The sequence below is a fragment of the Nannobrachium achirus genome, assembly GCF_963921795.1.
Source record: "Nannobrachium achirus genome assembly, chromosome: 14".
In the NCBI taxonomy this organism is placed as follows: Eukaryota; Metazoa; Chordata; class Actinopteri; order Myctophiformes; family Myctophidae; genus Nannobrachium; species Nannobrachium achirus.
Genome location: NC_137821.1, coordinates 37,031,315 through 37,175,493, shown reverse-complemented (window position 1 = coordinate 37,175,493; position 144,179 = coordinate 37,031,315). Strand labels below are relative to the sequence as shown.

Genomic DNA, 144,179 nt, shown 5'->3' with positions numbered 1-144,179 from the left:
AGCCCCCTCCATGCGTGTCTCTGCTTCATCCATGCGCTTGTCATTCTTCTCCAATCGTGTGGTAATGATGTCCAATGCTTCTGTAAACTTAGACAGTTTCACCTCTAATGCAGCAGCCACTTGTGTAGAGATACCTTGGATGAGCTCAGCATTGTCTTGCGTGGTCGCCATCGCCGTCACCGGTGGTGGTCCCGTGGTAGTGGGTGAACTTAAAGGGGCACTCCACCACTTTTCAACCTATGTTCATATAATTGGTCCTCACTCAAAAATAGCTTTTTTCTTTTTTTTTTCTTTTTTTTCTCAGAGGAGTGCTGTGGGCAGGTCAGAAACCCATAGTCTTGTGACATCATCTATTGCCAATCCAGCTTATAGAAACTGCAGGCTTTCTATTCCTGAAAAGTTGCAATTTTAAAGTGGAAGCCATTGTTCTCGCGATAATAAAAATCTAAATATTTTTTTCAAAAATATTGATTACATTTTTTTTTTTTAAATGATGATGTCACAAGACGATGGATTCTGAACTTCCCACAGCTCTCCTAGGAGACTTGGACTGAGTAGAAAAAAATTGTGCTATTTTATCATGAACATTAGTGAGGACCTATTATATGAAGACAGGTTGAAAAGTGGTGAACTACTCCTTTAAAGTTGAACTTGAACTCATTGCCTGAGAGATATTTATGCTACCTTCTTGTCGGCGATCCGTATTGCCTTGCAGGGTCGGAGCCGCGGCCGCCGCCGTCGCCGAGGGTGGTCCCGCGGCAGTGGGTGAGCTTGAAGTTGAACTTGAACTCATTGTCTGAGAGTTATTTATTCTGCCTTCTTGTCGGCGATCCACCTCGGCGATAACTTTCGGCCTCGGTGCGGCCGTGGGTTTAGTAACAGCCGGGGCTAGGCTTGGAGTTGATTCCATTGTCTGAGAATTGTTTGTTCTCTGTACCTGCCGTCGAGCCTCACCCCGCGTTATTCTCGGATCTCTGGGGATGTAGTGGCTTGGTTTTCCTCTAGACATAAGTTGACTTAATGGGTAATATGTCAGATTAAGCCAGTATGTCTCAGATGACGAAAAACAGATTAAAAAACACAATTTGTTTTACGGGAGCGGAGGAGCCGGGTGCGTGCCGTCCTCTCAGTATCACCGCATCACGTGACCTCTTTAAACACTTCCATAGATGTTAGGTCAAGGATTGGTGTAGGAATGGGGGGGGGGGGGGGTGTGAATGGCATGGCTGCATGTTGGAGTGGGGATGCTGAAAAAAAAAAGAAAAAAAAAAAAGAAAAACGCATTGTGCTGCCTGGAGCCGAGCAGTGCGTGCGAAATGCCTTCACTGTGCATTCACTGTGGATTATCGGGAGAATTATACTTCCGGGATCTACGGGCATGGCAGGGCCGTACAGCGGAAAATTTACGGGTTCTACGGGGGTCGCAGCAAATGAGTTAACTGTCAGGGAACACTTCTTCTTCTCCACATGCGATGAACATGTAACCCAGAGTTCAGTACACTGGAAGCAAACTGGATTTTGCGCAAATTCAATTCTGAAAAGTTGCCATTGATTCCACTCTATGCATGAACGAACGATAACATCTTTTGAAGAATATATTGAAAAATATACAATTACAAATAAGAAAGGAGTGAACGATTGAAATATGAGCATCCTGACCTCAACTTTCACAAGAGGTTAAAGCCACAGTGCTCAAATTTATTTTGATAAACAAGTCAATGTAAGTGAAGTAAAGTTGATGAAAAATAATGATTAAATACTCTTATGTTGGTCTATGTTGGTTTGTCTCTGAGAAAACAATGATGCACATTAAGCATAATATCACTGAATTACGTATAACAATGTACAATGAATGACAGAGGGCTCTGTCGTAATATCAACAAGATAACAGGGTATACTGTATGATGATTGAATATTATTAATCAGCTGATTGATCATGATGGTGATATAGACATAATTCTTACACATGCTTTATCTAAGGGAACTCTATAGTTATAATATTTCAACTGAATATCATCATCAGTATAATTAACATGTCTACCATGTCTTACACAGCTCTGCTGTATCTCCATATTGCTGAGACAAATCTATTCCTGGATAGAGAGGTTGTGTGAACGTGGTTTGAAATGTGTGGAGGAGGGTCATTGTGTCAGAAACACCATAGAAGGACAGAGTACCTGCCTTGTGGTCCAGGTACACCCCTACTCTGGAGGAACGAGGCCCTGTCACTTTGGTCACAACATTGTTGTGTATGAAACTGTAATTTGTATTGTACCCAATACACCAGGATTTATCATTGTATCCAAAGCGGCCTAATCTGCTGATGTCTTTATAACAGACTGCTATATGAACATCTTCACCACTCCACTCTACTTCCCAGTAACGACGTTCAGACAGACCCTCTTTACACAACACCTGAAAGTAGGAAGTAAATCTCTCTGCATGATTAGGGTAAGGTTGTTGTTGTGTTGTTGCAGTCACCTTCCTATTCTCCTCTGACAGGGAGATATTTTTGCTTATTGTGTTCATGTCCAGAGACAGAGGATAGGAATCTGTGAGAACACACAATAAAAGAAAATGAAACCCTCATTAATAACCTTATTGTGTTTGTCTCAGATAAAACTCATTAGAGCTTTGAATAACAATCAGATTGAAACGTCAACGTTCAGAACCTGCATCAGCATGGACTCACATTGTAAAAAGTCCTTTCTGGTCTGAGGCTCCAATGGATGTAAAACATCAACTGCACACACTGGAGACACAAGAAAAGGTAAAGGTCTTCATGACATCAAATTGAAGAATGGATTAAACTGAAGTTCCAACTGTTTTGTCAAAAAGATAAAGCTATTATAGCTTGATATAGTAATCATTGCTATACTGTTTGTTCAGAAACAACTCTCTCTCTCCAGCTCTTTAGTAAAACAGAGAATACAATTTCAAATTGGTTACACATTTCATCTAATCAGGAGAGAGAACTCCTCCAGATCATTTAATAAGAACAAAAATATACTACTACTACTACTACTGCTATTAGTAATAATAATAATAATTGGTGCATTTACATACTGTAGCATTTGACATGAACCAAGTAGGGATGTTAACAATAATCTAAAATCGATCAATTGCTATTAAGGAATTAATCGATTAAAACAAAACAAAATCTCAGTAATCTTTAATCATATTCCATCATATTCAAGGGCTTTTGAGAAATGAGAGACCCCAATTGAGCACTGCAAAGGAGGTGTCCATGTACAGCTAAAGCTTGTTGACGCTCGTTAACGTTATATACACAAGTAAGACACCTCTCTTGGCCATCTGGCCAGTGATGTATATGGGACCAGTTACTCATACTGTATATAGTGGAGTCAGTAACGCCGAAAAATAAGCTGTTAACTTCAAGTCATGATGCAAAGGTCCCCTTTGGTATGGAAGTACCTTAGGGCCATAGGAAAGAATTTATCCAAAGAGACAAGTTAGATCACCCTTCATTTTCTTTTTATAGCCATTTTAAAAATGGCCGCCAACAATAAACCACTATTACACCAGACCCCATATCTTTGCTTCTGTTAGAGCTATGATAATAATATTGGTGTCAACGTGTACATTTTTGGGGTCTAGGAATTCAATTAAATAGGTTTCAAAGCAAAAAACCCAATACTTCACTAATTAACATGACAGCGGGGGGTAAAATATGCAAAATTCATGAAAAATAACACGTTTTAACGGGGTAACTTACCCCCCCACCCCTCCCCCTAAACTTTGATTCACCTATCCTTTGGTGTGGAAGTACCTTAGGGCCATAGGAAAGAATTTATCCAAAGAGACAAGTTAGATCACCCTTCATTTTCTTTTTATGGCCATTTTAAAAATGGCCGCCAACAATTATCCCCAATATACCAGACCCCATATCTTTGCTTCTGTTAGAGCTATAATAATAATAATATTGGTGTCAAAGTGTACATTTTTGGGGTCTAGGAATTCAATTAAATAGGTTTCAAAGCAAAAAAAACAATACTTCACTAATTAACATGACAGCGGGGGGTAAAATATGCACATTTCATGAAAAATAATACGTTTTAACAGGGTAACATACCCCCCCACCCCTCCCCCTAAACTTTGATTTACTTTTCCTTTGGTATGGAAGTACCTTAGGGCCATAGGAAAAAACTAATCCAAAGAGACAAGTTGGATCACCCTTCCTTTTTTTATATAGCCATTTTTAAAATGGCCGCCACAATTCAAAACAATACAGCAGAACCAATATATTTCCTTCTGTTAAAGCTATAATAATAATATTAGTGTCAAAGTGTAATTTTTTGGGGTCTAGTAATCCAAGGTTTCAATGAAAAAAAAACCAATATGTTTCAACAGGAGTAAAATATTCAAAGAAGAATACGTTTTAACAGGGTAACGTTACATTTTCTCCACCTTTGGCAATGAAGTAGGCTACCTTAGGATAATAGGAAAGAAATTATCCAAAGATACAAATTAGATCACCCTTCATTACTGAAATATACACGTTTAAAAAAAATGGCAGCCATCATTTACACTTACAGCAATACATCACATCCTATATCTTTGCTTCTGATAGAGATATCATTTCTGAGGTAAAGGAATCCAATTAAATTGGTTTCAAGACAACAACAAAAAACAATAGTTTTCTCATTACCCTCAAAATGGAGGTGAAATAATTAATCACATTTCATTAACAGTTAACAAATCATTTACTGATGCAAACTTGGACACATCATCAGTGTTGTTTCCTGGAGTCACTGGGTGTTTTGGGTCCTGCAAGAGTCAGCCTCCTCAGGCGACCCGAAGCTGATCAGACCTCGTTATGTATCCAAGTGGTATGCTTCTGTCCCCACTGCTCTCCCCTCTTAATCTGGAGGCTTTTTCTGCTGCATCCACATTGTTGCCTAAGGCTCTTCTTTGTTGGGAACTGTTATTATGCACAGTGGCGTAGCTGTGCTTAGGGAGTGACTGGCAAATTCCAGACTGCCAGATTATGTCAGGTCTCAATCTGGACTGGGTGATGTGTGGTGGAATTTTCAGCTGCCTCTCCAAGTCAACTGTCATCACTCAGTCTCGGGCTGTGGAGAGCAAACCAGCAGAGCAGTTCTTTGGTGTTTTCTCTGGCCTTTTCCCTTCCTTGACACAATGAATGGCCTTAGCTGTGGCTTGGGAGTATTGGATGCCCTTGCTGATTGCTTAAAATGGTAAATGGTAAATGGTGCATTTATATAGCGCTTTTATCCAAGGCGCTTTACATAGATCGTGCATTACATTCACCCATTCACGCACACATTCATACACCGGTGGCGGAGGAAACCATGCAAGGCACCAACCTGCTCACCGGGAGCAATTAGGGGTTCAGAGTCTTGCTCAAGGACTCCTAGACATTAACTCAGGGGGAGCCCGGATTCGAACTGGGAACCCTTCGGGATTTCAGGACCTGGTGGTGCCTCAATAGAAATAACCTGACCCTCAGGCCTCACCCAACACCTTGGAGCAGCTGCTCAGGATATGTTCAGGATATGTACCTGTGTGCTCATTATGTGTACTGCAGATATTCCTGTGCCCGTGCCGAAACAGTGCGTGAGTTTATTGGTCTTCCTGTACAGCCCGATTTTGCTTAGGCTGCGTGGCAATCCCAGCCATCTTCATTCAGCCATCAGATCATAGATGAGTAGAGGCCAGAGGATTTTTGGGTGCATTTCATGCTGGTAGGTAGACACAGGCCTTGAATCTTCCAGGGAGCCCCCTCCAGGTTAGCACTGGTTGCCTTGATGGAATCTCTGTCATTCAGAGTGCGGTTGAAGACATTTCCAAACTCATCACCGGCTTCTCAATGACTGATGGGATCTGGTGTTCTCCCAGACTGAAGCGAATTTGTCTGACATTCCCCTTCTTTTGGATATTTTTTTCCCTTACCAGGTATATTCCAGCACATGCCATTGCTCAGTCTTGGACCATCCAAGGCAATGGCACTGCCAGCATTCCATGCTTTAATGGGGAGCAACACAGCATTTGGCAAGGGCAAGAAGACAGTCTGTGTGGCAGTCCTTGCCTGAACTCACCTTACCTCTTCAGCTGCTCTCTGGCCCTAGCCCAACCACTGAGATGATCTCCACCCACACACCCATTCTCAAGAAATGTCTCCAGAAGCTGTATGGTGTTTCCGGGGACGACATTAGGATTGTGTCCTAATGCTCGACTCTCCCTCTTCCTTCAAAAAGGAAGATAATTTGATCACATGCCACCAAGCAGTGATGCACTCCATTGGAAGTGCAAGACAGACTGTATTATTGTAGCTCTAACAGAAGCAAAGATATGGGTTCTGGTGTAATAGTGGTTTATTGTCGGCGGCCATTTTTTAAATGGCTATAAATAGAAAATGAAGGGTGATCTAACTTGTCTCTTTGGATTCGTTTTTTTTCCTATGGCCCTAAGGTACTTCCATACCAAAGGAAAAGTAAATCAAAGTTTAGGGGGAGGGGTGGGGGGTAAGTTACCCAGTTAAAACGTATTATTATTCATGAATTATGCATATTTTACCCCCCGCTGTCATGTTAATTAATGAAGTATTGTTTTTTTTTGCATTGAAACCTGTTTAGTTGAATTCATAGACCCCAAAAATGTACACTTTGACACCAATATTCTTATTATAGCTCTAACAGAAGCAAAGATGGGGTCTGGTGTAATAGTGGTTTATTGTCGGCAGCCATTTTTAAAATGGCTATAGATAGAAAATGAAGGGTGATCTAACTTGTCTCTTTGGATAACTTGTTTCCTATGGCCCTAAGGTACTTCCATACCAAAGAAAAGGTGAATCAAAGTTTAGGGGGAGGGGTGGGGGGGTAAGTTACCCTGTTAAAACGTGTTATTTTTCATGAGATTCGCATATTTTACCCCCCGCTGTCATGTTAATTAGTGATGTATTGGGTTTGTTGCATTGAAACCTGTTTAGTTGAATTCCTCGACCCAAAAATGTACACTTTGACACCAATGTTATTATTATAGCTCTAACAGAAGCAAAGATGGGGTCTGGTGTAATAGTGGTTTATTGTCGGCAGCCATTTTTAAAATGGCTATAGATAGAAAATGAAGGGTGATCTAACTTGTCTCTTTGGATAACTTGTTTCCTATGGCCCTAAGGTACTTCCATACCAAAGAAAAGGTGAATCAAAGTTTAGGGGGAGGGGTGGGGGGGTAAGTTACCCTGTTAAAACGTGTTATTTTTCATGAGATTCGCATATTTTACCCCCCGCTGTCATGTTAATTAGTGATGTATTGGGTTTGTTGCATTGAAACCTGTTTAGTTGAATTCCTCGACCCCAAAAATGTACACTTTGACACCAATGTTATTATTATAGCTCTAACAGAAGCAAAGATGGGGTCTGGTGTAATAGTGGTTTATTGTCGGCAGCCATTTTTAAAATGGCTATAGATAGAAAATGAAGGGTGATCTAACTTGTCTCTTTGGAAAAATTGTTTCCTATGGCCCTAAGGTACTTCCATACCAAAGAAAAGGTGAATCAAAGTTTAGGGGGAGGGGTGGGGGGGTAAGTTACCCTGTTAAAACGTGTTATTTTTCATGAGATTTGCATATTTTACCCCCCGCTGTCATGTTATTTAGTGATGTATTGGGTTTGTTGCTTTGAAACCTGTTTAGTTGAATTCCTCGACCCCAAAAATGTACACTTTGACACCAATATTATTATTATAGCTCTAACAGAAGCAAAGTTGGGGTCTGGTGTAATAGTGGTTTATTGTTGGCGGCCATTTTTTAAATGGCTATAGATAGAAAATGAAGGGTGATCTAAATTGTCTCTTTGGATGAATTGTTTCCTATGGCCCTAAGGTACTTCCATACCAAAGGAAAGGTGATTCAAAGTTTAGGGGGAGGGTTCGGGGGTAAGTTACCCTGTTTAAACGTGTTATTTTTCATGAAATTTGCATATTTTACCCCCTGCTGTCATGTTAATTAGTGAAGTATTGGGTTTTTTGCTTTGAAACCTATTTAATTGAATTCCTCGACCCCAAAAATGTACACTTTGACACCAATATTATTATTATAGCTCTAACAGAAGCAAAGATATGGGGTCTGGTGTAATAGTGGTTTATTGACAGCAGCCATTTTTAAAATGGCTATAAAAAGAAAATGAAGGGTGATCGAACTTGTCTCTTTGGATAAATTCTTTCCTATGGCCCTAAGGTACTTCCATACCAAAGGGGACCTTTGCATCATGACTTGAAGTAAAAAGTGCGTTACTGACTCCACTAATATGGAGATAGTCAACAATGTTATGTCAAATGATGTCCATATATGGGCATTCCCAGATATGTATGTCCTAACAGGGCATCATCTGGGAATGCCCATGGACATTTTATTTCTTTTATCCTTTATTATATCCATATACATATATGGACTTAATATTAACGTTTTTTTGGCCCGGGATTGAGGGCCATGGCGAGTTAGGGCCTGGGTTTGATGCCTTGGGATCTCCATATTTGGGCATAAGTGTGTACCCTAACAGGGCATCATCTGGGAATGCCCATACTGTATATCAGGGGTCCCCAAACTAAGGCCCGGGGGCCGGACACGGCCCACCTCCACATTTCCACCCTGAACAATGATAAAAAAAAAAAGCCCCCCAGAACGGAATAATGGCAAAAAGGTTGGGTAAGACTAAGAGAAAAATTGATTCAGAATGCAGGGTATTTAACCCGCAGTGGACACACGATTATTTTTTTGTTCAATGCAAAGAAAAGGCTATTTGTCTCATCTGTCAAGACGCAGTGGCAGTATTCAAAGAATACAATTTGCGCCGACATTATGAATCCCGTCACAAAGACAAGTATGATAGCTTGCAAGGCCAAATGCAAGCAGACAAACTCTCAAAGCTAAAAAGTGGTCTGTTAGCTCAGCAGACTACATTTGTACGCCAAACTCAGCTGAACCAATCGTCAGTTCGGGCCAGTTTCCGTGTTGCTCAGCTGATCGCAAGCGGCGGTAAACCTTTCACTGAGGGAGAGTTTGTCAAGAAATGTTTGAATGTTGTTGTGGAGGAGGTGTGTCCCGAGAAGAAAGATTTCTTTAATGCCGTGAGTCTGTCGGCGAGTACAGTCACCAGACGCGTTGAACCCCTGCGATAGGCACCCCTGCGATCGTCACACTTTTTCTGTTACAAACTGACCCTGGCCCCCCATCAGAGAAGGGAAAAGTTATGTGGCCCTCACTGGAAAAGGTTTGGGGACCCCTGCTGTATATGGACATTTTATTTATTTTATCCTTTATTAATATATATCCATATACATACCGGTATATGGACTTAATATTAACGTTTTCGGGGAAGGTAGGGTGTAAATCAAAGTAAAGCAGGCTTTTGGGCCAGTTAGGGCCTGGGATTGATGACATCAGAAGAACAGGAAGTGATGTCAGTGACAGTATGGATATCCAGGGTTTGATCTTTGATGAGGTGATGTCACGTGACATCACTTCCTGTACTGAAAGACGTACTTCCTGTACTGAAAGACGGATGGACAAGCTACGACATTTCTCATGGTATACTGCGACCTTCGGTCACAATAAAGGCAATTATGTTTCTGCACTCATTTTCGGTTTCAGAGAAGATTTTTTTTCCATTTGGTCCTAAAAAAACGCATCTTATCAATTAATTGTTAATTAATCGATCAATAAGGTTATCAACTATCAATTAATGTATGAATCGATAATTTTCATCCCAGAACCAAGTCATACTAATTTACTGTCCCCCATACTAGTACAGATTATAGGTTTTAGTAGCCTTCCCAGACATACTTCCACCTGTACAAATTCCATTCAACACTTAGAAATGTACTAGAGGTAGAGGATGGTTAAAAAAATAATAACAATAAATGCATGCAAGTTCAGTAATATTCTTGCTTACATTCTTAAATGTTACAACCTGTGTACCATCAGTCTTCTCCTGTTCAAATATCTCCAGGTGCCTCTTGACTTTATCAATACATGTTTACTACGATGTTGCTTAGACAAGAAACACATTCAAATCTCACCTCTCCTTGATATCTCTGGCCAAGTTGTCTTCAGGATGTCATCTAGTTGGTCTCTCAGACCAGACACCACATCAATCACATCTGTGAAGGACCTCGGAGGACATGAGACCACACTGGGTGAGACTGGAGATCCACTGGAACTGGAGAGAGACTGGAAACTCTGGAGAGAGACAAGCAGAGAGACAATAAACCAGATTCGACAGGGATGGAAGAACATTATACTGTAGCAGAGATCTATAGATTAGTAGCACATCATTGATCACAATCGGTGGAGTTGAACTGATGTCCTTGTTGTTTAAAGCTATACTATGTAACTTTTCCAATAAAGCTAATCTTAAAATTGTCTTAACTATTAAATCGCAAAAGTTTTAGAACACCCACTCCGTGAATTTCAGCCCCTAAAGCCTTCTGTAAATATGTTTTCTATGATCCTGGCCGGGGACCAGATTTAGCAGCAAAATTACGTCATCTGCATCTTTCCGTATACGTTGTATATACGTTGGCCAATCACAGTGCGGATCATACACTACCAGCCAATCACAACGCGTCTTGCAGTCTCTTCAGGAAGTAGCTTGCCTCAGCAACAGTGTTTACGCTGGTGTAAGAGTCTTGCCTGTTACTCCCCAACGCCTGGTCGCAAAGGGACGTGAGAGCCCTCTACGGATGCGTATCGGCAAGGTGGAGGCGGTCACGGTGGTTTGCGGCCCTGCTCCGGTGGGCCGCGATGACCCCGGGCGAAAAACGGCCGAAAAAAGCAATACCGCTACTGACCAGTAGTTGAGCAACTTCCAAAGGCTTTAAGTAAATAAATACATTGACAATGTATTTATTTTTTAATGTGTTTTTGGCATATCAGTAACTTCTATTATGACAAATTTAGTAAACCACATGGTATGGTATTAAATACCAAATGGTAATCCTATTTGTCAGAGCAGAGTACGCACACAAGAGCTTGAAAATAAACACATGACGCATTCGCTTCTGTGGCCCACATGAAGTCTGTTTTCTTTGAGGCATAATAACTGTCGTGGCTTTCCTTGCTTTCCCTGTGCGCAGTAGAAGGTGTGAGTACAGTCCTCTCTGTAGCAAAATGAGAACCTGTAAAGCCTGTTAACACATGCGCGCAACCTACAGGCAACAATATGGGGGAAATTGGCACACATTTTGTGATTATGGAGTGGAGACACATGTGAAGGTGGAAGGTTGCTGAGACAGAACTATTACTGTTTTTTCTATCAGGTTTTTTAGACAATTGAACAACTGCTGGTGGGGTACGGGCGTCAATTAGGTAGTAGAGTGGAATGAAATATGAAGCTGATTTCTCCTAAAAGAGTCAAAACCAAACAGTAAAAAGCCATGAGTGGAACCTGAATGAAAGTGATGCTGTCATCAGTGTTGGATAGCTCCTCCAGGTCAGCATGTCTCCTCTCCAGCTGCTCCATGTGCTCCTCCAGCTGCCTCAGGAGAGCCTCAGTCTGAGCCACTGCAGTCTGCTGCTGATCTCTGATCACTTCTTTAAGCTCACTGCGTCTTCTCTCAATGGAGACCATCATCTCACTGAAGATCCTGTCACTGGCCTCCACTGCTGCTTCTGCAGAGCTCTGCTTAACACAACACAACACATGCACAAGCACGCACGCGCTCGCACACACACACAAACAAACACGCACACGCACACACACACGCACACACACACACACACACACACACACACACACACACACACACACACACACACACACACACACACACACACAGCTGACAAAATATGTTCAAATGGGGGTCTAAATTACTATGTAATTGGGGGGTCCTTGACAAAAGAAAGTCTGTGCTTCTGATGACACAACTGTCTCATCCCTATATATTAGGGCACCATTTCATCTATCCACAGTAAACACAATAACAAGAACCATAATATCAGCTCACGTTCAGGGTCTCCATGACCTGTCTCAGGTCTTTCAGCTCCTTCTTCGTCTCCTTGATCTGCTGCTGGACTTTCTCCTGAATTGTCACCAGCTGTTTCTGGGAACAGGAAGAGAGACAGTCGGGTTACCAATTCTATCCAATCAGGAGAGAGAGAACTCATACAGGAACAGGATACAGGGTAAAAACAAGTGAAATTGGAGACAATTTAGTTTGGTCATCTTAAGCCATTTAGACCGGGAACACCTTTATGTTGAACCTTTCAAGTTGGGAACAGCTGTGTGTAGTTGTTGCAATACAGTATATTATTATTATTACATTATTATTATTAGTTTTTCCATAAACAAAATATATATTAGGATTTAGAAGGCATTCATAGTTCAAAATACGCTTTTTCAGGGGCAAGATTAATGGACATGAAATATGATTAATTAAAAGTTATCTATTGCCTCTGTTTTCCATTGGGTCCCAAATGAGTGTACTTCATCCATTAATACCTTTTTTATTGTACAACACCCTGATAGTGCCTTTAATGTTTGTCATGGTTGTTCTTGTAGTTCTGATTCTATCTACTGTTTAAATCATGATCCATCTCATCATTTGTCTACAAGTGATCGTTGTCCTACCCGTTTCTCTGCCTTCTCTGCAGCAGCTGACACCGTGTCATGGCCCTTGTGTTCATCCATGATGCACAAAAGGCAGATACACTGCTGGTCTGTGCGACAGAACACCTCCATCAGCTTGTCATGACTGGAGCACATCTTCTCCTGCAGTTTGTTGGTGGCTGGGACCAGCTTGTGCTTCTGCAACACAGGAACATTGTAGTGGGGCTGGAGGTGAGTCTCACAGTAAGAGGCCAGACACACCAGACAAGACATGAGAGCTTTGCGACGTCTGGCTCCAGTGCAGAAATCACAGGCCACGTCTTCTGGTCCGGCGTAGAGCTGAGCAGCGGAGGCAGGAGACTGCTGACCTCCTGTAATGCTCAGCTTCATCACAAGCTGGAAGTAAAGAGAAGAGGAGGGGAGGTCACTCACTGATGACAAATACAACACAGTTAATGTGAGGTTCATGGTGATAAACACAGTGAGAAATTAATAAGATCAGTGTAACATCATGTGGTTCGGAACCTTTGCATTGCAGAAAGTTGATTGCTTTGCGTTGTTAAAAAATACAATGCAAGTATTTAGCAGACACTCTTAACAACTAGAACCCCATGTATCTGCTATTATGTTTGCCTAGAATGAATGACATGCCAAGAATAGGGAAGCTGGAGTTTAATAGTTAACCAGTGACTAACAAAGTCAAAGATCAGAGTAAATTACAATAACCCTTGTCAACAAAATGACAGCATAAGGTAATTAGACTGCAAATAAAGTAAGACAAACTTAACTTCTGTTTAAACTAGTGTTTCTTAAACCTTTTCATGTAAACGGCCATAAAATTAAAGAGAGTAGTTCACCCCCAAAATGACTTTTTTCTATTACTCCTTACAAGATTCATGTAGTAAAAAAATGTTTAAAAAGAATATTGCATATTGTGTGGTGATGCATTGCCAGACTATTAAATATTGTTGTTGGGTACCCCCTGGAATGGTAACCGGAAGTCTCACCCCATAACATGCTCGCCCCGATTTTCTGAGCACAGCAACGGTCCACTCGCCACCCCTGTGCGGAATGCTCGCCAACAATTCATATCATAGGGTCCATGGGTGTGCACACAACATTTGAATCTAAAATGTGTGTTACCCCTGAACAATGCAAATAGAGAGACATTTAACTCAACAATGCAAATGAGCCTTTGGAATGCTTTTCTGAACCTGGATGTTCACATGCCAGCTGATTTGGCCTATTTTGTGCTGAAATGCTGTCTGACTGGTGTCGTTTAGCATACCTCTACACTACAGGAAAGTTGTACTTTAATGTTATCACAGATCAACAGATAGACATTTGGTGATTAATAGACATTTGTCTATTAATCATCAAATAATGTACCGAATCAATTCACTGTGGAAACTGTGAAAATGCATTGTTTTGAGAATTCAAATACTCTCGGTTTGTCTTCAAGTTTAATAGTAGATAAAGTATTTTTTTTCCCCCCAAGTTATGTCTGTTAGGCAAATTTCCTCATGTTAACACCACAGGTCTGTCTGACTGTAGAGAAGGCAGTGAAACAGGTAGGACCATGATCACTTGAAGACATGCTAGGTTCACTTACTGCACTGGAATGTGAACAGCTATGCACAAAATCATCCTTTTGTCAATACTTAATCTCCATGTATTTGCTTATTTTGCTTGTTAAAAGCAACAGTGTATTGAGACAAGACAGCAAAATGGAAATTTATAAAAGAAAAAGTAAATAATATTGATAGAATAAACTTAATTAATAACTTAAATAAATATGGATATCGATAAATCCATAACCAAAATAAGACAGAGACAAGCCAAAGGACTATATCTTAGATTGTCGTATTTTGGAGAGGGCAGACAAGGAAGACAAACAGTGAGCATACCATCCTAGTGGCAGCTTGGTAATTCTCTCTTCCAAAGATGGAAGTTACATACAGTATATATAAAGAATTCAGTCTAACCACTTAAAGCCATCTATTCTTAGTAAGACGGACCACCATACCTCCTCGCATCTACAATGCATTGTGAGCTTGTAGATCTCCTATTTTTGTTTAAAGTTCCTCGCAGAATAGGGATGCTGGGGTTCAAGTTGTTAAATATCAAGTTACTTTCAAATCTGTCGTAATGGAATTTACGACACATACTGTAATATTTACACATTTACGTACCGTATGACATAAATGTAAGGTTCTAGAAATTAACAATGTAATTCTGTGCTCAAATTTGATTGGTCCCCATATCATAACAAGGAGACAGAGATAACCAAAACATGATCTCGTAGTCAGGGAAACCATAATTCCCCTCTGTGTAGAAATACATGGAACGGACCGACCGCAATGACTGATGTGAGCGTGTTGTTATTCCCTGGAACCCAATCAAGGACCCCTGGGGGTCCCCAGAGCCCACTTTGAGGACCACTGGTCAACACATGCTATCTAAATAAAATTCTAAGTATTTGTGGACAAACAATGTAGCTATATCAATGGTTCTCAAAGTGGATGCTGTGGCACTCTAGGGTGCCGCAGAATCCTTTGATAATATTTGGAATTTATCAATATCACTTCAGTCTAACCACTTAAAGCCATCTATTCGTAGACGGACCACCATACCTCCTCGCATCTACAATGCATTGTGAGCTTGTAGATCTCCTATTTTTGTTTAAAGTTCCTCGCAGAATAGGGATACTGGGGTTCAAGTTGTTAAATATCAAGTTACTTTCAAATCTGTCGTAATGGAATTTACGACACATACTGTAATATTTACACATTTACGTACCGTATGACATAAATGTAAGGTTCTAGAAATTAACAATGTCATTCTGTGCCTTGGATGAAAAGGTTATTTACAGGGGTGACCTGAGACGAAAACGTTTGAGAACCACTAGGCAACAAATAGTTTGCTGTAGCAGAAACTGTTGATGAATGTGTGGTTGTAACTTGTAAGGTCATCTCACCTCAGCCAGCAAGTTGTTTTTCCTCAGAACAGGTCTGGGACTGAAGCTCTCTCTGCACTGGGGACAGCTGTAGACTCCAGTCTCCTCATTCTGGTCCCAGTAACCCTCAATACAGCTTCCACAGTAACTGTGTCCACAGTTTAGAGTCACTGGTTCCTTAAGATGGTCCAGACAGACAGGGCAGCAGAACTGATCCTGGTCCAGATCACATGCCTGTTGTTGCTGCTGTTGTTTTTGTGCCATTTGACAGACAATTAACACTCACACTGACAGAAAACACACTGAAAACACATCCTGACTGAGAGAGAAAACAACGGCTCTGAGTTTCGTTTCTTCTGAAAGAAAACTGGCCTGGGAGAGGCAAAGGGTGGGACTTCCTGGTTGTTTGTCCTTGGTTGTTTGCAGGAGGCAGTAGTGTTTAAAGAGACAGTCAGAAACAGGTTCAGCTTGTGGTTGAACATTGTACAGCTGGGACACACACATGACACAATAATTTCCCCACGGTGTGAGATGAGATGGTGACACGAGGTTTCACAAGCTAAAGGTAGCGAATGGCATAAAATGGGTAGGCCTATCTTGGTAAAATATCTGGACTTTATAACTAGCTTTTCTTCCAGGGAGGACACATGAAAATTACACAAGGTTGACATCTGGTGACTGGTGACCAATTCAGTGATACTGGTCTTTATTGCTGTTGTGTAATTGATTGTGGTCAGCATTATTTTTTTGTCCTCATACTGTACAGTGCTCTTTTTGTGTTATTTCAGGAAACCAGATTCAATAACTACAGATTAAGTGAGAGAAATGCCAGCCCAGCAGCATTGTAAAATGATTAATGAATTCCATTCAGTATTGTGACCTCAGTGGACAGGACAGTGGGAATGCAAGTCTGTTCGCCCTCCTGGCCTTTCGCCCCAAAAGTTGGATTTTTCGCCCGACCTTCCGCCAGGTGCTCACACGACTTTCGCACGACAAAGAACATGGTCGATAATTACATTTTTTAGGGGCCCCCCACACTCCACCATAACCCCCCCTCCCTCCCTCCCTCCCTCCCAACGCTCACTACCCAGCTTGGATTTTAAGCCATGATGATCATCTGTGGGCCAAGAAAGCACCTGTAGACAACAGAGGAGGAGCCACACATTTGATTTTTAATTAGCGTATACATTTAATAGTAAATTGTCAATGACCACGTGGCCCAGTTCCCCCAAGGGACCCTGAGAGCCTAGGGCCCCTGGCAACGGCCCCACCAGCCCAATGGTTAATCCAGCCCTGACAAACACACACACACACACACACACACACACACACACACACACACACACACACACACACAGTCTGACCACGACTTCAAATATATGATTTATGATATAGATAAAGAGGTATAAAGTTAGTGTCAACTAATTGCTATGTGTGGCTCTGGTATCTCAAATGTAGACTCAGCCTAATACTCGCTGCCTACGCACAGGCGCACACAGACACACACAGAGAGAGAGAGAGAGAGAGAGAGAGAGAGAGAGAGAGAGAGAGAGAGAGAGAGAGAGAGAGAGAGAGAGAGAGACAAATAGCCTACTTTGTCATTTTATTATCAAATTGACAGTATAATGTCAGTATCCTGTCAGTTTCCATGTCACTATCTTGGTGTAGGCCTACTAAATATTCTCTCAAATGACTAAAATAAATGATTAGCTTAACTCACCCACTGCAGACAGAGACAGGAGCAGCAGCCAGAGAGAAGAGCAGACACAAAACAAAGCCATGATCCACCAGGAATGAGGAACCATCTGCACTGGCTGTTAAAGCCCCATTTGGATCCTTTTTATTTTCTCATCTGAATTAATTAGTTAATTATTAAATAAAATTAGTTCGCTACATTGATATGGTTTGATTGGAGTTGACCTATGTTTATTTCAAAGAATAAAACGTTAAATGTTTAAGGTAGAGTATAATAATATGTGCAGTTGAGAGACACCTAGTGGTTGACTTGTCAACCACTAGTATACTTTTATGATTGATGGTCATTAAGTATACAATATCCAACAGTGGTAAAGCTATATTTTGCACGTGCACAGGAGTGAATATTTAAAGATGCTGCCTGGTATCTCTCTCTCTCTCTCACACTGAGAGAGATTAAGCAGGGACCCGAACTACTTTTTCTATACAATTGTTTCAGAATAAAAAATGTCATAGTTTAGTTTTCATTTTTATCTATCTATATAAATGAAATAAATGTAGATCTATCCTTTACCCACTTGTGTTTTGCCTCAGCCAGCAATATGTTCTTCCTCACAATAGCTGAATACAGTATATTAATCATATATTGTCCTTGTTCTCTCAGTCCTCAGACTGTTTTAACATCTATCTTCATCCTGTATAAACATCATCTAAACATGGAGACAATTTTCAGAGAAACAGAGAGAGAAACATCCTTCAAAATCAGAATAAACCACTCTGCTAGAGGTTGCAGACTTGTTCCATTGCCGCAGTGCTCACATTTATTCCTTTATATGAATTGAAATATTTGTTCATTTTGCCAGATCTTGTAGATCCGCTATTACAGAAATTATTTATTTAATCCCGGGTTCAAAATGGGAACAAAAAAAGTCATGGTGGAGACAAAACAAAATAAATACATTGTTCATGTATTTGATTAACTGTTCCCTGCACCCTTATTAACACATTGAGGGAACCAGTGGTTCTCAAACATTTCAGGCCGCAACCCCCCAAAATAATCATATTTGAACTGGGGACGCCCACCCTGTCAAGCACTTGGAATTGTAGGATTGAGGCATCACATTTAGTTTGACTTCATAAATATCGTGAAAATAGCTGATCTGCATGCTCTCAACGTTTCTCTTTCTCAGGTAATATTTGACAATTTGGTCAATGTTTACATACTGTATGTTGGTTTGTTTACAGTTGAGTGAGACAACTATGGTTCACATTAAACATAATATCATCATCACCAATATACTGTACACAGACTGACAGGACTGTAGTAATATCAACAAGATGACAGGGCATACTGTAACATTAATCGTGATTGTCAGAAGGCTTTTAAAAAAAAAACGCAAGGAGCGGAACACAATTGATTGATTGATCATGATGGTGACATCATTCCTACACATGCTTTATCAAGAAGGGAAATCTATAATCAAATTAAGAAAGGTTTTCAACTGAATATCATCATCAGTATTGTTAACATGTCTACCATGTCTTACACAGCTCTGCTGTATCTCCATAGCTATTAATAAGCCTTATCCCTGGATAGAGAGGTTGTGTGAACGTGGTTTGAACTGTGTGGAGGAGGGTCATTGTGTCAGAAACACCATAGAAGGACAGAGCACCTGCCTTATGATCCAGGTACACCCCTACTCTGGAGGAACAGGGCCCTGACACTTTAGTCACAACATTGTTGTGTCTGAAACTGTAGTTGTTACCAGAGTACTGTAAACACCAGGATTTATCATCGTCTCCAAAGCCACTTTGTCTGCTGATGTCTTTATAACAGACTGCTATATGAACCGCTTTACCACTCCACTCTACTTCCCAGTAACGACGTTCAGACAGACCCTCTGTACACAACACCGGAAAGTTCGAAGTAAATCTCTCTACATGTTTAGGGTAAGGTTGTGGTTGTGATAAAGTCACCTTCCTCTTCTCTTCTGACAGGGAGAGCCATTTGTTTATTGTGTTCATGTCCAGAGACAGAGGATAGGAATCTGTGAGAACACACAACAAAATAACATTCAAACCTCATAAACCTTATTGTGTTTAGAGTTAGTGTCTCAGATAAAACTCATTAGAGCTTTAAATAACAATCAGATTGAAACTTCAACGTTCAGAACCTGCATCAACATGGACTCACATTGTAAAAAGTCCTTTCTGGTCTGAGGCTCCGCTGGATGTAAAACATCAACTGCACACACTGGAGACACAAGAAAATGGTCAAAAGTCACCATGACATCATGCTGAAGAATGGCTTAAAGTTCCTACTGTTTTGTCAAAAATATAAAGCTATTATAGCTTTATATAGTAATCATTGCTATAGTGTTTGTTCAGTAACAGCTGTCTCCCCAGCTCTTTAGTAAAACAGAGAATTTCAGGTGGGTTACAAATTTCATCCAAACAGGACAGAGAACTCCTCCAGATCATTTAATAAGAACAGAAATATATTACTAATAAGGGTAATAATAATAATGATAATAATAATAATAATAAATGGTGCATTTATATACTGTAGCGGTTGACATGAAACACAGGTCATACTAATTTACTGTGCCCCAGACTTTAGTAGCCTTCACAGATATACTTCCACCTGTACAAATTCCATTCAACACTTAGAAATTAATAAACATATTTAAATATTATTTCAGGAATATTCTTGCTTACATTATTACATTTTACTGTCCAATTTACAGCCAACCTGTGTACCATCAGTCTGTTCCAGTTAAATATCTCCAGTTGCCTTTCTGACTTCATCAATCCATGTTTACTATGCTCGTTAGAAAAACAATAAAATAAACACATTTAAATCTCACCTCTCCTTGATATCTCTGGCCAAGTTGTCTTCAGGATGTTGTCTAGTTGGTCTCTCAGACCAGACAGCACATCAATCACATCTGTGAAGGACCTCGGAGGACATGAGACCACACTGGGTGAGACTGGAGATCCACTGGAACTGGAGAGAGACTGGAAACTCTGGAGAGAGACAAGCAGAGAGACAAGTAAACCACTTTAGACAGAGATGGAAGAACATTATGCTGTAGCAAGAGATCTATAGATTAGTACATTGATCACAATCGGTGGAGTTGAACTGATGTCCTTATTTTTCAACTAGTAAACACACACACACACACACACACACACACACACACACACACACACACACACACACACACACACACACACACACACACACACACACACACACACACACACACACACACACACACACACACACACACACACACACACACACATCCTCCAAGTCGCACCATCAGGAAGGAATATGGGAAATTGGACGGATCCATGTCAATCACATGACATTAGAGATACTGTCTACCGATTTGCGTGATTTTTGGACAAAATATGTATGTCTAAAAATGAGTTTGACAAAAATCTGCCTCATGGTGGCGCTAGAACAGGCCCATATGAAAAATGTGGGGCAGAGGTTCTGAATTGGCATCCAAGGAGTGTATGTGCCAAGTTTGGCTACGAGCGGGGGGTCCCCACCTCACAGCATTAGTTTTAGTGAGGTTAGGGTTAGGGTTAGGGGTATAATAGGTGGTAAGAAAGTGGGGAACATAGAACCTGGGGTACATAGAACCTGGGGAACATAGGTACGGTCCCACAAGTCTTATTTTGAAGACGTTGAGAGAAAACATCTTCCAAATAAAAGCACTCTACAGGAGTTATAATTTATGGCTAGACTGGCTGCACTGTGATGACAGATGTTTTGCTACGCTGATTGGTTAGAGGAGTCTGTCTGTCAAGGCAAGTACTCCCGCCCACTTTTCAAGCTTCTTATAGCCCAAATAGTCCAGACTCATATCGTGGGAAGGAACGAGAGAGTGAATGCACAGTATGAGGCTGGCTTAGTTGCCAGGCTACATGTCAGCTGTCCTGCGCGCTTTGTTCATGTCCGGCGCGTGCGCAGTAGAAGACTTGAGTACAGTCCTCTCTTTGGCAAAATGCGAACCTGTAAAGCCCGTTTGCGTGACGCCTACAGGCAACAATATGGGGGAAATTGGCACACATTTTGTGATTATGAGAAGTGGAGGCACATGTGAAGGTGGAAGGTTGCTGAGTCAGAACTATTACTGGTTTTTCTATCAGATTTTTTAGACAATTGACAATAGACAACTGCTGGTGGGATACGGGCGTCAATTAGGTAGTAGAGTGGACTGAAATATGAAGCCGATTTCTCCTAAATGAGTCAAAACCAAGCTGTAAAATGCCATGAGTGTTACCTGAATGAAAGTGATGCTGTCATCAGTGTTGGACAGCTCCTCCAGGTCAGCATGTCTCCTCTCCAGCTGCTCCATGTGCTCCTCCAGCTGCCTCAGGAGAGCCTCAGTCTGAGCCACTACAGTCTGCTGCTGATCTCTGATCACTTCTTTAAGCTCACTGCGTCTTCTCTCAATGGAGACCATCATCTCACTGAAGATCCTGTCACTGGCCTCCACTGCTGCTTCTGCAGAGCTCTGTTTAACACACACACACACACACACACACACACACACACACACACACACACACACACACACACACACACACACACACACACACACACACACACACACACACACACACACACACACACACAGCTGACAAAATATGTTCAAATGGGGGTCTAAAATACTATATAATTGGGGGTCCTTGACAAAAAAACGTTTGTGCTTCTGATGATACTGTACAACTGTCTCATCCATATATTATAACGTCACGATTTCCTCTATCCACAGCAAACACAATAACAAGAACCATAATATCAGCTCACGTTCAGGTCCTCCATGACCTTTCTCAGGTCTTTCAGCTCCTTCTTTGTCTCCTGGATCTGCTGCTGGACTTTCTCCTGAATTGTCCCCAGCTGTTTCTGGGAACAGGAAGAGAGACAGTCGGGTTACCAATTCTATCCATTCAGGAGAGAGAGAACTCATACAGGAACAGGATACAGGGTAAAAACACGTGAAATTGGAGACAATTTATTTTGGTCATCTTAAGCCATTTAGACCGGGAACACCTTTATGTTGAACGGGAGAGTGTTTTCTGCTGGTGTTTCAGTCCGAGTGTATCAAAGGGTGTTTTTGGAAATGCGCACCGGTTCTGGTTAGGGTTAGGGTTAGTTTTAGGCATAGTTTTACTGAGGTTAGGGTTAGGGTTGGGTTTAGGCATAGTTTTACTGAGGTTAGGGTTAGGATTAGGGTTGGGTTAGGCACTCACTACACTGAGCACACACCCGGTGCGCATTTCCGAACGCACCCTTTGATACACTCGGACTGAAACACCAGCAAAAAACACTCTCCCATGTTGAACCTTTCAAGTTGGGAACAGCTGTGTGTAGTTGTTGCAATACAGTATATTATTACCAGTAAGACTCCCTAATCGGGAGATAAGCGACCGTTGGTCGCTTATCTCCTGTCACACTGCTGACATCAGTATGACAACACACCGTACACAAATGACCCTTATATAAGACCGGCATTATCTACCGACAGATTAGTAACAAGATGTCAAAATCATTGAAGGTTTACCCTACTAACCAACTGTTTACCATAGCAACCATGTTTTTTACCTTAGCAACCAACTGTTTACCCTAGCAACCAACTGTTTACCACAGCAACCATGTTTTTTTTACCCTAGCAACCAACTGTTTACCCTAGCAACCAATTGTTTACCATAGCAACCATGTTTTCTTACCCTAGCAACCAACTGTTTACCCTAGCAACCAACTGTTTACCATAGCAACCATGTTTTTTACAGGGCCTGGGATTGATGACATCAGAAATCTCCATATATGGGCATGAAAGGGATTTTGTTTCTGGAAATATGTCTGTGGGGTGCCACATTTGGAATAAAACACTTACATCACACATCTGGATATCCATACAGCCCATCTAGTTTGCCTGTGTCCATTTATGCCCATATATCTGATGACATTGGGACAATGATCTCCATATGGGCATAAAACTTATGTTAATTAGTAAAGCCTGGGGATCTCCATATATGGGCATGAGGGGTACCCTAAAAGGGCATCATCTGGGAATAGCAAATATAGTTATCCTAGAAAGTGAAAATCTTACATCAAAGGCCATAACTACCTACCTACCACCATACTGCATTCCTCATTAAACTACCTACCAGTAAGATGCCTAAGGGAGAAAAGCAAAGGGCGAGGTTGCACCATTTCTTGGTCTTCTGGCCAGTGATGTATATCGGACCATTTAACCATATATGGAGACATCTGGTACCCATAGATATTCACAGATATGGGCTTAATATTGATGACATAAGGGATCTCCATATATGGGCGTAAAAGGGATTTGGTTCCCCTGGCATCACAGGGATCTCCATATATGGGCATGAAATGGATTTGGTTACCCTGGCAACACGGGGATCTCCATATCTCCATATATGGGCATAAAAGGGATTTGGTTCCCCTGGCATCACAGGGATCTCCATATATGGGCATAAAAGGGATTTGGTTCCCCTGACATTACAGTGATGTCAGTGGCTGGTTCTACAGAGGGGATCTCCATTTATGGGCATAAAAGGGAATGTATGTATGATGATGTCAGATATCATAGACGTCATAGGACTTTCACATAACGAATAACTGAGTAAGCATGTAAACCCGTAAAATCTATATTTGGGCATGGCTGATTTATGACCTCATCATGATGACACGAGCAAACACAGCTGAATTGTATAAATGATCAGTGCAGAAACCAACAGAAGTATTTGACCAAGACTCTTGATCTTCAAGAACCCTGAGAACCTGTATTGTTTGGTATTTTACCATTTTTGGTGTTTGAAATGTTGAACTGGACTTTACATCGTGAAAGTGGATTCAATATATAGACGATTTTGACATATTGTTACTAATCTGTCGGTAGATAATGCCGGTCTTATATAAGGGTCATTTGTGTACGGTGTGATGTCATACTGATGTCAGCAGTGTGATGTCATACTGATGCGGAGATATGAGCAGGGCAAAGGTGTGACGTGTGACGTGTGACCGACCGACGGACGGCCGGTGGAGGTTTTGATACCAGTAAGACTCCCTAATCGGGAGATAAGCGACCGTTGGTCGCTTATCTCCACAATCTGTCGGTAGATAATGCCGGTCTTATATCCCTTTTATGCCCATATATGGAGATTTAACAGTATCCCTTTTATGCCCATATATGGAGATCCCTAACAGAATCCCTTTTATGCCCATATATGGAGATCCCTAACAGAATCCCTTTTATGCCCATATATGGAGATCCCTAACAGAATCCCTTTTATTTCCATATATGGAGATCCCTAACAGAATCCCTTTTATGCCCATATAATGGTTGCTATGGTAAACAGTTGGTTGCTAGGGTAAAAAAACATGGTTGCTATGGTAAACAGTTGGTTGCTAGGGTAAACAGTTGGTTGCTAGGGTAAAACCATGGTTGCTAAGGTGGTTGCTAACGTACACTAACAGACCAGCAACAACAGACTGTTGCCACAGCAACGTACACAAAGGTTTGTGTACACATGTGGTGTGATGTCATACTGATGCGGAGATATGAGCAGGGCAAAGGTGTGAAAATATGCTTTTTCAGGGGCAAGATAAATGGACATGAAATATGATTAATTAAAAGTTATCTATTGTCCCAAATGAGTGTACTTCATCCATTAATACCATTTTTATTGTACAACACCCTGATAGTGCCTTTAATGTGTGTCATGGTTGTACTGTTTAAAACATTATCCATCTCATAATTTGTCTTCAAGTGATCGTGGTCCTACCTGTTTCTCTGCCTTCTCTGCAGCAGCTGACACCGTGTCATGGCCCTTGTGTTCATCCATGATGCACAGAAGGCAGATACACTGCTGGTCTGTGCGACAGAACACCTCCAGCAGCTTGTCATGACTGGAGCACATCTTCTCCTGCAGTTTGTTGGTGGCTGGGACCAGCTTGTGCTTCTGCAACACAGGAACATTGTAGTGGGGCTGGAGGTGAGTCTCACAGTAAGAGGCCAGACACGCCAGACAAGACATGATGGCTTTGCGACGTCTGGCTCCAGTGCAGAAATCACAGGCCACGTCTTCTGGTCCGGCGTAGAGCTGAGCAGTGGAGGCAGGAGACTGCTGACCTCCTGTAATGCTCAGCTTCATCACAAGCTGGAAGTAAAGAGAAGAGGAGGGGAGGTCACTCACTGATGACAAATACAACACAGTCATTGTGAAGTTCATGGTGATAAACACAGTGAGAAATTAATAAGATCAGTGTAACATCATGTGGTTCGGAACCTTTGCATTGCAGAAAGTTGATTGCTTTGCGTTGTTAAACAAGAATTGACACAGTCAATATATAAGCTGGTCAGATGAAAAAAAAAATGTTTTTTGAAAAAAAATAAAAAATATGTTTTTTGAAAAAAAAAAAGTTTTGGAAAAAAATGTTTTTTGGAAAAAAAAAGTTTTGAAAAAACTCGGGCGTGCTCAAACAACAGTAATAACTGCGTATTACCTTACTGTACTTTACTGTACTGTATACTGTACCTCACTGTACTGTACTGTACATATTCTGTGTTCTATATCTATGAAGTCTGTGTTCTAGATCTATGAATTTTGTCACTCCCCCCCCCCCCCGTGTATGTGTGTGTGTGTGTGTGTGTGTGTGTGTGTGTGTGTGTGTGTGTGTGTGTGTGACTTTTACTTATAACTGAGTACATCTACAGTGCAGTATTGATACTTTTAAGATACTTTTAAAAAAACAAGTGTAAAACATTTGAGTACTTTTTCCAACAGCTACTTTCCCCCATAGCCTGGAGGACTCCTGCTAAGTTTACAGTTGCCATATAGCCTATTACTCTATAAATCTATCTGTGATGTCTGATTTTACTAAAACTAGCATGCTTATTAGGCAGTAGTGGGAAAAGTACTCGCATTCTTTACTTAAGTATCATACAAGTGGAAGACTTGTATTCAAAATTTACTTGAGTACAAGTATAAAAAGTATTTGTATTGAAATGTACCAAAAGCAGAAAGTACGCATTATGCAGAACTTAATGTAACCAAGGTGTTCAAATAAGTGTATTGATTGTAGGCATTTTCCAAAATCTTGTGGTATTTCACTGCTACATATCGTTCTAAATATATGCTTTCTTGTCATTTAGTACAATGAATGTGTTACCGTGTCTCTAGAAATGTGCTCATTATTTGTGAAGATACTAACTGTAATTCTCAAAGACTCGCATTGGTTCATTCAGCACATCGTTTTTGCTCTGTTTCATTTGATATTAAAATGCAACTCGAATTAATCTACTGTGTGGACACTGATCAGATGACAGGAAGAAGCAGCTCATCAATGAATGTACTTTGTGTTGCTTTTGTAAATTGTGTAGGGTACGATATTTTCATGACTTCACACCAAAGCCCATATCATGGTCATAGAGTTAAATCATTGACAACTTGCATACTCGTTCAGTTCATATGTTAATGCAGATGGTATGCAGATGGTGTGACACATCACCTACTACAGCCTACAACGATGCCCAGGGCAACACTGCATATTGTCTATAAATGGCTCACAGTTTAAATAACGTACGGTTTATTTGGACAATCATCTGTAACAGATGAAGTATAATTAAATACGACGTGATTAACGTTTGTTTGACATCCTCATCACAATTACATTGGATGCATCGCGTTGATTAAAGTGAATGGCTGCTATAGTTTTGCTAGTTTTCATCACCTAATCACCTTCCTTTCATAACCTAATCTCTACGTTTAGAATTGAAAGAAGAAAAATAATGTTAATGTTAGTATGAAGCTAATTATAAAGCTTAAATGGATGATGATGTCAACAATGACTTGTGAAAATCAAAGAATGATAGCCGATCTACAAGCAATCATACAAACATTTTGTACTTTGATGCCAATACTTTTGTACTTTTACTCAAGTATAGACCTCTCTTTTCTTCTGTTTCATTTATCACAAGCAGGCTGGCCACAGGCACCGCCTCAGTGTGAAGGAATGGTGCTCCCTGCTGGACAAAATATGTCATTACAGCAGTACAGATCTGGAGGGCCTGGCCAATGGATCATGAGCTCGGTGACCATGTGACATGGACAGCCAATCGGCAAATAGGTCCCCTAGGTCCCCTGAATGTCTCAGGACAATGTAATCTGTTTAAAGAGCTGGTCCTGCTGACCAGCTAAAAATACAATGCAAGTATTTAGCAGACGCTCTTAACAACTATAACCCCATGTATCTGCTATTATGTTTGCCTAGAATGAATGAAATGCCAAGAATAGGGAAGCTAGAGTTTAATAGTTAATACCAGTGACTAACAAAGTCAAAGATCAGAGTAAATTACAATAACCCTTGTCAACAAAATGACAGCATAAGGTAATTAGACTGCAAATAAAGTAAGACAAACTTAACTTCTGTTTAAACCAGTGTTTCTCAAACCTTTTCATGTAAACGGCCATAAAATTAAAGAGAGTAGTTCACCCCCAAAATGACTTTTTTCTATTACTCCTTACAAGATTCATGTAGTAAAAAAATGTTTAAAAAGAATATTGCATATTGTGTCGTGATGCATTGCCAGACTATTAAATATTGTTGTTGGGTACCCCCTGGAATGGTAACCGGAAGTCTCACCCCATAACATGCTCGCCCCGATTTTCTGAGCACAGCAACGGTCCACTCGCCACCCCTGTGCGGAATGCTCGCCAACAATTCATATCATAGGGTACATGGGTGTGCAGTGCACACAACATTTTAATCTAAAATGTGTCTTACCCCTGAACAATGCAAATAGAGAGAAATTTAACTCAACAATGCAAATGAGCCTTTGGAATGCTTTTCTGAACCTGGATGTTCACACGCCAGCTGATTTGGCCTATTTTGTGCTGAAATGCTGTCTGACTGGTGTCGTTTAGCATACCTCTACACGACAGGAAAGTTGTACTTTATTGTTATCACAGATCAACATTTGTTGTTAGTCTATTAATCACCAAATAATGTACCGAATCAATTCACTGTGGAAACTGTAAAAATGCATTGTTTTGAGGATTCAAATCCTCTTGGTTTGTCTTCAAGTTTAATAGTAGATAAAGTATGTTTTTCCCCTCAAGTTATGTCTGTTAGACAAATTTCCACATGTTAACACCACGGGTCTGTCTGACTGTAGAGAAGGCAGAGAAACAGGTAGGACCATGATCACTTGAAGACATGCTAGGTTCACTTACTGCACTGGAATGTGAACAGCTATGCGCAAAATCATCCTTTTGTCAATACTTAATCTCCATGTATTTGCTTATTTTGCTTGTTAAAAGCAACAGTGTATTGAGACAAGACAGCAAAATGGAAATTTATAAAAGAAAAAGTAAATAATATTGATTGAATAAACTTAATTAATAACTTAAATAAATATGGATATGGATAAATCCATAACCAAAATAAGACAGAGACAAGCCAAAGGACTATATTAGATTGTCGTATTTTGGAGAGGGCAGACAAGGAAGACAAACAGTGAGCATACCATCCTAGTGGCAGCTTGTTAATTCTCTCTTCCAAAGATGGAAGTTACATACAGTATATATAAAGAATACAGTATATGACAGTAAGATCGTGGGACTCAAATTTGATTGGTCCCCATATCATAACAAGGAAATAGAGATAACCAAAACATGATCTCGTAGTCAGGGAAACCATAATTCCCCTCTGTGTAGAAATACATGGAACGGACCGACCGCAATGACTGATGTGAGCGTGTTGTTATTCCCTGGAACCCCATCAAGGACCCCTGGGAGTCCCCAGAGCCCACTTTGAGGACCACTGGTCAACATGCTATCTAATTAAAATTCTAAGTATTGTGGACAAACAATGTAGCTATATCAATGGTTCTCAAAGTGGATGCCCTGGCACTCTAGGGTGCCGGGGTGCTGCAGAATCCTTTGATAATATTTGGAATTTATCAATATCACTTCAGTCTAACCACTTAAAGCCATCTATTCTTAGTAAGACGGACCACCATACCTCCTCGCATCTACAATGCATTGTGAGCTTGTAGATCTCCTATTTTCGTTTAAAGTTCCTCGCAGAATAGGGATGCTGGGGTTCAAGTTGTTAAATATCAAGTTACTTTCAAATCTGTTGTAATGGAATTTACGACACATACTGTAATATTTACACATTTACGTACCGTATGACATAAATGTAAGGTTCTAGAAATTAACAATGTAATTATGTGCCTTGGATGAAAAGGTTATTTACAGGGGTGACCTGAGACGAAAACGTTTGAGAACCACTAGGCAACAAATAGTTTGCTGTAGCAGAAACTGTAGATGAATGTGTGGTTGTAACTTGTAAGGTAATCTCACCTCAGCCAGCAAGTTGTTCTTCCTCAGAACAGGTCTGGGACTGAAGCTCTCTCTGCACTGGGGACAGCTGTAGACTCCAGTCTCCTCATTCTGGTCCCAGTAACCCTCAATACAGCTTCCACAGTAACTGTGTCCACAGTTTAGAGTCACTGGTTCCTTTAGATGGTCCAGACAGACAGGACAGCAGAACTGATCCTGGTCCAGATCACATGCCTGTTGTTGCTGCTGTTGTTTTTGTGCCATTTGACAGACAATTAACACTCAAGCTGAAATACACTGAAAACACATCCTGACTGAGAGAGAAAACAACAGCTCTGAGTTTCGTTTCTTCTGAAAGAAAACTGGCCTGGGAGAGGCAAAGGGTGGGACTTCCTGGTTGTTTGCAGGAGGCAGTAGTGTTTAAAGAGACAGTCAGAAACAGGTTCAGCTTGTGGTTGAACATTGTACAGCTGGGACACACACGACACAATAATTTCCCCACGGTGTGAGCCTGGTGACATGAGGTTTCACAAGATAGAGGTAGCGAATGGCATAAAATGGGTAGGCCTATCTTGGTAAAATATCTGGACTTTCTAACTAGCTTTACACAGACCAAATTCTCTCCACTTCTTCCAGGGAGGACACATGAAAATTACACAAGGGTGACATCTGGTGACCAATTCAGTGATACTGGTCTTTATTGCTGTTGTGTATTGATTGTGGTCAGCATTATTTTTTTGTCCTCATACTGTACAGTGCTCTTTTTGTGTTATTTCAGGAAACCAGATTCAATTCCTACAGATTAAGTGAGAGAAATGCCAGCCCAGCTGCATTGTCAAATGATTAATGAATTCCATTCAGTATTTTGACCTCAGTGGACAGGACAGTGGGAATACAAGTCTGTTCGCCCTCCTGGCCTTTCGCCCCAAAAGTTGGATTTTTCGCCCGACCTTCCGCCAGGTGCTCGCAAGACAAAGAACATGGTCGATAATTACATTTTTTAGGGGCCCCCCACCCTCCACCATAACCCCCCCTCCCTCCCTCCCGACGCTCACTACCCAGCTTGGATTTTAAGCCATGATGATCATCTGTGGGCCAAGAAAGCACCTGTAGACAACAGAGGAGGGGCCCACACATTTGATTTTTAATTAGCGTATACATTTAATAGTAAATTGTCAATGACCACACGGCCCAGATCCCCCAAGGGACCCTGAGAGCCAAGGGCCCCTGGCAACGGCCCCACCGGCCCAATGGTTAATCCAGCCCTGACAAACACACACACACACACACACACACACACACACACACACACACACACACACACACACACACACACACACACACACACACACACACACAGTCTGACCACGACTTCAAATATATGATTTATGATATAGATAAATAGGTATAAAGTTAGTGTCATCTAATTGCTGTGTGTTGCTCTGGTATCTCAAATGTAGACTCAGCCTAATACTCGCTGCCTACGCACAGGCGCACACAGACACACACACACACACACACACACACACACACACACACCCACACAGAGAGAGAGAGAGAGAAAGAGAGAGGCAAATAGCCTACTTTGTCATTGTATTCTCAAATTGACAGTATGACAGTATTGTGGCGTCAGTATCCTGTCAGTTTCCATGTCACCGATCTTGGTGTAGGCCTACTAAATATTCTCTCAAATGACTAAAATAAATGATTAGCTTAACTCACCCACTGCAGACAGAGACAGGAGCAGCAGCCAGAGAGCAGAGCAGACACAAAACACAGCCATGATCCACCAGGAATGAGGAACCCTCTGCACTGGCTGTTAAAGCCCCATTTGGATCCTTTTTTATTTTCTCGTCTGAATTAATTAGTTAATTATTAATCTCTCTCTCACTCACTGAGAGAGATTAAGCAGGGACCCGAACTACTTATTCTATACAATTGTGTTTCAGAATAAAAAATGTCATAGTTTATCTATCTATATAAATGAAATAAATGTAGATATATCCTTTACCCACTTGTGTTGTGCCCCAGGCAGCAAGTTGTTCTTCCTCATAATAGGTGAATACAGTATCAGATATTGTCCTTGTCCTCTCAGTCCTGACTGTTTTAACATCTATCTTCATCCGGTATAAAACATCATCTAAACATGGAGACAACTTTCACAGAGAGACAGAAACAGAAAGAGAAAAACAGAATGAAACACTCTGCTAGAGGTTGCAGACTCGTTCCATTGCAACATTGCTCAAATGTATTCCTTTATTTGAATTGAAATATTTGTCCATTTTGCCAGATCTTGTAGATCGGCTATTACAGAAATTACATAAGCTTTTCCCCTTCTTTTTTTTTTTACATGTACAATGGGAACAAACAAACAAAAAAAGAAAATAAATACGTTGTTCATATGTATTTGACGAACTGTTCCCTACACCCTTATTAACATATTGAGGAGTAAGACATTACAACAGTGGTTCTCAAAGTTTTCAGCCGCAACCCCTCCCAAAATAATCAGATTTGAACTGTGGACCCCCCCCCCCCCCCACCCTGTCAAGCACTTGGAATTGTAGGATTGATGCATTACATTTAGTTTGACTTCAAAAATATTTCTCTTTCTCAGGTAATATTTGACAATTTGGCCAATGTTTACATGTTGGTTTGTGGTACAGTTTAGTGAGAAAACAATGTTGCACATTAAGCATAATATCATCATCACCAATATACACAGACTGACAGGGCTCTAATATGAACAAGATAACAGGGCATACTGTATAATGATTGTCAGCAGAAGGCTTATTACAAAAATGCAATGAGCAGAACACAATCGATTGATTGATCATGATGGTGACAGATCATTCCTACACATCCTTTATCTAGAAGGGAAATCTATAATCAAACGAAGAAAGAAAAGTTTTCATCTGAATATCACCATCAGTATTGTTATCATATCTACTTTGTTTTACACAGCTCTGCTGTATCTCCATATGATCGAAACCTTATCCCTGGATAGAGAGGTTGTGTGAACGTGGTTTGAACTGTGTGGAGAAGGGTCATTGTGTCAGAAACAGCATAGAAGGACAGAGTACCTGCCTTGTGATCCAGGTACACTCCTACTCTGGAGGAACGAGGGCCTGGCACTTTAGTCTCAACATTGTTGTGCTTGAAACTGTATTCTTTACCAGAGTATGTTAAACACCAGGATTTATCATTGTTTCCAAAGTAGGATTTTCTGTTGATGTCATTGTAACAGACTGCAATACTAACTGTACCACTCCACTCTACTTCCCAGTACCTTCGTTCAGACAGACCCTCTGTACACAACACCTGGTAGTAGTACTGCTCAAATCTCTCTGCATGATCAGGGTAAGGTTGTGGTTGCTGTGTTAAAGTCACCTTCCTCTTCTCATCTGACAGGGAGAGATGTTTCCCTATTGTGTTCATGTCCAGAGATAGAGGATGGGAATCTGTGAGAACACACAATAAAAGAAAACGCAAACCTCATTAACCTTATTGTGTTTAGAGTTAGTGTCTCAGATAAAACACATTAGAGCTTTGAATAACAACATATCAGATTGAAACATTCAGAACCTGCATCAACATGGACTCACATCGTAAAAAGTCCTTTCTGGTCTGAGGCTCCCGTGAATGTAAAACATCAACTGCACACACTGGAGACACAAGAAAACAGTAAAGGTCATCATGACATCAGTGATGTTGCTTGGTTTTCAATGTAATGGGTCCTGGGACCCACAGGTGGTCATTCAAATGGGTCCCAGAATTATTTTATGGGTCCCGCGACGACACACACATTATGTATCAACGGTGAAAACATCAAAAAGGACTGTCACTTTAATCTAAACAAATAGTGGCAAATACCTACTTGTATGTAGTTAATAAAGGACAGAAGCATGGATTACAAGACAATCTCAATCATCTCATCAATAATGCCAGCATGCACAGCTGTGGAGACTCTACCACATGCAGCTCAACTGGTGCAGTGAAATGACTGATAGCAGGAAGGATAGAGTTGTATGCATCCTGGGGATGCAGTGATGCTTCGTTTAATGCGTCCTTTATAAAATATATGTGTCAGACTGTCAGTGACGCAGGGCTAGCATCACTGTGACATCATACTGAAGAATGGATTAAACTGAAGTTACAACTGTTTTGTCAAAAAGAAAAAGCAAGATAAAGCTATTATAGCGTGATATAGTAATCATTTCTATAGCTGTCTCCCCAGCTCTTTAGTAAAACAGAAAATACAGTTTTAGGTGGTTTACAAATGTCATCCAATCATTTAAAACAAACCAAAATTTAACAACAACAACAATAATAATTTTAATAATAATGATGATGATGATGATGATGATGATGATGATGATGATGATGATGATGATGATGATATAGATAATAGGTGCATGTATATACTGTACTGTAGTGGTTGACATGAAACACAGATACTCATGTTGTTGTCCCCCATACTACAGAGTATAGGCTTTAGTTGCCTTCACATTCCACCTGTACACATTCCATTTAACAATTAAAATCACACCCGTGTGAAGTGGAGCTGTGTGTGTGTGTGTGTGTGTGTGTGTGTGTGTGTGTGTGTGTGTGTGTGTGTGTAGATCATGTGTACCGATTTTTGTGACATTTGAAGAAAATATGTAGGAAAAGGAGCAAAAAGTGTGTTTTGGAGAAAATTCAAGATGGCGGAAAATCTATCCTGGCGCAAATGGGCGTGGCCTATATGGGGAGATGCGTCTTGACCCAAGGAATCCAGGGAAAAAAGAATTTTAATTTTCCGATCTACGGTTCAAGAGTTACGGGGCAAAACGTAAAGTGGGCCGTTATAGCGCCACCATGAGGCCGAGTGATGTAATTATTTTTTATTTTTAAAATCATTATGAATCTCCTCTCCAAGGTTTGAAACTGTAGCTCCTATGGTTTACGAGAGAAAAATACTTGAAAGTGATTTCTTGCATTGTCCCATTATAAGTCAATGGGGACAATTAAGCGTCGTTTTTTGCCGATTACGTCGGCATGGTAAGGCGGATCGGAACGAAAGGTAATAGAACACCATTCCCGGCCGAGCCGCACATTTTGATGTATATATTGCGCGAGTGGCGTAAATGGTGCGGCACTAGTTACGCGCCGAAGTCAGGCTACATACACACAGACACACAGACAGACAGACACACACACAGACAGACCCACACAGCCACGTATAGGGAGCTGCACACAGCTCCAAAAATGTACTGTACAGGGGATGATTTGAAAAACCTTTTTCATTAATATTCTTGCTTGTTGCATTCTTACATTTTAGTCCAATCTGACAGACAGACAACCTGTGTTCCATCAGTCTGTTCTAGTTCAAATATCTCTTTCATCAGAAAAGCAGATGCCTTCTGGCTTCATCCATTCATATTCACTATGATGGCTAGTTAAAACAATAAACACATTTAAATCTCACCTCTCTTTGATATCTCTGGCCAAGTTGTCTTCAGGATGTTGTCTAGTTGGTCTCTCAGACCAGACACCACATCAATCACATCTGTGAAGGACCTCGGAGGACAGATGACCACACTGGGTGAGACTGGAGATCCACTGGAACTGGAGAGAGACTGGAAACTCTGGAGAGAGACAAGCAGAGAGACAAGTAAACCAGTCTAGTCAGGGATGGAAGAACATTATACTGTAGCAAGAGATCTATAGATTAGTACATTGATCACAATCGGTGGAGTTGAACTGATGTCCTTATTTTTCAACTAGTAAATAAATAAACACACACGCACCACGGACGCACACATGTGATATAAATAATATTAATGTTTTTGGCATATCAGTAGCTACCATTATGACAAATTTAGTAAAAAACATGGCTACATGGTATTAAATGACAAATGATAATCCTATTTGTCAGAGCAGAGCATGTCTCTCTCCTCCACACACACACACACGCTGCCGTGGCCCACATTAAGTCCATAATAACTGTTGTGGCTTTCCTTGCATATCTTCTGTACATAAATAGTGTTCTGACTGGGAAACTACTACTGGCAGAGTGTTGCTCTGCGTGCATGTCAGCTGTCCTGCGTGTTCTGTTCATGTCCGGCGCGTGCGCAGTAGAAGGCTGAGTACAGTCCTCTCTGTGGCAAAATGAGACACATGTGAAGGTGGAAGGTTGCAGAGACAGAACTATTACTGATTTTTCTCAGGTATTTTAGACAATTGAACAACTGCTGGTGGGGTACGGGCGTCAATTAGGTAGTAGAGTGAAATATGAAGCCGATTTCTCCTAAAAGAGTCCAAACTAAACGTAAATGCCATGAGTGGAACCTGAATGAAAGTGATGCTGTCATCAGTGTTGGACAGCTCCTCCAGGTCAGCATGTCTCCTCTCCAGCTGCTCCATGTGCTCCTCCAGCTGCCTCAGGAGAGCCTCAGTCTGAGCCACTGCAGTCTGCTGCTGATCTCTGATCACTTCTTTAAGCTCACTGCGTCTTCTCTCAATGGAGACCATCATCTCACTGAAGATCCTGTCACTGGCCTCCACTGCTGCTTCTGCAGAGCTCTGCTTAACACACACACACACACACACACACACACACACACACACACACACACACACACACACACACACACACACACACACACACACACACACACACACACACACACACACACACACACAGCTGACAAGTCTGACTCAAAATACTTTCAAATGGGGGGGGGGGGGGGGGGGGGGTCTACAGCCAAATATTATATAATTCGGGGTCCTAGACAAAAAAACTTTAGTGCGTCCTCTATCCACAGTAAACACTAGAATCCTCATCATAATATATCAGCTCACGTTCAGGTCCTCCATGACCTGTCTCAGGTCTTTCAGCTCCTTCTTTGTCTCCTGGATCTGCTGCTGGACTTTCTCCTGAATTGTCCCCAGCTGTTTCTGCAAAAAACAGGAATAGACATTTTGGCTTATAAAGAAAGCACATTTTCAAGTCAAAATCCACTTTTGCAGGGGCAAGATTAATGGACATGAAATATTGTTCATGAAAGGTTATTAATCGCCTCTGTTTACATTGGGTCCAAAAGGAGTGTACTTGATTCCCTTAATACCTTTTATTGTATAACTCCCTGATTAGTGCTTTTAATGTTTGACACGTTTAGTTCTGCTTCTATCTTTAAACCATGATGCATGAGCCATCTTATGATTCGTCTTCAAGTGATCAAATTGCAACACTAGATTGTTTTTAAATCGGTTGAATCTAGGGTTGCAATACCTCCCATAGGCAGCTAATGCATCAAAACGTTTTTTTTTGCTATCTGATTGTATTAAACCAAGTCAAACTCACCAATATTGGGGCTTTATTGAAAGCTTGGAGTATCCTCTTTCTATCTGCAAAGTGTTTGTTTCATAAAAATCCACCGTAGACATGTTGGGAGTTGTATCTGTCAATAAATCCGAGACGTTTTTTTTTTTCCCTAAGTGTTGAACTTCGGAAACGCTTGTTTTCTACAACCACATGTCCCGCTGCCTCCTGCATTATGTGACATTTAGATCCAGGTGGTACACAGGACTGCTGATTGACTTCCCACGAGCGCTTCCAAACTCCAGCAATTCGAAAAAATAATCACCTGAACTGAATTTCTTGATAGAAAGTAGCTCATAAAATGTCTACGCTGGGTTTTTCTGAAACAAACACTTTGCTGATAGAAAGAGGATACTCCAAGCTTTCCATACAGCCCCAATATTGGTGAGTTTGACGTCGTTTAATACAATCAAATAGCAAAAAACTGTTTGGATGCATTGGCTGCCTATGGGAGGTATTGCAACCCTAGATTCAACCGATTTAAAAGAAATCTAGTGTTGCAATTTGCGGCTACCTGTTTCTCTGCCTTCTCTGCAGCAGCTGACACCGTGTCATGGCCCTTGTGTTCATCCATGATGCACAGATAGCAGATACACTGCTGGTCTGTGCGACAGAACACCTCCAGCAGCTTGTCATGACTGGAGCACATCTTCTCTTGCAGTTTGTTGGTGGCTGGGACCAGCTTGTGCTTCTTCCATGTGGGAACATTGTAGTGGGGCTGGAGGTGAGTCTCACAGTAAGAGGCCAGACACGCCAGACAAGACATGAGAGCTTTGCGACGTCTGGCTCCAGTGCAGAAATCACAGGCCACGTCTTCTGGTCCGGCGTAGAGCTGAGCAGTGGAGGCAGGAGACTGCTGACCTCCTGTAATGCTCAGCTTCATCACAACCTGCAAGTCAAAGACCAAGACAAATACAACACAGTCATTGTGAGGTAAGATTCATGGCGTAAACACAACATAAACACAGTGAGACATTATTTAATTTGACAACCCCATCTGAAAATATGTTGTGCCATACAAGATTTATATTGTTAAAATGTTATTAAAATATTGTGTTGCGTGATGCATTGTGAGCTTGAAGATCGGAAAATAGTTTAAGTATCTACTGTATTAACACATTTTGTTAGGAACCCCCTGGAACCGCCCCACCCAGGTGCTATCTAAAATATAATTTTTAGTATTTGTGGAAAAACTGTATTAGGCTATCAACATACCAAATGAATGAATAATGTGAATAAGTAACCCACATATTAACTATACAGTAGCATCTAGGCAACAAGGACATTGCTGTTGCAGAACATGTATAGTAGATGAATGTGTGGTTGTAACTTGTAAGGTGATCTCACCTCAGCCAGCAAGTTGTTCTTCCTCAGAACAGGTCTGGGACTGAAGCTCTCTCTGCACTGGGGACAGCTGTAGACTCCAGTCTCCTCATTCTGGTCCCAGTAACCCTCAATACAGCTTCCACAGTAACTGTGTCCACAGTGTAGAGTCACTGGTTCCTTTAGAAGGTCCAGACACACAGGACAGCAGAACTGATCTTGGTCCAGATCATATCCATGTTGCTGCAGTTGTTGTTGTTCTGCCATTTGATTTGTGACAACCACACTCACTCTGAGAGAAAACACACAACACTTTGGTTCATACTGAAGAGAGACTGAGAGAGAAAACACAACAGCTCTGAGTTTCGTTTCTTCTGAAGAAAACTGGGAAGGCTGGTACTTCCTGGTTGTTTTGCAGCAGGCAGTGGTTTTATAAAGAGACAGAAACAGGCTTGCGGTTGAATGTTGTACGGCTGGACACTCACACACTAATTTCTCTGCGGTGTGGCAGAGCCTGGTGATACGAGGTTTTACAAGATAGAGGTAGAGATCGGCATAAAATGGGTTTCTTGTTGAAATATCTCGATGTTCTAACTAGTTTCTGTTTCACACGGACCACAGTCATACCCTCTACTTCTTCCAGTGAGCACACTTGAAAATGACACAAGGGTGACATCTGGTGGCCACTTCAGTGAATAGTGATACCGGTTGTGTCTTTTGATTGTCATAGCTATATTATGTAGGCCTACAGTGTTCATGGAATTATTTGTTTTGTGTGTTATTTCAGGAAACCAGATAGTTCCTACAGTATGTGAGAGAAATGCCAGCAGCATTGTCATAGGCTAATTGAATGATGAATGAATCCCATTCAGTAGGCCCTATTGTGACCTCAGTGAACTGGGACACTTCAGGGACACTTCTTCATGTAACCTTGTCATTGGATTTTGCTCAAATGAATCTTCTGAGTTGCCTTTCATCTTATCAAGTGTAGGCCTAGGCTCGCCTAGCATAGTTAATATAGACAATAAATGTTCTTCTTTACACAACTAATTTACGTACCTAAAATATGTCACATTCTGAGATATGATTGAATGATCAATAATTATTAAATGAACAATATCTTTTTCCTCCAGATTATTTTATTATTATTTTTTTTGTAGGTCTTGACTTCACTGTAAAAAACAAACAAACAAACAAACAAAACAAAATGCTATGGTCCATCTAGAATGACATTATTTGAGGCGTACCATAAAACCTCTCAATAATTCATGGTCCAGATGAAAAACTTTCAGAACACACTCAAATTAGGCTACCTTTCATCTTTCAGTGTACAGTGTGTTACCTTCTGGTGTAAATTAATTACACCTTAATTATTATTAAAGGTCAGCATTAAATATGTTGAATAGGACCTCATAAATAATCAATAGCTTTCCCTTTCAAAGCCTCACTGTGTCAATCTTTTGGATTCCAGCTTTAATATCATTATATTCACAACAATAAATTAAAGAGTGTTCACTTTAACTTAAAAGATGTGTTTTAGTTGAGCTGTGTGGCCCATCGTCTGTCATTTATGGAATCTGACTTTGTTTTTCATAAGATTGGCAGACATCTGAATGCAATCTGGATGCAGTGGATGGATACAAGAAGAGTGGGCAGTGGGCACCATTAAATGTACTATTTTTCCCAAAATGTAATATATTACAAATCCGTAGCTTACATTTTTATCATACTTAAATTAACCCTTCAACCTCTTGTTTATGCCCCATGATATACAGTTTATTTTTTGTATTAATTGTAGAAATATCAGGCCTTAATTGTCTAATATTAAATCATGTTTTAATCATGTATATCTTACTTTACTTTACTTAAGAACGTTTTCCAAAAACTTTATTGTTTAACATTTTGGACCAAATAGACAATTTAATTTTACATTGAGGTGCCCACTCTTCCTCAGTGCCCACTTTTCCTGTTACCATCAGTATACATAGTAGTAATAGTAGTAGAGACGATGACGACGACAATAGCAACAACATTAGAACTAACTGTTTTCAATCCTGTTAACAAAGTATTCAATCAATTAAAAAATATTAGTAGCAGAAGTTGTAAACATTTTATTATTTGAACAGGACATACAGTAGGAAAACAATCTGAAATGGTATTCCGCTGTACAAAAATACACACCTTGTTATTGTTAATGTAAACCACATGTTTGCTACACATTTGTAGTTACTGCAGTAGTAATACCAAGTTCCATACAGACTTTCAGTGTAGAATATATACATTTTTGTGTAGATGATTTTGTACACTAGTGTGATAGGGCATTCCTGCAACTGAATGGGACAAAGACGAAGGACTGAATGATTGCATTGATTTTAGGTACTCTGCTCCGTAAGTCCTACCATCAAAGGGTGTCAGGTAGGTGGTATAAGTTGTAGAAACATACAACATCTTGGCAGCTTGATTGACAGTGAATTAAATTGTACTTCCCACACATAGATACTTGCTAAGAGGACGGCAACAACTGTTCTGCCAATTTTTTTGTAAGACACTCATGACCCTTTTGTATAAATTGTGCATTGAGTTTGTGCATTCTCTGTAATCTGGCTGAGGGGAAAAATGCACTTTCCAAAAGAGTGCAAGTCCAAATTAAAACCTTTTAGGGGCAATTGCAGATCGCTGTGATTTTTCTTCGCCAACCCTCTAAATGCATAGTTTTAGGCTCTGTTGACGGTGTCATGTGCTGAAAATAGCAGATCTACAAGCTCAAAACAGGTCCTGCGCAGCTTTCCTCCTCCAACACCTCTGATGCTGGACAAACACTAGGGCTGTCAGGCTTACACCTTTAAGTTGACTATTAATTGTTCATGAAACTGAAGCATGAATAAAACAGGAAATTGCACGGGGCAGATACAGTATAGTAAATAACTAGAATATAAAAAGAAATTACTGATATAATTAATCATTTCATATTTTACAAAAATGTAAAAATAGCGGAAATAACTCAGCTCTCAGCTATTTCCTTTTTTTAATACTTGTATGTATTTTTCATCACGGAAACGATTACGCAAAAAATGATTGTGATCATCTCAAATAATTTATGATTATTATTTAATAAATGTAACAGCCCTAACACGCACGGCCACTCTTGACCATGAGGAACATCCCCCCTGCTGCGGCCAGAGTGCCCAGAGTCAGTCCCACTCCACAGAACACGTCCACTGCAGAACTGGGCACCTGCTCAGGCTCTGCGTCTGCAGTGAGGACAACACATCACAATGCCACCATCAGACACAACAAAAGGCTGAAAGATCTGTTGTTGCTTTGGGTGCTTTCTTTTAGCATTGGTTCTCGAGTTAAAAAGTTAATGTGAACCAGTGCATTAGACCACAGACCCCCGTAACTCTCACTCTCAACGTTATGGGGGTCCATGGTCTACAAATGCATACCAAACTGGGCGAGTGTTTGTACACTCTCAGTTACAGACAGGGGTGTCACACCAAATTCTGGGCCCTGGGTACAAGGATTCACTGCGGGCCCCCCATGAATGTTAATGAAAAATAGCAGATATACAAGCTCACAGCGCGGCACCGAGTGCCGCGCTGTGAGCTTGTAGATCTGCTATTTTTGAAAAATCGTGAAAATGTGTGCAAGAAACCTATGTCAAGGACCCCCAAGATGATATGTATTTGGCCACGGACCCCGATCTCAAAATATTTAGTTCCAGGGACCCCCAGAAGCAAAATTTGAGTTAGAAATGTTCGCTTAAAAAATACATATATTCAAAGATTTTCACACATTTTCACAACTTTTCAAAAATAGCAGATCTACAAGCTCGCAGCCGCGCTGTGAGCTTGTATATCTGCTATTTTTCAATAGATGTAATTATTAGGGCCCCTCCACCTTGGGCCCCAGTAACTCAGTCCCACTTTCCTACCCCTTGTGATGCCCCTGGTTACAGACCATAGGTTCCTTCTATCAATAATTTAGCTATAGGGACCGTGCAACATGGAACTCCTTGTTTCCCTCTGTGGGTCGCCGCACCATACTTTGAGAGCCACTGGTTTAGTTAAGAATAATATAATTGTAAAAGTCATTAGTTGAATTTTGACTTGCTTCCTTCAGTTCTCAGATCGAGATAACCCCATCCTAACTTTGGTAGAATACTTTATTGAACAATAGAGTTCAATAAGGCAAATATTTATCTTTTTTTCTCACATAATTAACACAAACAAAACATGTATTGTCCCTAAGTTCTCCTTTAGGCCTATCCGCTTTGTTGTCTTCAACTGACTTATAACCTCAAACTTCCACTTCCTTGTTTAATGTGGAATTTCCAATAGTATCATTTCCTGTTACATTTAAATTGTTCATTGTGTCAGTTTTGAGGTATTAATGTTTATGGTAAATGTTATTTATTATTTTTAGATACACTTCCTTGTTGTCAGGTGTGTGGCACATGTGTCATCCACTCTGTTTTCTCTGTGTCTTGATTGTGCAACAAAGCCACCTTCCTGTAAATCATGATAGCAGGTTCTAATAATAGTGTGAGTTCCATGTGCAATCTCTAGTTGTAATGGATAACAGGTTACTAGGTGTGCAGTTTGCTAATTTGAGCTTAGTAGCAGGAGGAGGGAATCAGCAGAGCACAGAGCAGCATCAGTTATGCCAGTGTTTCTCAAACTTTCAAATTGCAAGGTCTCCCCTTAACTCTGGCAGTGTACACATGGAACCTGTCAGGGTTCATTTGGTTTTCATTTGTACACTGTCAGAGATACAGACTTGTATGGGCCAATTTAGACCCACTTAAAGGAACCCACAGAGTCCCAGAGTACTTTGAGCACCACTGAGTTATGCAGTGTGGTTCCCTGTCGTCGGTCGACATTTGTGGGGACAAACTGTACAGTATATCGTCAATGTTGGGAAGCAACCTCTTATCTCCATAGTTTAACCTTTTAAACCTTTTGGCAACACTGGTACTGACGTGTGCTTATATACCACTTTTGGAGACCCTATTTCTTTATTGCACTGCTGCTCCCTTTGTACATTTGCAGTCTTTGCATTCTTCTATTGAACTTTTAATCCATGTTATTTAGTGACCTTTTCCATTAGGCATTAAGGAAAGGATTCCAAATAAGCCGCTTGCGGCTTCTTCCTTTCCTCGCACAGTAACTTGTTTTCTTTGATATGTACACTATTGTTATTTTTTTATTTGCATTATTATATATAACAAGCTAAATACAATAAAATAAACTAAGACAATCAGACACCGGCACGTCTACCCTAGAACGTTGGTGTAAACCAAGCACTGTGATACTGACCCCAGAACCTGACAAGGGGCCGGTCCAGGGCAGGGTGCGTCACGCTGCAGCTGTACTCGTCTCCCTCCTGGGGGATGAAGTCCACTGAGGACAACTGGTGGAAGGTTCCATCCTCATCAGGGAAGTAGCGGCTCAGAGACGCTCCATTCACCGCTTCACCATTCCTGGTCCAGCTGACCTGCAGGTGGACAAAGTACATTTACTTGAGTCTTTTATTTATCTATTGTTGGATACATAATATAATATATCGTCACTGTCGGGCAGAAACCTTGTATCTCCAAGTTTCAAATGTGTACATTTTTTTCCGCAAAGCAAAGCCCTGTTTCATCATGCGAGGCCGTCGCACAAAAATAGTGAAAACAGCAGATCTACAAGCACACAACGCCTCGCACTTCGAGGCGTTGTGTGCTTGTAGATCGGCTGTTTTCACTAGTTTAAACCATTTTAAAAATGATAAATACAAAACAAACGGTTTTGGACATACAAGGTTTCCACCCGACAACAACGATATAACATAATATGTTATGACTTTCACTTCACTATACTAACTACACTACACTACAGGACAGATATTGAACTTTTGACTCCACTAGGAAGGAAGAAAAGTACATTAAGCGTGAACCACTTTGCCCTATTTAAAATATAGTGACAACTAGGGATGGAGCTCGTTGATTTTTATTGATAATGAGCACCTTATCGATCATGCTTATCGAGCCGGGCTTTTATCTGCTGTTGTCACTGACAACAGCAGATCTGCAATTTTCACAGTTATTGATGTTAAAATTCACAGCAATTTTTTTTTTAATACAGCAATTTATATTAAAACAAACATGGATATTCTACAAATGCCTGCTAAATTGGTAGTTCTCACACAAAATGTGTCTACACGTTCAAAAATAGCAGATGTACAAGCTCGCAGTGTGGCACGAGGTGACACACTGTGAGCTTGTGCATCTGCCATTTCTGAAGAGTCAACGCAAAAATCTTCTGCGATCTTCATCGCAAAAAAACACTTTCCTGGTTTTAATTGGTTAACAGTTAACTCAAGTAGGCCTATCAACTTTTACAGAGCAATTTCACTTGCAGTTTAAGTAATATTTGACCAGTACTATTCTGTACTCAAGTACTTGGGTGGACTTTTGTCCACCCATGTTGCAGCTGACCTGGATGGATGGAGGGTAGAAGTGTCTGACGTAGCAGATGAGTCTGTTCTCCACCCCCAGCTCCACCTCCTCTGATAGATACAGGAAACTGTCCGGAGCTTCTGTTGGATGGAGAGGTGCATGGGGTTCCAAAAGTTAAATGTGTCTTGCTTTTTTTGGTGTACAAGTACAATCCAGTGTTCATATTCTAATAGTAATGGAGTGTTTGTTCAATAACAGGGGTCTCCCTGTCTCTACCAAACATGTTCAGGTCGGGATACCAATTTCATCCAATCAGAAGAGAGAACTCATTCAAGATATAGGATGAACAACTGAAATTGGACTCAAACAATGAGGACACATTTTAAAGTTGAACACTATGAAAATGAAGGTGATTTTTGTATTTCTTTTTGTATTCAACAGCTGCAGAGAAGGGTTTTGTAATGCCTGTCACTTAACAAACACTCTATAGCAAAGGATCAATGACATCAGAATAGCTTGCTCTACAAAAAACAAAACAAATAAAAACAGAAGATGTCCATCAATGTAGAGCAAATGAACTATATTTTGTCCTTCACCTTGTACTTCGGTTGGATTCTTCTCCATTGCTGTCCCTACTGTCAGCAATTCCCGACACACGTTCCCGTTTTTAATAGCATTTTTTAACGTGCTGTGTATCTCAAAGAATGACGGTAAAATGGTGCCAAGGAATGGGGGAGCGGTGAACACGATCTCTTCTCTCTGGAAGTCCACGTAAAAGCTCTCATCGCCGTCAATGGACAGCTGTACCTCGGTGCTGTTCGCAAAGCAGCCCACCAAATACTGAACGTCATGGATAACTGGAAAAACAAATAATTTATCCATTAGTAGGTTACTGTATGCATTCATACAGGGGATTTTCACTATAAAACACTGGGTTCATTGAGGGGGTTCCAAATGGACCCTTACAGGTCTGTAACTTTGAGAATGTACAAATGGAACCAAATGGATCCATATTTGTACACTCTCAGAGTTATAGTGGTCCTTGAAATGTAAAAAGTTTGAGAAACTCTGATCTAGGAATAAATGCACATAGGCCTAATATACACACTCACGCAGGCACGCACGCACGCACGCACACACACACACACACACACACACACACACACACACACACACACACACACACACACACACACACACACACACACACACACACACACACACACACACACACACACACACACACACACACACACTCACTCACTCACTCACTCACTCACTCTCTTTATGTCCAGGCATAACTTATTCCAATTAACGTAGAGTAGAGAACTGCAACAACTCTCATATATGGGACTTCCAAGTAGGCTATTTGTTTTTAACTCTACCGACTACCGAGCAACAAAAATGTGCCAAAACCACGCAAGAAGCAGCTTTGTTTGACATGTCAATGATTCCTTTACCATGTAGGCTACTGCACGGGCATGATGTCACTCTAGTAATTGTTTTCTTTTGAAGCAAGTTTCATCATTTCAAATTGAAATGTATTGAATGCAATGCAAAGACACTTTCTTTATCAACTTTGCTACCAATGTCACCATGCTGGACACATTTATTTCCTTGTATTTTTTTAATCAGTTTTAGTTTTGAAGCTTTCTCACTGTTTTCTTTTACATTTGCTTCTCTCGGTTGACAGAGGTGGGTAGAGCAGCCAAAACCTCTACTCAAATAGAAGTATTGTTACCTTAAAATATTAAATATAAGTATAAGCAGTCTTCCAGACAATTAGGCTACTTAAGTAAGAATGTATCTATGTATCAAAGTCCTGAGTTACTTCATATGATGTGAGTTATTGTTTAATATGTAATGTAAAGTCATTTAATATAAAAAAAGTTGGTTGTCCAATAGAAATACCGTAAACACAATTGGCTGTAGTCTCGCTGGGCAAGTGGAATATCCAGATTGAAACAGGATCTGGCTACATTTGGCCAGATGCAAACAAAGGAGTAAAAGTAGCCTATAAATATTTCTTGTGAAAGTGAAAAGTAATGCTGCATTCACACTACAGATATATAGTTGAACGTTTTGCTTGCTTGGTCAATGTTATCTCAATGGAAACTAGCTTTAAAGATACAGGACACACACCAAACGAAGGTTTGGAAGCTTTAAAGCTGGTTTCCATTGAGATAACATTGAATTACCAAGCAAAACGTTCAACTATATATCTGTAGTGTGAATGCAGCTTAAGAGATTAGTATTACAATTACTCTTTCAAGTACAATGTATCCAAAAAGTAAATGTAACTAATTCATTAATACCAACCTCAGTCCATTTAAACAAACGTATTGGCTGTGTCATTATCATATTTTTATGAATTTGTGGCAAGATTCTTACTTTGAGAAGTGGTGAAAGTCAGTGAGGTGAAGAGGAGGATGGTGACGGTAGGATTCTTCATCTCTCTCGGTAGTGCGGAGGATCACAGAGTCAGACACACTGGAGTGGAGTTCTCCACATGCAGCTGTATTGTCTTTACTTCCTCTTTCTTACCAACGGAGGAGGTCACACACATACATCCACAGGCAGGTTTTACCGTAATGATTACAGTAATCAGTTTACGGTTTAGGCATTTAGCAGACGCTTTTAATCCAAAGCGACTTACAATAAGCAGATAAAACATCACAATAATAAACAAGATAATCAGTCAGTACATCAACAGCAATATAACAAATGCAAATGAATATCTATCTAGAAAACAATATAATCAGTCAAGAAAAAAAAAAGGGTTCTAAAAAAACAAACTGGCTTCATGTATGGTCATTGAGTGTTTCAGTAGTGCTAAGGGTTTAGGTGGAGTCTGAAAAGGTGAGTCTTCAGTCCACAGTGAAAGCTAGCGAGTGAGTCCGTTGTGAGTTAATTCCACAACTTTGGGGCCAGGAGGGCAAACTGTCTCGGACGAGTGGATTTTTTTGTAATGATAAGCAAGAGAAATTAGCAACCAGGTCTATGAAAACAAAACCCAAAAGAAGCTAGCGACCAGCCTATTAGGCCACATGAGCACTTTAAACCTATATGCATTGGATATTTGAAAACTATTCAAAGTGTACGTAGGCTACAGTAGCCTACCATTTAATGACAGTCAAACAAGATGGCCTTGTAGATCTGCTATGGTCCCTGGCAAAATATTTACTGGTGGGGGGTCTGGACAAATTTGGGGGTCCTTGATTCGAAAATGTTTAAGAACTATTGGTTTAAACAACATTAGGAAACAAGCCAAATAAGCAACACTAACACAACACTAGTCTGTCTGTGTCCATTCTGAGGAAAACAAAACCAAAAAAGAATAATATCTCTATTCCAAAACTAGGGATGCATAAATATTGAACATTTGAAGAATAGGCCAACAGAAACTGTGAAATGGGACATTCTGCATAATGGATATAGGCTATACTCTAACCTTTGATAGTTCTGACATTATAGTACATTGTGGTATTGATACTTTTACTTAAGTAAAGAATCTGAGTACTTCTTCCACCACTGCACATTCTACAGTATACTGTATCTCACATGTCTCACTGTATCTCTCATTATGTATTCAGATTAATGCTTAGCCACTTGACCGGAGTTTCCCAGGGGTCTATAATAGGCATATCTTTAGGGGGAAATAGCCAATCTATAAAGCTCACAGTGAACTTGTTAGATTGGCTATTTTTGCTGAATGTCCCCAAAATAGGGAAATAGGGTTCATGTATTACGCCCTGCTTAGGACCCTTATGGGTCCAATTTGGTATCTGTATGCTGTGTTAAATCAACACTGAGGATTTTACTTTGTTGGTAAAGACAGTGCCAGCCTTTTGCCTGGCGAAAGCGGTAACACCGACGGGCCAGTCTGACTGGTTCTACAATTACAAGAGAGATCTTTGCTCACTGCTGGGAACTAGGGTGAACGGGGAAAACCAACACCGCTGCCGGTATATGGGCAGATATATTTAAACCAACACCCTGCCGGTATATGGGCGGATATATTTAGCTCAATGTCACAAATGACGTCTGACTACTGTGAGGCTGAGCAGCCTGGTAAAACGTCAACTTTAGATTTCAGATTCACTTTATTGTCATTAGATGCACTGCCACTGTGTACATGCAAAAACCTGCGCTCAGAAGCTCCAACACAATAAAAACAGTGATAAAACGACCAATAACACTCAATAAACAATAAATGCAAAGCAAGAATATGAGTCAAAGAAAGTGAATTGTGCAACGTACAGAGACTTATTGTTCTTTTCATTGTTATCAAACAGTCTGAAGGCCTGTTTATTGTCATATCACAAGTTTACAGTAAAAAAAATAAGAAGTTAGATTACAATAAGCCACAATGCATGTGGGTTGAAAGCCTGGTGAACATCACTGTGGAACTGCAGGTGTCGCTTCTATCGTAGACAATGCTGTATAACACACACAGAGAGACAGGTAGGGAGGTGAAGAGTACTGAAAAATCCTACTCAAATAAAAGTATTGTTACTTTAGTGAAACTTTACTCAAAGTAAAGTTTCAAGTACTAGTCTACAAGTAGACTACAAGTACTAGTCCAGGAAATTACTGAAGTATGAGTACTCAAGTAGCCTATTTTATGTTCTCACGTGAATAAAAAGTAAAAGTACTTCCCCGCCTTTTTACATTAACTAGTCCTTACCCGTTCAAAGATATGAGCTCCGAAATGATGTGCAGTGTGTGGGTTATGGGGTGTGCACTGTGCACACAGTATATGAGGGATGGAAAGTAACTTTCTGGTGCTTGCATGATAATATGTAGGAGCATCAATGTAAGAAATACCCGTTCCCCCCCCCCCCCCCCCCACACACACACACACACACACACACACATACACACACACAGAGCGATGTTGCCCCATGCTAGATGCAGAATAGCTATGCCTCATGCTAGATGCAGAATAGATAGTAGATACACCATAAAAATGCTAATGTACAGCATATGATTTGTGAAAGTGACAAATGGGCTTCACAGTTATGTCAGGTGTGTTCATATGCTAATGGTGATGCGATTTCAGATCAATTGCTCCAGCCACTGAGGAGAAACGCTGTGACAGAAAGACACTCAGACAGACAGACAGACACTCACTCAGACAGACATTCGCAAAATTATATGTTTGATTACATGTCACACGTTACCTAAGCTGTCCCAATGTCATTAACCAGGAAGAGGAAAATATTATTCAGAAACTATTTTCTTAATAGAAATCTGTATGTAAACAATACACATGATATACACTTTTACTTGAGTATTTCCCACCTCTAGAAAGGCATCATACTTTAGAGTAGTGGTTCCCAAACCTTTTAGCTCAAGACTCAAAAGAGAAATCAGTTGTTTGCCAAACTTGGTGAAAATAGCTGATCTACAAGCTCGCAACGCGGCAGATCTGCTATTTTCTCACTTCTTAAACATTGTTTTTTTTTCTTTCTTTTTTTTTTCATTTATTATTTTTGAAAAGTGTTTTCAAATGTTTTCAACTCCTGAAAAAGAGTGAAAATTTGTAGAAATCTTAAAATAATATTTTAAAATAATAATAATAATAATGAATGACAAAATTTAGGAAACAAAAAAGAAAGGGATATTAATTTGTGACCCATGAAAATGGATCGGTGACCCAGATCCACTGTTTGGGAAACTTAAAAGAGGGAGTGTTCGATTTAATTTGATTTTGACTTTGAAGGTAAAGGTAAAGCCTACATAATATATGCACGTACCTTCACTTAGTGGCACCTGCACCAGTCCAGCTGTGGAAAGTTAACAAATGGCAAATTCAGAGATGTAACCTAAGTTGTAACACAGATAGGCCTACCACTTCGAATTATGACTTACTATAGTCAGGGGATAATACAATCTGGGAATAAATTCCTTACCAAACAATTATTTATTTGTTCGTAAAGGTGTCTAGTAACATATCTAACAAATATTGAAATTCAACATCCCTAGGAGAATCTTTGACAGCTAGGGTAATTCTGGGTCTCATTCACTTACTATACACTATACTATAAGGGAAAAATGACTCCCAAAAAATATGCTTTAAGTAGCATGTGACGGGTTTAACTAGGTGTTTTTAATTATTATACAAGCATTTGTTTTGTACGAAAAAACATTAATTGGGCTAAAAACAGCCCCCAAAAACGATGGTTTAGTGATGAGTCATCACTTTTCACAGTTGGAGAACACCCATCAGTGAATTCAAGCTTAAATCCATGATTCAGATTTACAGTATATTAGATTATGCTTTCTTTCTGTTCTCACCAGTATTGTTCTTCATGTAGCAGATGAATCCAGCAATGAGAACCATCAGTCCCACTAGCAGGCCAGCTGTTCCCATCCCTATCTTAATCCTCTGTGACTCCGTCAGACCTACAGGATCTGACAGCGACAACAACAATAACAACACAGTCAACAAACAACTAACATTTCACACCACATTCATGTTTGTGATCTGCTTTGAACAATATCAGTCACACAGAATATACAGTACAGTTCACCCTTTGGCTAACATCCTACAGTTATGTTTGAGCAAACAGCATCTACCGTATTAATTCCAAGATCACATATTGGGCATTGCTAATAATATCAAGACTTATCTTCGCCAGGCTGGGTTTCCTGTGTAAGTTGTGGGTTGCCGGGAAAAGCGTATTCGATTTTATACGTTGGCTATTCATAAACTGCAGATATACAAGCTCGCAGCGTGGCACTTTGACGTTGTGCTACACTGCGAGCTTGTACATCTGCTATTTTAGAAATGTTTTGAAAGATCTTGAAAGTGTGAGAACTACTGATTTAGAAGGCATTTTTAGAATCGGCCTCAGGTCTTAAAATGGGTTACAGACAAACGGTGTATGGAATATCAAAACACTGTTTGATAGTAAGTGCCACATGACTTACAAGTGCATTTTTCTCATTCACATTTTCTCAATGTGTGATCCAAATTTGGCGTTGATCGCCGATCGGACATGATTTGTGGCATTTTTTTGTACAATATAGGCCCCTCCTGCAACCTAAAATCATTGCGAAATGGAATGGAATATGTAAAATCGGAAATTACACATATTTTTCACATGACTAAACGATGCAAGAAAATGAAAAATGGGGTATATAATATAATGGGGTGTCATGTCATGATCCAAGAAATCCAGGGTGAGAAAAACAACTATTGTAGCCTACAATGCGGTTATAGTTATTGGCCAAAACGTGAAGTGGCCAGTTATACAGTAGCACCACATTGAAGCCAATTTGGAAAAGATTCTTCCTTGGTCCACCGCGGGGTCATGCCTATGTTCCCTCAACCCTATGTTCCCTCACTGAGGTTAAGGTTAGGGTTAGGGTTAGGCATAGTGGTTAACATTGAGGGAGGGCTGAGGGAACTTGAGCATGGACCCGTCTACCGCTAGTGGACATTCAAAGTTTGACACCGATCGGTCCAGCTGTGTCTGAGATTACCAGTGCACAGATATACGTACAAACACACAGACAAAAAGACAGGGGCGAAAACTCTCCGATAAACTCCTGGCCTGTCGGAGATAAAAATCTATGATTTACTTGACATTGATAAATGTACTTAAATATGAAATATTGTTTTGTTTGCATTGGACAAACTCTTATTATGCCTATTATTATTATTACCCCAGTCAGTTAACATGGGCTCCTGGAGGCTGGCGTGCTCTACCTTACAGGTGAACTTGTCTCCATGTATGGGAGTGTACTCCAGGTACGTGTGAGTCTGGTACAACCAGTTCCCATTGGTCAATTCCTCCGTGAAGCTCACATGCGAGGTCACTTCCTGTCCGTTCCTCAGCCATGTGACTTGGATCTTTTTGGGGTAGAAGTGATGAACGCTGCACTCCAGGAGGCCAGGATGATGGCTGCCTCTGTCTGAACGTTTTGATCTCAGTCTGACGTTGGGCTTCACTAGTGGACGGACGCACGCACGCACGCACGCACGCACGCACGCACGCACGCACGCACGCACGCACGCACGCACGCACGCACGCACGCACGCACGCACGCACGCACACACACACACACACACACACACACACACACACACACACACACACACACACACACACACACACACACACACACACACACACACACACACACACACACACACGTTACATGAGTTAACCACTGTCTGGATGGACGCCCTATAGGGCTGCACTGCACCAGGGTTATAATTAACATAACAATAAAGTTGACAATACATTTTAGTTGAACATTCTTGATATACAAGCGTGTTGATCTGCTCTTTTGGTCGATATGATCGAAATGTGCAGTAAATATTTGGCTCTACAAAGAATCTGGTAACTACATTTTTCAAATAATTGTAGTGGAGTAAAAGTACAACATTACTCCATTAAAGTAAACATTACCACAAAACTGTACTTAAGGACAGTACTTGAGTAAATGTACTTCATTGTGGGCTTTAGATATTGTCATTATTTATCAGACATAGCAGACATATCAAGTTCTCCTCAAAACTTCGGTTCCTTTCTACTCCTACATACTTAGACAGAAAATGAAAATAAAAACATCAATGTGTTCAGCTTACAGTGGCGAAGTGTGCTATTACTTTTTACAGCAATCGGCCAAATGCTGGCGCTGTAGGAAGCCTTCAAAAGTGCGAACTTTGAACAGGTAGAGCTCATGCTCTGTTTGAGGTACAGCCATGAAACCTGTATACACGTATGCGTCTCCTCATGCCTTTTACGCTCTGACTTTTAACCTCTGACCTTTAGATCCCCCAAAATTTTGAATTATATGAAAAACAGTAAAAATCTATCTCCTCCTGGGATTTTCGCTTTATGCGCACGAAACTTTTTTCACATGAACTTTGGACCAATACGGTCAAACAATTTGCATGAAACATTCTACACACAATCTAAGGACCTTTATCTGACCCACCCTCGGACTGTCACCACACGACGCAACCTGAAGACCCTGGATCCCTCAACTCTCTCCTCCTCCATCCTCTCCTCCCTCCCAACCCCAGATGCCATTCCCTCTCTCCCTCCTGACACTCTAACATCTTCCTTTCTCTCCTCTGTCTCCTCAGCGTTCGATCGGCACTGCCCTCTCTCGACCAGGCCAGCACGCTCAAATCCACCGGCTCCGTGGCTATCTGAAACCCTCAGAACTGAGCGAACACCTCTCAGGGCGGCAGAGAGGAAGTGGCACAAGTCGAAGCAACCAGAGGACCTAGCTCACTTCCATGGACTCCTGTCAGGTTTCTCAGTCGCACTCTCCACTGCAAAATCATCATTCTACCACACAAAGATTCAATCATGTACCTCAAACCCTAGGAAACTGTTTAGCACCTTCTCAACTCTCCTCAAACCCCCTCCTCCCCCCCCCTCCGTCATCCCTCTCAGCGGATGATTTTGTCACCTACTTTGAAAAGAAGGTTGATGATATCAGTAGTTCATTCTCCCATCTCCCCCAGAATACAGGTTCTAACACACGGAATTGTATCCCTAACATAACATGTCTGTCCTCCTTCTCGCCTCTCTCTGCAGATGACGTCATAAAACTAGTGACTTCCTCTAGACCTACCACCTGTGCCCTGGATCCAATCCCTTCTCCACTCTTCCAGACGATCGCACCTGACCTACTCCCCTTCATAACCGCCATCATCAACAGTTCTGTAACCTCAGGCTGTGTCCCAGCTGCCTTCAAGGCAGCCAGAGTATCACCACTCCTCAAAAAACCAACTCTTGACCCCTCGGACGTCAAGAACTACAGACCGGTATCCCTCCTCTCATTTCTTTCAAAAACCCTTGAACGTGTGGTCTCTAACCAGCTTTCTCTCCATCTCTCACAGAACAACCTGCTGGATCCCAACCAGTCAGGTTTTAAACCGGCCCATTCTACAGAAACGGCACTCCTAGCAGTCACAGAAGCACTCCATGCTGCCCAGGCTGCCTCCCACTCTGCAGTCCTGATTCTTCTGGATCTATCAGCAGCATTCGACACAGTGAATCACCAGCTGCTCCTGGACACCCTTGCTGACCTAGGCATCACCGGGACGGCACTAAAGTGGTTCGCCTCCTACCTGTCGGACCGGACCTACCAGGTCTCATGGAAAGGTTTGCTTTCATCCCCCCGAACCCTCCACACGGGAGTCCCCCAGGGATCCGTACTTGGCCCTCTGCTTTTCTCCCTGTACACCAAATCCCTTGGTGCTGTAATATCTGCTCACAATCTATCCTATCACTGCTACGCTGATGACACTCAACTGTTTTTGTCCTTCCCCCCTTCTGCCACCCAGGTGGAAGAACGCATTGCTGCATGTCTGGCCGACATCTCACAGTGGATGTCAGCCCACCACCTTAAGCTGAACCCGGACAAGACGGAGCTACTCTTCTTCCCAGCTAAGTCTTGCCCCATGCAAGATCTCACTATTTCCATAGATAATGCATTGGTGACTTCAGTTCCTACTGCTAGAAACCTTGGTGTGGTCCTGGACAGCCAGCTATCATTCAAGGCACACATTGCATCAGTCACCCGGTCCTGTAGGTTCACACTCTATAACATCCGTAAGGTCAGACCCTTCCTCACCCAGGAGGCAGCCCAGCTCCTCATTCAGACATCTGTCATATCAAAGCTTGACTATTGTAACTCTCTCCTCACTGGTCTCCCGGCATGTGCACTTAAACCTCTCCAACTGATCCAAAATGCCGCGGCACGACTGGTCTTCAACCAGCCTAAGTTCTCACATGTCTCTCCCCTTCTCCGCAGCCTCCACTGGCTCCCGGTTGCGGCCCGCACTGAATACAAAACACTGATGCTGACCTTCAAAGCAGCCAAAGGTATGGCTCCTCCATACCTCCAAAACCTGATCAACCCCTACACCCCCACCCGCTCACTTAGATCAGCCAACACAGGGATGCTGACAGAACCCTCGCTAAAAACTCCAGGGCAAAAATCCACTCGTCCGAGACAGTTTGCCCTCCTGGCCCCCAAGTTGTGGAATAAACTCCCTGTCGCACTTAGAACAACGGACTCACTCGCTAGCTTTCGCCGTGGACTGAAGACTCACCTTTTCAGACTCCACCTAAACCCTTAGCACTACAGAAAAGTCAGTGACCATACATGAAGCTAGTTAGCATTAGTTTTTTGTCTTTAGGTTTTTAGAACTTTGATTATACTGTGTTTTTTCTAGATAAATATCCATTTGCATTTGTTATATTGTTGATGTTCTGACATATTATCTTGTTTATTATTGTGATGTTATCTGCTTATTGTAAGTCGCTTTGGATTAAAAGCGTCTGCTAAATGCCTAAACTGTAAACTGTAAACTGTATCTAATATGCCTATGAAGTGCACACACACAAAAAAAAAATAATAATAAATATAGCTGCAAGCAGCGATAAAGTGGCCAAAGCCAAAAACACCTCAAATCATGAACACAGCCTGCAATGTGCGTGAAATCTTGCAAGCACATTCCCAATAGGTCAAGGAACAGATACCACCCTTCTCACATTGGCCTGTTATAGCGCCACCAGCGGGTCAACTTTTGCACAACACATTTTTGGAACAAAATGGACCAATCTTTGACGTCAGTAACGTCAAAGAGAGCACTGCCTGCGATCTTGACATTTTGTACTTTTATAGCCATTGTTTTCTGGCTTGAAGCGAGCCCACAATTGTTTCGAAGGAACAATATTTTCTAGTTACTTTACACCACTGGTCAGTAGTACTCAGCTCATACCGTACCCACCAGTAGTTTTCAGTGCATCGTACCCGGCAGGCACGCGGGTCCTACACTCGCGATTACTATGTTTTCTCCTCTTTTCCATGATGTAAGGGTTCTTGTTGACGTCCTCGGCCAAGCGTATGGCGTCCTTGGTGTAGCCGGTGTACTTGCCCGCAGTGCTGTTGTACTGCCCATACAGCCTCTTGTTGAAGTAGACCCGCTCCAGGTACACAGAGTCACTGCCATCTCTGGCAGAGAACTGGCAGCTCGCAATGCCATGAGCGAATAGACCATCTGCAGGGTAATAATAATAATAATAATAATGATAGCATATTATTACATTAACTATTCGTTTACCGAATTAACTATTCATTTACCGAATGTATGTCTGTCTGTCTGTCTGTACTCTGATGTCATAGTACTGAAAACTGAAATCACAGACTGCATGGCCTGGGCATGGCCTGGGCATAAAAGAGAGCCAGACAGACAGAGATAAAAAAATCTCCATATAATGTATGGCATGAAAGGGACACGGACAGACGGACAGACGGACAGACAGACAGACAGACAGACAGACAGACAGACAGACAGACAGACAGACAGACAGACAGATACAACGGGTATTGCACAACTGGATGTCCATAATTGCGACCGAAGGCAGTTTACTATGAGAAATGTCACAGCTTGTCCGCGCGTAGACGTGTGTGTACACATTTTTATGGTCTATGGGCAAACCCATAGACCGTAAAAATGTGTCATCATGATAACATCACGCTCTGGCTTCACTGTGACGTCACACTAACACAATCCCTTTTATGCCCATATATGGAGTTCCCTGATGTCATCAATATTATGATGCCGTTAGAGAGATCTGAGTGATGCCCTTGAGGGCGAGGTCGCTTGTTGCCCTGAGGCGTCTATTCTGCGACTATTTTGCCCAACAGGCATATATATAGGGCCTACTGTACATACACACATACAGTATACATATATATATATATATATATACAGTATACTGTATATATATATATCAATTGAATAAGCACACTAAAGCATGACACCCACCAGAGTGGTCCATCAGAATGCTCTGAGGCAGTTAATGGACCTGGGTGAATGAAGAAGGGGAGAGTGCTGCTTTTGTTTCACTCTCAGCTGAATAAAGGCAGGGGAGGTGAGGCACCTGCCATCGCACCTGAGGCAGGTTTGATATTATTTTCATTATTAGGCCATGGACCCCCAGTTTGAAATTAGTTTTATCCCAATATTCACTGTAAAATCTTCAGTGTTGGAACCTTTGGACCCTGTGTGGTCCTCCCACCCGACACTGACAAACAGTTGAACTGGTTATCGCTCATTTTTAAATTGCACATACTGCACGCAGGATGCAGCGTGGAACAAAACAAGCGCTCCCCTGTCCTCCCTCAGAACTCTTTGGCAAATAAATGTTCAAAAGAAGAGAGACAATGTTTAATGGGAAGTTAAAGTTGATACTTCTCTTATTGTCTGCAACAATGAACAGAACACAATTAGTGACCTTTAATGGCCTAGCTCTATTGTGACCTCTCCCACATTTAATAAACTGGTGGAAAACCTGCTGTTTTCCTACATTTACTGTAACATACTGTAACACACACGCACGCACGCACGCACGCACGCACGCACGCACGCACGCACGCACGCACGCACGCACGCACGCACGCACGCACGCACGCACGCACGCACGCACGCACGCACGCACGCACGCACGCACGCACACACACACACACACACACACACACACACACACACACACACACACACACACACACACACACACACACACACACACACACAGTCACACACACACACATACAAAAAGCTAATGTCAACAAATTAATGAAATTATTGTTTCCAAATTGTGCTGGTATCTCAAATGTGGATTCAGCCTAATACTCCTCGCATGCCTAATTGAACAAATGCACATGCACAGCTTACTTATAACTCTCACGCACGCACGCACACGCGCACACACACACAAACAGGCCTGTAACATAATGATAAATAATAAATCATCTACTCTTTCAAATGTAAAAAAAAAAATATTAATTTAATCTCTGCTCAACTCACCCACAGCAGACAGAGACAGGAGCAGCAGCCAGAGAGCAGAGCAGATACAAAACACAGCCATGATCCACCAGGAATGAGGAACCCTCTGCACTCACTGGCTGTTAAAGGCAGTTTTGTCGTGCAACAGTGTCACGCACCAGAAATGTTGATCTACGCTGTGATTTGGTTACTATAACAACACAAACAACAATAGATTGTGTAGCTGCAGCACTGTTTCCCAAGCAGTGGGTCAGCCTATTAGGCCACATGAGCATTTTAAACCTATATGCATTGGATATTTGAAAATAGACGATCTACAGTATTCAAAGTGTAGTACCATTTAATGACAGTCAAACAAGATGAACACAGTAATGGCCTTGTAGATCTGCCATTTTCAAACACAAATCTCATACAGGGGCACTCTAACTTTTGATACTTATGAAATGAAATTATAGTAAATTGTGGTATTGATACTTTTACCTAAGTAAAGAATCTGAGTACTTCTTCCACCACTGCACATTCTACATGCACATGGTTTATCATAGTTTTTATGAATACAGATTAATGCTTAGACCCTTTATACTTCATTGACCGGAGTTCCCCAGGGGTATTAGGCCCCCTCCTTGTTTCCCCTCTACTCCAAATCTCTTCTGGGAAAATATAGCCAATCTATAAAGCTCAAAGTGTAGATGGCTATTTTTGCAGAATGTCCCCAGAATAGGGACACTAGGGTTCATGTATTACCCCATGTGGCCTAAAGTCAGATTTGAAAAAAGCATTAAAAACCAATGGCCGATTTGAAAATGACCCCCTAAAACGTAAGGCAAGAATATCAGTCAAAGAAAGTAGAGATTTATTGCGAAGTCACTTTTCACTGCCACAATCTGAAGGCCTGTTTATTGTCATATCACAAGTTTACAGTAAAGAAAATAAGAAGTTAGACTGCATGTGGTTTGAAAGCCTGGTGAACATCACTGCGGAACTGCAGGTGCCGCTTCTATCGAAGATGATGCTGTATAACACACACAGAGACAGATAGGGAGGTGAAGAGTACTGAGAAATCCTACTCAAATAAAAGTATTGTTACTTTAGTTAAACTTTACTCAAAGTACTGTACAAGTACAAGTACTAGTACTAGTCCAGGAAATTAGTCAAGTAGCCTATTTAAAAGTACTCACGTAAGTAAAAAGTACTTCCCCACCTTTTTTACATTGATTACGATTACATGTCACACGTTACCTAAGCTGTCCCAATGTCATTAACCAGGAAGAGGAAAATACTATTCAGAAAACCACTTTTAATAACATTTCATTTTATTAAGAGAATCTGTATGTAAACAATACACAAAAATCAAATGCTGTACTAAAAAAAGTGGAGTGTTTAATTTAATTGGGTTAGGGTTAGGTGTTTGAAGGTAAAGCCCATATAACGTACGTACGTACCTTCATTTAGTGGCACCTGCACCAGTCCAGCTGTGGAAAGTTAACATAATTATGGCAAATTCAGAGATGTAACCTAAGTTATAAAGATACCTCTTTGAATTTCGACTATTTATTCTACTCATGACAAAGGAGAACACCCATCAGTGAATTCTAACATACATTTATGATTCAGATTTATATTAGATTATTCATTTCTTCCTTCTTTCTTTCTTTCTTTCTTTCTTTCTTTCTTTCTTTCTTTCTTTTCTCACCAGTATTGTTCTTCATGTAGCAGATAAATCCAGCAATGAGAACCATCAGTCCCACTAGCAGGCCAGCTGTTCCCATCCCTATCTTAATCCTCTGGGACTCCGTCAGACCTGGATCTGACAACGACAACACAGTCAACAAACAACTAACGTTTCACACCACAGTCATGTTTGTGATCGGCTTAAACAACTATTCATAAACAGCACATATACAAAATTGCAGCGTGTGCTGCGTGTCGCTTCGTATCATGCTGCGATCTTGTACATCTTATATTTTACCTTTTTTTTTTTTTGAAAGATCTTGAAAGTGTGAGAACTATTGATTTAGAAGGCATTTTTTGAATCGGCCTCAGGTCTTAAAATGGGTTACAGACAAAGTATCAAAACCCTGTTTGATAGTCATTGCCACATGACTTACAAGTGCATTTTTCTCATTCACGTTCTCTCAGTGTGTGATGCAAATTTGGAGTTGTTCGCCGATCGGACATGATTTGTGCAATTTTTTGTCCGCTCCTGCCAACTAAAAATCATTGCCAATTGGAATGGAATAAGTTAAATCAGAATTATACGTATTTTTAAATGATGCAAGAAAATGAAAAATTTGAAATTATTGTTTCGTTTGCATTGAACAAACTCTTATTATGCCTATTATTATTATTATTATTATTACCCCAGTCCTTTAAGATGGGCTCCTGGAGGCTGGCGTGCTCTACCTTACAGGTGATGGTTTCTCCATTTACGGGCGTGTACTCCAAGAAAGCATGAGTCTGGTACGACCAGTTCCCATTGGTCAGTTCCTCCGTGAAGCTCACGTGCGAGGTCACTTCCTGTCCGTTCCTCAGCCATGTGACTTGGATCTTTTTGGGGTAGAAGTGATGAACGCTGCACTCCAGAAGACCAGGATGATGGCTGCTGCTGTCTGGACATTTTGATCTCAGTCTGACGTTGGGCTGCACTGGTGGACACACGCACACACACACGCACACACACACACACACACACACACACACACACACACACACACAGACACACACACACACACACACACACACACACACACACACACACACACACACACACACACACACACACACACACACACACACACACACACACACACACACACACACACACATTACATGAGTTAACCACTGTCTGGACACCCTTGGGCTGCACTGGACCGGGGGTAAGAAATCTTTGAAAATAGCAGAGACAAGCTCACAATGTAACGTATCGCGACACATTGTGAGCTCGTTGATTGGCTATTTTCAAATGGTCAAAATGTACAGTATATAGGGCTGAAGTGGGTAATGTACATTTTGTAATAATAATCAAACTCTACAAAGAATCTAAATTTTTTTCAAATAATTGGAGTGGAGTAAAAGTGCCTCCAAGATGTAGAGTAGAAGTACAGAAAATTGGAAATACTCCAGTAAAGTAAACAATACCACAAAACTGTACTTAAAGGGCCTACACCATGCTTTTAAAACTATATTTTTTGTATAAATATATGCTCAAAATTGAGTCTTAGACAGGTTTTAACCCTCAAAAAACACTCTGACCATTCTTTTTGTTTGTTCTAGCTCTACTATAATGAGGCTCTCCAGCTGCAATACCAAAACGGCCTCTGTTTGCTCAGGGGCGCATCTAGTGGGGTTTTTCCAGAAAAAAAAGAAGTTTTTTGAAAAAGAAAAAGTTTTTTGAAAAAAAAAGTTTTTTTGAAAAAAAAAAAGTTTTTTGAAAAAAAAGTTTTTGAAAAAAAAAAGTTTTTTGAAAAAAAAGTTATTGAAAAAAAAAGTTTTTGAAAAAAAAAAGTTTTTTGAAAAAACAATTTTTGATTTTTTTTTTGAAGTTTTGAAAAAAAAAATGTTTTGACTGCATTGCATTTTTTTGAAAAAAAAAAGTTTTGAAAAAAAAATAAACATTTAAAAAAAAAAAATTTTGACTCTGAAAAAAAAAACGGGAATCCGAGAGTGACGTCACTCTCGTCAACTCTCAGAACAGCACTGTTCTGAGAACCCGTGGAAAGCTTTTCATCTCTGTCTGCCCAAAACCAGAGAAAGACACAACGGTCAGAAATAGGACTTTGTGAGGATAGAAGGTGCCAGTGGGACCCCAAAAAAAGGTTTTAAAATAGAAAAAGTGAAAATTCATGGTGTAGGTCCTTTAAGTACAGTGCTTGACCGTACTCAGCTCATACCGTACACTCACCAGTAGTTTTCAGTGCATCGTACAGGGCAGGTACTTTGCTCCTACAGTTGTGATTACAGTCTTTTCTCTTCGCTTCCATGACGTAAGGGGTCTTGTTGGCGTCCTCGGCCCAGCGTATGAAGTCCTTGGTGTAGCCGGTGTACTTGCCCGTAGTGCTGCTGTACTGCAGCCACAGCCTATTGTTGAAGTAGTACCGCTCCAGGTACACAGCGTCACTGCCATCTCTGGCAGAGAACTGGCAGCTCACAATGCCATGAGCGAATAGACCATCTGCAGGGTAATAATAATAATAATGATAGCATATTACTAGTAAGACACCGGAGGGTGACATGCGACCTCAGGGTGACATGCAACCTCGCCCTTGCGCCAATTCTTGACCATCTGGCCAACCACAGCGTTTCTCTGACGATTCTAGTTGTTGTCATTCTGGGGGGAGTTTGTTTATGTTTTTGTGAGGGTATCAACCCTATAGGAGACACGGGGAGAACAAGCAAAATCCACACAGAAAGGCCCTATCACCCACACCCTAGTTGGGGTTGGCGATGACTCATATATGGGCATAAAAAGTATGTCATGTGACATCACTTCCTGTACAGACAGTCAGACAGACAGCCATTGACTCCGGCCTAACAATGGCTACTGTCTATGACGGTAGTCCCATATGACATGATGGACTGGACTATCTCCATATATAGTGTTCTCCACATCTACATGTTTAGGCCAAACAGGTTTTCTCCATTTCTCCATGTATAGGTCCAAATGCCCAACGTTGAGCTTGACAACGAAACGTTCTTAACACAGCGACCCCCATATTTACTTATGTTAAATTCTAAGAACGTTTAGAGTACCGGTTTGATACAAGAGCGAATAAGCGCTACACTTCTGGAATCCTGTGCGTCGACTTAAAGTCGGATCCAGGCCTAATAACTTTATCTGGCCGCCCCGTTGCCACCTCCTTGTTACATTTTCTTTTCTGAGACTGCCAACTGCACATTGTACCTCATCCACCCTTTCTTCTCTCTCCTTTTTTTCTTTTTTATTCTTCTCTTTTTTTGTCTTTCTTAGTCTTGTGTATCCTTCTCTTTTTTTTGTCTTTCTTAGTCTTGTGTAGCCGCCCCGTACAGGAAGTGATGTCACAACTCGCTGACATCACACTGACATCACTTCCTGTACAGAAGGATTACAGAAGGTCACTCAAGCAACAAGGTTTTTCAGGGTAAATGCGACCTTCGGTCGCAATTACATTAACTATTCGTTTACCGAATCAACTATTCATTTACCGAATGTCTGTCTGTACGCTGATGTCATAGTACTGAAATCACAGACTGGCCTGGACACGGAACACCATGTATGGGCATAAAAGAGAGCCAGACAGATAGAGATAAAAAATCTCCATATAATGTATGGCATGAAAGGGACACGGACTGACGGACAGACAGACAGACAGACAGAGAGACAGACAGACAGACGGATACAACAGGTATTGCACAACTGGATGTCAATAATTGCGACCGAAGGTCGCAGTTTACCATGAGAAATGTCACAGCTTATTGTTCGTGCGTAGACGTGTGTGTACACATTTTTATGGTCTATGGGCAAACCCATTGACCGTAAAAATGTGTCATCATGATGACATCACGCTCTGGCTTCACTGTGATGTCACACTAACACAATCCCTTTTATGCCCATATATGGAGTTCCCTGATGTCATCAATATTATGATGCCCTTTAGGGAGAGGTCGCTTGTTGCCCTGAGGCGTCTTACTAGTTAGTGACTATTCTGCCCTGCTCTGAGGCGGTTAATGGAATGGACCTGAGTGAATGAAGGAGGGGAGAGTGCTGCTTTTGTTTCACTCTCAGCTGAATCAAGGCAGGTGAGGTGAGGCACCTGCCATCACTACTAATCACTTATAAAGCCTTACATGGATTGGCCCCTACCTATATATTAGATATGCTGCCCCTTATGAGCCAGGGCGCATCCTTAGATCATCAGATAAGACCCTATTGAAAGGCCACGATACCAACCTAATTACCCGAGGTGATCAAGCTTTTGCAGCCCGAGCACCCAAGTTATGGAATGCACTGCCAGTGCACCTTAGGTTATCAGCTTCCCTGACACTATTTAAATCATTGCTTAAAACATACTTATTTACTAAATCTTTTTTTTTAATTGTAGTGATGTGATAGTACACATTTTTAATGTATGATTTGTGATTCAATTTGTGTTGTGTTTTTGCTGTGTTTCTGTGTTTTTGTTTTTTTGCTTTGTTACATGATGTTTTAGTCTTGCCTTGTGCAGCACTTTGTGACTTTGTTTTGAAAAGTGCTATATAAATAAAATTCATTATCATTATCACTTGAGGCAGGTTTGATATTATTTGCATTATTAGGCCATGGACTCCCAGTTTGAAATTAGTTTTATCTCTGGGATGCCAATATTCACTGTAACATCTTCAGTGTTGGAACCTTTGGACTCTGTGGTGTCCTCCCACCCGACATTGACAAACAGTTGAACTGGTTTAAATTGCACATACTGCACGCAGGATGCAGCGTGGAACAAAACGAGCGCTCCCCTGTCCTCCCTCAGAACTCTTTGGCAAATAAATGTTCAAAAGAAGAGAGACAATGTTTAATGGGAAGTTAAAGTTGATACTTCTCTTATCGTCTGCAACAATGAACAGAACACATAGTGACCTTTAAGTGGCCTAGCGCTATTGTGACCTCTCCCACATTTAATAAACTGGTGGGAAACCTGCTGTTTTCCTACATTTACTGTAACACACACACACACACACGCACACACGCACGCACACACACACACACACACACAAAGCTAATGTCAACACACAGGCAGGTAAATAAGAAATCATCAGGAGGCACGGTGGTGCAGTGGTTAGCACTTCGCCTCACAGCCAGAAGGTCCTGGGTTCGATTCCCGCCGGGGGAAGCTGTGGGCGCTGGGGGCGTGTTCCTCCACCCGCGTCATCAGCACCCACACCCTAGGTGGGGTTGGCGATAGGGCCTTTCTGTGGTGAGTTTGCATGTTCTCCCCGTGTCTCCTTGGGCATAGGCCCTCACACAAAAAAACATGCAGTAGTCCTGGTTTCTATACTACCTCCCCCTAGCCAGCCGGGTGCTCCCCAATGTCCCCTGGCGCGGCAGGGGTAGAGCGGAAACCAGGACTACAGGTTAGGTAGTCACCGGGTGAGAAAAATGGTTTGCAAAAATCGTGGGATAAAAAACATCAAAAAAAAAAATCTACTCTCTCAAATGTAAAATAAATAATTAAACATAAATCTTATCTATGCTCAACTCGAACTCACCCACTGCAGACAGACAGGAGCAGCAGCCAGAGAGCAGAGCAGACACAAAACACAGCCATCATCCACCAGGAATGAGGAACCGTCTGCACTCACTGGCTGTTAAAGGCAGTTTTGACTGTCGTGCGCCGGTATCACGCACCAGAAAGGTTGATCTACGCTGTGATTTGGTTACTATAACAACACAAACAACAATAGATTAAATGTAGCTCACGGCACTGTTTCCCAAACAAAGGGTCAGGAGTCGGGACCCATCTTTGGGTCACGGACCAATTTCAGTCACAAGTAAATATGTATTATTTGATTTTATGTTTGCTACATTTATATGTAAAAAATATATCTAATATTTTCAATAAATAAATATAAAAGAAGGGTAAATAGCCTAGTGAGAATAGCCAGGAGATCTACAATCTCACAACACAGCCCGAAAGTGACATGTGAGCTTGTAGATCTGCTATTTTCACTAGTTTGGGACCGGGGCAACGTCTAATTTCTCTTTTGGATCTTGAACTAAAAGGTTTGGGAACCACTGGCCTACAGACCCTCACCTGCTTCTTCATGCCTGACGGCATGTTGCGGGTTCGGGTCCCGATCCCGACCACCTTTGCTGCGTGTCACCCCAATCTCTCTCCCCGTTTCCTATCAACCTATCAATAAAGGCATACTTACACAATAATTAATAAATGTACATTTTAACCGATGTGTATGGTAGAGTTAATACGACATAACTAGTATGTGTACAGCAGTGGCGGCTCCAGAGAATTGTGACTGGGGGGGCTATGGTGGAGCTGGCTTTTTTAGAGCAGCGGCTAATACATTTTGTCAACAAACAATGAATAATAGTCATTACGACAAACAAGATTCTCTCGCTTAGAGTATGGATAACTGAACAGACCAGATCATTGGCAGATGCCAGGTCCAAATCTGTGGACTGTGGGTGTTCGGATAGGGTTTTTGTGAGGCTGAAGATGCTTTCCTGCATAAAAGGTATGAGTATTGTTCAGTCAATTGTCATTCACATATCCAAAAATATATTTTATGTATTTATTCCTTAAATATTTTTCATCAAATTTGGTTTGTAGGGAGGGGGGCTTGGGGAGGGGGTGCTAAGCCTTCACCGGGGGGGGGGGGGGGGGGGGGGCTAAAGCCCCCTCTAGCCCCCCTGGAGCCACCACTGGTGTACAAATGTTGGAGGTTTCACCCTGGTCTCTTCCACTGAGACATTTACACCCATGGTGTTGGGAGGACACCTACTGGTTGACAAGTAGTACTGCCTAAATAAAGTTCACAATTTATGTACACTATTTTCAGCACACTCTGAAGGTCAGATTAGCAGACAATGTGACAAACTATGGTCGTCAAACATCTTCTTGTAATGGCCAGCTCTGACATTTAAGTTATATTGTCAAAAGCTCAATAACATTTGATTTCATTGTATAGCACTCAAGAGTTCGAGCTTCATGACATCCTTGGGATGATAGTTAAGACGACACTTCCCCAACCACCTTCAACTGTGTACATATTGTTTTATATTTGTTGACTTTTTATTCCAAGTTGATTAAGTGAATACATAGGACCACAATGGAAACAAGTCCCCAGGACCTTTGTGTTAAGCTTAGATGTCTGACCTTGTACTGCTCACTTTCTGTTTAATAAAATATTCAATCAATCAATCAATCAATCAATCAATGTATTGGTGACAATTGCACAATCGGTTTTCTATACATTTCAGGGTCTTTAAACTGTCAGAGTTGGTGAGAGCAGGGAGGAGGAAACAAATGCAGACTGAAAAAGGCATAAAGAACTGTTTGAAGGTGGTTTATTGAAACAACACAAGCTTACAAGCAAGCCAATAAGGCAAAGCCAAGATAGTGGCCCAAACAGGCAACAAATGATCAACCAGGTCATAAAATCAAAGGCTGAAAATGTAAATACACACATTTTAAAATGTTTGAGAACCACTAGTATATGACGCGTGTATCAAAACACCGGTTGGGTTCAGTAAAAGACCCGCCCGCGGAAGCTTGTGATTGGCTGAACCGGAGGTAGGGCAGTTCAATTGAAGCTGGAGGTCCCTCCACAATTAAAATAATTATAATTTGTTAAAACTTTCAACCGATTTCCACACGGTTTGGTTTGTTATAAATATCAGACATATAGTTGTTATGATATAATTTTTTGTTAGTTAAATTAAAAATGTGGGTTTTCATTCCAAATCCATAACTTATATAAATATTAACCTTAGTTATAACATTTTATTACAATATATATACTCAGGCACATTTCTTGGAATACAGTTTAGATGACTTAAAATAAAACAAGAGATAAGAAAAACACCCTTTAAAAACGAATTTACTACTTCATGAATACATGAAGTAGAATGTATATAATAAAGACAAATCAGACATTGCTGACTACACCATGGATCAATTCTCATTCAACCGGGGTTGATCTCATTGATGATCAAACACAAGTTCATAAACTGTCATTTACAGCTCAACAGAATTGCACTACTGCTGCCAATCAACTGTTAACAGTACGGTAACACTTTTATGAATCTGTACAACCACCAGTCCGACCGAATTCCAACTCGGGACACCACACCCTTGAGTCCTTGGTGATACGCATGACAAGTTGTAATCGGTCAGACTGTACTCGTGCTATGTTTAAGACAGCCTCCCACACACACACAATCTTTTATGACACTACAGTTATAAGCAAATTATAACTATCTATACATGACCATATACAGTATGCTATTATAAAATGCTATAGATTGTGTTGTGATTGTGTATTTATCAGTGCTTACAACTATAATTATACAGTGTCAGTCTCAATTGTAGTCCTACACAACCATGTTTGGGACCAACACAGGTGTTTAAAATTATCATTGGCATTGATTGAACTAATGTTCTACGCCAATCAGAACACCTGTGTTAGTCCTCAACATGGCCGTTGTAGGCTTGTAATGTATGGTGGAACTATTTACAACTGCACTGTATATGGTCAAGAGTTGCAGTTTTAATTTGGTAAATGAAAAGTAAAAAAAAAAAAAAAAAGAGGCTGAAATCGTGACTTAAGTATTTTTTGACTCCTCCAACAGCTGGTGGCAGCATGGATAGACGAAAATCCAAGCAGCGGCTGGCTTGACCGGGTTTTCACACAGACACAGACACACAGTGACACACAGTGACTGACACTGACACACACACACACACACACACACACACACACACACACACACACACACACACACACACACACACACACACACACACACACACTAGACTAGAGTTCTCAATGGGCCTGAAAATTCTGGACCGGCCCGACTAATTATCATGTATTTAGGCCCTATCCGGCCCGAAAACAACGGGACAGGTTGGTTAGTGTCGGGTTCTGGAAGAATTTGAGAACTCTATCAACGTCAACTAATAATACCTTCATGAAAGATTTTTTTTTTTTGGACCGCAACAAACAGCATCTTCCTGAACGTGAGAGAAAGAATCTGAGAAAAGCACTTACTCAGGTCCTGGTGGTCTTCAGGTTCGTTCCGTTTGATAGAGATGGCCCTGGATCGGACAGGGGCAGGGCATGGACGCACTTATGGGCTTTTAGGTAACTTTGACAACTAAAACACTTCCCGCACTGGTGACAGCTGAACGGCTTCTCTCCGCTGTGCCATCTCTTGTGTTTCCTGAGGCTGGGCCTCTGAGTGAAACATTTCCCACACTGATCACAGCTGAAAGGTTTCTCTCCAGTGTGAATTCTCCTGTGCGCTACGAGGTTATTCTGCTGTATGAAACATTTCCCACATTGGTCGCAGCGGTAAGGTTTCTCTCCAGTGTGAATTCTCATGTGCTTCAAGATGCTAGAGTTGTTGTTGAACGTTTTCCCGCACTGCTCACAGCCATATGGCCTCTCTCCGGTGTGAATTATCCTGTGTCTTTTGAGGCTGTGCCCCTGAGAAAAGTACTTCCCACACTGGTCACAGCGGTAAGGCTTCTCTCCCGTGTGAACCCTCATGTGTGACACGAGGTCACACTTTTGAATGAACCTTTTCCCACACTGTTCGCAGCAGTGAGGCTTCTCTCCGGTGTGAAGTCTCCTGTGGTTCGCGAGGCCGCGCTTTTCAGCGAAGCTCACACCGCACACAAAACAACCGTAGGGTTTCTCTCCGGTATGGGTGCGTTGATGGACTCTCAACGTTTCAAACCGAAGAAAAGCCTTTCCGCACGTCTCACAGCCAAAGGGCTTCTCGCCGGAGTGAGTTTTCTTGTGGCTTGTTAAGTTACCCCTATGAGTGAAGCGTTTCCCACATTGGTCGCAGCAATATGGCTTCTCTCCTGTGTGAATTCTCTTGTGTACCATGAGCTCATGCTTGTTAGAGAAGCGTTTCCCACAGTGGTCACAGCCGAAAGGCTTCTCCCCGGTGTGAGTTCTCTTGTGTGACTGGAGCGTAGACGACTGAGCGAAGCCTTTCCCACACTGTTCACAACAGTACGGCCTCTCTCCCGTGTGAATACTCTTGTGACGCTTAAGGAACTGCGAATTAGTGAAGCTTGCCCCACATTGGTCGCATCCATAAGGTCTCTCTCCAGTGTGACTTCTCACGTGCACTACAAGGTTATGCTTGTGCGCGAAGCTTTTCCCACACTGATCACAGCGGTGCGACTTCTCCCTGGTGTGGACTTTACTGTGCGATACGAGGCTAGCCCTCGTGGAGTAGCGTTTCTCACAGTGGTCACAGGCGTGATTCTTCTCTCCAGTGTGAATTCTCTTGTGTTGTATGAGATTAGAGACGTGGTTGAAGCGTTTCCCACACTGGTCGCAGCAGTACGGTCTCTCCCCGGAGTGAATTATCTGGTGTGCCTTGAGGCTGCCCATTTGGTTGCACCTTTTCCCACACTGATCGCAACGGTAAGGCTTCTCTCCAGTGTGAATTCTTACGTGCATTATGAGACGAGAAGCTGAAATGAAGCTTTTCCCACAGTAATCGCAGCAGCAACCTCTTGGTTTGACTGAGGACAGGGCAAGATGGGAATCTGTGATGGAAAACAGAGCAAACAGACCTGATAAGAACCAGCTTCATGCATCAATTTAGCCTGGTTAATAAACCAGACTGCACACCACCACCCCCTGTTGGTAGTGGTGAACACGCAGTGAGGAATTAGTATGAGCAACGCCAGGCTAGCATCAATTAGCCTTTGAGTTCAGAGCCAGCATTACAAGTCAGCCTTGAAATATTGGAACGTCACCACATTTAGTTTTACAAAAAACACACACACACACACACACACACACACACACACACACACACACACACACACACACACACACACACACACACACACACACACACACACACACACACACACACACACACACACACACACACACACACACACACATTCATATTTGTAAGAGAAGTGGGAGATGAGAACCTTCATTAAAGCAATGAAACAGAGAGAACAAGACACTTACTGGGTTCCTTCTGGCCTGCAGGTTGCTCCTGTTTAATAGGAACAGCTAGGTCTGTAGAGTTCATCTTCACCTGCAGTCTGGACAACTTCACCTGCAGTCTGGACTCCATGAACCTGTCTACAGTGAAGGAATAAGGGGAATAGAGGATGAATTAAAAGTTTAAATTGAAAGTGGCTGGGAGTTCTTGCCGGAACGGAGATGACATTCTTTTTTTAAAGGGGGGTGAAGAAGGTGACAACATTTTGGGGGGGACTGTGTGCGCACGCACACAAAATCTTCAGGTCGGGTCGAGTGATTCTAACTCAGTTATACGCAGACTGCATTGGTACCAAACCATTTTGCAGATTTAAAGAGCAAGACACTTACTGAGTTGCTGCTGGTCTTTGGGTTCCCCCTGTTTAATAGGAACAGCTGGGTCTATAGATTTCAACTTCACCTGCAGTCGTCTGGACTCCATAGACTTGTCTGTAATGAAGGAATTGAAATCCCAGGGGAATACAGGTTAAAAAACTCAACTTCAATAATAACAGGTGATTGAGAGTTGATTAATCAATCACCTGTGTATCAATTTTGTCATTCCTTTTTGATCATCATGCAGAGCAAGTGGCAGCGCAGGTGCATTAATTCTATTTGATATGTCAACCACTTCTGGTTGACACACTATGCACCAAACCACAATTATCACAACGGTTTCCTGATTGACCAAGCACACTCCTACTGTACCTTGATTTATTATGGGGCATTGAAGTTATAGCATGTGCATTCTATGGAGGATTTTCACTTCATGTGCAAGTCAACGTGCGTTGTAAACAAACCGCGGCCATTACGGATGCGCAATCGACAGACCAGACCCCAAGGTAAGTCAAAACAACTTTACTGTATTTACCGTATATATCGTGCGCATACCCGGGATAGGCACTTTATGCAGCCTTTTATATATCGCGGGTATACCTGGGATAAGCACTCAATGTGTTAAGAATGTATACGAATAAATTGCATCCTATATTAAAATTGGAAAGGGCCGGTGTGCAGGCAGGCCGGCAGACCGCGACCACGTCCCTCTGACTCTAGTCTAACCTAACGCGGACATTCTATGCCCCCGGCAGATCTCACCGGCTCCTCTGGCGTCTCGAAATGACGTGGAGGGGGACATGACTCCTGCTGCTGTGCGCTTTGAATAAATGAGGAAGTGATCCGCGGTGGTCGGTGGAAAACGAGTGATAAATCATAGCGATTTTATAATGGATAAGCCTAAACTAAACCAGTTCACTTGAACAATACTGATGTAAAATAAGATATCTGAAAGGCTACATATAGTTACTTTATATACAATTAAAATGCCGTGGGCCACAGTTACAGGGGCGCTATCCCAGGCTTTTCTCTTTGAAATGCCTGGATCCCGAGGCTATACTCTGACTCAGACATAACCATAAACGAACCCCATATGCACATATATAGACATATGTGGATATCCAGCTGTCCAGAGCCACAGATCCGACCATTATGTATAATATATAGTCACATTATGTACAGTATATTTACATATTGTCACACCATTATCAAAAGGACAAAACACAAAAAAGGTCAATGGCTTATTTCCATTGCGCTCCTTTTTTATGCATGTGTACACACATCTAGTGATGCATGAGATGTATATGTTCATGTATCAAGGTTTTCTTTTTTTAACAGAAGTGGGAGACATATAAAAGCAAAGAAACAGAGAGAGCGTGAAACGTACAGAGTTCCTGCTGGCCTTTGGGTTCCTTCTGTTTAATAGGAACAGCTGGGTGTGTAGAGTTCAACTTCACCTGCAGTCTGGTCTTCATGGACCTCTCTGTAACGAAGGAATGAGGGAAGAGGAGAGTTGGTCAATCACCTGAGTATCAATTTAGTAATTATTATGTTTTACCAGCTTGCAAGGCTGGTCAATAGATTGACAGCCGATTAGGTCATTAAAACCTATGATATTTTATGATGCCAGAATTAGGATATATATTATAACAATATATACTATCATATTTATATAATTACTTGTCCTCAGTGTGTCAATCATCAATCATTGGGCATTGTTTCAGCACATGGACGTTACCATGGCGGCGATGCATACAGTCTGCCGGTATCAGTGAAATTTGGACACTGTTTCACCCGTTTTGCCCATATATGGTGTTCCGTGTCCTACAGTATGCCCAATGCCCATGTATGGTGTTCCGTGTTCAGGCCAGTATGTGACGTCAGTACTATGATGTCCTTGAACCTGGGTTGTGCACAGTATAAGAGGGAATGAATGTAGAAGTCAACCACACATGCAATTTCCTAGAATTGCAACTTTGAAGTTTACATTCCATTCTTGTGTCGAGTAAAAGCGGATGTGCTATAAACAATTGAAGTGATATTCGTTGTTACTACAGGTGATACAAATGTTCACATTTGCTATTAAATCACCAGTTTTTCACCACAGACTCCTTTCTTTTAAAATAGAAGAAAGATAAGGGTAATTCCTGAGAAAGAAGAGGAGGGTGGTTATATTACTATGCACCGAACCACAAGTAACACAATCTGTTTTTCTATTTTTGGTAATTTTTATCCCACGATTTTGTAACCCATTTTTCACCCGGTGTCAATTATCTATCTATAAATGCGAGAAGTCTCTGCGTGCGTGTGTGTGTGTTTGTAATCCGCGTATCTCGAGAACCGTTCGTCCCACCGGCTTCAGATTCGGCACGCGCGTTCCCCGCCGCGGCACGGAGTGCAGTGCCGGGTCTCGACCCGACCCGACGCGCGGTTTTCCCGAACCGGCGCGAAACGTTCGGAATCTCCTTATGCGGGGTTGATTGTTGACTGTTTCTGAGGAAATCGGCGAAAGCTCTGACTCATTGTGACATCACTTCATAAAAGGCTCTGACATCACGTACGCCACATGAGTCAACAAAAAATATCTGTGAGTGTGTATGTATGTATGTAATCCGCAACAGGTATAATGAGGTTTGCATTAAAGGGGGAACCGGCACTGTGTCTGCAACACAGTTGGAGGCACAGACAGATACTCCATATATGGGCATAAAATGGACGCAGATAGACAGATATCTCCATATATGGGCATAAAATGGACCCAGAACTATAACTGCAGTGATCTCCATATATGGACATAAAATGGACGCCGACAGACAGACAGACAGACAGATACAGATATCTCCATATATGGGCATAAATGGACACAGGCAAACAGATGTTCAAAACGGGTCCTATGACAACAGGTATAATGAGGTTTGCATTAAAGGGGGAACCGGCACTGTGTCTGCAACACAGTTGGAGGCACAGACAGATACTCCATATATGGGCATAAAATGGACGCAGATAGACAGATATCTCCATATATGGGCATAAAATGGACCCAGAACTATAACTGCAGTGATCTCCATATATGGACATAAAATGGACGCCGACAGACAGACAGACAGACAGACAGATTGGAGGCACAGACAGATACTCCATATATGGGCATAAAATGGACGCAGATAGACAGATATCTCCATATATGGGCATAAAATGGACCCAGAACTATAACTGCAGTGATCTCCATATATGGACATAAAAGTCTAGTCTAATGTAATAATCCTGGGCGCTACACTCCCTCTGCAAACCTGGCAGAGGGAACACATTTTCTTTTCTTTTTGAGCGGTGCAAACCGCTCCTAAGTGGCTGTGCGTGTGTCTGTAGCCTTTTTCCTCAGCGTTTTGCCATAGCAAAATGTGTGTACGTAGCATCATGTTTGTCTAGTGATGTCATATGTCATATGTCTGTAGCCTTTTCCCTCAGCGTTTTGCCATAGCAAAACGTGTGTGTGTAGCATAGCCTGTACATCCTAGACTCAAATCCTAGTCCTAGTCACTATGCAAGCACGACCACCGCTCACTTCACATTGGGTGTGATTTTTTCATGATAAGTGGGAGATGAGAACATATTAAAGCAAATGAGAGAGCAAGATACTTACTGAGTTCCTGCTGGTCTTTTGGATCCACCTGTTTAATAGGAACAGCTGGGTCTATAGATTTCAACTTCACCTGCAGTCTTCTGGACTCCATAGACTTGTCTGGAATGAAGGAATTAAAATCCCAGGGGAATACAGGTTAAATAACTCAACTTCAATAATAACAGGTGATTGAGATTTGGTCAATCAATCACCTGTGACGTGTGTATCAATTTTGTCATTCCTTTTTTGATCATCATGCAGAGCAAGTGCACTAAACCTATTTGATTTAGATCTTGTAGCCTATGTAACTTGGGATGGAGATCAAAACGCAGTTCTGGTTGACACACTATGCACCAAACCATAATTAGCACTAATAGCAATACTGTTTCCTGATTGACCAAGCACACTCCAACTGTACCTTGATTTATGATGGGGCAATGAAGTTCTAAATAGCATATATTCAATCTAAAAATAACTTATTTTAAGAAAGTATAAGAATACATAGTATCCTATATTAAATTGGCAACTGGGAGAGCCGCCGTGCAGACAGGCCGGCAGACCACGGCCACATCACTCTGATATAACCATAAACAAACTCCATATGCCCATACCGTCTGCCGTCTGTATTTCAATGTTATATGAGATACGTAAAGTGTTCCTGAGGAAATAAGCTGTAGAGCTCTCTAGGATCTCCTTTTAGTTGACCTTGTACCAGTGATTTGTACTGTCATGAAACTGTACTTTTTTTCTATTGCAAACTTCTAATAAATTCTTCAATCAATCAATCAATCAATACTGTATGTAGGCATATGTGGAATTTTGTGGATATCCAGTAGTCCAGAGCCACAGATCCGACTGCTATGCCCATATATAGTCACATATGTACAGTATATTTGCATATATTGTCACACCATTATCAAAATGACAAAACATAAAAAAGTAAATGGCTTATTTCCATTGTGGTCCCTTTTTTATGCATGTGTACGCACATCTAGTGATGCATGAGATGTATATGTGCTCATGTATCAAGGTTTCTTTTTGAGCGGTGCCAACCGTTCCTACATCTGGCTTTGTGTGTAGGAGCACGGAATGAGCAGGGAACTCCATGTATGGAGATATCTAAGGTTACGGACAGACCGATACCATGGTGCGATTTTCTTTATGAGAAGTGGGAGATGAGAACATGTTAAAGCAAAGAAATTGAGAGAGCATGAAACTTACTGAGTTTCTGCTGGCCTTTGGGTTCCTTCAGTTTAACAGGAACAGCTGGGTCTGTAGAGTTCAACTTCACCTGCAGTCTGGACTCCATAGAAATGTCTGTAATGAAATCCCAGGGGAATACAGGATTGATTAGCTCAACATCAATAATAACAGACAATAGGGAGTAGCAGTTACGGCCATCTTGTGGTGCCAATCGAAAGCCCATTCATTTTTCCCAAAGAGATTGCCAAGAACCAAGCCATCCAGGTTCCTGGTGAATCATGACCATAAATACATTTGATTCTGTGATTATTGTTGTTAATATTTAATTATATGATGTATTATTTAATAAATACCTTTTGTTTTTCATTTTTGTATACATATATATCGAACAGAATTTTGATCGGTGGAACCACAAAATGCTATTCCCTGAAAGTTGGTCAATCACCTGTGTATACATTTTGTAACATTAAGTAATTTGGTTTTATGATCAAAATAAGAATATTACAATGGTGTGTAAAAACACAATCTAGAATTTGTCACAGACGAGGCAAAGTCTTAATACGGACACATGTTGTCCGTATATTTGAATATTCCTTTGAATATTAGAAATAAAAGAATGTCTTCGAATACAAAAATTAAATGTTCGACTATGAAAACTCGCCGTGTGAGTTCTTGCGAGACTCTAGAGGCGCATGTAACCTTAAACGGCAGCTGGTCGTGAGACAGAACCGTCTGTCGAGGCAGAAGGGAGAAGTCTCTCCCCTCAAGGCTTTACTTCATCATATGGTGGTGTTGTGCGACCTAAAAAGCAATGTAAAAATGATGTATGACTTGTCCCTCATAGCAAAACTCCCTCAATCATCACATTTCTCTTGTAACCTACTGTAATTTGTTTAAAAAAATCACAAATGGACTATTTTGATTGTATTTCCCATTTCATTTCAAGGTAAAGATTGTTCCAACTTCCATCACAGCACAATGAGCACATCCTTGAAGCGATGCTTCTCCATTCTCCAGATAAGTCCGAACTTGTATCTAAACCATTACAGCTTAATTGGCAATTGAATAAAATAATTATGAAGTAATCATTCATTTGATCTCGCAAGAGAGCGCGTTTCTCAGCATCAGTGAATCCGGCGCAGAGACTTCTGCTGTGTTTGAATTAAGTTAACTTAATGAACTAATTAATCAAATTAAATTAATTAAAATAATTCACATTTGAAATTTACCGTTTCTTGATAGCAGGACCAGCAGGAACTTACTGAGTTCCCGCTGGCCTTTAGGTTCCTGCTGTTTAATAGGAACAGCTGGGTCTGGAGAGCTCATCTTCACCTGCAGTCTGGACTTCATAGACTTCTCTGTAATGAAGGAATTTAAATCCCAGTGGAATACAGGATTAATAATTAACAGACAATAAGGAAGGAGTAGAGTTGGTCTGTGTATCATTCATTCATACCGAACCACCAAGGCCGTCAACGCATATTCCATATTTGAATAGTCCTTTGAATATTAAAATTACGGTTTGTAATAAAAATTAAATAGCCGAAAGAGATGATGAAGCAGGGACACCCAAGACATAATGTTTCATAGACTTTAACAGCACTATCAATAGTATTGTGTAAATTAAGGTTTTTGTGTTTATTTGTTTAGACATTATCTTTTCTATTAATATGTTGAATTCATAATAGTAATATTAATCCATTTTATGAATACATTTTCATAATTTAACCACTTAAAACGTCAATACTTAATGGTCCCTTGTCTCTGTTCTTGGCCTGCTCTTTTTTCCATTTACATCAAACCTTTGCCGAAAATAGCCGATCTACAAGCTTGTGTATGTAATGTTCATGATCTGACAGTATTCATATTTTATCCACAAGGGGGCGCTTGGTATTTGAGAATGTTAGTAACATCACTGAAGCAGAGAGCCCCAGATGCCAGTGATTTTGTTTGAGTGAAAGAGGTACAGGTTAAAATAAACACTCTACAAATACAATAATCTAATACAAAACAGCAGCTATACATTACAATATAAATAAATAAAACTATAAAAGACAATGGAGATACAATGGACACGTGGCCATCGTTAAAAGCACCTGGACTGTTGACTGACTCTTCAGCTGTCATTTTCATCAGCAAGGCCATCTGCTGCCTCTCGGAGACAGGGTAATACCCGGCCCGGATTCCTTGCATCTCCATACCGAACGGCACGCCTGCCTTCCGAGTTTTGTCAGGATCCTTTTTAATGCGCTTCCGCACTGGACCTTGCTTCTCTGTGAAGAGAGAGGGAGAGACAAAAACGAACCATACACAAGCATACAATTATACACGGCCAGTATATTTATCACCTGTCTAGATCAGGGGTTTTCAAAGTGGGTGACGGGGCACCCTGGGGTGCCGTGACGGCAGTCCAGGGGTGCCGCGAGATAATTTGATAATATTTGGAATTTATTTGGACACTTGAAAAAATATTTATTATCATTTTAAACTTGAAGTACAAAGTTATTTTCAGTCAATTCCAACCCAATCTGGGAACCACATCATCAAAGAAAGGGCGACGCCCACTCGGCCTGTCTCTCTTCAGAAGCGTAGCGACTCTGAGGCTGTCTTGAGAGATTAGTTCTAACCAAAATGGCTATTATCTCAACGTTTTCATGGCAACATAATCACTGTCGGGCAGAATCCTAGTATCTCCAAGTTTCAAATGTGTACGTCTTTTGGTAAAGCAAGGCCCTGCTTCATCATAAAAGATTATCGCGATGCGAGGCGTTGTGTGCTTGTAGATCTGCTGTTTTCACTAGTTTAGTACATTTTATAGATCATAAATACAAAACGAACGGTTTTGGACATACAAGGTTTCCACCCAACAACAAAAATATGCTATAAATATAAGGTGCTGGGAGTGAAAATTATAATGTAGGGGTGCCTTGGATTAAAGAAATATTTATAGGGTGCCACCATTTTATAGAGCGATGCATGACACAAATCTGTATCTGTCTGACTGTAGCTTAAGTTCAGGCATTGTAAGAGCAACAAAAACAAATACAGTACAATGGTGAACAATGTAGTTATAGTGGGGACTGCCCATAAGTCCGAAATCTCATTAGTCCTACATCTCATTAGTCCTAATTTAGTTAGGGTTAGGTTTAGGCATAGTTTTACTGAGGTTAGGGTTAGAGTTTGGGTTAGGTTTAGGCATAGTTTTACTGAGGTTAGGGTTAGGCTTAGGTTTAAGCATAGTATTTTTCACCGTTAACAACATCATCAGATTCTGACTAATGGGATGTAGGAACAATGAGATGTTGGACCAATGCCATGGCACCGTTATACCGTAGTTGTAGCGCTCAGTGTCTAGTCACTGTGCTCACTGTCATATCAATTTTACTTTGAAATATTGGAATGTCCCTGCCTCCTTAACACTTTGAGTGCCAGCCCCCCCTGCCCCCCGTCCCTTACCAGTGCCACCATTAGGTCCCATTCATTTCTGCCCCAATTCCAGGGAATAAATTGGAAATGATCCGATATTCACATCGGAACAAAAATGGGAGGTTTGGTAAAAGAGGATTTTTTTTTTTACCAAAACATTTTTGGAGTGATTTCGGTGAGCGGTTTTGGAGATAGGTGCTCGAGAGTGCGCACTGCGCAAACCAGTCAATAACCTCAGAAATCTAGATTCTGAGATATTTGAGTTCAAAGAAAAAAAACTTTAGGAAGCCATAGCAACAAATTGGTAAATGGTAACGGAACACAAGTACCCTTGACAGAAAGAATGACATGCCTACTTTCATTATGTGCAAAAAAAAGTTAAAAAAATATTGTACCATCGTCTAGTTTCAAGGGGGCAAAGTGAAAAAGTATGAAATGACTCAGAAGGTAGAAATTGCCTTACATTTTGATAGAACTATGCACTGTGAATTCACTGTGTTTTTACCTGGTCTAGAAGGTCAGGAAGACAAAAAGTCAGAAAAGCGATGTCAACCTTTTATTTTATGGCAACATCGAACCCTAACCCTGGTGAGTACCTCACACATCCAGCATGAACATATTTATGTTCAACAATATTTACAAATATTTCCAAAAAAAAAGATATCACAAATATGACTTCACAAAAATAAAATATAACTGGATAAAAGTAAAATAAAATAAATGTGCAGCAAGTAAAGAATAAATAAAATAATATAAAAGTCAGTACTGTACTGTACTGTATTCTCAAAAAAAGGCATTCAACAAGCCAACATTCAGGAGTCAAAGGCACCACAAATAAAGGTCAAAGATGGTACTGTTCACCGTGTGTGTGTGTGTGTGTGTGTGTGTGTGTGTGTGTGTGTGTGTGTGTGTGTGTGTGTGTGTGTGTGTGTGTGTGTGTGTGCGCGTGTGTGTACCTCAGGTGCCTCAAAATGGCCTGGTACCTGTTCCTTGCCATTGTTCTGGGAAAGTACGGCATGGCAATGTTTTTTTGACCACTGCATGGCAATCTCCGGCTTGTGAACGATAGCTGTGAGGAAGAGAAGTCCCAGAAAGTTCTTCAGCTCCCCTAGAGTGACATTGGTCCAGGCAGCGAACCTACAGTGTGTATGACCTATGCCTGACTCCTCCGCTCTCGCTATCTCCGCCATCATACTGTCCTCTGCGTTGTCATTGGTCTGGTTGCAGATCGGGCTCCCATCCTTCCTCCATCCAGTCAGACTCCACGGGCCCTGTATATGATAGAAATAAATACAAAATACTAAATGAACGTGCTTCTGTATAATTTGTATGTTCTTTAGCAAAGGCTGTCGCACAAAAGTAGTGAAAACAGCAGATCTACAAGCGAGGCGTTGTGTGCTTGTAGATCGGCTGTTTTCACTAGTCTAAATAATTTCAAATGTATATATGTATATATACGTGGCCACTGAATTCTATAGGCTCTGCTTTGATACAAATTTGATACAGATTTGAGATCGATTTGATAGATTATTATGTCACACACACACACACACACACACACACACACACACACACTGATTGTATTACTAAACTATCTATCTAGGTATACACACACAATAAAAAACTAAACTATAAAGAAATGTATTCTTACTGGAAGAAGTTGGAGGAACTTCATACACCTACTACAAACCATGGATTGACATCTAGACCTACTGCACATACAGTATGAAACAGAGCTGATACCTTTATGTACTATGAGGAAAATAATGCTGCCATTTGTACCCTGTATATATATAAAACTAGACCAGGTCAACCTGGTTGTGCCAGACCCCGGTTCTGCCAACCCTCTGGGCCTATAAATGTAATGGTACATTTATAGGCTGTCTGTCCCTTTATAGGCTGTCTGTCCCTCCCTCATGTCATCATCATTTGTGACATTGTGATGACATGAAGGCTTTGTCTGTCGGTCTATCCCTCCCTCATGTCATCATCATGTCATCATCATGACCATCTATGGAGAAAAACCGGACAGACCGACATTTGCTTATGTAGGCCTACCCATTTCATGGGTCTGGCAATGACAATGCGACATAGCTCTGTTTGAACAATGCTGTACCCCCTCCAACTGTATATTTTCAACTGTTTTTTGCCAGACCCATGAAATGGGTAGGCCTACATAAGCAAATGTCGGTCTGTCTGTCCTGGTTTTCTATATAAAGGGTATATATGATGATGACATGATGATGACATGCCTACAAAAGGCATGATGTCATAAATGATGATGACAGACAGGGGGTCTGGCACAACCAGGTTGACCTGGTCTAGTTTTATTGTATGTGTGATACTTGCTTTGGCAATGTAAACGTATGTTTTCTCATGCCAATAACGCTCCTTTGAATTGAATTGTATATTACCAAATGCACCCTACGTGGAAAAAAAACAATAGCAGGTCAGGCTTATTGACATCGGTTATTGATTGATTGAAGAATGTATTACAAGCTTGCATTAGAGTAGACCTACAGATTCATGGCTCATTTCCACAGGAACACACTTTATGCATATCATACAGTGGTGTGTTCTAGACTTTTTTTGAGGGCATACGATCAGCTACTATTCGTTTGGCCAGGGCAGACGCTATAGTACATAATCCCTATCAAATACGCTACTTTGAAAGGTTCACGAGGGCAGACGCCGTTCATATTTTATTGTTCCTCCATCACGGAGGTATAGAGGCCGGCGGGCGAGGTGTGGAGGGTAGTCCCCGGTGAGTCCCCAGAACACAGCACTGATCTCATATAACATTGAAAGACAGACAGACGTATAGAATATATTGAAACGTAAAAAGCATAGCTTTATAATGCTTACCCGGTTCGCTGATCGCAGCACACACACACCGCAGCGACCGGGTCGTCCTCCTTGGCTAAGACCACGCACGGCCTCATTTGGGTGTATTAGCGCCCGCTGCAACTCCGCTCTCCGGGGCCATACCTATCGGTGCAGCCGGTGGGCGCCGTAAGATGATACACTGCTCCAAACAGCCTGCCTCCGGTCCGGATCACCGCCGTAGCTCCTCCGTCCACTGTGGATGGCTGGCGACGTTCCTTGGCTCCCCCGACACAGCAGCAAAAACACAGAATTCTCTTCAAATCGCCGGCATCAGCGTTCAACGGCATCACCGTTCATCCTCACGCGTCGCCTCAGTCAAGTCCCAAACGCAGCCGCGCAGCAACAAACGAAAGTCCAACTGGTGCTTCGGGTTTTGATTATGGTCGGTGGCGGCGCTGGGCAGCAGCAGGCTGCGGGCTTGGTGGTGTCCACGGCCACGGGGCATGGTTCGGCTGCCTGCTTGGTCTCCATGTGCGGCCATGACTTGCTCTCTGATCAGCGGAGGTAAAACCTCTACCTTCCGATCTCTCTCTCTATCTCTATCTCTCTAAATAATACTACATCTAATGATTTTATAACTAATTCTAGCTCATTCTCTCAATATATCTCTCTCTCCCTCTGATTGCTGTGTCCGGACGGTAAAAGTCACTGAACTCGTCTTTGAGACCCTTGTTTCTGGGGGGAACCGGCCAATCAGCATGCTTGAATTTGGTCACATAAGCGTGTGATGTCATGCAGGGGCGTCAATTGGGTATGGCAGGGGTATGCAGCTGCCATACCTTGACAGGGGGAAATAATAAAAATGTACTTTTCATCGTGCCTGTTGCTAAGGTATGGCAACATGACTGGTGTCTTCACCAGACACCAGTCATGTTGCCATACCTTAGCTTGTTCTGAACTGACGCCACTGAATTGTCATGCATGACGACCGTCCCATCGTCCAAAAGGGCTGTATCTTGGTTACCTCATAGATCCAACACTGTACTACTGTAATATGAAAAAAAAGCATCTGGCGTCATATGACGCCAATATTATTTTCTGGCATCATTGCCAAGGTCGTGTCGGACGTCATATGACGCCCTGGCACTGAAAGTGTTAACATTTTGTTTTATAAAAAAAAAAAAAAAGAAAAACATAATCAATATTAATCTTAAGGTTTTTTTTTATGAATGGTGGGAGATGAGAACAAGGCAAAGAAACAGAGGGAACATGAAACTTACTGATGTCCTGCTGTTCAGTAGGAACAGCCGGGTCTGTAGAGTTCATCTTCAACTGCAGTCTGGTATGCATAGACTTGTCTGTAATGAAGGAATTGAAATCCCACGATTTGTTCATTTGGTCCTTACTTTTTGATCATCATGCATTGTGATGAGCGGGTGCACTAATCTTATTTGATTTACAGATATGTCTTGTGTGTAACTAGGGATGAGGATCAAGACCCAGTGGTTGACATGCTATGCACCGAAACTACAGTACCTTGATTTATGATGGGGAGATTATGTTCTAAATGGCATATTCTATCTATCTACTACAAATAACCTCTTATAAGAATGTATAAGAAATAAGAATACATTGTATGAGAATAGGTTTGCGGAATGGCCACACTTTGTGCCACACTACACCAATACAAGTGGGGCAGCCTAAATGCTCAGCTATCACCCTGGGTAAATAAAGAACTTAAGTGGTAGTGTGCACTGTGCAGTCTGTGCACTGTTCACAACAGAATGCATTCCTGACACATTTATGCAATACCTGTTGTACCTGTTGTCAGAGTATGGTGTGCGGTATTCACTACCATATGACTGATTAACATATGGATACAGGGTTCCCTGATGTCATCAAACACTGCTGGTGTGATGTTAATGACGTAAATGGGCATAAATCGGAGGCTGACAGCCAGGCCTAGTATTTTTGGAGCGGTGCTCCTGTAAGAAGCTAAGCTCCAACATCTGGCTTTGTCTGAAGTTTTTTTTGTCCGCTCAGCCTCAGGGTTACATTGGTAAAGCTTCGCAGGAGGCCTACATCTGGCCTTTCTAAATCTTTACAAAAATCGCCCAAAGTTTGTGGTACGCCTAGGATCACATTAGCCAAGCTTTGCGGGACGCTTAATGAAATGAACTCATAAATATCACAGCTCATTTCACACTAGGTGTGATTTTAAATTAGACCTTTGAACAATGGTTCTTAGTGGGCCCCAGGGCCAGTCAGGGTCCCCAGCTAAATGATTGATAGTTACCAAAATGGACCCTTACAGTACAGGTCTGCAACGCCGACCTATAAACTCCGGCAGAGTTCACCACAACTATAACAAATATAATGGTGAACATATTTAAAGTTATAGTTACTGAATTTCCCCCTTGGGATAATAAAGGTATCTATCTATCTATAGTGCTCAGTGTCCTTTGACTCTGAGTGTGTACAAATGTAACCAAATGGACCCGCGAGGGTGTTTGATGCCAAGTTATATATTACTATTAATATTCAGTAATAGATGACCGTTTGACTTGTGTAGGAATGTTCACTGCTAATACTGCTTTTATAACTATATTTATTAATTTATAACACTCTTATAACACTCTGAAATGGTAATAATCAATGTTTTGCATTGAAAATTACCAGCTGATGAACTTCTAAGGCTTGTTATTATGTAAGATCACAGACATTCTAGAACTAGTATGTATTTATTTATTTATGTTTTGCCTACCTGCAACATGTCCCTCAGTTTTCTTCCTTTTCTCCTTTCTCTGCTTAACCCCCTTCATTTCTTCTTTTCTCTTTCTGGAAGCACAAGAACAAATGTCACAATGTGAATATATAGGCTATTTACCAGTAAGACTCCCTAATTGGAAGATAAGCGACCATTAGTTTGCATACACAAACTTTAGAAGGCAATCGTAGCCAATCAGGAGGGAATATGGGAAATGGGACAGAACCATGTTGATGGCATGACTTTAGCGATACTGTGTACAGCTTTGTGTGATTTTAGGCCAAAATCTGTAGGAGCAGTGTCCAAAAATGTGTTTTGCAAAAATCGGCCTGATGGTGGCGCTAGAAGAGGGCCATGTGAGAAATGAGGGGAGGTGATTTGCCATCCAAGGAGTGTGTGTGCAAAGTGTGGCTTTGATAGGGCCAACAGTGGCAGAGATATGACTAGGGCAAAAGTGTGACGTGACGGACTGACAGACTGACTGACTGACTGACTGACAGGCTTTTCTTTCATAGTAACTGCGAGTCGCAACTAGTCCTGTGCCCGGGGGTATGCACAGTATATGAGGGTTGAATGGAGTCTCAGAAGTCAGACCGGTGCCCGTTGGGCAGAACAGTCACCATTGACGTCCAGTTGTGCAGTGCAATACCTGTCTGTGATGTAGGCACTAGTTTCAGCATGTGGCTGTTACCATGGTGGCGACACTGTTCATTATCAGTGATGTCAGCATGCAGACATCATCTCCAAATTTGGGCATTGTTTCAGCATGCGGCTGTTACCATGGTGGTGTTTAGTATCAGTGATGTCAGCATGCTCATCTCCAAATTTGGGCATTGTTTCAGCAAGTGGCGGTTACCATGGTGGATGTCAACAACATAGGCCTAATACTCATCTCCAAATTTGGGCATTGTTTCAGCATGCAACTGTTACCATGGTGGCGACACTGTGTAGTACTGTATCAGTGATCTGATGTCAGCATGCAGACAGCCATTTGGTAAATTAATAATATATGTATAGGCCTATGTATAGGCTATATATAAGCCTATATATAAATAAACTATTATTATATAAACACATAAACACATTTGGATATATATATAGGCCTGCCTATTTCCAAAGATTATGCAAGAATACTCAAGTAAAAGTAGTCCTACAGTACAGTTACCGTCTGTCCACCACTGCACGCGCTAAATGCGGAAACATGTTTTCTACCACAACTGTCAAATGTCTGTTACTCTGTTAAACTAGAAACAATGGAGAGAGACACTATAGAACCGACTTCAGCTGGGGGGGGTCTGACAGCACACGTTTAGGACTAAAAACAGACCAAATGTTTACAGTCAGTGAACATAGTAGGCCTACATACCTGTTCTGTGTGTTACTCTGGTTTTAACAATTCTGTCGAGCCTGAGGGTTAACCAACTTTAGGACGTTTCCTCCGAAAACGTCACGATCGAATGACAGCAGCAGCTTTTTGTCAAAACTCGTGTCACAAGTTGTTGTTCTTCGTTCCTTCGAACTTGTAACCGTTAGTTAGAATGACTTAAAGACTGGTTTTGAATAGCCTACAGCTATTTGTTTGTTTTTAGTCGAATGTCGAATGAGTTGAGACTACTGTAGTTTGACGTTTATTCTGTACGTTAGGTCACAGTGGTGATCGTGATGACGTCGCTATGGTAGCTGCAAGGCTACAGCCGGCCCAAGACAATAACAAATAAAGATACGTTTATGGTTTACTTACTTTACTTCCTTTATGGGTGAAGTAGACGGACGCCTTATTTGAGCCTTACCTCATTGTATACTTGCCTTATTTGGAGGTTGCGACCAAAGTTGACGCCCCCCGGGCCCCTACGTCAGACCCAGACTAGGCTCGCGATGCAGAAGGGAGGCGAAGGGAGACCTCTTGTGTCAAGCGCATCTCTGCAGACAGCAGAGACAGCTTCTTTGGTATTTTATGAAAGTGTTGCTACACTAAAAACTACATTTTCACTTCAAAGTACAGAGAACAAAGCCTATCCTTACCAAATGCCATTATTTTGTCATTTGCATTGTGTTTTACGAGTTTAGGTAACCAATATGTTGCATTGTGTTCTAAAAGTTTTTCCATTCTGTTATAAGTAAAAAACAAAAGCTTTTTTGAGGTACCCTTTCAGTTGACTGCGTAGGTTACCAGTGAAGTAAGTATTTCCAATCCATGCAACACATTGTAATTTAGCTTGTAGATTTGCTATTTTCAAAAGATATTTAATGCATTAGAAAACGTGTGAAATGGGACATTCTGCATAATGAGTCAGGGTAGGCTAATTTCTACTTTTGGTACTTTAAGTAGGCCTACATTTTGATTTGATGACAATACTTTTTTACTTCAATTCAATTTTGAATTCTGTAAGCCTACTTTACTTAACAGAGTACTTCTATGGTCAGTGCAGTATTGATACTTTTTACTTCAGTAAAACATTTGAGTACTTTTTCCACCACTGAGTATGGAAAATGTCCAGTAGATTGTAACAAAGCATTCTTCAACTTTTATGTGAAATATTGCTCCTAGAATTCCTTGAACCAGGATTTATACTAAAATAACAAACAACCTGCCCTCCAAGCTATATTATTCCTATGGGATCAACTATCTGATATTATAAACAGTGTTTTATTATTATAAACAGTGTTTTATTATTATTCCTATGCCCTGGGCATGGGACCAACTGTCTGATATTATAAACTGTTTTAGTATTATTCCTATGCCCTGGGCATGGAATCAACTGTCTGATATTATAAACTGTGTTTTAGTATTATTCCTATGCCCCATGGGCATGGGATCAACTGTCTGATATTATAAACTGTGTTTTATTATTATTATTGGTTTTATTTTCACACTTATCCCCACAATAATGTCATCATATAGAATTACCTTCCAAAATATTTCAATATATATATAAAAATATCATAGGCCTATATAGTAAGTACAACTACTACTGAAGAATAGTATACTGTATATCACATGGCATTATTATTGTACATAGTATTGTTAGTATAGCCTACTTATCACTTTTTAAAAGAAGATGAATCTGTGCGAGCCGGGCCCTGGCCGAGCCGAGTGTGATCTACAAGCTCACAATGGTCGCATCCACGATGCGAGGTGAGCTTTTATGTCAGCGTTTCTCAGTTGTTACACACTTCCCGGATGGGGCCCACACATAATTCTACAGTAAATTCCCAGGGAAACAGGTGGATACCAACTTTGACCAAATCTTCTCATATCTCATAGAATTCCTATGGGCGCTGCTCTCGAAACAATACACAGGGCTTAAACCCTAGAATGTCACAGTTTGTACGTGCTCTGCCAATGACCTGGGTGTGTCCAGCATCATGAAAGATGCAGCCTAGATTCAAAACAAAAGTAAAGGTTTAAAGTAACAACGTCTGGAATCAGATTGAAGGGATACAGACATTCTGAGCCTGCCTTTTGTTGCTGATACTTGGATGACAGTCAAGTTTTACATTAAAAACAATACCATCTACCATATCATCATTGTTTTTCAGTACCTGATAACACCAGGGAACAGTAAGCTCACAGAGAAGGGGAAGCAGAGATACCTTCTGGGAAATCATGCATCGTCTCATGAATGAAGTGTCATCATTTCAGAAATACAGACCTGTCATACAGTAGGTAGGTAGGTACAGTAGGTAGGTAAGTAGGTAGGTAGGTAGGTAGGTAGGTAGGTAGGTAGGTAGGTAAGTAGGTACATGTAGGTAGGTGGGTAGTCTTGTCAGTTGACCAACATTTTGTCAAAAAGTGAAAAATCAATGAACATTTTAAAATAAACAATTGTCGTTTGGCGTTCTTAAAGCTAACGACATGTCGTGACTGCTTTTATCGGCCACACCGATATATCAGCCTCTTTCTAGATACAAGTTCTGGTCAGGTTGATGTTTAGTAGTTCCTGTTTTCTGTTTCCTGTTGCCAATCTGGGAACCGGTCTGGGGAAAAACATCCTTTGGGGAGAAAAAAAATGCTGCTGGCTGCCACCCTGTAGACAATATGCCTTCCGGTTCAATCAATCAATCAACCTTTATTTGTCACATACAATTTAAAACAAGTTCTAAAAAGCAGTGAAATGTATTCAGGTTAGCTCAGAGATAGTAATCAATAAAAAGACAATAGGACTAGACTAAGAAGATAAGATAATAAAAATAATCAACCACTAAAAAGTTACTTCATATCCAGTCCACATAAGAAAACCATTTAGGTGTCCATATAGATAACGTATAACTAACGTCATGTCCATGTATGGGTGTGCGTGTGCGCACGTGTATGCGTGCGCATGTGCGACTGCCCCTCCTCCCGCGCATTCCTAAGCGCGTGAAGGGTAGCCCAGTCTCTGACGTCTGTCCATGTCCATGTCGTCATTCAGGAGCCGAATGGCGTAAGGATAGAAACTTTTTCTATGTCTCTCCAGAGTAGCCGTGAGTATACTGTATCTTTTCCCGGACTTCAGCAGCTCGTACAGCCCATGTGCGGGGTGGCTATTGTCCTCCAGTATCCGCTTGGTCTTTGACCTGCACCGCCTGGTATAGATGTCCTGGATGGCCGGGAGGGCACCTCCTGTGATCCGCCCTGCTGTCCTGACTACTCTCTGCAAGGCTTTCTGGTCTTGCACAGAGCAGTTCCCATACCAGGCTGTCATGCTTCCTGTCAGGACGCTCTCTATGGTGCATGAGTAGAAGTTCTGTAGTGCAAGAGGAGACACTCCAAAGGTCCTCAGGCGTCTGAGATGGTACAACCTATGCCGGGACTTCTTCACCAGAGCGTCTGTGTGTTTAGACCATGACAGGTCTTCAGTCAGATGGACACCGAGATATTTGAACCCGGTTACCCTCTCCACCGTGGTCCCACTGATGTTGAGGGGGGCATAGTTCTTATTGCCCTTTAACCGGAAGTCCACTATCATCTCCTTGGTCTTGCTGGTGTTCAGGAGGAGGCTATTGTCCTGACACCAGTGAGTCAGTCTCTCCACTTCCTCCAGATAGCGGGACTCGTCCTCACCCGTAATCAGTCCAATCACGGCTGTATCATCAGCAAACTTGATGATGGAGTTAGATGCCTGGGTAGCTACACAGTCATATGTATACAGCGAGTACAGCAGTGGGCTCAATACACAGCCTTGTGGTGCACCTGTGTTGAGAGTGATGGTGGATGAAGTATGTCTTCCGGTTGGTTCCAAGATTTCTAGCGGAAGTGCTGCGTTTAACGGAAGTTACGTTAGGGGAAAACCGGGGAAGGGAAGCTCACACGGCGGAAGTTGAACGCTTTCTGCCTTATATTGTCACCAGGCTTTTCTCTTCGCAGATGAGTAAAGCCTGGCTACGCGAGGCTAGCTGGCTGCTGAGTCTGTCGTGAGATATCTTTGAAGAGGGCGAGGCCGAGTGACGTTTCGGTGCCCTGAGAAGATTGAAAACATGTTACGACACGACAATGCTGCTGTCTAACAAACTTAATAAGTTAGACAGCAAAGTAATCATCAAAGTAATATGACTGTGGGACCGTGGGAAGGAAGAGTTGGATCTTTCACCTGCTCAGATGGACTGATTCTGGGAGAGAGAGAATACAAAATGAGTTGGTTGTATCTGTTTTGTTATGTCTCACACCAAAAAGAAATGTTGTGCCCAAAATATATACAAGATATGTCTACTTCAGCAGTTTAAAAAAATAAATAAATGATGAGTGTTTGTTTGGAATTGAAAACCGTCGAACTAGAATAAAACCTCCAGCTGAGATCATCACTTTAAGTTCACAAGTTTTTCAGTGTCTCACCGTAAAGAAAAAACGATCAGTCATTTGATATCAATGGGGATTTGTGAATCGTGTGCGTCTACCATGACACCTTTCTCAACAGTATCATGGTGACAACTGACAAGACCCACACAATAGATATATAATCCTCACAAGACCACGGTAGGATATGTGATATCGTATTAGAGACACATAATAGGAATCATACGAAAAGAGGAGAATTTCTGGGGCGTGTTATTAATAGAAATATAGAAATGACCCACTCACTTGACTCAATCTGGAGCCTCGGGAGAGTAAGGCGATGCTGCCGGCCCTGTTAGAAGATTAAAGTTTCATTTGGCTTCTAATTTAATAAAGGCTGGGACACCATGTAGCGAGGATGCAGAACAGGCTGGCTGGACATGAGACACACACATTGAGACACGTTGTTATTTCACTTTGGACCGATGTCAAAGATACGCTCGGGACCATTAGGCTCTGCAAAAAGTGAGTGTCTCTGTTTAGTTCAAGTTATCTTAAAGAAGTAGTTCACCCCCAAAATGATTTTTTTTCCTATTGATTACTCATGCCATGGAGACTTGGGTTCAATAATATTATTTTGTATTTGGCATATTCCTAAGACAAAAATGTATTATAGTAAATTTGTAATCCCATTGATTACAGATGGCCATTGATTACAGATGGGGACCCACATGCATTTGGGTCCCCATCTGGAATCAATGGGGATACATTTATTGAAATAAAAATAAAAACTGTCTTAGGAATGCGACAAAAACTAAAAGTATTATTGAACTCAAGTCTCCATGGCCTGAGTAATTAATAGATGAAAAAAAAAAAAAAACATTTTGGGGGTGAACTACTCCTTTAAAGGGGCACTATGTCACTTATTTTAATGAATCAAATGTAATTGTGTCCAATCAATCTGTATGGTAGAGTATGTTCTTCTTCTTTTGTGTATACAATATAACAGATACAATTGGGCTGGTTGTATTTTATCTCCCTGCTCTTCTATTGAGATACTTGTTGCACTAACTAGCATTGACTGTTACGGTCTCTTTTTGTAAGTCACTTTATGTATATATACTTATATATTATTCGCCCCCTCTATTGATGCACCTTTTCTTTATTGGTACTGTACTGCTATTTTTTTTTATACTTTGTAAATACTGTATACTGCTATGCTACAACTGGACAACTGAATTTCCCCCTTGGGATAATAAAAGTATCTATCTATCTATCTATCTATCTATTGAGACATTTACTGTAGATCGTGTCTCACTCAGACACAGGAACGGACACGAATTTTGAATTGAAGTTGATGATTCAATTTATCAGCTGAGCAAGCAGAAGATCTACAAGCTTATATAACAACGTTCGTGAGCTTTTATTTTTTGGAGCTGTGTGAAGCACAGGCTCCCTATACGTGGCTGTGTGGGTCTGTGTGTGTGTGTGTGTCTGTGTGTGTGTCTGTGTGTATGTAGCCTGAACTTCCTAAACTTCGGCACGCCACTAGTCCCACAGTTTTGCCACCACACACTCGCGCCATATGTCAAATCGACCGCCTTACTCGGGAATCGTGGGCTATTACTTTTCTAAGAGAAAGGTTCTATAGTTTAATTGATATTAATTTATTAGTGAATTAATTTTCCCCATTGACTTATAATGGGAATCGCAAAAACTCACATTCAATTATTTGTCTCTCGCAAACCATAGGGGCTAGAGTTTCAAGACTTGGAGAGGAGGTTCATAATGATTTCAAGGATTAAATAAAAAATAATTGTGTCATTTGGCCGCATGGTGGCGCCATAACACCCCACTTTACGTTTTGGCCTGTAACTCTTGAACCGTAGGTCGGAAAATTAAAAATATTTTTTCCCTGGATTCCTTGGGTCATGACGCATCTCCCCATATAGGCCACGCCCATTTGCGCCATGATAGATTTTCCGCCATCTTGAATTTTCTCCAAAACACACTTTTTGCTCCTTTTCCTACATATTTTCTTCAAATGTCACAAAAATCGGTACACATGATCCACACACACACACACACACACACACACACACACACACACACACACACACACACACACACACACACACAGCTCCACTTCACACGGGTGTGATTTTTGAAAATGTATGACAATTGCTGTGTATTATAAGGCTTAATTGTTTAAAACCAAGGAAACACAACACATCAAAAAACTATAAAATCCAAACACCCAGACGATATCTGGTCTTATATGGTGATATCAAAATGTTTACTTAAAGGAGAAGACCACCCATTACCAATATTGAACTATGTCCCAAAATCAATCATCCCATTCTAGCCTCCCCCTTTAAGTAAAAGTAGGCCTATCAATACTGCAATGTAGAAACACTGTTACAAGAAAAAGTCCGGAATTCAACATTTACTTGAATACAAAAAGTACAAAAGTATTGTGCAGAATGTCCCGTTTCACAAGGTATCAAACGTTTTGAAAATAGCAGATCTACAAGCTTAATCAAGTCTAAATAGTGCTGAAGTGGTTAATGCATGTTCTGTAACAATAGTTTCTCCAGTAAAGTACCTCAAAATTGTACAGTACAGTACTTGAGTAAATGTACTCATGGCCCAGCCCAATGTTGTGTTACAATATGGTGATGTCAAAGTAATGTTTCTCAATGTAAAAGAGTAGGCATCGTATATGGCACTGGTTCTCAACATGTGGGTCGGGACCCCCAGGGGGGTCCCCAAATTATTTTGGGTGGTCCCCAGATGATTAACTTAACATGCAACATTGTTTTCTCACTCAACAGTAAACAAACCAAAACAAAGTTTAAGTCTATAGAGGGTTTATGCACATTTCAATTTAAGGACTTTTTCTAAGGATCTCTAAAATGACAAATTAAACATTGGACAAATATTCAAATATTAGAAGCAGAAATTGTGAAAATATCCGATCTACGCGAGGCGTTGTGACTTGTGAGCATGTAGATCGTCTATTTTCAAAATAGAACTGTGTTACACAAAATGTAATGCCTCAACTCTACTCGTCAGGGTGGGGGGTCCCCAGTTAAAATATGATTATTTTGGGGGCCATGGCCTGAAAAGGTTGAGAACCATTGGTATATGGGACCAAGTAAAAGTGTAGGCTAAATGTTTGAGACCATTGATGTAATAAAAGGAAAATAACGGTAGAGGTAGTTTGATTTCTAGTTGTATGTTAATCTCTCTCTCCATCCTGCCCCACAGACACCCTCTGCGTCATGCGGCTGCCGTTCGTGTCGCTCCTCCTGCTCCTCCTCCTCGTCCTCTGCCAGTCCTTCGTGGTCAGCATGCCCTTGAACTCCACCAACATCACCCACGTCAACGTCCCCCGGGAGACGGCGCTGCGCTGCGCCTTCGTCACGCAGCTGGAGAGAACGGGCGGCACGGCAGGAGTGTATGTCCCGCAGTGCAGCCCCGACGGGAACTTCCTGCCCCAGCAGTGCTGGGCCTCCTCGGGCTACTGCTGGTGTGTGAACGTCCTCACCGGAGCCGAGATACCAGGCACCAGGACGCCGCCTGGAACCATACCTGTAGACTGCTGTGAGTTCACGCGCCTGCGTGGTGTGTGCGTGTGTAGCCTGGGATCTGTACCATTTTTGGGTTTCTGATCCGGTTGGGGAGCGGAAACAGCCTACGTCATGTTGTATCAAAGGACTACTTTGGCCAGAAAGATCAAACCGGAAACAGTTTTAACCCAACATAATTCCCAGCGCTCAAGAGCATAATTTTAGCGTTCAAGAGCATAATTTTAGGGCCTATTAAACACCTTGATGCGGCGTAGTTTTGCTTATTTTGGAAAATAGTTAGTTTGGTATATAAATCTTTTAGTCCGTCTCGTAGCGACTGGCAAGACTTCACTTCTCGAGCATTTAAATAAGGATTGGGGAAACAAACAGGGGGGACCAAAACCAAGCGACGCCGCTTCTTCTGCTTGTGTCCAGTTTAGGCCACGCCTAGACCGGGTCACACGGCCCGTTTAAAACGAATCACCAGACTTTGGTGGAAGGTCTGGTGATGCGAGGTTAGTGCGTGTGTGGAGGAGTGGTGTTTAAAGCAGCGCTACTGTGCTGTAGGTGTGGCTGTCAGGCTGTGGGAAATTACATGGAAGTGATCCAAACAGAGTGACTGTCAAACAACAACGGCACCGTCCAAGACACACCTATGCGCCAGAGCCGTGGTGGCGGACTTGTGGCGTATAGAATTGCGTTCCATACGTCTAGACCCCGAGTGTGAGTGTAGCTTTAAGCGGACGGACCGGATTTGAATAAGGTGGGTTGAGACAAACTTTATTCAAATTAGATCTGTCTGTGACAGTCTGTCAGATAGGGCACATCAGCGTGGACTTTTCTGTATCGTACTTGCCGGGCTGCATCGCATGCCCCCATTGGAAATGAATAGGATGCGTGCGATGACACGGATTCGGTGTGAGCACGGCTTTAGAGAGAAAGTTCAATCAATACACGTGTCACGTATCTACCTATACCAATGGTTCTCAAACATGTTAAGGACCCCCATAACTCTGAGAGTGTAAGCATTTAAAAATGGTACTTGTTAGAACCATTTACAGTACACTCTTGTGTCAGTGTCAGTACATTTGCACTCTCTGTACACTCTCAGAGTGACAGACCTGTAAGGTCTCAGTAGGAACTCCCCAAGGAGCACTAAGGGTCCCCACTGATCTACCATATACTGTACATCCACCCATCCACTCACCCACCCATCCTCTTCCTCAGCTTCCAGCTCAGAGGGATTCAGAGAGAACGACTTCTGTCCGCCTGGTTGGTCTCGCTTCGGCACGCGCTGCTTCATCTTCATCAACACCCAAAAGAGCTGGATTGAAGCTGAGGTGAGTAAAGAATGGACAGAGAGAGAGGGAGCATGGAAAAGAGAAAGAGAGAGAGAAGGGAGGATTACTATACTCTAAACTACTAATACTATATAACATGTTACATGATATAAGACACTTTTTATTCAGTAGAACTATAATATTTCATAATCCCATATATGTATTTCTGTATTTCTTTTGCCTTCCTCTTTCCTTCCTTAATTCCCCATCACACTATCCCTTGCACTCATTTATCTTTTCCTCGCCATCAGGTGACTTGAAAACAAAGCAGCTTTGAGTACTGACTGGTGAACCTGCCTGTCTGTCTGTCTTTCTGTCTGTCAGACGTACTGTGTGTTTGAGGGGGCCACGCTGGCGTCGGTCCACAGTGAGGAGGAGAATCGTTTCCTGCAGTCTCTGAGCAGAGGAGACGGCCATGAGTTCCCTCGCACCTGGATAGGAGGAACGGACGCAATACAGGTACTGTTGGAGTGTGTGTGTGCGTGTGTGTGTCTGTGTGTGTGTGTGTGTGTGTGTGTGCGCGCATGTGACATCTGTCTGTCTGTCTGTCTGTCTGTCTGTCTCAAGATTTAAGATTCAAAATGCTTTAAGAGGATACAATCATATCCTTTAAATCGCTTCTAAAAGAAAAGTATTTTTGTAAAGCATTTTTGCAGTTTTAGCCAATCTCTTGAAGGAGACTTGTCCTGCAGATTGTGCTACATAACAAAAAATATATTAAGGCAAGAAACATAAAAAGAATTAATAGAATGACAGTAATGAGGAAATAATGGCCCTAAAGTGATAGGACAATACACTAATACTTAGGGACTTTTGCCATAGACATGCACTTGCAATGTATCTTAATTAGCAGTGTTTCCATGTGCAGTCACTCCAGTGAGTCGGTATTGAAACAACAAAAATGAAGCTAATTCTCACCCAAACGTGCAAAGTGACCATGTGCAGATGTACAAAGCAACAGGATCAATCAAGTGTGTGTGTGTGTGTGTGTGTGTGTGTGTGTGTGTGTGTGTGTGTGTGTGTGTGTGTGTGTGTAGAATGGATTGTTCCTGTGGAGTGATGGAAGCAGGTTCGACTATGAGAACTGGCTCCGAGGTCTGACGATGAGTTCTAGTGAGCCCTGTCTGGAAATGAACGTAGGAGGTAAGCGCACACGCACACGCACACACGCACACACACACACACACACACACACACACACACACACACACACACACACACACACACACACACACACACACACACACACACACACACACAGGTTTGCAATTACTACTTTGTGGGGACATTACACATAGTCTACTATATTTGTGGGGACATTCCATTCATTTTTAACCCTAACCCTAACCCTAACCCTTAACCTAACCCCTAAACACCTTGTGGGACACTAACATTTGTCTAGTTAAAAGAACAAGATGATGCGCACATCCTTTCCAAGTGCTGGTGCTGGGCTCAGGTTGACATGAGATTAAAGAATGGAGGTCCGCACACAGCTCAATGCTCCACAGTGTTTATTTAAAACATAAAGTTAGACGACGTTTCGGCCATCAGCTGATGAAGGCCAGCTGATGGCCGAAACGTCGTCTAACTTTATGTTTTAAATAAACACTGTGGAGCATTGAGCTGTGTGCGGACCTCCATTCTTTAATCTCACACTAACATTTGTCCCCACAAGGTTTTTTTCTCCGATTGTACTATCTTTGTGGGGACATGAGGTCCCCACAAAGTAGTAATTCCCTGTCCCCACACACACACACACACACACACGCACGCACGCACGCACGCACGCACGCACGCACGCACGCACGCACGCACGCACGCACGCACGCACGCACGCACACACGCACACCCTTGTGACTCTGTAGCTGGACATTCCATTGCTATTGATTGATTATATTAAGTTTGTTTGTACCTCCTAAACTTAATACATGCTTAAACCTTAACTCAAACCGTAATGTAAAATCAAATCTTGAACCTTGAAGCCTGGACCTATAGGCTGAACCTGAACCTGACCCTAAATCAGCCTCTTGAAACATGTGTATCTCATATGCTCCTTTCATCTCAAGTACAAGGCATGGACGCACACGTGCACACATGCACATGCACGCAGAATTCCATTAATAACAATTGTTTGTCCTCCTCTTCAGTGTCATTGGAATGGAACGACCTAGCATGCAACAACAAGAGGCCCTTCCTGTGCACAAAGAATATCCGATCTCATTCTCTGCCCAATATGATGACATAACCACCACCATCACACATGCACACTATGGTCTTCGACAGGGGGTCCGGGACCCCTAGGGGGTCCTAAGAGTTACTACAGGGGGTCCTCCAAATCTTTGTGATAGAAGTTTACTTTTTTTTTCTACTCCTTTTTTATATGAACCACTTGAACTTTAGCCAAAACTAGCCGATCTACAAGCTCACAACGCCTCGCGCTGCGAGGCGTTGTGAGCTTGTAGATCGGCTATTTTCTGCAAAGAGGTTTGGTGTAGAGGGGAAAAAAGAGCAGACTAAGTACAGAGTGAAGTATTGACAGTTCAGGAGGTTAAATATCTGAAAACACAAATTGACATGAATCCAAAATACACTGATGATTGTGCTGTCAAACGATGAAACTATATGGAATCTATAAGAACAGGTTGTGGGGGTCCATGCTTCATCTCTCTTTCAACTAAGGGGTCCTTGGCCTGAAAACGTTGGTGTATTTGTCACACCTATAATATGGGACAAGATACAGTATATTTCTAATGTTAAGAATGTGCTTGTGTTGTCATCAGTGCATGTTTTTGCTTGCACATATTCAAATGTTTTGTATTTGCCTGTGGATTATATTCTTTAATGGTTTAGAAAGATGCAATTCTGGGAGATTGCAAGTGTGGTTGCAGTGACGCGAGTCACACTTGAAATAAATGAATTCCGTCTTACCATTTGAATTTTCCCCATTCAAGTCAATGGGGAAGATAAATTCACTAATAAATGAATGGCCATATATGGATGTCATCAATATTAAGCAACATATCTCTTAGCAAAATGCAGTGTTTCTCAAACCTTTTCATGTCAAGGACACCCAAAATGATATGTATTTGGCCACGGACCCCATATCAAAAATATTTATTTCCACCCCCCAGAAGCAAATATTTGAGTTAAATATCTTCGCTTTAAAAGATCTGTATATTTAAAGATTTAAAACAATATAGCAGATCTTATTATACTGTAGTGCGGCACAAAGTGAAGCAACATGAAATAACATTTGCAGTCAAATAACGTGCACACACGCACACACACGCAGTCCCATTAATAACAACAGTGGTGGAAAAAGTACTCGAATGTTTTCCTTAAGTAAAAGTATCAATACTGCAATGTAGAAATACTCTGTTACAAGTAGAAGTACGGAATTCAAAATTTAGTTGAGTAAAAGTACAAAAGTATTGGCATCAATAAGTACTTAAAGTACCAAAAGTAGAAAGTACAAAATGTTTGAAAATGGCACATCTACAAGCTCACAACGCCTTGCGCTGCAAGGCGCTGCGAGGCGCTGCGAGGCGCTGTGAGCTTGTAGATCAGCTATTTTCAAATAGCCAAGGTATAAAATAGGGCTAAAGTGGTTTATGTATGTTTTATAATATTATAATGTATATCTGCAAAGTAACTAGTAACTAAAGTGTTTAAATATATGTAGTGGAGTAAAAGTACAATATTTGGATCCGAGATGTAGTAGAAGTAGAAGTAAAAGTATTGGAAATTGGAAATACTCAAGTAAAGTACAAATTCCTCCAAATTGTACTTAATTACAGTACTTAAAGGGGTACTGTCACCTAAAGGGGTTGAGGGGCAGATTACACTGTGACATGAGCTTCTCTGAAAACGGTCTGAAACAGTCTGAAGCTCATGACACAGTGTAATCTGCCCATCGCCCCCCAACAACAGCTGACCAGTACAATAAGTAGTCATACAGTCAGGCTATAAAGACAATTAATTTGATTGGCTTATAATTGCGCATCCCCACAAAGACATCATAAAAATATTCGTTTTTTAAGATGATTCTTAAAGTGACAGTAACCCTTTATGTGATAGGCCCCCTTTAAGTAAATGTAATTAGTTACTTTCCACCACTGAAGAACAATTGTCTGTCCTCCTCTTCAGTGTCACTGGAATGGAACGACCTAGCATGCAACCACAAGAAGCCCTTCCTGTGCACAAAGAGTATCCGATCTCCGCCCAATCTCATCACACAACATTAAAGTTTACCCATTGGTCACAAAAATGGTTAATAAAGTCAGACTGTCTACTGATAATGTTGTTTATTTGAATCTCTTAAAGGACAACTTTAGTTTTTTACAACAAAGGTTCATATTTTAGATTGTAATTAATTAATATAAAAGATGAGTGTTAAAATTATTTCATTTACTTCTTTCTATTGTTATAGAGATTCTTATTTCAGTGGTTGGGGGCATGCGTACAAGTGGCTAAATATGTAATTTTACACAAAATAAGCCCATTCCCAAGATGGGGGCTAGAAGTGTTACTGTAAATAGCAATAAAGAAACTGCTGGCTTATTGTGTCTAAAAATACATATTTAGCCACTTGTACGCATGCCCCCATGTGTACGCATGCCCCGCATTTTAGCACGGTAAACGCGATAAAACAATAGAATGAAGCAAATTAAAACATTTAACACTCACTTTTTCTTTTCTCTTATTACAATCTAAAATATGAACCCTTGTTGTAAAAAAACAAAGTTGTCCTTTAAATCTTCTTTCTATCCTTGTTCTGCTGAAATGTGTTATCTTGTTTTGTGAAGCACTTTGTAAACTTAAACACTGCAGCTTATTATCATTATTTTACAATATATCAGCTGATATCAGTGGTCTGGTTGGCTAAAGGTGTGTTCTGACAAGGGACCCAGCTGCAATTCAAATGTGTTTATTATTCATTATCATCATCATCATCACCATGACATACAAAAACATAAAATCTCTTTATTTTTATGTATTTGAAAAAAAAGGGTGGAAAAAAAAGAAGAATTCAGAGGTGGTCTTTAAAAAAATACTTGTAAAATACATTTAAATACCTCACAAAGAGGAAATGGGCAGCTGTTGGTCGGACACAAGTATCAGATGACGTTGATATGGTGAAACCAACTGAAATAGAAGTAGTTAAATCTGCCTATAAAACATGTGTTCCTAATAATCGTTTTAGTTTGGTGTGTTAGATTTATAAAAAAAATATTTTGTATAACATTATACATTTTAATTACGGTTAAGTCTATTGGGAATAATGAGGGGGAATACCAGTTAGTCTCTCTCTCTCTCCATTAAATGCAAAACGAAAGAAAAACCTAATTTTAGAAACGTAAAAGCGCGCGCGCACACACACACACACACACACACACACACACACACACACACACACACACACACACACACACACACACACACACACACACACACACACACACACACACACACACACACACACACACACACACACACACACACACACACACACTCTCCCTGGGGGTTTTCATGGTTTACAGTTTCACACTACCTCTTTCGCCTCAGCATCTGTTTAATCACATCTCTCCTCCTGTGCAAATATGCACGCATACAGGCACGCACGCACACGCACACGCACGCACACGCACACACACACACACACACACACACACACACACACACACACACACACACACACACACACACACTCTCATTATCCACCCCTTCTCCATTTCATGTGATTGTCTCTTTTCGACTCTCTTAATCTCAAAGGCATCATCAGCTTAGAAGAGCAAATTGCCAGGTAAGAGGTAAGACACACACACACACGCGCACACACACGCGCACACACACGCGCGCACACACACACACACACACACACACACACACACACAGAGAGAGAGAGAGAGAGAGAGAGAGAGAGAGAGAGAGAGAGAGAGAGAGAGAGAGAATGAAAATAACTGTTTTTATAATGTTTCCGTTTTCAGTTGGCCTGCTAATCTTAAGGACGCCTACAAAAATATACATTTGGCTACGGACCACCATCTGAAAATATTTCCTGCTAGGGACCCCTATTCATGATGTGTTGTTGAAATTTTTCAAGACCCTTTGAAGATATTGGATTTATAATGTTTCTGACAATGTGTTGCTTTGACATTATCACAGAAAGGTATGGGACATAAAGAATCTGATTGGTACAGTACATTTTAATCACATGACTCTAGAGATCATGTGCAATGTAGGAAGAGCAAAATTCATGTATTTAAGATAACTCAAAAGGATGAGCAATTCCAAGGAAACCAGGGGGAAAATATTATTTGGCTTATGTCTGTTATAACACCACCATGAGGCCAATTGCTGTAATCATTTTTATCTAACTATTAGATAGAAATTATGTCCGCCATCTGTCTGCATGCTGACATCACTGATAATAAACAGTGTTGCCACCATGGTAACAGCCGCATGCTGAAACAATACCTACATCACAGACAGGTATTGCACAACTGGACGTCAATGGGCATTGGTCTGGGTTCTCCAACATTACTTCTGAGACTCCTACATTCAATCCCTCATCATATACTGTGCATACTCCCTGGGCACAGGACTAGTTTTCTTTTTCTTTGGAGAACCTGTGGTGAATCACACAGTTCCTGTCCTGTCATTTCCTTCTTCTTTCACTCTCTGTATGTCTCTCTATCAAGACACCCTTTTTTGACTTTTAGCATAGTATTCAGGTGAAAAAAAGGAATGCAAACAATTGAGACTCAATGCCACACCTAAAAGGGGTGGCCATACTGTAGCTGGGTGGTTAGTGAGCCCACCTGGGGAACCAGAGCCCCTTGTTGTCCCAGGTTCCAGGCCAGCAATGTCGATGTGTGTCCTTGAGCAAGACTCAGTCTTAACCCCTAATTGAATAAAGTCCAATGACTGCTCCCACAGTAGTTGTTATAGGATGGGTAAATGCAGAGGACGAATTTCAGCTACAGTATGCATATATAATATACGAACATATAATGTGACAAAAAAAAAGGAGTATTCTATTATTCTATCTAACTAACTCAATGTTCGCTAGAGATCTAAGTTAAGTATAAGCACACTTCTTAACCACTTAAACCCTTTATACTTTGTTAAACAAGTCCCCCAGAGGTCTATACTAGGCCCCCTTCCTTGAGGGAGTTCCAAGGGGTCCAGAGCAAAGTAAGGAATAGAATAATATGAGTTTAGTACGAGTATAGACCATATAGGTTTCACTCTCACTGGTATCTCTCCAACCACTATCACTAGCCCTTACCTGTTCAAAGATATGAGCTCCAAAATGATGTGCAGTGTGTGGGTTATGGGATGTGCACTGTGCATACAGTATATGAGGGATGGAAAGTAACTTTAACTGGTGCTTGCATGATAATATGTAGGAGCATCAATGTAAGAAATACCCGTTTCGTTTAATGGCTACCCCCCCCCCCCCAGCCCGCCCGCCCGCCCGCCCGCCTGCACACACACCCGCCTGCCTGCCCACACACACACACACACACACACACACACACACACACACACACACACACACACACACACACACACACACACACACACACACACACACACACACACACACACACACACACACACACACACACACACCCGCCTGCCTGCCTGCACACACACACACACACACACACACACACACACACACACACACACACACACACACACACACACACACACACACACACAGAGCTGGTTAAACATGTTGCCTCATGCTAGATGCAGAATAGATATGCCTCATGCTAGATGCAGAATAGATAGTAGATACACCATAAAAATGCTAATATACAGCATATGATTTGTGAAAGTGACAAACGGGCTTCACAGTTATGTCAGGTGTGTTCATATGCTAATGGTGATGCGATTTCAGATCAATTGCTCCAGCCACTGAGGAGAAACGCTGTTTCAGACAGACAGACAGACAGACAGACAGACAGACAGACAGACATTCGCAAAATTATAGTATAGATATAATACTGTACAAAGTTTAGGATATGAGGTACCAAGGGAGTGCAGGTTTTTGTACTTGGGTGACTTGGCTGAGGGGAAGGTTCACGAAGAGGACAGGTATTTGGTGAACATATTACTGGCAGCGGGTAGGAAAGCAATCACCAGGAAATGGCATCAGGTGGATCCTCCTACACAGGGTCAATGGATGGAAGAGGGAATATACATCATGGAAAAACTGACATGTCGCTTAAGGCTACAGGAAGAACAGATGGACGATAAATGGTTGAAATGGACTACATAGCCTATAGGTAATAGGTACTGTATGCATGCGTTCCAACAGAGACGGTGGGGACGGGAAAGACTCTTAAAATGGGAAAGGAACCTGGGTTAATTGCCATAAACGTAAAGGTTATAACATGATCAGTTGTCTTGTTTTTTGTTTTGAGTGTTTTGTTTTGAAGTACCGTATGTCTTTCTTTTGGTCCTTTGTGTTTTGTTGGCTTGTTGAAAATCTGAGTTATAAAAAATAAAAAAATGTACTAAACCTAATGTAACAACAAAATTGTCTTCTCTTATAGGGGTCCCTGACTCAAAATATTTTAAAATGGGGACCACAGCTGTATCAATTTGGAGGTCCTTGACGTGACAATGTTCGAGAACCCCAGTATATGCAAAAGGTTTGCCCCTGCATTAGCACAATGGATAGCATTTTTATAGCGCTTTTCTAAGCAAGTTGCGAACCCAAAGCGCTTTACAATGGCTCATTCATTCATACATAGCAAGTCACGAAAACAGCCTAGTGGTGTCATGTGTGAATGAATGTCATTGTGTGCTGTAAACACCTGTGGTTTTACTGTGTATATATGACAAACAACTTCTTGTATCTTGTACCTTCCCCTCTTGCCTATCTCACTTCCTCTTCTTCCCTCGTTCGTTCACGTCTTTGTAAAGGTGTTGCACAAAATTCTGGGCCCTGGGTGCTTTAATTATTGAAAAATAGCAGATATACAAGCTCACAGAGCGGCACAGAGTGCCGCGCTGCGAGCTTGTAGATCTGCTAGTTTTGAAAAATCTTGGGACATTTGTGAATATTTTAATATTTCAAATCCTTCTAAGGTTTTTTTGAAAAGCCTATGTTTCTATGTCAGTGGTGCTCAAACCTTTTCATGTGAAGGACCCCCACAATGATATGTATTTGGCCAGGGACCCCCATCTCAAAATATTTAGTTCCACGGACCCCCCAGAAGCAAAATTTGAGTTACAGTTACAAATACAAATTCAAATACAAATTCAAATTCAAAGATTTGCACACATTTTGACGACTTTTCACGAAATAGCAGAAATAGGAGATGTACAAGCTTGTGAGCTTGTATATCTGCTATTTTTCAATAGGTAAAGTATAAAATAATGAAGGCCCCTCCACCTTGGGCCCTAGTAACCCAGTCCCACTTTTCCCCCCCTAGTGACGCCCCTGCCTCTGTCAGGTTTCTAGGATGAAGCAGACCTCCACCACCCTCTTCTTCCTCTCTGTCCTGCCCCTATTCCTCCCTCTCTCTCAGGGTCAGAGGTCAGACCCGGGAGGAGGTGAGAGGTTGCGGTGTGACGTCTGCGACCGCCACCTCTCCTGCAACTGCTCCCGGCGAGCGTTCCTCGCCGTTCCCGCGGTGACCGGCCGCGCCCTGACCCTCGACCTCTCCTTCAACGATATCACCACGGTGACTGGCGACGACCTGGAAGGACACGCCCTGCTGAGGGTCCTCAGTCTCCGCGGTAAGGACGTCATGATGTCCCAATGTTGTTCTGATTTTAATTTCTGCTTTAACCCATTCAGAACGGGTACACATTATTTTATGCTTTAACTATTGAAAAATAGCAGATATACAAGCTCACAGCGCGGCACCGAGTGCCGCGCTGCAAGCTTGTAGATCTGCTATTTTTGAAAAAAAAAAACGTGGAAATTAGAATTTTAACCCGATTCTATGAGTGTCTTTTGAATCCTTCTAAGGTTTTTTGAAAAACCCTATGTTTCTTCAACTAGCCCTTACCCGTTCAAAGATATGAGCTCCGAAATGATGTGCAGTGTGTGGGTTATGGGATGTGCACTGTGCACACAGTATATGAGGGATGGAAAGTAACTTTAACTGGTGCTTGCATGCTAATATGTAGGAGCATCAATGTAAGAAATACCCGTTCCATTTAACGGCTACAGAGATACTGTGTACCGATCTGCATGATTTTTGGACAACATCTGTAACAGGGCCAGAATCATAAAATTATAGTATAGATGGAATGCCCAACGATGAGACAGGAAGACTGGCAAAGTATTGTACCGTCTCTGCTGACATATACTGTATGGCGGAGACGCTGCTACGTGTGCCCATGGAGTGCTGAGTGACATGCGTGTTATATCATGAGGACATATCCAGGAGTTTGTGAATGTAACCTTAAATATGTGTCCCTATGCTTTCCCTGTGTGTGGACATGTATGCGTGTGCGTGCGTCTCCAGCTAACAAGCTAGCAGTGATCCAGGACTCTGCGTTTGCGTGTCTGTGGAGTCTGGAGTCTTTGGATCTGTCGGACAACCAGCTGACCACCCTCAACATCCACTGGTTCAGTCGACTGGGAGCTTTACACGACCTCAACCTGTTGAACAACCCATACAGGTAATATTTTTTATCGGAAAGGTCTGACTTTCCAACATGCAGCTTTCCGAACTCAAATACGGGGTAATGCATTACTTGCTTTTCAGAAGTTTCGATGACATCCTTTTCAGATGAAAGGTTTGGTGGTCAGGGACAGTATGGACAGCCCTTTAAGCTCACAATGCAGTTGTGAGTTTGTAGATTGAATGTACAGTGTGCAACACCGCCGAACATCAAAGCATAAACTGGTCGTTATAGTGAATTGATTGCAGCTGCTACTTGTGCAGGAAGACTTAAGGCCTTCGGAAAGTTCCGACTTTACGACGTGCAGCTTTCCAAACTAATTCGATGTAATGCTTTTCAGAAGTTGCGAGTGACGTCATTTTGTAGTTTGAACCGGACCTTTCTGACGAAAAGTTCGGTGGTCGGAGACAACATGGACAACCCTTGAGTCGTGACCCACAAAAAGTTGGTCGGCGACCCACAATGGGGTTTGGGAAACAGAGCTCTATACCTGAATATGTCAGCAATGCTGTCTACGAGGCATACAAAGCACTGAAAGGAAGAGTTCTCAATTTCAGCCTGAGCCCGACGGGGACCCGATGCAACCCATTGTGAGGCTGCAGATCGTGCATACAGATTACACATCAACCGCAGGACAGGAGGTGAAAACCCTCACCTTTTGAGCGCAGTGTGTTTTGTTGTGCCGCAGGTGTCTGGGTCCTCCTTCAGTGTTCCAGGGTGCAGGGAGGTTGAGGAGGCTGGCGCTGGGAGGAGACGCCCTGGAGGAGGTGAAGAGCGGAGCGCTGGCAGGAGTCAGCCAGCTGGACCAGTTGACGCTGCACGCCAACAACCTGAGCAGGTGAGACAGGAGGTGTGAGCACGGGAGTGTTTTTTGTAGGTCGTTCAGTCCGAGTGTATCAAGAAAGCAACTGGGTTAAAGCAGCAGTAGCGCTTTCGAGGCCGGACGTGACCAGTATATTTCCCACATGCATGCACATGGACGGCATGGAACAGTGCTTGCGCTTTGCATGCTAGAATGTGTCCCCATAGATTTGAGTGACAACGCGCCGTATAACCTATCTAATGAAATGGCTCCACTACTGCGGTATGTATGTAGGTTACTGTTTGAGATTTGTTGAAAGCAAAATGTTTCTCTACTGTAGCGCTGTATTTTCTAATTGATTTAAATGAAACTAAAAAGTAAAATCCTAAGTAACAATGCAAATATAATTAAGATTAGAAAACATCGTTTTTGTTTTCCCACCATTGCTCTGACGTCCGTTCTTTCTAAATAGCATCTAGAGGCGCGTGCGTGCACGTGACGTCATTAAATGACCGTCCGCCCTGAAAAGAAAATCCCAAAGCACCACTGTTAAGCAGTGGTGGAAAAAGCACTCAAGTTTTTTTTTACTTAAGTAAAAGTATCAATACTGCAATATAGAAACTCTGTCACAAGTAAAAGTCTGGAATTCAAAATGTACTTGAGTAAAAGTAGGCTTATGAGTGTTTGTATGAGAGTAACTAAAGTTTTCAAAGAATTTCAGTCGAGTAAAGTACAATATTTTCCTCTGAGATGAAGTATAAAGTGATGAAGTTTAAAGTATCGAAAATTAGTAACAATACCTCAAAATTATACTTTTAGTGTTACGCCAGTGGTTCTCAAACCTTTCGCCAGTGTTTCTCAAACTCTCAGAATTATTTTGTGGGATCCCCAGATGATTAGCTTAATGTCATTTTCTTTAACAAACGTATAGGTTCCGAACGGAACCCTGTTTATTTAATACCGGAGGACAAGGTCCCCCTATGGGATATCAGCGCCATCTGGCGGTGCAACAGAGTAAAACTCATATCCTCCCGTCCGAAAAATGTCATTTGTCGGAAGGGCTGTCAATCACAAAACGAGGGCACCGCCCCCGAGTGTATATAAGCCCTATGGGCTATCATGACTTCCTCTAAAGCCGCACCTCTGCCCGCAACTAGCGAACCGAGGGGCTTAATTCGGGGGACCTTGTCCTCCGGTATTAAATAAACAGGGTTCCGTTCGGAACCTATACGTTTATTATCATACCTCCAGACAAGGTCCCCCTATGGGACTCATAAACTCCCCGAGAAGCCATGAACCGACAAGACTGTCGTGTACACCGACCACCCCCGGAAGGAGGTCTCGTCAACCGACGTGACCCCTCTCAGGACTGGCCCGACCCAGACCCACAGGGTCTGGGCGTGTTCAGACAGAAAAGAGACCCTGACAGACCGAAGCCTGCCTTATGCACTAAGGGCAGACACGGGTCCGCCTTATAATACTACAGTAATATAAGGGAAAGACTCAGGGTCCCCCCCCAGGTATCCTAGAGACAGCAGCATGCTGTCCCAGGAAGGGGAGAGAGCCGCCCTACTACACAGTAGGCGGGGCAGCAGCACCCAGAACCGTATGCGCCATAGCAGAAGGCGCAACGTCCAGGTGATAGTAGGTCGCAAAGGTGGACGGCGAAGACCAATTCGCCACCGCACAAATCTCCTCAATAGAGACACCTTTGGACAAAGCCCAAGAGGTCGACACACCCCTAGTACTGTGGGCCTTAAGTGCTTCCGGCACTTCAGACCCAGCACGGGTGTAAGCCAACCTAATAGCATCCACAATCCATCTCGACAGAGTGGGTTTGGACACCGCCTTTCGCTGACGGGCATTCATGACCACGAAAAGCTGAGAAGTAGACCTGCTGTCCACCGTCCTGTCACAGTAGGCCTTTAGGGCCCTAACCGGACAAAGACAATGAAGACGCCTATCCTCCTCTGATGCAAACGGAGGAGGATGGAAAGCCGTCAAAACCACAGGTTCCTTCGGGATCACTCGGTTCTCAAATGAGGTTTAATAAGAACCTTGGAGTCATTATTGAGAAACCTCATACAATCAGGGCTCACAGAGAGCGCATGAAGGTCGCTCACACGCTTAGCCGTAGACAAGGCAAGCAAAAGAGCTGTCTTGAAACTTAAATGTTTCAAAGAGGTCCTCCCAATCGGTTCAAAGGGTGCCTTGCAAAGGCCCTCAAGAACCACTTGTAGATCCCAAGCAGGAAACAAAGCTCTGGTCACAGGTCTCAAATGGTCAACACCATGCATGAACTGGACCACCACAGGGATTTTAGAAAGGCCTTTACCTGCCACCCCCAGGTGGCAGGCATCAATAGCCGCTAAATAACCCCTCAGTGTAGAGAACACCAGACCAAGGTCCAGGCGATCCTGCAGGAAATCTAACACCCTCTGGGCCGGAGCTAAGTGAGCCACTACAGGTGGCTCCTGTAGCTCACACCAGTCCAAAAAGGCATTCCACCTTCCATCGTACACAGCCCTAGTGGAGGGGGCTCTAGCACTCTGAATAGTGGCTACAACCGTCGGTGAGAAGCCTGCTGCTAACAGGTTCTCCCTCTTAGGGGCCAAACCCACAGGTCTAGACCCCGTGGGTCTGGATGGAAGATCTCGTCCCCTGCCTGGCGCAGCAGATCCCTGTGCAAGGAAAGCCGCCAAGGTGGTCGAGAGAGCAGTGGGGTGATCAGAGACCTCCACACTCCCCTGGACGGTGCTACTAGAAGAACCTCCCGGTTGGAACATCTGACCCTCTCCAGAGTGGGAAGGACCAGTTCCAGGGGCGGGAACGCGTAGAGAAAGCCCTCTGGCCACTCGTAAGCAAACGCGTCCGTCCCCAGAGGAGAAGGTCCCCTCACTGAGAAGTAAAGGGGACACTTCGCGTTCTCCTGGGAGCAGTGCCGGATTTATATGACATGAGGCCCCTGGGCAAGGGGAAATAAAGAGGCCCTTGTGCGCGCGCGAAGTACCGCACACGTACCGCGCACGCGAAGTACCGGATACATAGAGTGGACGGGCTTTAGACTGCACTAAGCTTTCAGAGCAACTACATGCAGTGCGGCGAGCAGAGCAGAAGCTCTCAATGTTATTACCATAATAAAACAAAATGTACAGTAACTAAACACAAATATCACTTTATTTGGATAGCAATACTTTAAAATGTCATCATTAACTCATTCAGGGTCTTTTCAAAATGGCTTCGAAGTTCCACACCGCCTCCCTCTCCATAGACTTCCATGTAATTAATTGTGCACGGATCATGCACGCCCATGCCTAGATCATGCACCACATGTGTGCACACTGTTCACAGCTTTCAAACAAAAAAATCCGAATGGAAATCCGTTCAGGCATTCATGAGCTAGCAGCCATTATGTTTTCTTGAAATGTAAACAAACATGGCTGCCATGTTTGAAAGATGGGGTTGGTATGGGGGTTAAACATGGAATTTCGCGATCATGCCTACTACATTTTTTGGGGTCCAAAAAATATTTTTTGAAAAAAAAAGTTTTTTTCTGTTGTCCAGGGATCCCCCCTGGACAACAGATCGGCGCCGCCGTTCTGAAGGCCCGGAACATGGGAGGCTCTGATGGACCTCAGACGAGGCAAGCACCAGAGGGTCATCTCGCGCGCCAGCTGATCCAGCGTGCGCGAGCAGAGGCCACCCTGTTTGTTGAGATAATACAGGGCCGCCGTGTTGTCCGTCCTGACCAGAACATGACAACCCAGAAGAAATGGCTCGAAATGCTTGAGCGCCAAGTAGATCGCCATTAACTCCAGATAATTGATGTGCTGCTCCAACATGGCCGGGGTCCAGAGACCCCTGGCTGAACGCCCCTCGTGGGTGGTGCCCCACCCCGAGCGGCTGGCGTCCGTGGTGATCACCTTGCGTGATATCACCTCGCCCATGGAGACCCCACTCGTCAACAACGCCTGGTCCCTCCATGGGACCAGAGCGTCCATGCAGACCTGGCTGACCGTCACCTTCCTGTACCCTTGCAGGGAAGGAATCCTGAGCGCCAGTGTCCACCGCTGGAAAGGTCTCATGTGAAACCTGCCCAGACGCAGAAGTTGCACCGCTGATGCCATCAGCCCAGCTAACTTCATGCACTCCTTGTACCTGACCACCTGGTTCAGTCGGAAGGAGCTGAGACAAGTCAGAAACCTGTCCACCCTCTCCGGTGAGAGGCGGGCGGACATTGTGGCCGAGTCCAGAGATATCCCTATAAAGGAAATCTGCTGGGAGGGTGACAACATGCTTTTGCCAAAATTGACGTTGAAACCCAAGGCCTTCAGGTGTGACAACACCAGATCGGTATGGCGCGCCGCTCCTGAGCAGGAGGCGGCGGAAATCATCCAATCGTCTATGTAATTCGCGAGTCTGACTCCCTGATGCCTCAGTGGAGCAATGGCCGCCTCGGTCACTTTCACGAAAACCCGTGGGCTCAGGGAAAGACCGAAGGGGAGGACCGTGTACTCGTACAGGCGCCCCTCGAAGGCGAACCGCAGGAACTTCCTGTGTGGGGGATAAATGAGGATGTGCTGATAAGCGTCCTTCAGATCCACTGAACAGTGGAAATCCCCCTGTCTCACTGATCTCATCAGAGACTCTGACGTCAGCATCCTGAATTTGAACTTTTTCAAGTGCTTGTTCAGAGCACGTAAGTCCATTATCGGACGCAGCCCCCCCCTTTTTTCTGGACCAGAAAATAACGGCTCCAGAAGCCTAAACGGCTCTGGTCGCGGGATAACTCCACTATAGCGCCCTTGCGCAATAGTGAGCTTATCTCCTCCCTCAAGGCATCCGCTTTCAAGCCGCGGGCTCGAGTGTAAATAACCTTGCTGGAAAGGGAGGGTATTTCCGCAAACTGTAGTCTGTAGCCCCGTGTCACTGTCCGAAACACCCACTGATTCGGATTGCAACGCTTCCATTGCTCCGCACACTGTGCTAACGTGTTGCTGAGCAACGGAGAAGCCTTGGGGTTGTACCGCATTAGCGGGACTACTGGGCCGAGAGGGAGAGGAAGGACGGGACCGAGAGGTTCCGTATCCGGGGGGCACGTTTCCGTATCCGCTAGTCGCCGGGCTGGGAAGTGCGGGGACACCGACGGAAAGAGCGTTTCCGTCTCCGGTACGCTTATTTCCGTATCCGGTGGGAGACGGACACGTGACCTCCGAGAAGCCTCGCTTGTTAAAAATACAGGCGGCACATAGCGTGGAGCCCGGGGGACAGGGTTTATCGCATAAGTAACATAATCCCCGGCTCGGGGAATTGTATTTACGTTTAAAACCTGTTCTAAGGCCTTTATATGCTTCCTTACGGGAAGACGAGGCCAACCCTGGGTGTTGAGATGTGCTGTCTTCTTCCCTGACGCTAAAACCAAACTCCTGTCCTGAACTAGACTCGGCATTGCAGTGCCGCTCAGTGGAGACAGAGGGGTATTGCACACTAGTGAAACTATACCACTGTGAATAGGAATTAGCTTGTCTGGGAACATTTTGCAATGAGAAATATTCTGCTTGTACCCTGTCTGCGTGACTGGAGAAAGCGATATTTTCTGAGTGGAAAGAAATTCCAGCCTGGACTTCTCTACACTGGCTAAATTCATGCAAGATGGGGTCGTCTGTACTAAAGCAGGTGGAGTCGAAAGAAACAGGCATTGTTTTATCAACACACTCTTTATTACAGGCACTGGAGGAGAGTACAGAGGAGATGTACACATTATTTTCTTGGCATGAGAAATATTGTTCATACTGTTCACCCGTTTGCGCTTGAGAGGGGGGGTCCCCTGAATGTTCAGGGGGACCCCGCCAAAGTCCAGTGTCACTTTCGCGGCGGCTTCCCACGGGCCTTGTGGGAGCTGGCCGGTATCCCGTGCCTGGGAGGGTGGCAGGATTGGGAGCGGGTCGGAGCCCCCGCTGCAGTGCGGGGGGGTCCCGCGGAGGAGGAGGAGGGGGTCCTAGGGGGATTGTTGGGTTTCCCCTGCTTGGAGGAAGAGCGCCCTCTGTCAGCCTGACCTGGGGCCTTGCTTCGTCCCTGCCTCTTCTCCTTTCTGGGCCCCTGGGGGTCCGTCGTGACCTCCAGGAGTTCCAAGGTGATCTTCTTATCCGCCACCTCCTGGCGGAGAAGATCGAGTCCGCCGCCCATAAGGGAGGTAGGGTGGCCAGGGAGGTCTTGCAGGACCTTCTCGGTCTCCCCTTCGGAACTGCCAGGGCATTTCACCTTCTCAAGCCACCTGGCACGTTCCGCCTGGATGCAGTAATCCATACCGTGTCCAAGCCACTCGATGGCGTGGACATTAAGGTCCATCAGCATGCGCAGCGACTTGTCGATCTCCTCCGCCGTATCTTTAGGCACCTCTCGCAACCCGCTAAAGAGGCGCCTGGTGGAGGAGAGCAGCAGCTGGGTGGCGTTCATCATCCTGGCAGCCAGCGCGGAGGATCTGTACGAGTTCCTCACCCTGGACGACTGCTTGTCGTCATAGCCGATGGCGAAACCAGGAGGCTTTTTCCCCACAGACAGGATGAAGGGACTGCGGCCTCCAGGACCGGTCCGCTCATGGGTTGGCTTGAGGCTCCCGATAAGGGACTGGGCCATCAGTTTGTCCATGGGAGGGCACAAGGGGATTCCCGCCTTCTCTGCGTCGTGGCAGTCGACCAAGAAGGGGAGCTTGGGGGGGTCCTTGTGCGAGGTCCAGGTCGAATGCAGGGCCTCTGCAAAACCTGGGACCAGTGGGAGCTTATCCATGCGTGGCGGGGGGGAAGGCTCCACATCCTGGCCAAGGATGGGAACTCTAGCCCGGGGTCCGAGTGGCGCGTCTCCGAGCGGTAGCTCCAGGCCGCAACGGATGGTAGCACGTTCCAGCACCGAGAGCTCGTCCATGGGGATAGAGTCTGGGTCTTGTGCCGCTGCCCCTCTCGCCCCAGCCGGCATGGAAGGGGGGAGAGAGGCAGTAGAGGCTGGGGAGGCCGCGGCGGGGGTAGGAGCCTCGGCGTGAGGAACCGGCCCGGCCGCGCCTCCGCCCTGACCGGAGGGAAGCGTGGACTCGTCTTCTTCCGAGTACTCACCCTCCGAGTCCACCTCGGACATGTCGTAGTCCTCCGGCTCGTCACCGTCGCTAGCATGCCAGGAGACGGGGCTAGGTGGCCGCATAGCCCGGAGCTGGGGGACGGAGAAGGAGAGGGGAATGTCACCGACGACGAGCGGGTGGAATTCCCTAAAGGGGACGGCAGGAGTTGCAGCTGGCGGTGGAGCAACTTGGGCGGTCTTGCATGTTCTCTTCTTGGGCACGGCACCAGTCGAGCCAGTCGGAGAAACAGCAGGAGTAGTAGCAGTAGCAGGCCCGCTAGCATCGGGGCTACCGAAGCTAGCTGAGGGCGAGGCTGCTGGAGGCCTGACCACGTGGCGAGAAGCAGCGCTGTGGCGTACAGCGCTGTCCGGCACACGAGGAGAGGTGTCTGGGAGGGTTCCGGCGGAGACCGTGGCGTGGAGGCCGTAGCCTGCGGCAGCGATCTCGTATCGGGCCTTGAGGGCTGGAACGTCGTACTGGAGGCAGTCAGCACAGTTCATACCCGTGGCCGGGGCCGGAGGGGACAGAGAAGACAGGGCGTGTCCTACCCCCATGCAGACAATGCAGAACGGGTGGGTGTCTTCGTTGGCGATGAGTCCTTTGCAGCTGGGAAGGCCGCACTTCTTTGGGACCATGGCTAGCAGGCTGCTAGCCGTGGGCCGTCGAGCCGCCATCGTGATGCTAACGAAGCTAAGCGAAGCTAAGCTACGGCTGGGAAACACGTGGCAGAGCGCTCAAAGAAGAAGGGAAGGACTCAAAGACGAGAGAAAGACAAACCACGAACTGTAGAGAGAAGATAAAGGAATAACGTACAGGAGGTATTCTATAAAGGCCAGTGGCCGACTTCCTAGCCGTCGCTTTAGGCTAAACTTTACAGAATACGGTAATATACAAGGCTGAGTTCGCGACACTCTAGTTGCAGGAGAAGAGGTGCGGAAAGAGGAAGTCATGATAGCCCATAGGGCTTATATACACTCGGGGCGGTGCCCTCGTTTTGTGATTGACAGCCCTTCCGACAAATGACATTTTTCGTACGGGAGGATATGAGTTTTACTCTGTTGCACCGCCAGATGGCGCTGATATCCCATAGGGGGACCTTGTCTGGAGGTATGATAATAAACACACATATAAGTGTATGGTATCTGCACATTTCTAAAGTGACAATTAAGAACTTTCAAGGCCGTTTAAATACCAAACTGGCTAAACTGTCAAATATTAAGTAAGCAAGAGGCGAACATTGTGAAAGTAGCCGATCTACATGCTCACAACGCCAGTCGCAACGCATGTAGATCTTCTATTTTCACAATATTTATCTGTGGAACCGAGTCACATTAAATGTCACAATATTTCACAATATTTATCTGTGGAACCGAGTCACATTAAATGTAATACCTACAATTCCAAGTGCTTGTCAGGGTGGGGATCCCCAGTTCAAATATGTTTATTTTGGGGGTCACGGCCTAAAAAAGGTTTGAGAACCCCTGCTTTACGCCACTGTCTCCAGGTATGACCCAGGGGCTCTAGGAGACATCTGGCCGTTGGGTGGGGTCAGACTGAGTCTCCACGGCTCTTTCCTGAGGGATCCGTCCCTGGCCTCGTCTGTCCTGAGGGACGTCTCCTACCCCGAGACCCCCCTGTTCCTCTCTGACCTGCAGCTCAGCGGGAAAGGCTCCGTGCAGCCCTTCAGTCAGATAACCACCAAGAGAGTCAGGTGAATACATGAAAAATCGACCTAAAACAAGGTCGACCCAAACTCGTTCCCAACAGGTCTGTGGCCTTATTAAGCTAGATGCAGAATAGACCAAAATATAATCTTTGCTTCTGGGGGTCCCTGGAACAAAAATATCTTGCGATAGGGGTCCATCCGTGGAACAAAATATTTTGAGATGGGAGTCTGTGGCCAAAAACACATTTTGGGGGTCCTTAACCACTGATAGGCACATTCTAAAAATGTCTTCTAAATCCTAACAGTTTTCCTGAAAAAACCTATGTTGCAATCATTGTTTCTCAAACTTTGTCATGTCAAGGACCCCCATAATGATATGTATTTTTGTCTATTCTGCATCTAGCTTAAGGCCACAGACCCGTTGGGAAACTAGTTTTGGGTCGACTTTGTTTTAGGTCGGCTTTTCCTGTTACCAGTCAGGTATATGCACTGGTGGAAGGAGGACTCACTTTTTTTCAAATCAAAGGGCCATTTCATTTTCAAACATGTTTGGGGTCATTTTAACGTCTACTCAGGCTTTTGGGAGAACCCCGGGCAGTTTTTAAGTTGCTTGATGAGTGTATAGATATTTGATATTTATTTGATCAGACATGATCCCTTTCTATACAAACCCATTGTTAAAGGGCCAGTTCACCTCTGGAACAACCAGATCTTATTTTATTGTTGTTTGGGACAAGATCAACACAATGACAATCCTGAGTTATTTTTTTGTGTTCAATCTGTGTTTTGAGATATTTTAGTATTTCATCATATGATGCAGCCATTGTTGAATGCTTCAACCATAGCCTACAAGATTTATAATAAGCCCATGGCATGTACTAAGACACACAACTCGTATTTGATGCATACAATATACTGCTACAGAGAAGGGGGGGAGACAATTAATCTGCTGCTGTGAGCTCTTCAAACTTCAAGACCCAATACACAATACGCACATACAGACAGAGCTCACCTTCTGCAGGAAGATCATTCTTTCAAAAGAACGTTGACTGTCATCATCTCAGCCTTGGTTTTTCTTTGCAGTATTTGCATCATTAAACAGCACTGTTCAGCTTGTTAGTGCAGTCGATGCCTTAGTCCATGTAACTATGCTATCATGATATACAGTAGGTAATTCATCACACGCAGCTACTATTTCGTGTCGGCAATCGACATGTTTACTGAATACTTGTTTTCGCCTCTCCCTCTGACTAGCTCTCGTCCATAGAAGAGAGGGAGTTATATTAAATGTGCGAAACAAGGTAGGGTCGTAGGGTCACAGGTCTTTTACATCTCCACTCACCCACGGGCTGTACAGTTTTTATTCCCATTGTTTCAAGAACAAAGTTTATTTTTAGGAGGCTGGCGCATGTTCCTCTCTATCGCTCCTATTCACGCAGCAGCGGGACAACAGCTTATTTTTTTATTTTTTTTATCCCACGATTTTGCAACCCATTTTCACCCAGTGCCAATTGCCTATGTAATCCTGGGTTCTGCTCTCCCTCTGCCGCGCCTGGGGAGACAACGGACTGACCTCATGCTTCCTTCAATGTATGAGTAGTCCAAGTTGTTGCCAGACCCATGAAATGGGTAGGCCTACATAAGCAAATGTCTGTCCGGGTTTTCTATATAAAGGGTATATATGATGATGACATGATGATGACATGCCTACAAAAGGCATGATGTCATAAATGATGATGACAGACAGGGGGTCTGGCACAACCAGGTTGACCTGGTCTAGTTTCTTTTCACCTGACACAGGGATTTCCCCGGGATGGACGTAGCGCGTGGAAGGAATTCCAACCAGTTCCTTTCCCCTCCATCAAGCGCCCCGGCTGGCCAGGGGGAGGCATTATTGAGACCAGGATTACTGCATGTTTTTGTGAGGGTATCAACCCTAGGAGACACGGGGAGAACATGCAAACTCCACACAGAAAGGCCCTATCACCGACCCCACCTAGGGTGTGGGCGCTGATGATGCGGAGGGAGAAACACGCCCCCAGCACCCACAGCGTCCCACGGTGGGAATCGAACCCAGGACCTTCTAGCTGTGAGGCTAAGCGCTAACCACTGGGCCACCGTGCCCCTGAGCACAGCTTTTCTACACACACAATAATGTTCTCCTCAAACAAGCACATACACACATGCGACACGAGCGTGCACCCCCAAGGTACTAGTGCCCTTCGTATACAGCACACAAACACACAGGCAAGCAGAGAGAATGCATCATCCCTTTACCGGGACAAGCGACGTCGCTTACGGGACATGCCTCTTCTGGTCAGAATACGGGGCGTCCCGGCTAATACGGGGCGGTTGGCAACCCCAGTCATGGCTGCCAGTTCCCACCTGATGTCGTGTGTGAGTCCTGACTGCTCCAGACCGTACTGAATAACTGCTAGTTTGCACAATGACTTCAGACTAGGACTCAAATCTAAGATGTACAGGTCATGGGGTGTGTCGTATCCTCCAAAGAGGATGATACTATCTCCAATCATGCAACAGCACATCCCTGTCATCCAATCAGGGCCTTTTCCCTTGGGCTTAATCTTCTTCCAGGAGAAGGTCTCTGGATTTAATTTCCACAAATCATTGAAGGTCTGGTTCCTGTTGTTGCCACCAAATATGTACAGTTCTCCATTGTAGGTAAAGGCTGAATGATAACTGCGTCCTTCTGGAAGGAGCTGTGAAGGAGGCGTACTTAGCCAGCAGTTGGTCTCTGTGTCAAACACTCTGATGGTGTTGTAGTATTCATACTGGCCCCCGTAGCCTCCAAATACAAACATCTTTGTGCCGATAATGGTGGCAGAGTGACCTATTATAACAGGTGGTGTAGTGCCTCTGGTGTTAATTAAAGACCAGACCATTATTGTGGTGTCCAACCTGTAGATGTCATTAGTGTATACAGACTTCTGGTTGTTGTATCCTCCATGGACATACATGAGCTTCCCAAAGACACAGGCTGAGTGACTCCTCCTCCCTCTGGAACATTCCCTGACACCTTGGGCTTCAACCACCTGTGGGTATCAACATCAAATGCATAAAGAATGTTGCATTGTGGGTAGCCTCCCCAGATGTAAATGTTATCTTGTATCAGTACAGCTGTGTGTCCCGAGCGCTTGGAGGGAACCTCAACAAGATGTTTTCCTCTTCTAGTCATCACTGGAGGCAACTTCCTCCAGCACAAAGACACTATATTGAAGATATGGACTCCAATCTGATCACTGTAATTTGTGTTACTGTTACTTCCAAAGTAGTACACCTTGTGTCCCACAGGAACAGCAGCATTAGTATAATATTTTGGTCCTTCTTTGAGACATACAGTCCACCTCAACATCTCACCAACAGACAACGATGAATAAAAACAGCCACCTCAAGTGTTGTTGAATACAGCTATAGTGTGTGTTCTGCCACTTATATTGCAACAGTAGCTTCCACTACTGTACTGATGTCATGTTGATGACATCAGTCTTGTCCAATTATGGAGTCCCATGCACCCGGCCTAGCGGAGAAAGGCGCTCGACTGGGCACACATTTCTAGTTATTATTATTATTACTACTGCTTTTTAATAAATGTTATTAAATTGTTTTATCTTATTTTTGTTTCTATAAAAGAAAGGAAAAAAGCGTATATGGCTTTAGCTTGCTGGATATCTTATTACCCCTAGGAAAGAGTAGCCTTGTAAACCACTGACTTCCGGAAATCCAAAAGGATCAAACAAATGACCATGCGGTTTCCCGGGAGTTGGTGGTTTACGAGGCTGTAAGGAAAGAGGTGGCAGCGAACCAGTTCATCACCCTCACCCTTTAGCAAATCTATGTGTATATATATATATATTTTTTTTTTTCAAAGGAAACTTTTGTAAATAAAATCTCTGCTTCTGGGGGTCCCTGGAACAACATATTTTGAGATGGGGGTCCACGGCCAAATACATGTAATTTTGGGGGTCCTTGACATGAAAAAGTTTGAGAACTACTGATTTAGAAGGAGATTTTCTAAAAAAAAAAAAGAAAAAAAAAGAAAAAGAATGCAGCTCTACAAGCTTACAGCACGCACAGCACTAGGGGGCATACATGATTTGTGATGTTAAAGTGCTTCAAAAATATTCAATAATCTTTCCAAAAAAAAGTGCTGACCTGCAAAGCGTGGTGTTTATCAGGCCATTATTATCCCCACCATGCAGGTTTCTGGCGTTGCACAACCTGTCCGTCTCTGATGCAGACGTCATTGACTTGCTGGCTGTCACTGACGGAGCTCCCATCAACACCCTGCTCATAGACGGGGTGACTCTGTCAGGAGAGGGCAGGTGAGACACACCTAGAGGCGTCAATTGGGTATGGCAAGGTATGGCAGCTGCCATTCCTTGGCTACAGGGGAAAAAAGTAAATTCATCGTGCCTGTTGCTAAGGTATGGCAACATGACTGGTGTCTTGCACGCGCGACACCAGTCATGTTGCCATACTGTACCTTAGCTTTTGCTGAACTGACACCACTGTTTCCTAACACCACATCAGTCATTTTTATGGGAAATATCATCCATTTTGCCTATATTTAAATATTTATATTTCAAAAGATAAAAAAAAAAAAAAAAAAAAAACGTTTAAACAAAAGAGTCATAACTTCATTTTTCAAAAGTATATGAAATGTTTTTATAGTATAAAATACAAATAAATCAAATCATTTCCATTAAAAAAAAAAAGCTTTTTTTTAAGAAGTAGTGAAAACAGCAGATCCAAAAGCTTGCAAAGTGACGCGAAGCGACAGGTTTTGAGCTTGTAAATTGTAACAACACAGTTGTGAGTGCCTGGCTAGTTTTGTGAAGAGCCATGGTGTGGAGGGAAATTGGGGGGGTGCCATCTACAAAGCCCTGAAGGGGAGCACACACTGGACGCGGGCGGTTGCGCAGTGTCGCTGCCACACAGCACATCCATTTCCGCCGGTGGGGAGAACCATGGGAGAACATATTCACCGCGCGGCAACGCTGCTAAAATAGAACAGCGGCGTATCGGCGCGGCAGGCGAGGCGGCAGACCCGCGGCTGCGCGCGTCTGACGCCGCCGGTGTGGGTTAGTTCATTGAAAATAATGGGGCCGTATGTTTTGACGCGCCGCTTCCGCGCCGCCTCCACGCCGCCTCCGCGCCGCCTCCGGTGTGTGTTCCCCTTAAGGGACCATTTACACAGCTGTCAAACTATTATTTTACATGTTTCAACATTCCGTTGTTGCAATAGGACACGTGTGAAAACTCTTGTAAACATCTGTCAGATGTTTACCGATATCACTTTTTCAAATAATGAATAATGGATCAAACATGTTATCAACATTGTACTGTATGTTAACTAATAGCTCCTTCTTTGATAGTTTATAATATCAATCCCCGGGGCAACAAAGGTGACGTTCACATGTTTGCAATGTTCATGAGAGCGATGTTATGGTTCACTAATGCAATGCCTTAAGATGAAATATCTGATCTCTTTAGATGGGAAGCAGCGAGCCAGACAGACCACAGCAGTGTGGATGAGGTCTACATCAGGAATGCAGTGGTCCTGCAAATCTACTTGTTTGTCTCATTTTTGGAGCTAGGCTTCCTCCTCAACTACCCCAGGAAGATCTCGGTTATCGGATGTAAGGTAAGGCAGTGGTTCTCAACCTTTTCAGGCCGCGACCCCCAAAATAATCATATTTTAACTGGGGACCCCCCCCCCCCCCACCCTGACGAGTACTACAAGTTGAGGCATAACATTTTGTATAACACGGTTCTATTGTGAAAATAGCCGATCTGCGAGGCGTGGTGAGCATGTAGATCGTCTATTTTCACAATATCTGCCTCTAATATTTGACAATTTGGCCAATGATTGTCATTTCCGAGGTATTAAAAAGTCCCCTAAATTGACACTATAGAAATGTGCAGATACCCTCTATAGTATAGAGGGTATCTGCACATTTCTATAGTGTCTATACACTTAAACTTTGTTGGATTGTTTATTGTTGAGTGAGAAAACAACGTTGCACATGAGATAATCATCTGGGGACCCCCCAAAATAATTTGGGGACGTGTCCCAACACACAGATTAAGAACCACTGAGGTAGGGAGCGTGTCGCTGTTACTATGTTCATCTTTTCGACACCCAACTCTAACCCTCACCCTAACCTTAACCTCCGTGGAGTGAGTCGCTAACCCTCCGGTCGAAATGATGGGCATTCGCAAAAGCGAGATTTCCCCCTGAGGTAAGGGAAATGACGAAGGAAAAGGTAGGAGGAACCAGAAGGAATGCGGTAAGGAGGTAAGTATAAGAGTCAGGTAGAAATTACTGATGTTCTTTTTATAGTTTGCTGTTTTTAATCCTGGTCTGGACCACTGTTTTCTTCGATTCACGAAGTAGCATGAAGTAAAATGTATTTTCTTTATTCACACCGGTGAATGCAATAAAATCTATCCATCCATCCATCCATCCATCCATCTTCAACCACTTATCCGTAATCGGGTCGCGGGGGTAACAGTTCCAACTGAGACTTCCAGATTTCCTTATTCCGAGCAACTTCCTCCACTCCCTCAGGGAGTATACCAAGGCGTTCCCGAGCCAATTTGGTGATATAATTAAAATTGTTGTTCCTTTAAGCAGACTATATATTGTTTTATCCACCTCTTTCCACGGGAATTTACTGGAGAATTTTTTGCACCACACTTCCGGTTAACAGCAGACATACAAGCTCACGTCGCGTCGCAGATGCAACTGTTGTGAGCTTGTAGATCACACTCGGCTGCGGCGCCGGAAGCTCCGTGCAACTTCTGCGCAATGCACGATGGGATGTTGGAAAGTTGTGGATAATCGATGTGGCTCCATTGTGAGTGCTCACTGCTCAACACCATCGCCCCACTGTAAACAGTATAGTGCTGGAGCAGTGACTCTGCCACTTCCAATTGTGGAAATAAAGCACAAGCGTCACTCGGGATCTGTCTGCTAAAAAGCCCTAAACTGTGAATGATGTGTGCAGGTGTTTGTGATGCCGTGTGAATCCTCTCGGCTGCTGGTGAACGTGCAGTTTGCCGACCTGTCGGACAACCTGCTGACTGACCTCACGCTGCAGGAGACTCTGTGTGGAGGAGACGGCACGCTGAGGCACCTCAGGGTGTTCAACGCCAGCGGAAACGCCCTCAAGGTGGGCCGCTTTAGAGTTAGGTGCATGTCTACTGTATGTCTGTGTGTCAACATTTGTCAGTGTGTTGCAGAGCGACAGGGGCTTAAGTGTGGGGACTCCTGGAACCCCCTCAAGGACCCCTGGCGGTCCCCGGACCCCACTTTGAGAACCAGTGATTTATGCCATTACATTCTCTCTTTCTCTGTTCGTGTTCACCTCTCCGTCGCTTTCCACCTCCTCTCTCCCTTTTTCTTTTTGATCACCCTTTCTCTTCCTCGATCACCCTCCCTATACCAACCTACACTGTCCTGTTGACTATGCCCCTCTTTCCACTCCTCTCTCTCTCAGTCTCTGTCACTTCTGAGCAGGCTGGTGGCCCGTCTCTCGAAGCTGACCCATCTGGATGTGAGCAGGAATGGCTACAGCTCCATGCCCCAGGAATGCTCCTGGCCCGCCACCCTGAGGTACCTCAACATCTCCCGGGCCAAGTTCAGCGCCGTCACCCCTTGTCTGCCCACCGCCCTGGAGGTACAGCTTGCATACAATAGAGTAGCTAAATCCGACTTATTCTTCCGACTACACAGCAGGCATGTTTTAATACTTGGAAACTAAACTACATATTGGACAAACAGCTGTTGGCTAGCTTGACAACAAACATATTATGAATACTTTTTGTGCCTGAAGCCCAGAATGTATATATATATTATATAGTATATATTTATATAATATTATCTCCCTTGGTCAGTGAGGATTCCCCTTTGAATAAGCGGTCGATATTTGATTTCCCATTGTGGGAGATGAGTTCAAATCCAAGTTGACACTAGCAGCAATAGTCTGTTGAAACCATCTACACCTGGTAAACTCACTGTGTTTAAGCTAGACACTAGTGCTTTTTAGGTTATCATAGGGAAAACACAGCGAATATCAATGTTTAACACTTACACTAACATTACATAGAGGGGGAGTGGAGTTATGACGGGTGTTGTTGTCATAAGGTCACGGCTGTTATAACAGCCTCTCCCTCTCTCTCTCTATGCATAGCCTGTGTATTAATGTGATGTACAGGTACATGTCACAAACAGAGCGTTTAATTCATTCTTGTAATCATTTCCCCCAATCTGAATAATCGTTCTTTCGCTATGGCGTTGTGAAGGTTTTGGACCTGAGCTACAATGACCTCCACCACTTCCCCTTGGCCCTCCCTGCCCTCAGAGAGCTGCACCTCGCTGGCAACAGGTTCCTGAGGCTGCCCCTCGGAGGGAAGTTCCCCAACCTGGAGCTACTGGACATGCAGGTGCTTATCTATTCATCACCTAACCCTAAAAACCTACCAGCCGACAATAAATTACTACTGACGCTCATAGTACATTTAGGAATTAAGCTGAATTCCCATGATCATCATCATCAGAGTCACTTCACTTGTTGTTGGGAAGTGAAGGCAACCAAGAAAGTTAAATAGTTGAACTGTGTGTTTCAGCTCAAGTCTTTGTTAAACTATAGTCTAAACTAGACTGCACCCTGTCGAGGTGCCAACTTGTGTCTTGTGCACTCGTGGCCATGTATGGCCTACTGTACTTGTGCGCCAGCAGAGCGCGCCTTGTTGATGTTGACGTCACCAAGAATGTTGGTCCCTCATTGGCTGTTGATGGTGATGTCACCAGGAATGCTGGTCCTTGATTGGCTACGGGCGTAAACACAGACGGATACACAACAGATACTCTGACAAATGTCAATCGACCAAACACCCTTTGAAAACAACCATCAATGTCGAGCTTTTTAAAATACTTACACCATGGCCGGGTAGATGGATGACCTTCTATCCACTGTTGTGTCACTGAGTGTGAGGCCTCATCATCATCTTCATATCAACATCCCAGGAAAAGCGGGACGGCAGGGGGCATAGACTCCGCTGATGGAGGAATACGTGATATAATTGATATAATATGAATACATAGGAATGATAATTGCGACCGTCAGAAAAAACCTCCACCGGCTGTCCGTCAGTCTGTCAGTCACGTCACACGTCACACTTTTCCCCTACCCATATCTCCGCCACCGTTGCCCCGATCCATGCCAAACGTTGCACACACACTCCTTGGCTGCCAAACTACAACCCCTCATTTCTCACATGGCCCTCTTCTAGCGCCACCATGAGGCCGATTCTTGCAAGACACATTTTTGGACACTGCTCCTACAGATTTTGTCCAAAAAATCACGCAAAGCGTTACACAGTATCCCTACATCAACATGGATCTGTCTCATTTCCCATATTCCCTCCTGATTGGCTACCATTACCTTCCAAAGTTTGTGTATGCGACCTGACAGTCGCTTATCTCCCGATTTAGGGAGTCTTACTGGTGAATTATCTCTCTATCTCCGTCTGTCTGTCTACCTATATCTACTGTATATCGTTCCTCCACAGTCGAACACTCTTAACATGTTCGGCCTTATGGACCTTGGATCCTACGGACGCCTTCGGAGCCTGAGGGCCGGTCACAACAAGTTTGTCTGCTCCTGTGAGTTCGTCTACTTCATGCAAAACATCAGGCGAGGCGTAGGAGGAGGGATGCCATCGGACTCTCTGAGCGGAGCAAGATGCGGCGTGAGTAGCCTGGCGACATTGACGGACAGCGAGGACAGCTACGTCTGCGATTCCCCTCTCCGCCTGCAGGGGGAGCCGGTGAGCGCCGTCCGTCTCACGGCGGTTGAGTGTCAGCCGGTCCTCGTGGTGGCGTCCACCTGCGGCACGGCGCTCGTCCTCGCCGTGCTGCTGGGCGTCCTGCTGTGGCGCCTCCACGTCTTCTGGTACGTCCGCATGACGTGGGCGTGGCTGCGGGCCAAGCGGAACGCCGCCTACCGCCGCCGGCAGCGGGCCGGACAAGGAGACGACGGAGGGGAGACGCAGCCCCTGCTGCTCTACGATGCCTTTGTGTCGTACAGCGAGAGGGACGCCGTGTGGGTGGACAACTTCCTGGTTCCCGAACTGGAGAATCCTGGGTAAGAATGTTTAAAAAATGTGTTCAAATAGAGTAGACCAAATCAAGACTTCATGCTGAGCTGAGGGTGGCTCAAGACCAAGTTAAGACAGAGACAAAAGGGACCAAGTCAAGACCCACAAGCCCAAAAGCTCAAGGAATAGGGTAGGACCTGTGATTTTCTGCCGTACTTTTTATTTCTGTTTTATCTATTAGTTTGGTCGTTAAGGTCCACAGAATGAGAGGCCTGCTCTGCCGGAAACATCGCGAAAAAAGGTTATGGCCATTTGTATATTCACTGTCCCATTGACTCCACTACACTGTGACTACACAGGAAAAGAAAAATATTTAAAAAAGAAGAAAATCTGCTTTAAGTAGCATGTGAGGGGTCAAACTGAGTCATCAAAAAAAAGTAAAAAAAAAAGGTGATGATTCATCACTTTTTACCATTTTCTGGGGTCGAAATTTAGCCCAAGGAATGTTTTTCATGCAAAACAAATGCTTGCAATGGATTCAGAATCATGAAGAACCCCTAAAGCAGATTATTTTCTTTTTTAAATATTTTTCTTTTCCTGTGTAGTCACAGTGTAGTGGAGTCAATGGGACAGTGAATACCGGTATACAAATGGCCATAACTTTTTTTTCGCGATGTTTCCGGCAGAGCAGGCCTCTCATTCGGTGGACCTTAATGACCAATCTAATAGATAAAACAGAAATAAAAAGTACGGCAGAAAATCACACAGGTCATCTCACATCCTGTAGGGGTGGGTCCCTGACTATATTCACACTGAGCACTATAACTACCGTATAACGATAACTATTTCGTTCACCATGGTATTTCTGTGTGAACTATTTTTACAGAGCTCTGTGTGAAATGCCCTTAACTCTCAAATACCTGGAACGCGCCCGAGTCGCGTTAGATTGTAACCACTTTAACCATTATTTTATGCTTTAACTTTAGAAAAATAGCAGATATACAAGCTCACAGCGCGGCACCGAGTGCCGCGCTGCGAGCTTGTAGATCTGCTATTTTTGAAAAATTGTGAAAAAGTGTGCAAGTCTTTGAATATCTTTGACCCGATCTTTGACCCGACTTCTAAATCCTTCCTCTAAATCAGTGGTTCTCGAACGTTTTCATGTCAAGGACCCCCAACATTACAGGTATTTGGCCACGGACCCCCATCTCAAAATATGTTGTCCCAGGGACCCCCCAGAAGCAAATATTTGAGTTACAAATGTTCGCTTTTAAATAGATATATTCAAAGACTTGCAAAGAAAAATCAAGATGTTTCAAAAATAGCAGATCTACAAGCTAGCAGCGCGGCACTCGGTGCCGCGCTGCTAGCTTGTATATCTGCTATTTTTCAATGGTTAAAGCAGTCAATAATCCTAGGCCTAAATGGGTTAAAGGACAACTTTGTTTTTTTACAACAAGGGTTGCTATTTTAGATTGTAATTAAAGAATATAAAAGACGAGTGTTAAAAAAAAATTATTTACTTCTTTCTATCGTTTTAGAGATTTTAATTGTTTTGATTTCAGTGGCTGGGGGCATGCGTACAAGTGGCTAAATGTCTTTTTACACAGAATAAGCCCATTCCCAAGATGCACCCCAATCTTTCATGGGCAGATGTGACTTATGGGGGCTAGTAGTGTTACTGTAAATAGCAACAAAGAAATTGCTGGCTTATTGTGTCTAAAAAGACATATTTAGCCACTTGTAAGCATGCCCCATTGCCCCCATGCGTATGCATGCCCCCACTTTTTAGCACGCTAAACGTGATGAAACCGATAGAACAAAGTAAATTAACCCTTGTTGTAAAAAAACTAAAGTCGTCCTTTAAGACAGATGGGGTGAGACCAAGTCAAGTCAAGACCACAATATTTTTTTTATCCTAAATTGAGACCTGGCCAACCATTTGCAATGTAGATGTAATCATTGTAAAGCCTAAAAGCTAAACGTTTTTATACCCAAAGAAATTGTTCAAGTCATTAATTAAAGAATCAATATGATAATGAACCAAAACAAAAATTGCAACCTTAGCTTGACAGTAAAATATCTTACAGCTGCAATTCTTTTTTATCATTACCTGAGCGCTCCTTGTGTTTTCCTGCCCCCTAGGGGTGACGATGCTGAGGCCAGGGAGCCCCCACGGCCCTTCTCTCTGTGCCTCCACAAGCGAGACTTCCTGCCAGGCCAATGGATCACGGACAACATCATGGCCGCCATGGAGCGCAGCCGCCGCACCATCTTCGTCCGCTCCGAGTGGTGCCGCTACGAGCTCGACTACTCCCACTTCTGGCTACTGGACGGAAGCGCGAAAGTCGGAGGCGGGGGTTGCGAGGAGGAGGCCGTCTTGGTGCTCCTGGAGCCGCTGGCCAAAGACGACATCCCCCGCCGGTTCTGTCGGCTCCACAAGCTGATGAGCTCCACCACGTACCTGGAGTGGCCTCAAGACCAGGAGAGGAGGGCTCACTTCTGGGAGAGGCTCCGTGGCACCCTGAGAGGGGAGAATGAGTGAAAGAGTACTGGGGGGGGGGGGGGGGGGGGGGGGGGTATGCGAGTTACTCACTTCCGGCAGAAAGTGTTTGCACATTTTGCACATAGTTAATTATGTGCGCTGAAAAAAAAAACAAAAAAAAAAAACAGATCCAACAGGTCGATAAGATTTTTTTGCACAAACGAGACAGTAATAGTCAGTAGTCATTAACCACAGTCAGTAACATAGTCAGTACCAGTCATTAACCATAGTCTGCACCATAGTAAGTACCAGTCATTAACCATAGTCTGCAGTACCAGTCATTAACCAGTCTGCACCATAGTAAGTACCAGTCATTAACCATAGTCAGTAGCACAGTCAGTACTAGTCATTAACCAGTCAGTACCATAGTCATTACGAGTAATTAACCATAGTCAGTATCATAGTCAGCACCATAGTCGTTAACCAGTCAGCACCATAATCATTAACCAGTCAGTACGTGTAATTAATCATAGTCAGTATGAGTAATTAACAATAGTCAGCACCAGTCAGTGACCATAGTCAGTACCAGTCATTAGCACAAATGTTCACACTTTCTGCCAGAATTTAGCATATCTTTTGTTACATATCTTCCCCACTAAAGGGAGGGAGATAGAGAGGGGAATAACTGAGAGGAGGAAAGAGGAGAGCAAGAAGTGAGAATAGGAGAGGAAGAGGAGTGAGATGGAAAGCACAGCTGAGAAGGTACAGGGGAGAGGGAGTGTGGAAACTAACAAGGGAGGCAAAACTAAGTAAGAGAGGGGTAAGACATGAAGGGCTGAATTAGAGTTCTCAACGGGCCTGAAAATTAAGGCCCGGCCCGAGGCCCTACCCGGCTCGACTAGTTAGCATACATTTTAGGCCCTACCCGGCTCGACTAGTTAGCATACATTTTAGGCCCTACCCGGCCTGAAAACGATGGGTCGGGTCGGGTATGGTCGGGTTTGGAAAGAATTTGAGAACTCCATCACAGAGTAATAGCAATAAAATACAAAAATATATTTTCTTTTTTCATTGAGCCCGAGGCCCTACCCTGCAGACTAATTAGCATACATTTTAGGCCCTACCCTATACTATATGTCGGGTCGGGTTCGGGTATGGTCAGGTTCGGGCAGAATTTGAGAACTCTAGGCTGAATGAAGAGAGAATGACATGGGGAAGTGAGAAGAGGAAGGACAGACTAAAGACATGTTTTGACACACTGACTGGTTGTCTTTTGTACAATATTTATTCCAATATGAAGACGGTACCAGGCAAGAGTCTCCACTAGTACAGCAACCGAAGGTTACTGTGGCCTGCCAGAGTTTGGCACAAGAGAGTTCTCTTCCCACTGTCCAATGTGCTCCAGAACCAGCCAGAACCAGACTCACGTTCTATACAGGTGTGTCATGATGAGGCTGTTTCCACCCAGCTGTGTGTGTGTGTGTGTGTGTGTGTGTGTGTGTGTGTGTGTGTGTGTGTGTGTGTGTGTGTGTGGTGGTGGTGGTGGTGGGGGGGGGGGGGGGGGGGGAACGAGGCTTCCATCACATGAAGCAATACTAAAGCAAATCTGTAGTTTGTTGACAACCAAAACATACTGGAGGACATCGAGATGTGATGAAATCGATAGTGGAAACAGTGCCTTATTGATATGTGGTTTAAGTCTTTCCATTTCACTTCCACTTACTTATTATTGCATTACAATTATTGAAAAAATAATAAAAAAATGAAACAATAATTTGACAAAAACAATTCTCAACTTCTTGTAAACTTCTACGTTTGCAAAGTATGTATGCTTTATTAAAGGACAACTTTGTTTATTACTATTTACAGTAACACCACTAGCCCCCATAAGTCACATCTGCCCATGAAAGATTGTGGTGCATCTTGGGAATGGGCCTAAAAACTATGCCTAAAATGACATATGTAGCTACTTGTACACATGCCTCCACCCACTGAAATCAAAATAGTTAAAATCGCTAAAACGATAGAAAGCAGTAAATGAAAACATTTTAACACTAATTTTTTCTCTAATTACAATAAAAAATACGAACCCTTGTTGTAAAAGAAACTGTGTTGTCCTTTAAGTAAACGACTCACAAACATATTAAGTCTCAAAACATATTTGCATGGTGACACAGACTCCCTCGGTAATCGCAAAATAAACCAATAAGACTCCCTAATCAGGAGATAAGCGACTGTCAGGTCGCATACACAAACTTTAGAAGGCAATCTTAGCCAATCAGGAGGGAATATGGGAAACGGGACAGATCCATGTAGATGACATGACTTAAGAGATACTGTGTACCGCTTTGTGTGGAAAGAATATGTAAATACCGGTAAATGAAACATTTTAAAGCAAGGCAAATGGGGCACAAATTGTAAACACAGCTATAAGGCAAAGCCAGAAGCCATTTCTTTTTAAATGTTTAGTCCATAACAGATAATAATTTAAACTGTGAGATTGGGTGTTTAATAACATTATGATTGCAGGGGTTAAAGCAAAAAATAAATCCAGAGGTAACACCTCTGATCTCAAGAAATAGCTCCTATGGAATCCTCAAGACTGAAATCAGTCCCCAGGACTGAGAACGTTAACCCCTGTGATTGGATAGAAGTATAAATCAGGCTTAAAGGAGTAGTTCACCCCCAAAATGACTTTTTTTCTATTGATTACTCACGCCATGGACATGGATTTCTTTTGTATTTGTCGCATCCCTTTGATTCTGGATGGGGACCCAAATGCATTCGGGTCCCCATCCGGATGCAATGGGGGTAGATTTATTGTAATACATTTTTTGTCTTTGGAATGCAACAAGAACCAAAAAATGTTATTGAACTCCATGACGTGAGTAATCAATAGAAAAAAAAGTCATTTTGGGGGTGAACTTCTCCTTTAAGAGTATCCTATCCATCGTTGTTGCTTTAAAAACCTTTCTTAGTGTGTCAACCAGTTTTCATACATACTGTAACAACCTATAACAGACATTAAATAACAGATATTTCCCATAAAACAAGTGGTAGTAAACAATGCTCAAATGAGAAATACAGTAGAGTAAACATTTGATGCGTAATTAGCAGCCTGGGCAAAGCTTTCCTTTGCTTGTGCTGATCATCGCTGAGCTCAGGAGTAAAGGGGTTTTGCAGCGCAGAGATAATATAGGTCGATTTGTAGGTCTGTGGCGTTAGCTTTCTTTTGTCATGTCCATTCCTCTTGTTTGGTGTAACAGAGGGAGACATTTCAACTAGAGATTCATAACAATGTCAGACATTCTGGCATCCCTAATTTCTACCTTTAAGCTATCAATGTCACAGAAACGTCTCTTTGTTGGCAAAACAAACAGTCCAAGACAGTTTGAAAGTTCACAATTCATCAAATGTCATTTGTGAATTGCACAATGAACACTGCAACTTGTAAGAGAGATATTTCCTGATGCACAAAGAGCAAACATTGTGAAATATTTAGGAAATAAAAACATAAAAAAGCGGACAAAACCAATACATAAAACTATGAGGAAATAGAACATTCATTGTGGGATAACCATATGGCTTGAGAGCATTTTATGATTGCAAACACTAGATATAAATGGTCATAGCATGTGCAAATCCCAGCTTGTGCTCCATTCTTCTTCCCTCATTAATACTGTCACAGAACAGAACATAACATAACGTTAAAGCTTGACAACGCTCTCCAGAAAGAAAAATATGAATTTGCGTTGTGTAACCTTAAACACAATTATATATCTAAGGATATGAGTTTGTTGTAGCTACGGTATGTGCAATAACCTGGAGTGAATAACAAGCTTGTAGTGAAATCAGATGAAGACATGTGGAGTGTCAATAACTAAAGTGCAAACTATTAAAACTTAAATTAAATATTAAATAGCAATGTGCAGAATTTCTTTTTAGCCGATTGTAGTTTCTAAACACTTACGTAATCTTCTAATGATATTTGAAAATGGTAATAACCATGTATTCAAAACAAAACATCCACACCAGGAACAAAACCATAACTATAAATGTCACTATAACTTTCAGAGCCATTCGATGAACAAGTGAAACAATGACAGCCAATCAAAACCCATCAGAATTGACAGGGTGTCGCGTACAAAATATTTACAGAACGGTATTGTTTATCAGTGTGGCTGTTCAGTGTTCACGTCATTGTCCTCATAGTTCTCATTCTTGGTGTAGATGGCCCTTTATAGTCTAAATGGCCTGCTAGTGGCCTCCAGAGGCTATGCTGCTCATTACACCCTGCCATAACAAAGTGGTTTGAACTAACAGACAATCAGACATTACCATCATTATGCTGCATTCACGCTAGTGGCAACAAAGCCACAGGCTACAAGCCAGCGACTTGAAGACACAATATGATGCCCACATTCCCCACAAGAGCTAAAAAGTAATAATAAAAAAAATTAAGATGGCTAAAACTTATTTCAGCACTGAAGCATTAATCAATCATACTTTTTTGTTTCACCATTTACACTACTCTACTCTCTGCACATAAATTACTGCCTGTAATGGGGAAAGAAATACTACTTCTTGCCATCGGCAAGTTCCTCTTTCTTTTTAACCCAAGCCTTAGTATTTTCCTCACTTGTCGCTCCCACACGCGCTTGACGACGTCAAACAAGGACGTTGAGCAACTCTTCCAACGGTGACTCTGCAACAGTGTAGCTGACCATCGTGTCACAGAAATCTGTAGAGTTTATCCTGCAATCTGCCTATTACATAACGATAGATCTTCTGTGCCAAGTTTTAATTTTGGCCAAACTAGGGTCACACTATAGGCAAAGTGAACAACAATTTCCATGGCAACCCAGCTAGTAGCTTTCAAGATAATACCAAATGAACATGAGCAACCGCAATGTCCTCTTTTTACATACTCTGGAACTTGCATCACAATTTAATATTGCCACTATCCTGCACACCATTATTCTGCCAAGCCATAGCTTGTAGGGTCAAACTGTATTGTATTTTTTTTTTTTTTGTTACAATACAATCTTATAACACTTGAAATACCATCCCAGCTATGCAGCTACAGCATGCCAAAATAGCAACCACAGTTGGCGTGGTAACTTGGCATCATTCAGCGCGTATAGCTGCATAAATTAAACCTCAATGTAAAAATAAAAAAAACTAAAACAAACAAAAAAAAAGTCTCAAATGCAGCATTGACACCTGGTAGTGTTAGGGCCAAACATTTTCCTGTCAAACCTTCACCAACATTGGCGTGAGGTCCTCGTGTTTCTATAGGATGCCCTGCGGCAGGGCGGGGATGTTCTGCAGGGCTCTATTCTAGGCCCAGGGAGAAGTTGATTCCGTGGACGATTCCTATGATGATGGGCTGCCAGGCCACCAGGTATCTGAGCCAGTCCAGCAGCTGTCCGTACAGAACGTGCGTCTTCTCCCAACTGGAGGGGAATTACATTAAGGAGCACAAATGAACAAGTAAGACGCCCTAAGGGCGAGAAGCGACGGCCAGGTCACGCTGAAACAGCGGCACATGTTCGGTTAAACAGCAATTCCCCCCAAACACGACCACGTGAAATCCCTAAACAGCGAGTTATAGAACAGCGACAGGAGAGTTATTGCTGACTGAGCAGCGTTCGGTTAAACAGTGTGTTAAACAACAATCTGAGCTGTCTCTGAGCGGTCTGAGAAAGCCACAGGGAATCAGCGACGCGCCACAGACCCATGTGAGTGAGTGTTACGTTAAATGTGTTACTTAAAACCTTTTTGTGACCTGCCTTCATGGATGGAATGGGAGGGAGGAACTATGGGAGGGAGGGACTCAATAGTTAACAAAATGTTGTGTATTAGCGAGACTCACTGATGGACGGACATGAGGTGGACATTGGGAGGGGAATTATTGCGACCAAAGGTTGCAGTTTACCATGAGAAATTTCACAGACGTGAAGCCGTGTGTGTACACATTTTTACAGTCTATGGGTTGGTTCCCTTGACACATCACTGTGACATCACTGGTGATATCACAGGTGACATCACCTATGTAAAAGTCCATATACAGTATGGGTATTCCCATATGTGCGACATGTGACCTCGCCCTTTATGTTTCCCTGAAGCGTCTTACTAGTATTATACTGCCATCATAAACCTCACCACTCTAACATTCCAGTCATTCATTCATTCAGTCAGTCAATGAATGTTGAATAAATCCTGAATGAAAAGGATACGGGTTGTTCATCATCCTCTTCAGGTCCACCTTCTCGTTGCAGTACGGACACGTCTGCTTCTTGCCCACAATGCACCAGCCACGGATACAGAACTCATGGAATCTGAGGGGCGGGGCAAAGGTTAAGGCATGACAACCACAGGAACGGGGACGATAATCGTTATTACCATTTATTGTGATAAAATATAGTCACAACTCTCACAATAATCGGACACTAGGATGAATTATCTTTTGTTGAGCTGCAAATTCAATACCACTTAAAACTATAAGAGGGATAGTCTATCTTTGTTTACAGAGATAATCTCATTACACCAGTAAGACTCCCTAATCGGGAGATAAGCGACCGTTGGTCGCTTATCTCCACAAATAGGCCAAAAGTTTGTTTTACCAATTATCAAGACATACGGGCAGTTGACAGTTTGCCATGGTTACTCATTGAAGTTGAATCTCCATATATGGAGATAAGCTACGCATCACACTAAGTCTGACCTCACCAGCCCATATTTGGGCATGAGCAACTTATGTCTCCATATATGGAGATATGATGACATCACACAGTCCTCAGCCGATGATGTGGCGTGATGTCATACAATACACAAACGAGCCCTACAGTATAAAGGGGCAATTCTTGCCAGGAAAGAAGCATTTCTTCGACTCAGACCTTATCGCCAGGGTTGGCTTATAGCAGCTGTCGGTAGGACCATATATGGATTCTGTTAGTGTGGATCTCCTAACAGGGCATCATCTGGGATACAATCCCTTTTATGCCCATATATGGAGATCCCTAACAGAATCCCTTTCATGCCCATATATGGAGATCCCTAACAGAATCCCTTTTATGCCCATATATGGAGATCCCTAACAGCATCCCTTTTATGCCCATATATGGAGATCACTAACAGCTAACAGAATCCCTTTTATGCCCATATATGGAGATCCCTAACAGAATCCCTTTTATGCCCATATATGGAGATCCCTAACAGAATCCCTTTTATGCCCATATATGGAGATCCCTAACAGAATCCCTTTTATGCCCATATATGGAGATCCCTAACAGAATCCCTTTTATGCCCATATATGGAGATCCCTAACAGAATCCCTTGTATGCCCATATATGGAGATCCCTAACAGAATCCCTTTTATGCCCATATATGGAGATCCCTAACAGAATCCCTTTTATGCCCATATATTATGGAGAAATCCCTGCTCTGAGTATCTGACATCAGTGTGATGTCACCTGTTTATGCCCATATATGGAGATCCCTGCTCTGCGTATCTGGTTGCTATGGTAAACAGTTGGTTGCTAGGGTAAAAAAACATGGATGCTATGGTAAACAGTTGGTTGCTAGGGTAAACAGTTGGTTGCTAGGGTAAAACCATGGTTGCTAAGGTGGTTGCTAACGTACACTAACAGACCAGCAACAACAGACTGTTGCCACAGCAACGTACACAAAGGTTTGTGTACACATGTGGTGTGATGTCATACTGATGCGGAGATATGAGCAGGGCAAAGGTGTGACGTGTGACGTGTGACGGACGGACGGACGGACGGACGGCCGGTGGAGGTTTTCATAGTAAACTGCTCCCTGACGGTCGCAATAAACCACTGGACAGTCATGTGAACACTGCCAGTAGGCCAGAGAACGGAAATGTAAGGAAGACATCTGGTGGTTAGATGAGATACTACATCACCCCATAGTCTCAAACAGGTTCCATTCCTGGCTTAGGATCAGTGTTTTGCGTGTCACGATTCCATACTGGGTTCCCAGACATTTGTTTCTTTTTACCATGTTAGATAAGTACATCCAAACATTTTCCATAACATTTGATTACTTCCAAACCTTTTCCAGGCCTGGACAGCTGATTTCTGAACTAATTTCAAAATTCATGATGGTGGGAACCCTGGATATATCTCCTAGGCGCTCCTTCCTGTTAGCCCATTTAGAACGGGTACACATTTTGTGTATCATTATTTTATGCTTTAACTATTCAAAAATAGCAGATATACAAGCTCACAGCGCGGCACCGCGCTGCGAGCTTGTAGATCTGCTATTTTTGAAAAGTCGTGAACATTAGAATTTTGACCCGATTCTATAAGTGTCTTTTGAATCCTTCTAATTCTAGGCCTAAATGGGTTAGACATGGCTGACTAAAGAGGATACATGTGGTTGCAGGAGAGCTGGTAGGTGTCCTCGAGGATTCCCTCTTCATCCACGTCCACCAGAATCCTCTGACCGCACACCGCACAGATGTCGTCCGACAGACTCCTGCTGGGCATGCCTCCCATGTTGTAGTACTGAAACAAAACACGTACTGTACATCAAATCTTGATTCAAATCAAAAACTATTCATGATTCTGAATCCATCCGATCCAAACTCTGTATGGGCAAAGTGCAGCATTGACCATATTCACACGGCGGCCATCTTACCATTAAAGTTGCCACCCCAGTTGCCACCCGGTTTCAATGCAAACTTCAAACATGGCCGCCAGGTGAATAAGGCTAATTGCCCGGCTCTGTGACACTGAGGCTGCTTGCCTCCCATACAGTCAAGAAATTTGTATTTGGCAACACATAAAATCACAAATAACTTATTTTCAAAACGTGTGTGTCTATTTGCTTCCATTACAAATATCAAACCTCAGTTACAACTTCTCTCTCTTTGATCAAAGACTTTTAACTACTTAAACCGGTCATTTTAGCGCTGGCTAGTCAAAAATAGCAGATCTAAACAGCACATTTGCAATTTCTTTACATTTCTGAAAAATCCTGAAAGGGTTTGAAAAAAGTTGAAAACATTTTGTGTTTTTTAACACCAATCTTCTCTACTGGGGGTCCCTGGCACAAAACATTTTCTGGTGGGAGGGTCTGGGGCCAAATATGTATCAATTTGGGGGTCCTTGGCATGAAAACGATTGAGAACTACTGATTTAGAAAGCATTTGTAGAATCTGCCTCAGGTCTTAATGGCTTACATCTGAAAACTCAAACATGTGATTTGATATTAGTTTATGTGTGTGTGTACTGTGTAAACCTTGAACCAGAGATAATCCCATTTCCCTGCAGAACAAGTTGAACCGAATGGAAGAGATCTTTTCATTTCTGGGTTATCTTCACAAGCATCGGTTTACTAGCTACGGTGGATCGGTCATACAGTAGCAAACGCCAATATTAATATGCTCGCATTAAAAATATCAAAAGACAGAGATCTCTTTTCTTGGCACGAAATGTGATAACATACATTTCTAAAGTCAGAGCCCTCTCCACCTTCTTGCGGACACAGAGAAGATCTCACACAAGACACAAAGACATACATACAGTATATACATATACACATGTAATCATGCACCTGCACACTCACAGACACATTCTCTTATGAGCCCATATGTACACATGTACAGTACGTACATGACAGACTCATGTCTTTGTGAGATACTCATTTGATTTTACCCCGATTGTGGAAGCCATGTAGTCCGAGCAGATCTCTGCGAAGTCTCTCCCCATCACTCCATAATACAGACCATAGAACAGCATTATCACTCCAACATCCATAGAATCCTCTGCTTTGATCCTGAGACAGAGAGAGAGATGGAGTCAGAAAGAGAAATAAACAGGGAAAGGGAGAATACAAGAAAGGGAGAGAGAGAGAGAGGAACGAGATTATACTGTATATAAATATATACTGCACATTTCCACATTATGTATGAGAGAACAACATAACAGCGAACAGAAAGCCCTCCATCTTGGCTCTACACTTTCCTCCGGTCTCTACTTGAAATGCATGAGGCGTTGTGCAACTGGAGCCATGTCTGTCCTTACCTGAAGAAGACGTTGAAGCCGAACATGGTGAACATGATGGCCAGGTAGCCCAGAACCCCCACCGCATAGCTCAGCTTGTAGATCAATAGGAACCACTTATACACCATCCTGAAAAACAAACACACACACACACACACACACACACACACACACACACACACACACACACACACACACACACACACACACACACACACACACACACATATTAATGTTGACAGGTTGGCTATCATTTCCTACACAGCTTTTCCCACTTGCCTTTGAAGACAGATTCTAAATCACCGTTTCCCAAACAGTAGGTCGGGAGTCGGGAACCATTTTTGGTTAGCGGAGCAGTTTTTGTAAAAAATAATATATTTTAAGTAAATATCCCCTTTTTTGTTGTTTCCTAAATTCCTAAATCCAAAAGAAATTTAAAAAGTTTAAACAAAAAAAGTCACAACTTTTCATCAATTAAACACAATTCCAACAAAGTCAAGAAATATCAAATAATTCCCATAAATACATTTTAAAATCGCACCACATTGAGAGCTTGTAGATCTGCTATTTTCTCTAGCTCTAATTTCTCTTTTGGGTCTTCAGCTAAAAAGTATGGAAACCACTGTTCTAAATGCTAAACGTCAAGACTGCAACATGCAAGACACCAATCAAATCATTTGAACAACCAGATAATCCATTCAGTGACATATCGTAAATAGTTCTTAAATGAACTCTTGTCTTGAGTGGTAAAACACATTGTTATTGACAGATGTGTTCGGACTCAGATAACTTATTCCACATACTTATCATTGCACTGGCTAAATTTAAATCGTAGAAAAATCTAATCAAATAGTCAACACATTCATCAATTATTAAAACAATCGTTAACATTAGTTCTAATATGAAAGCATTATGTGCGCACATTGTGGTACCTGGGTGTGCGGCCTGACAGGGGTTTGCGCGTGGCTCTGAAGATGACGTAGCTGGTGATGACAGAGAACATACCCCACATGGACAGAAACCTCCACCAGTACAGCTTGATGGTGAAGTACAGAGGAACCACCCACATCTGGAGGAGAGTCACCAACTGGATGGAGAACGAACACACACACCTTTAACCACATGAGCCTAGTGTCCCCATTATGGGGTAAAAATGCTAATCCAGACAGGCAGACAGATATACTTTACCAGTAAGACTCCCTAATCGGGCAAATAGGGCAAAAATTTGATTTTTCAAAATCTTCCTGATGGTGGCGTTAGAGTGATTTTAGGGCAAAATCTGTAGGAGCAGTGTCCAAAAATGTGTTTGAAAAAATCGGCCTGATGGTGGCGCTATATGGGACAGATCCATGTTGATGACATGAGTGTAGACATACTGTGTAGCGATTTTCGTGATTTTAGGGCAAAATCTGTAGGAGCAGTGTCCAAAAATGTGTTTTAAAATCGGCCTGAAGGTGGCGCTATATGGGACAGATTCATGTTGATGAGATGAGTGTAGACATACTGTGTAGCGATTTGCGTGATTTTAGGGCAAAAATTGTAGGAGCAGTGGCCAAAAATGTGTTTTAAAAATCGGCCTGAAGGTGGCGCAATATGGGACAGATCCAAGTTGATGAAATGAGTGTAGACATACTGTGTACCGATTTGCGTGATTTTAGGGCAAAAAATGTAGGAGCAGTGTCCAAAAATGTGTTTTGCAAGAATCGGCCTCATTGTGGCACTAGAGGGCCATGTGAGAAATGAGGGGTGGGGTCTCCGCGCCGCCTTGGCGGACGAATAGGTACCGGCCCCGGCTCTCCCGGACGCTCCTAGCCCGAGTTACGGCATTTTATGTGAGCTGCAGTGGAGGGGGTCCTCCACTGGGGGCGTCACCACTTTTGCATCCGTTCTGGAGCACCAGGAGTCGGTGGTCCCCGGGAATTCCCCGTGAGCAGCCCCGTTGGGGTGGTCATTTGGTCATTTTTGCATATTTGGTCATTTTTTGAGCGGTGCTAACCGCTCCTATAGACCTCTTTTTTACCAAAACTATGATGTCACAAATGATGATGACATGAGTTCGCTAGACCAATGAAACACTTCGATTCTGTTGATCTGTCCATGATGTCATAGTCACAGAGGCACTCGATTGGTTCACCCTGATTTAGAACGCGTTTAGGCCGCGTAAAATACGTCATAACGCGTTTAGGCCGCGTAAAATACGTCATAACGTGTTTAGGCCGCGTAAAATACGTCATAAAAAATTATTGAGCGGTGCTAACCTTGAATTTCAAAATTATATTAGATGAATATCACTTATAAGCGATAAAATAACCACACTTTTAGACAGACTGTGGAAAATCTTACAGGTTATAAATGATAGGCAGGTAATACAAGTTTAAAATACAAATGAACAGACCTTGAAAAACTAAAATATTCATCTTCTGGCCTCTTCTCGCCTCTCTGGAGGCCTCTCTGGAGGTAAATAAGGTCACTTATGATTACACTATGACACTCTTACAAGCTACAATCCGTAGCTTGGTCAACTAACTGATGAGAAATGACAATAAAGACTTATATAGTCTGAGCAGACCTCTAGACTGACATCATACACAACAAAAAGAATATTGCCATGCATGCCTATCAACACTGATTTGCGCAGGAATTAGTTTGCACCGCTCACTTCGCACGGGTGCGATTTTTACATCTGGGGGTCCCCCAGGGACCTGGGGTCCCTGGAGCTCCGGGGGTCCTTGGAGGTTGTAATTTGGCAGGTAAGGAGTGTGTGTGCAAAATTGGGCATGGATCGGGGCAACGGTTGCGGAGATATGAGCAGGGCAAAAGTGTGACGTGTGACTGACAGACTGACGGAGGGACGGAGGGACTGACAGCCGGTGGAGGTTTGGATAGTATAGGAGTGCAAGTAACTGCGACCTAACAGTCGCAATAAATGCTAAAGGAAGTATTCTGTTCAACAGCTCCTGTTGCAAAACATTCATCAAATTGCCAATAAAAAGAAGCATGATGAACATATAAAATACATTTACATCACTGGAAATAGAATGCCCAAAAAAACTAAGCTATAAATTAAAAATCCTAAATGAAAAATAACAGTTCTCTATCATCTAAGTAGGTCGGGAGTGGCTTATTGTCGGTATCAGCCGGTAACACACGGTCTGTCCCTGTTACAATGCGCTAGAACCCTGGGAGATGGATTGCTGAGGTGGAGAGCCACACCTACCTAATGTTATACAGTGCAACAAAATGTGCTTCTCATATCATTTTAAGCAGGGCCATGTACAGCAGTTGCTCAATATTGACAAATGTCATATTCACAACAGCAGGGGTTGACACTAAGGTCTCAGAGGCACTTGCCCATCGGGCAAGTACAGGTCATGTTCTACTTGCCCGAAGGTAACGCCCACTTGCCCGAAAAGTAAATCTTCCATTATAAAATGATAGGTACGATTTTAATTACCGCTCAATTTAACACTTATTTCTTTACTTTCTGGGGCTGTGCGATAAAATGTCATACCTCAATACCTCCAAATCCAAATACCAAATTCTTTAGCTATGATTGAATATGTCTATGGTTTCACACTTGTTATTTTATATTTTTAAATGTAGCAACAGTAAAAACAGCACATTATAGGTAAATATAAATAGTGCTCTTATTTTACATTCCACAGACCAGAAGACACGGCACACTGGCCACGTTCAGGTGTTTAGACAGATATCTCGTGTTGCGTTTATAGACATTTGTGTCCTCTCTCAAATGAGCATTTGCTTTGTCGGGCAACCTGAAAGCCAACTTCACCTGCCCTGACGTTTTATTTACCTGCCAGGGGCAGGTGGGCAAGCCTTAGTGTCAATGCCTGCAACAGTGTTATTTAAGTGATGAATAATAACTACCAACATGAATGGGTTTTATCAGGACCTCCATCTTATTCTTGGTCAACTGTTTTTGTTGTTGTAGGGTTGTTTTGACCCTATAGCATTGGTCTTGAGGAGTATGTAGACAACCACGTCTTCGCCAATACACGTTGTAGAGTCATAAGTCGTTTTATTTCCCCTGACATCTTTATTATCTTTATTCTACAAACCATGAACATTTTCCTCCTGGCCTCAGCACTCATTCTCTCCTTAGCCAACAGCATCCTCTAGTGGCTGGATTCCCTACCTGTCCCTGGCCACTACTGTATATCAGCATCAACATAGTTACAGTACATACCCAGAACACAACAAATGGCTAGTTTAAGTTTAAGTTTGCGAAGAATATACGGGAACGGAAATAGGTTTTGTATCAACCAGATATAAAAAGTAATCGTTATTTAAATATATAATAAATACATAAATACAAAAGTTGCAGTATGGTATATACATAGTTGACCGGAGTCCCTCAGTGGTCTATACTAGAACCCCCACCCGGCCGCCCCCCAGACCCCCATTTACACCAAATCACTTTGCCGAAGCTTTAGATCTGCTTTGCAGAATGTTCAGCGCCCAGAATGGGGTCAGTGTGGTTAACGGCGCTGCCCTTGCTTAAGGCCTGTCCATACTCTCTCCGACCACCGGACCTTTCGGCGGAAAAGGTCCGTTTCAACTACAAAATGACGTCACTCGCAACTTCTGAAAAGTATTAGCCCAAATTAAGAGTTCAGAGAGCTTCGCGTCATAAAGTCGGAACTCTCCAACGAAAGGTTCGGTGGTCGGAGAACAGGCCTCTACTCACGTTGTAGGAGCGGTGGTGGCGCTGCTTCCACTGCACCAGCACCACCTGGGCCACCACCAGCGTGGCGATGAGGATCATGACCATCTCGGCGTGCATGGCCTCGTGGCCCCGGTGCTTGACGTGGAGACGCTCATGGTTGACCCTGCAGGGAGAGGAGAGGGGAGGACAGGGATCAGGAGCAAGATACTGAAACACACACACACACACACACACACACACACACACACACACACACACACACACACACAGGGCTGTCACGATTATGACATTTTACATGACGATTAATGGTCACTCAAATAATTGCGATTAACGATTTAAATGTGTTTTTGTTGTTGACAATTACACTTCTGTTTGACTGGTAGGTCAAATAGAAGCTGCACATGGCAGATACGATACGAAACCAGAACCTAAATATACAAAGAAATTGCTGACATATTGACGACTTTA

At 42.6% G+C, this 144,179-nt stretch overlaps 5 protein-coding genes across 5 annotated transcripts in view; 1 reads left to right on the top strand and 4 right to left on the bottom strand.

Annotated features, from left to right (window-relative positions):
• Positions 1 to 1,689: 1,689 nt before the first annotated feature.
• Positions 1,690 to 15,865, bottom strand: LOC308298446 (tripartite motif-containing protein 16-like). The gene is made up of 7 exons (XM_080742040.1): positions 15,565 to 15,865; positions 12,609 to 12,983; positions 11,986 to 12,081; positions 11,427 to 11,660; positions 10,060 to 10,219; positions 2,693 to 2,752; positions 1,690 to 2,552 (listed from the first exon to the last, which is right to left on the bottom strand). Exons 1-7 carry the CDS (start codon positions 15,805 to 15,807, stop codon positions 2,038 to 2,040), a joined length of 1,683 nt encoding a protein of 560 aa, XP_080598166.1. The 5' UTR covers positions 15,808 to 15,865; the 3' UTR covers positions 1,690 to 2,037.
• Positions 15,866 to 18,048: 2,183 nt separating this feature from the next.
• On the bottom strand, positions 18,049 to 38,669 carry LOC308298010 (uncharacterized protein). The gene is made up of 14 exons (XM_080741574.1): positions 38,339 to 38,669; positions 37,506 to 37,880; positions 36,472 to 36,567; positions 35,959 to 36,192; positions 35,096 to 35,255; positions 33,234 to 33,293; positions 32,579 to 33,089; positions 29,653 to 29,779; positions 25,069 to 25,443; positions 22,067 to 22,162; positions 21,537 to 21,770; positions 20,106 to 20,265; positions 19,433 to 19,492; positions 18,049 to 19,286 (listed from the first exon to the last, which is right to left on the bottom strand). The coding sequence occupies exons 1-14, from the start codon at positions 38,579 to 38,581 to the stop codon at positions 18,772 to 18,774; spliced, it is 3,246 nt and encodes a 1,081-aa protein (XP_080597700.1). The 5' UTR covers positions 38,582 to 38,669; the 3' UTR covers positions 18,049 to 18,771.
• A 28,941-nt stretch (positions 38,670 to 67,610) lies between these two features.
• LOC308298207 (uncharacterized protein) lies at positions 67,611 to 87,272 on the bottom strand. Its single transcript, XM_080741762.1, has 11 exons — positions 87,223 to 87,272; positions 85,479 to 85,552; positions 83,995 to 84,072; positions 78,559 to 78,735; positions 77,692 to 77,820; positions 76,481 to 76,576; positions 75,281 to 75,379; positions 73,028 to 73,123; positions 71,656 to 71,754; positions 71,290 to 71,406; positions 67,611 to 70,850 (listed from the first exon to the last, which is right to left on the bottom strand). The coding sequence occupies exons 2-11, from the start codon at positions 85,534 to 85,536 to the stop codon at positions 69,331 to 69,333; spliced, it is 2,469 nt and encodes an 822-aa protein (XP_080597888.1). The 5' UTR covers positions 85,537 to 85,552; positions 87,223 to 87,272; the 3' UTR covers positions 67,611 to 69,330.
• Positions 87,273 to 94,517: 7,245 nt separating this feature from the next.
• Positions 94,518 to 129,050, top strand: LOC308298009 (toll-like receptor 2 type-2; the record flags this gene model as incomplete). Its single annotated transcript, XM_080741573.1, has 16 exons — positions 94,518 to 94,860; positions 96,033 to 96,145; positions 96,470 to 96,604; positions 105,697 to 105,907; positions 106,645 to 106,801; positions 107,493 to 107,642; positions 112,723 to 112,775; positions 113,999 to 114,122; positions 116,219 to 116,425; positions 120,601 to 120,723; positions 121,895 to 122,045; positions 123,412 to 123,576; positions 123,904 to 124,083; positions 124,709 to 124,849; positions 125,978 to 126,552; positions 128,651 to 129,050. The coding sequence occupies 16 exons, from the start codon at positions 94,518 to 94,520 to the stop codon at positions 129,048 to 129,050; spliced, it is 3,228 nt and encodes a 1,075-aa protein (XP_080597699.1).
• A 5,104-nt stretch (positions 129,051 to 134,154) lies between these two features.
• Positions 134,155 to 144,179, bottom strand: part of rnf175 (ring finger protein 175) — an 11,194-nt gene continuing 1,169 nt past the window's right edge. Inside the window, exons 3-9 of the mRNA XM_080742124.1 lie at positions 143,733 to 143,874; positions 139,957 to 140,111; positions 139,046 to 139,153; positions 138,677 to 138,797; positions 137,391 to 137,524; positions 135,230 to 135,331; positions 134,155 to 134,446 (exon numbers count right to left, since the gene is read on the bottom strand). Coding sequence (XP_080598250.1) covers positions 134,326 to 134,446; positions 135,230 to 135,331; positions 137,391 to 137,524; positions 138,677 to 138,797; positions 139,046 to 139,153; positions 139,957 to 140,111; positions 143,733 to 143,874 — 883 coding nt within the window. The 3' untranslated portion in view covers positions 134,155 to 134,325. The remainder of the gene's footprint in view (positions 134,447 to 135,229; positions 135,332 to 137,390; positions 137,525 to 138,676; positions 138,798 to 139,045; positions 139,154 to 139,956; positions 140,112 to 143,732; positions 143,875 to 144,179) is intronic.

Bases quoted from the DNA above. Each gene is read 5' to 3' on its own strand.
- LOC308298207 (XM_080741762.1), bottom strand. From the start codon at position 85,536: ATGAAGGGGGTTAAGCAGAGAAAGGAGAAAAGGAAGAAAACTGAGGGA. The intron at 73,124-75,280 runs GTAAGTATCTTG...CCTTCGTTACAG, and splicing joins AAAAGACCAGCAGGAACTCA to AGAGGTCCATGAAGACCAGA. The intron at 70,851-71,289 runs GTAAGTGTCTTG...TTTCCATCACAG, and splicing joins TGCAGGCCAGAAGGAACCCA to ATTCCCATCTTGCCCTGTCC.
- LOC308298010 (XM_080741574.1), bottom strand. From the start codon at position 38,581: ATGGCAGAACAACAACAACTGCAGCAACATGGATATGATCTGGACCAA. The intron at 33,294-35,095 runs GTGAGATTTAAA...TTGTGTCTCCAG, and splicing joins GCCAGAGATATCAAAGAGAG to TGTGTGCAGTTGATGTTTTA. The intron at 33,090-33,233 runs GTGAGTCCATGT...GTGTTCTCACAG, and splicing joins CAGAAAGGACTTTTTACGAT to ATTCCCATCCTCTATCTCTG.
- LOC308298446 (XM_080742040.1), bottom strand. From the start codon at position 15,807: ATGGCACAAAAACAACAGCAGCAACAACAGGCATGTGATCTGGACCAG. The intron at 11,661-11,985 runs GTGAGCTGATAT...TGTGTTAAGCAG, and splicing joins AGGTCATGGAGACCCTGAAC to AGCTCTGCAGAAGCAGCAGT. The intron at 2,553-2,692 runs GTGAGTCCATGC...GTGTTCTCACAG, and splicing joins CAGAAAGGACTTTTTACAAT to ATTCCTATCCTCTGTCTCTG.